The 144179-nt window shown below is 33.1% G+C and overlaps 7 protein-coding genes, 2 long non-coding RNA genes and 1 other non-coding gene across 11 annotated transcripts; 3 read left to right on the top strand and 7 right to left on the bottom strand.

The window, feature by feature from the left end:
* Nucleotides 1-31075: 31075 nt before the first annotated feature.
* LOC120580813 (uncharacterized) lies at nt 31076-33701 on the bottom strand. The gene is made up of 3 exons (XR_005646573.1): nt 33464-33701; nt 31764-31964; nt 31076-31312 (listed from the first exon to the last, which is right to left on the bottom strand). It is a non-coding gene; the product is annotated as an uncharacterized lncRNA (long non-coding RNA).
* A 7116-nt stretch (nt 33702-40817) lies between these two features.
* LOC25495847 (5-methyltetrahydropteroyltriglutamate--homocysteine methyltransferase 1) lies at nt 40818-45745 on the bottom strand. Its single transcript, XM_013596098.3, has 12 exons — nt 45620-45745; nt 44548-44900; nt 44349-44436; nt 44092-44219; nt 43355-43746; nt 43063-43226; nt 42836-42916; nt 42577-42743; nt 42384-42489; nt 42010-42260; nt 41709-41910; nt 40818-41442 (listed from the first exon to the last, which is right to left on the bottom strand). The coding sequence occupies exons 2-12, from the start codon at nt 44895-44897 to the stop codon at nt 41074-41076; spliced, it is 2298 nt and encodes a 765-aa protein (XP_013451552.1). The 5' UTR covers nt 44898-44900; nt 45620-45745; the 3' UTR covers nt 40818-41073.
* Nucleotides 45746-50489: 4744 nt separating this feature from the next.
* LOC25495846 (F-box/kelch-repeat protein At3g23880) lies at nt 50490-51623 on the top strand. The gene has a single exon (XM_013596097.2). It carries the CDS (start codon nt 50490-50492, stop codon nt 51621-51623), a length of 1134 nt encoding a protein of 377 aa, XP_013451551.2.
* A 2267-nt stretch (nt 51624-53890) lies between these two features.
* On the bottom strand, nt 53891-57884 carry LOC120580879 (uncharacterized). 2 transcript variants are annotated; one of them, XR_005646646.1, is made up of 9 exons: nt 57430-57884; nt 56051-56559; nt 55585-55963; nt 55347-55434; nt 54891-55266; nt 54526-54670; nt 54308-54420; nt 54092-54180; nt 53891-54016 (listed from the first exon to the last, which is right to left on the bottom strand). It is a non-coding gene; the product is annotated as an uncharacterized lncRNA (long non-coding RNA). The 2 variants fall into 2 exon arrangements; XR_005646647.1 differs by lacking the exon at nt 57430-57884 and adding an exon at nt 56936-57054.
* Nucleotides 57885-78461: 20577 nt separating this feature from the next.
* Nucleotides 78462-80698, bottom strand: LOC25495843 (protein VAPYRIN-like). Its single transcript, NM_001425055.1, has one exon. It carries the CDS (start codon nt 80499-80501, stop codon nt 78876-78878), a length of 1626 nt encoding a protein of 541 aa, NP_001411984.1. The 5' UTR covers nt 80502-80698; the 3' UTR covers nt 78462-78875.
* Nucleotides 80699-83544: 2846 nt separating this feature from the next.
* On the bottom strand, nt 83545-83627 carry TRNAL-UAA (transfer RNA leucine (anticodon UAA)). The gene has a single exon. It is a non-coding gene; the product is annotated as a tRNA-Leu (tRNA).
* A 6377-nt stretch (nt 83628-90004) lies between these two features.
* LOC25495841 (dehydrin HIRD11) lies at nt 90005-91736 on the bottom strand. The gene is made up of 2 exons (XM_013596093.3): nt 90795-91736; nt 90005-90252 (listed from the first exon to the last, which is right to left on the bottom strand). Exon 1 carries the CDS (start codon nt 91137-91139, stop codon nt 90837-90839), a length of 303 nt encoding a protein of 100 aa, XP_013451547.1. The 5' UTR covers nt 91140-91736; the 3' UTR covers nt 90005-90252; nt 90795-90836.
* Nucleotides 91737-97562: 5826 nt separating this feature from the next.
* On the top strand, nt 97563-106839 carry LOC25495839 (FH protein interacting protein FIP2). Its single transcript, XM_013596091.3, has 11 exons — nt 97563-97724; nt 97820-97929; nt 99778-99912; nt 101465-101620; nt 102052-102135; nt 102531-102577; nt 102658-102731; nt 103205-103263; nt 104823-104882; nt 105708-105788; nt 106395-106839. The coding sequence occupies exons 1-11, from the start codon at nt 97676-97678 to the stop codon at nt 106446-106448; spliced, it is 909 nt and encodes a 302-aa protein (XP_013451545.1). The 5' UTR covers nt 97563-97675; the 3' UTR covers nt 106449-106839.
* An 8402-nt stretch (nt 106840-115241) lies between these two features.
* On the bottom strand, nt 115242-120862 carry LOC25495838 (co-chaperone protein p23-2). The gene is made up of 6 exons (XM_013596090.3): nt 120765-120862; nt 119870-120053; nt 119293-119449; nt 116504-116532; nt 116329-116374; nt 115242-115532 (listed from the first exon to the last, which is right to left on the bottom strand). Exons 1-6 carry the CDS (start codon nt 120767-120769, stop codon nt 115498-115500), a joined length of 456 nt encoding a protein of 151 aa, XP_013451544.1. The 5' UTR covers nt 120770-120862; the 3' UTR covers nt 115242-115497.
* An 11558-nt stretch (nt 120863-132420) lies between these two features.
* On the top strand, nt 132421-141254 carry LOC25495837 (protein RRP6-like 2). The gene is made up of 15 exons (XM_013596088.3): nt 132421-133219; nt 134378-134533; nt 135193-135351; nt 135436-135519; nt 135781-135860; nt 135962-136012; nt 137438-137546; nt 137837-137919; nt 138113-138158; nt 138684-138771; nt 138873-139042; nt 139774-139833; nt 139930-140067; nt 140157-140258; nt 140402-141254. The coding sequence occupies exons 1-15, from the start codon at nt 132530-132532 to the stop codon at nt 141032-141034; spliced, it is 2649 nt and encodes an 882-aa protein (XP_013451542.1). The 5' UTR covers nt 132421-132529; the 3' UTR covers nt 141035-141254.
* Nucleotides 141255-144179: the final 2925 nt, after the last annotated feature.

Here is a 144179-nt window from a genome sequence, read left to right as displayed (position 1 = left end):
AAAAAAAAACCATACTAGCCCCTTAAAATTGATACCGAGAAAAATCAAATCTGATACCTTGAGAGGAGCACACTCCAAAGTCTCAAGTCAACACCATCAGATCAACTCAAATGGGTTGAATAGGTAGAAACTTAATTGACATTTTTTTTTAATAATAAGCCTTATTTGTGTTATGTTATTTTGAAATATGGAGCGCTATAATAAAATTCCTATTTTAATTTTCTAATTATATATTTTTTAAGATAGAATAGATTCAATTATTATAACTACTTAGCATAAAAGGAGACATATATTAGATAGATTTTTTTTATTTTTTTTTGTAGAATCGTTGTTTTGTAATAGGCCCTCTAAACTGAAGATGTGGTCCTTGTATATCCTCCATCCAAAACTACTATTTATTCTAAAAACATAGAGTGGCCTTTCGGTATAGTTACATGACTTAATTGAAGTTTATATCAAGCCTACAACAATATTAGATGGCTAAGAGTGGTTAAAAACAAAAACAAAAACAAAATATGAAGGAAATGGTTTCACAGCATCGTGTCACGATTTTATGCTCAAAAAATATTTTGCCACCGCCTACAAAATTGTGACACGGTTGCAACAATCGTGACATGATTTTGACAGTATCAGCAACCGCACAAACTGTGCGAAGTAAAAAAACATCTTTTCAAACATGATTTTTACCATTAAAGCTTCCCTAAGGCTCTTAAATCAACCCCAACACACCCAAATTGTCCAGAAATATTATCCATGGTCATTACACTTTAATTTGGCACTTATAACACATCAAAAGATCAATCCAACATGCAATTTCATGATTTTTACACCTTTTATCATAAAAACTCAAAACCCAAATTATGCATAATTAAACCACGAATTTAACACAATCAAAGCATGAATTTAGAGATAATCACATACCCAAAATCATAGCAATATTATAAAACACGAAATTAACATGTAATCATCAAAGATCACGAAGAATAAGGAAGAAATAGGATAAACCCTTCACTACCATTTGTGCAAACAATTCCTATGTGAATAGAGATCCCCCTTACCTCAAGAATCGCCAAAGCTAAGCTCTCCTATGATTAGGTCCCTCTCCAATCTTCTCTTCTAGCCCCCTGGAATTTTTCTTCTTCACCGCCTTAGATCCCCTTTGTTCCTCTTCTCTCAATTTGCTCTTTTGCGTTTCTAACGTTAACTACAAGAATTATGTTCTTCTCCCAACACAAAACATTCGCGCCCAATTGAACTTTCCAAAATACCTCTGCGTGAGTTAACTCAGGCAAGTGTTAATTCCAGCGTGAGTTAAGTGTTAATTTCAGCGTGAGTTAACTCACGCAAGGGTTTTTCGATATTTCAGTTGGGCGCGAGCAAAAAGTATTGGGTAAAGAGCGAAACTCTAACTACAATCTATTTATATCCTCATATTTGGGCTTGGTTTTCTCACATCCACTTATTGGGCTTGATTTCTATCATGTTTATTCTCCAGAAATAAAACACTACTCAATTACTCTCTTAAACCTCCTATTTACTTATACACCTCTATTTCCTTAATTTGTCGTAATCTCTTATTTTCTAATAATTAAGCAACCCATCAATTCAACCACATTAAATAAAAGTAATAAACTTATAAATTTCTAAATACTACTAATATTAGTAATATCACATAATAATAATAATAATAATAATAATAATAATAATAATAATAATAATAATAATAATAATAATAATAATAATAATAATAATAATAATAATATTTTTTTGAAAAAACTAAATTAGCCTACTTAAATTGACATCAGAGAGAGCCGAATCTGAGACCTCAAGGAGAAGCACACTCTTAAGGTCCCATGCCAATACATTGGTTAACCGATATGTTGTCAGTATCATGTCCAGTGAAACATTGATGTAATTATTGCCTATTTCTTCGGCACATCTAGTGTTGGAGGGATAGCTTGTGGTTTTAATATATTCCATTTTGATTTCTACAAAAAAAAAATTAAAATAGGTTGGTACTTATGGAAATAAGATTATGAAATTTAATAAAGTAAATTTCAAAAAGTAGGTGCGGGGCGGGGGTGGGTGCATGTATAAGTATCCCCTGCCTCCGGCCGTGCCCCACACTAAAAACCCAGATTTCTACAATAATATTTATTTTGGTTTAAAAAAAAAGTAACATTGATTCTGGTCAACAGTAGAATCAATAACATTCACTAATATTCATTAATTATTTTAAATTAATAAACAAATATCTATAACTGTTATTTGACTTCCTTTTTTTTAAAAAAAAGTTATTTGACTTCCTTTAAAAAAAATTGATTTTTGACTTTGAATAGTATTGTATTTTCATTCAAAATTTACATTTATCATTCATCCATATTAGTCCTTTATTCATATAAAAATTAGTTTTCTTCTTAAAAAAGCAAATTAAAAATTATAGGTTTTTTAGTTCACGCTAAAAAAAATCAAGTCAAATTAAATAATAAACATTCCTAAAAAATGTGTCAAATTATTTTTTTCTGAACAATAAAGAATTACAGGATTTTATAAATTCTCATTATGTCTGAGAAGTTTCTCTACCTTAAATTGAGACTTCATTCTCTCAATCTAAATTTTATGATATAGTATACAATAAAAAATGGAGATATTAATCTTTATTAGATTAACTGTTGCTTCATTTCATATATGATGAGGGGTTCATATCATAATCTCAATCATGGGACGTACCTGTTTTGCAATTGTAAACATATAATCAATACAATTGTAGATGAATGACTTTGAAGCTTTGATTAAGTAAGCTGAAAAGGATATACCGGTATTTATAAACTTAAAATAATTCCAGATTCAATTACACCTACAATCACTTATACACACATGCATTTACATATACAAATTATTTATGTATTTGTTATATTATTTTATGATAGGTACTGAAGATTACACTTTGTGAAAGGAGAATGCTAGGCTGAAAGAAAAGGTTAGTAAACTTCTTACGTTGATGATATTTTAATCAGTTCATATTTTTTGCAATTGTAAACATATAATGAATAAATTGTTGATGAATAACTTTGAAAATGAGTTTGAAAAATCCTCTCTCACTTGTAAGTATATATATCATTTTTGAAATGCATGTTCAGGAGTTTGGCTCCGAATGCGAAGAAAAAGAAAAGTTCATATATATATATATACTTACAAGTGTGTGTTGGTTTCCATCGAATTCAAAGGAATGAAAATGATTTTATTTTTTTTTCCTCTTTCGGAATTCCTAACCGGTTCGTCAATGGGTTTAGCATCCTCCAATGGCGGCTCCTCTTCTTATTTCTCCTTCTTCTCGTCGACGTAGTCATCTTCTTGTTCTTCTTGGAGTTTCATGAGCCTCTTCCTTTTTCATGGTGAGAAGGAGAAGGTGAGTCGTCACTACCGATTGCTACCATTTTTGTTCAATTCACCATGTCGCGTCATCACAGTTTCAAAAACCAAAAATGTAAAAGAAAAGTGTAATGCATCAATTTTGATTCTTGGAGTAAGAATATGGTATGACTTAAAAACTTGAAATAAAGTTTCTAAGTCATACCATATTCTTACTCCAAGAATCAAAAGCGGTGCATTACTCTTTTCTTTTCATTTATTAGTTTTTGAAAATGCGACGATGCAACGCGGTGAAGTGAACAAAAATTGTAGCAATCGGTAGCGACGATTCACCTTCTCTTTCTCACTGCTGCAAAAGGAAGAGGCTGATGAAACTCCAAGAAGAAGAAGATAATTACATCGCCGAGAATAATGAAAAAGAAGAAGAGCAGCTGCCATTGAAGAATGTTAAACCCATTGGCGAAACAGTTAGGGTTTCCGGAATAGGAAAAACAAAATAAATCATTTTCATTCTTTTAAATTCGATAGAAACCAAATACACGTATATATATCATTTTCAGATTCACTTACACATACATTCACTTTTACACACATACATTTACATATACGGATTATTTATGTATTTGTAACATTATTGAATATCATACTTTGTGCGGTTCCTTCTTCCCCAATACAAGAGCATGAACTTCACATGAAAACGATGAGAAAGGAGAATTCTAGGCTGAAAGAAAAGGTTAGTAAACTTCTTTCGCTGATGATAATTTAATTTTAATTAAATATTAATGATAAAAAAAATCATTTTTTTGGGATAAAAATAATATTTCAAAACATGGACTGAACTATAATTAGTTTAATTTGTGAAAAAAAAAATTAGTTTTGGCTCACCAATTGAACTAATTGGTTCAGTTCAGTTTTTAAAATATTGTTTTTATCTCAAAAAATGAAAAAATCTATCATCAATATTTGATTAAAATTACAATATAATCAATGAAAGAAGTTCATTAACCTTTTCTTTTAGTCTAGGGAAATGATGACCCCCACATGTTCCCAATTTGTGATCTTCAATACCTCCCCTATAATGATATTTGAATTAATAGTATTTTTCACCCTGCAATATATGTCATTTTCGGTTTTTCCAACACAAAAGAGCGTTTTTATTTGCTCTCTTATGTTTTTTTCTTAATAATAATGTGACAAATACATAAATAATTAGTATAAATTAATGTATATGTTTATAAGTGAATGTATTTAATCTAAAGTGGCTAGTGGAGCCCCCGAACTTGCAGCATAAAAAACCAAGGTATATGGTTCTCAATAAAGATTTTTGTTTGTTTTTAAAATTAATATATCAGTTCTAAAATATTCATGGACACTTCACAATGTAATCGGTGATTTTGTATTTAATTTTATATGCATAGTATCTTAACAAATAAATGGATTCTTTGAGGCTTTTATCACTTTTTCAACTTATATGTTTCATACCATATGTCATTGCTATTTATATATTAGTTAGTGTATAGTAAAAACGAAACTATTTGAACATTCATTTATACAATGAATAAGAACACTTAAATTTCATGAATGTGAGAGTAGTGGAAAGAAGAAAGATATAACAAGGAAAGAAAAAGAGAAGAGAAAGAAAAAGCTGAAAAATGTGATAAATGATTAGAAAATATTGAAATAGAAAAGATTGTAAAATAGATTATCAAGTGAACTTTTTAACGAGTCATTTAATTTCGGTTGCGCAAGAGCATATACAAACTGCCAATAAAAATCACATTTGTTATTCCTATACCATACCATAGATTCTTGAACCGTCAATCTATCTCTATGTGCACAAACGCCTTCCAGAAAGGTTTAGACACTCTCCAAAAGGGCTCTTGAAGCCTAGGCGTGTCCCTTTGGAGTGCCGCCTCAATAGGTCTATAGAAGCATCTAGAGCACTGTAAAATGACTTAAGATCCAGGTTACTTGGGGTCACGAGAATACAAGCCCACAAAGGGCTATAAATACCCCTCTTGAGAGTATTCTCAAGGCATGACCTAAACAGATTAAAAACCCTAGTCTTAGATATTGTACTCACTACAAGTACAGTTGGCGCCCACCGCGGGGCTTTAGAAAACTAACCTAGGCCGCACCTCTGAATCGTAACCGCGATTTAGAAAAAATAAAATTGCAATCTCTAAATCGCAACCCTAATCGTGATTTAGAAAACATCAAATCATAACCTCTATATCTCAACCCTCATCGCAATTTAGAAACCCCTTCTCACTCTTCCATTGCCATGATGATTGTGACATGATTCGTCACTAATGAAGAAATAAATTTTTCGTCTGAAGGCTTAAAGTGGTTTCATAAAGGATAATAAGGTCCCGTTTGGCCTGCCTTTTTATTGACTTATCTTCTACTTCAAAGTAAAAGCAGGGCCAAATAACATTTATATTAAGCTCTTCAATTAAAAAGTGACTTTTTTATAAAGAAGAAAAATAAGAAAATATGACTTTTGAAATAAGGTGATGAGACTTACTTCTACCAGGCACGTGCAACTTATTTTCCCAGCTCCACCCTTCGAATCCCAATGAGCATGAATTTTATGTTTCTAACATTTTTATTTTGAGAGCAATTTTTCTGTTAAATTTGTTTTGTTGACGTCATGTGCTCTTAAACTCAATTTTGTTTACCAAGTCATGTGCTCTTCAATTGATGTATTTATTTTTTTACCGTATTTTTCTTGTTAATTAATTTAATTTGTTTATTTAAAAAATTGGTTTTCTTTTTATTAAACAATCTAAAAAATTGGTTTCCTTTGGCATCGTGGTACTTTTTCTGGCAATGGTATATTAGTATTTAAATAATATTTTCTAATGATATTACTAGCATTTGATTATGACTTTTAAAAAAAAAAATTATGATGTAAATTTAAAGGTCCATTATTTATATACTTAATCAATGTTTTTTTAAGGAAATAAAAATTATTATTGAGGCCTTTTAATATAATTTACATTCTCATTATGATTTCTCATTTCCAAATTTTTGTTTCATTTAAAAAATAATTATTTGTTGTAATATTAATGCATAATAAAATATGAACTTTCTTAAAATTAATTCATTTTATTTGAAAATATTATCAAACACTTTATTTGGTATAAAACATAAAACTTGGTATAAAAAAATATTATCAAACACTTTAACATAAAATCAATTTTGAAAAAAAGGCAACATTTGCCAAATAACTTTTGACTTCATTTTTAAAGCTAATGATTTTAACTTTAAGTTTAAAGTTGCCTCTATGTCTGAAAAAGTTGGGCCAAACACTTTCTAAGAATAAAAGGGGTGGCTTGAAAGGCTCAAGGTACCAAAGAAAATTTCCTTGTGTGTATAACAACCTAACCGATCGTCTGTAAAGAACGGACGCAAATTCGAGCAAAAATAGCATTCATATGGAACACTCATAATATATATTGGAAATATTTAAGTATCTAACAACCTAGAATGGATATGAAAATATTTGGCTATGAATCTCACCGGTTATGCTATTTGGAAAACAATTTGTGATCCTATAAGTACCTTCACTAGCAACCCCCATAAATTTACCTCCTTTGGCGGAAGAAGGAAATTGCGCTCTTGAATGTATGGATAAACTAGTCTCTGCCTTAAATACTTTGAAATGAATATCTAAGACTAAAACAAATTTAAGCATAAAAGGAAAAGTTGAACATGTAATGCAAAAGAAATAAAATTTTATTAGATAATACTTGAAAGAAAAACAACAGAAAAAGAAAAGAAATTAATTAATCAGATCATCTCAGCTTAGAAAAAATAAAAATGCAAAAAATAAAAATAATGGGTTGCTCCAATTCAACGCTTGTTTAACGTTTGAATCTCTACGGTCAATGGTTGCCTCATATTCAGTGCTTATTTTAAGTCATTATCTTGACGAAATAGGTTGCCTCTTATTCAACACTATTTAGCGTCCCTAGCCTGACGGATATGTCTAACTGTTGCATTCAGACTTTTGAGCAGCTGGTTTTTCCCCAGTTGATTTTCTTGTTGTACGTTTAGTTAGCACCATGTTGATATTGTTCTTTAGTTTAGATACCTTCAAGAAGTTAATACAACTCTATTTTATGACAACCAGTTTACAATTAGAGAGGTTGACTAGGACCTACTTCTGACAATTTAAAGTTGATTTATAATTTAAATTGATTTTTAACGTTTGCTCACTTAGACTTAATTGACTATATGTAATGCAAACTTGATCTAATAACTACTTTTAATACCTAATATTATTACTAAATAAACCTAAGACTCTATAACTATTATTATTAAATGCTACTTCTAATGCAAAATTAAATAACTGACTCTAAATAAATAATTAACCTAATTAAACTAGACTCGATCTAATGTAAATATTATAACAACCGTTATTTTTACTACGACTCTAAAATATAAAAATAAATGAATGGGGTTAGTTTCTAAAGGGAAAACAAAAAGAAAATGGTTAGTACTAATGGAAACAATAAACTAATGCAAAAACAGAAAAATAAACTATGTTAGTAATGACTAAATAAATAAACTAAATGATAAACTAGACTCTGAAAAGAATGACTCAACTATAACTAAATATTTTTGCTATTTATATATTAGTTAGTGTATAGTAAAAACGAAACTATTTGAACATTCATTTATACAATGAATAAGGACACTTTCTTTTAGGGAAATGAATAAGGACACTTAAATTTCATGAATGGGAGAGTAGTGTAAAGAAGAAAGATATAACAAGCAAATAAAAAGAGAAGAGAAAAAAAAACTAAATATGATTAGAAGCTATTAAAATAAAAAATTAAGATTGTAAAATAGGATTGCAATTGTCTTCATGCATGTTTCAGTTTTGCAAGTTATCACGTGTACTTTTTAATGAGTCATTTAATTTCAGTTCTGCAACATCATATACAAATTGCCAATAAAAATCACATTTGTTATTCCTATATACCATAGATTTTATACCTCACATACGACATAATTATGATGTGTTTTTTTAGTGGAACATATTTAATTACAATGTGTTCTTTCCTTAAAGATGTAATCAATCATTAACCTAATGTTCGACTCATTATGGTAAGAGGCATGACGGTCTTAGAATATAATTTTACTATATTCTACGAATTAACGATCCTAGAATACTTTTTTTTCGATAGGCCAAAATAAATGTTAGGCATTAAGGCGAGTCTATCCCAACTAGGTTAGCAACCAACATAAACCTCCATCATCTACCGTCTTCCAATACATAATAATATTATTAAAAAAGGGAAAAAATATGTACAAAAGAGGGGGACTAAGCCAAAACCCTCTGAAAACCAAAAAGAAACTACATAAATAAACAACAAAATCAGGCTACGGAAATCTAAAGTTAGGCAGCCGATGTCTGTCTCTAGCATAGTCAACTGACAGTGAAGCAGACAATATTCCAAACCAAGTAGGAATGGACTCATAAACTACCATGGGCTCATAAAAACCAATGAAAGATTATGTAAATGATACATGTCACGAAGAACGATGCTAGAATACTTTGAACATGGAACCAAACAAAAAAGAATACTTTGAACTTAAAGCATAAACATTACATTTAGTTCACGCTTTAATTATGAAATACAATCTTTATTTTATTATTAAAAAAACAACATCAAATGCTAGGAGTTAAGATCGGTGGATCCTAACCCAAAATCTAGACCACCTTATCAATGAGAATTTAGTGGTAATGTGTAAGATTTTAATGGTAGTGTTCTATATCTATTCAAGTCTATTCAAGTAAATGAGAATCTAATTGAATAAGCATGCTTTCCAATACTGATTTCACTAATTGAATTGTCCCAACAATTGAAAGAAGAGTAGCTTTCCAATTAGCCAGTTTCAACCTTATTTGGTCAGCAATAGGTTGGAAATAAGCAGATTTAGGCTTCCCCTTAAAAATAGGAGCACCTAGATATGTAAATGGTGTGGAACCTATGGAGAACCCTAGAAGGTCAACCATTTGGTTAAGTCTGTGCTGACTTACTACTCCCCGAGCATGTATAGAAGACTTGCTATGATTCATTATTTGTCCTGAACATGATGCATGCTTAGTGAATAAATCTTCCAGAGAGTATGAAGATCATCATTTGCATGTGAAGTTCATGCTCTTGTATTGGAAAGTATGATACTCCATAATGTTACAAATACATAAATAATGTTATAAGGATATTTTCGGTACGAAGCTCCTTTTTCTCTGGACAAAAAGCTTTGTTATATGCTCTGTTGTCTTTTTATTAATGATATATTTAAATGTATGTCTGTATACGTGAATGTATGTGCAAGTGAATATGGAATTATTTTAAGTCTATACACACGCTGATCTATAGTTTGGCTCGGAATGCAGAGAACAAGAAAGATTGATATATATACTTACAAGTGTGTATTGGTTTTCATCGAATTGAAAGGAATGAAAATGATATTTATTCTATTTTTCCCATTCCGGAAACCCTAACAGGGCGCCAATGGGTTTAGCATCCTCCAATGGCGGATGCTCTTCTTCTTTCTCCTTATTCTCGGTGATGTAGTCATCTTCTTCTTCTTGGAGTTTCATCAGCTTCTTCCTTTTGCGGCAGTGGGAAGGAGAAGGTGAATCGTCGCTACCTATTGCTACCATTTTTGTTCACTTCATCATTTGCATCATCGCAGTTTCAAAAACCAGAAAAGGAAAAGAAAAGAGTAATGCACTGCTTTTGATTCTTGGAGTAAGAATATGACATGACTTAAAAACTTTATATCAAGTTTTTAAGTCATACCATATTCTTACTCAAAGAATCAAAATCGGTGCACTACACTTTTCTTTTACTTTTTCGGTTTTTGAAACTGCGACGACACCACGCAGTGAATTGAACAACAATGATAGCAATTAGTAGCGACGACTCACCTTCTCCTTCTCACCATGCAAACAGAAGAGGCTCATGAAACTACAAGAAGAAGAAGAAGAAGAAGAAGAAGAAGATGACTACGTCGACGAGAAGGAGAAAGAAGAAGAGGAGCCGCCATTGGAGGATGCTAAACCCATTGACGAACCGGTTAGGAATTCCGGAAGAGGATAAAACAGAATAAATCATTTTCATTCCTTTGAATTCAATGGAAACCAGCACACACTTGTAAATATATATATATATATATATATATATATATATATATATCAATTTTTCTTGTTCTCCGCATTCGGAGCCAAACTCCTGAACATACATTCCAAAAATGATATATATACTTACAAGTGAGAGAGGAGATTTGAAACTCATTTTCAAAGTTATTCATCTACAATTGTATTGATTATATGTTTACAATTGCAAAACAGGTACGTCCCATGATTGAGATTATGATATGAACCCCTCATCATATATGAAATGAAGCAACAGTTAATCTAATAAAGATTAATATCTCCATTTTTTATTGTATACTATATCATAAAATTTAGATTGAGAATGAAGTCTCAATTTAAGGTAGAGAAACTTCTCAGACATAATGAGAATTTATAAAATCCTGTAATTCTTTGTTGTTCAGAAAAAAATAAATTTGACACATTTTTTAGGAATGTTTATTATTTAATTTGACTTGACTTTTTTCAGTGTGAACTAAAAATCTATAATTTTTTATTTACTTTTTTAAGTAGAAAAATGAATAAAGGACTTATATGCATGAATGATAAATGTAAATTTTGAATGAAAATATAATAAACTATTCAAAGATTACATTTCTTTTTAAAGGAAGTCAAATAATTTCTTTTTTAAAAGGAAGTCAAATAACTGTTATAGATATTTGTTTATTAATTTAAAATAATTAATAAATATTAGTGAATGTTATTGATTCTACTGTTGACCAAAATCAATGTTACTTTTTTAAACCAAAACCAATATTATTGACTCTCCATTTGACCGAAATCAATGTTACACTTAAAAAAAATTATATTCTATTAGCCAATATCGATACACATGGCAATAAAATCTGCCCCCACTCAGACCCCGCCGCCCCTGCCTCGAATTTAACGGGAAAAAGTCGATTTAACTAGGTGAGGGTGCGGGTGTGGGGGAAATTTGGGTTTTTAGTGCGGGGCAGAGCCGAAGGTGGGAGATACTTAGAAATTTATACGTTTATTACTTTTATTTAATGTGGTTGAATTGATGGGTTGGTTAATTATTAGAAAATAAGAGATTATGAGAAATTAAGGAATCAAAGGTGTATAAGAAAATAGGAGATTTAAGAGAGTAATTGAGTAATGTTTTATTTGTGGAGAATAAACATGATAGAAATCAAGCCCAATAGGTGGATTTGAGAAAACCAAGCCCAAATAAGAGGATATTAGGGTTAATAGTGTTTTTCACCCCTATAATATATATCATTTCCAGTTTTCGCCCCTATAAAATTTTCGGTTTGACTTGCACCCTCGTAAAATTTTTATTTTCCAGAAAACACCCCTAGTAGGCCATTTTCAGAATTTTTTTTCAAGAAATTTTGGTTTTTGAATGGCCTATTAAGAGTGTTTTAAGGAAAATAAATTTTTTACGAGGGTGCAAATCAAACCGAAAATTTTATAGGGGCGAAAACCGAAAATGACATATTTGATGTAGTATTTTTGCATCAAACAATTGTAAGTATTTATATCCTCTCCTCAGGGACTAGTGCGATATCGCGGACCGTTCGACACCAAATACCATTCTAAGTTAAAAAGATAATTGGTTGTTTGTTTTAGTAACTCAATTGCAAACGATAAAATTGAGATTAATAGGGCGTGAAACTTGTTAGGATTAGAGTTCCTTGATCAAGCGTCACACGTAACTTAATGATCATACATGGATTCTAGCTTTTCTTTGATATTATCACGTATCCCTCAACAATACTATTCGTGTCCAAACAATATTGTGCAATCAATTGTATCATTCAATCGTCGATGTCTCAAACTATTGAATGATTCAAGAGTCGATCTTATCGTTCAATCGATGATTTCTCAATCTGTTGAATGATAAGAAAGCTTTAAGTTTGGATACAAAAGGTGATTATCAAAACATCGATTCCATGTCTAGAACCTATGTTTTGAGAGATGATTATTCTAAACCTAGATTCAAAAGTATTTCTCAATCACAATTAAATCAAACATAAGCATTAAAGTGCAAGAATAACATCAATATCAAATCAAATGCTAGAACCATATATTTATAGATCAAAAGATTACATGTTAAGCTAAGATCAAGTACCTCTAATCCCAACAAAGGAGATTTATCTACTCATTGTCATGGAAGCCTTGCAAGAATGAATTGAAGGAGAAAGATTCATTTACAACTTGTGATTTCTCAACAAAGGATGAAGAATCCACTCTCTATCACTCTCACTCTATGAAGAACAAGCCCTATCTCTCTCTCTAGAAATATTGTAAAATGAAAACTATAAAAAACTAAGAAAAACTAAGTATATCAATGAAATGGTTGAGTGGGCTATTTATAGAATTCTGATTCTGCATCTACTCGCCTCGCGAGCTCCTTCATTCGCCATGGCGAGTTGAAGTTTCTTCCCCATTGGGTTTGTGCCACGTCAGCAGTGAGAAGCTTAAACCGCCCTAACTCGCCTCGCGAGTACTTTCCCTCGCCATGGCGAACAAACTCGCCTTCTACTCGCCATTGCGAGTTGGTGGCGTGTAATCTCTGTTGGCCACTGGAATTGTTCACCTTTTACTGGCCATGGCGAGTTGGGGGCGAGTAATCTTCATTTTTCAGCCTTTTTGTACTTTTCTTCATTTTTGCTCTTTGCTTGATGTCTTGAGTTCAAATCCTGCGCAAATGGGTGAAGTAAGATAGATAAAGCGTAAAAGGGCAATAATTACTTATTTCTCGGCTTTTCCCTTAATAACTTGCAAAACAAGTAACAAAAGTGCCTAAAATATATCACTTAAAATACAACTTTCTAGCACTTATCAATATTACATAGGTGAAAAAAACTATTAACCCTAAATAGATTGTAGTTAGAGTTCTGCTCTTTACCCAACACATTTTTGCTCTGCGCATTTTAACATGTGTTGCGCAACTTACCTCACACTGGAATTAACACTTGCCTAAGTTAACTCACACTGGAATTAACACTTGCGTGAGTTAAATCACGCTGGAATTAACACTAACACTTGCCTGAGTTAACTGACGCTGGAATTAACACTTGTGTGAGTTAACTCACGCAGGGGTATTTTGAAAAGTTCAGTTAGGCGCGAGTGTTTTGTGTTGGTAGAAGAGCAGAATTCTTATAGTTAACGTTAGAAACACACAAGAGCAAATTGAGAGAAGACACAAGAGAAAATTTAGAGAAGAGGCACAAAGAGGATCTAAGGTTGTGAAGAAGAAGAACTTCAGGGGGCGAGGAGAGAAGATTGGATAGAGATCCATTCATAGGAGAGCTTAGCTTTGGCGATTCTTGAGGTAAATGGGGGTCTCTATTCACATGGGAATTGTTTGCACAAATGGTAGTGAAGGGTTTATGCTATTTCTTCCTTATTTTTCATGATCTTTGATGATTACATGTTAATTTTGTGTTTTATAATATTGCTATGATTTTGGGTATGTGATTATCTCTAAATTGATGCTTTGATTGTGTTAAATTCGTGGTTTAATTATGCATAATTTGGGTTTTGAGTTTTTATGATAAGAGGTGTAGAAATCATGAAATTGCATGTTGGATTGATCTTTTCATGTGTTATAAGTGCCAAATTAAAGTGTAATGACCATGGATAATATTTCTGGACGATTTGGGTGTGTTGGAGTTGATTTAGGACCCTCAGGGAAGCTTTATTGGTAAACATCGTGTTTAAAAAACTGTTTTTTTTTTTTTTTTTTTTACTTCTGCACAGTCTGTGCGGTTGCTGATGTACTATCAAAATCGTGTCATGACTTTTCAATCGTGTCACATGCAACCGTATCACAATTTTGTAGGTGGTGGCAAAATATTTTTGAAACATAAAATCTTGACACGACGCTTTGAAACCATTTCCTTCATATTTTGTTTTTGTTTTTAACCACTCTTAGCCATCTAATATTGTTGTAGGCTTTATATAAACTTCAATTAAGTCATGTAAGTATACTAAAAGGCCAATTTATGTTTTTAAAATAAATAGTAGTTTCGGATGGAGGATATACCTTATAATTATTGCATAGACAACAAGGGTCTTCTTCAGTTTAGAGGGCTTATAACAAAACAACGATTCTAAAAATAAAAAAAAAATCTAATAGATGTCTCCCTTTAAGCTATGTAGTTATAATGATTGAATCTATACTATTTAAAAAAATATATAATTAGAAAATTAAAATAGGAATTTTATTATAGCGCTCCATATTTTTAAATAACAGAATACAAATAAGGATTATTATTAAAAATATGTCAATTAAGTTTCTACCTATTCAACCCATTTGAGTTGATTTGATGATGTTGACTTGGGACCTTGGAGTGTGCTCCTTTCAAGGTATCATATTTGATTCTTCTCGGTATCAATCAATTTTAAGGGGCTAGTATGTTTTTTTTTTTTTTTTTTTTTTTTTAATAAAAAATATTGTCTACCTATTCATTCTTTTACATGAAAAAAATACTCTAATAAAAATATGTTATAAATATATGGTGTTGAATTTTATATGTTATCTTTAATATTTGTGATTACTGGAAAGTGTATATAGGTTTGGATAGATGATAATTTAATTTATTATAAGGAAAATTTTATAACATAAGGTAGGAACACTTAAATAAAAAAGTATAAATAAGGTAGGAACACTTAAAAACTTGAGGGTAAAATTGAGTTCTGAACGCAAAATACTTGATGTAAACTCATATCTCGCACCCTCACAAAATTCACACACTTACACATTGATAATTTCGTTTCTCTCACCCCCACTTTCATCACATGTTTACACACCCTTAAATTGATTTCGTGACAAAAATCAATTCATCCTTACCCACATCATTCTCACAAAATAAATAAAAGAATCAATAAAAGAGGAGTTTTATGGAAAAAATAAAAATAAAAGAGTCAAGCTTTTGTTTTGGATTTCTCTATAAAATTGAGTTTTGCATGCAAAACACTTTTTGTAACCTTGTGTCTCTCACCTTCACAAAATCACACACAACACCATAAGCTTGTTTCTCTCACCCCCACTAAAGTCACCTGCTTACACACCATAATATTGATTTTGGAACAAAATTCAATTCTCCCTTACCCACACCAATCTCATACAATAAATCGAAGAAGAAATTAGAAAGGGATCTCATGAAGAAAATAATATAGTAATTATTGAAAAGGGAGAAGAAAGAGATAGTATTTTGGTCTTGTATTCTCCATAATTTCTATCATTCTGGTGAGTATACTTACTTGTTTAATTTTTTTGGTTCTAGGGATTTCTCAACATCGTCCATAATCCATGATTAGGTTACTTTGATGTTGATTTTTTTGTTTGAGAGAATGATGATTTTTTTTTTTATGGATGTATTATCATTAAAACTCAATTTATTGTTGATTTTAAAGGTTTATTAAATATGAGTTTGATATGGCTTGTTAGGTGCTAGTTGAGTGTGTTCTCTTTAGGGTGAATATGTATGGAATGAACCTATTCTTAAAATGTTTGGGTAGGGATTCAGTGATGTAAAAAATTGATTAAATTTTTTGGATATTTCAATGTTTGGATTAATATAATTTAATAGGTTTATAAAATTACATCTTGATGGACTGAGTTTTTTTTTTTTTTTTTATTGAAAAGGTGCTATGAAATTTAGTGTATAATTTTGCTTAAGTTATTGGTTTTAAATATGTTATAGGAGAAATTTGATTCGGATTCTAACTAAGTTGTAATACTCTAGAAAAACTTAGAAAATTTTGCTAAATCATTTGAATCTTCATTCATAATTTGTGCTTATTTGAATACTATAAGAAGTTGAAATGTGCTGGTTCATCCAATTTTTAATGAGATTCTTTAGAGTTTAAAATAAAAGAAGTGCAATACTTTAAATATGACTTTTTGGACTTTTTGTAGTTTTCATTTATTTGGCGAGGGTGTTGTATAGATTGAGCAAGACGGGATATTTAACTATTATTTTTCTCTATATGCATGTATAATGTTTGGGATTTGAAGAGCATACATTGAGATAGAGATAGAGAGGTTGTAACATAAACTTATACATGTAATTGGGCTCCTTCTATGTTCAATATTTTTGTTGTGTTTTGAGATATGTTTGTATATGAGCTTAAATTTATTCTATAATTCATGTATCGTCATATCATGTGTATACGTTCATGCAGGTCTGTCTCCAACAATTCGGAGATACCGTTGTAATCTTGATAATTTTAATTTAAAAAATATTAAAAAGAAAATCAACACCACTAAGAGTGACAAACATTTATGTTTTAACTTTTACACACAGACAAATAGACATTTACCTACAGACAATGCATCATTGACAGTAAAATAGTTGAATTCTAAACTTTTACCTACGGAAAAAAGATATTTAATGAAGGATTTTGTCTGTAGGTACAAGTATTTTTTTTTTTCCTTTTTTCAAATTTTGAGACCCTTTAAGTTTGAGACTCTGTGCCAAAAGCCTTGATGCACTTGCACTGGGCCGGCCCTGCATTCATATATGTTGTTAGTTACTTCTTAGATTTGAACCCAAATGTCAATTTTTATCTTAACAATAATACATACATGTATTATCAATGATGGCCCTTGAAAATATCATATCAAAGTTATAAATTTATTTTCAAATTATTTGGCCTTTAATGTTCTATTACCTATTCACATTTGAATGGCGTGCATAAGTGTTCTTGTGTGTATTATACAGGTAAACTCAATACATATATTACATCACCAGAACTTCTAGTATGGAAAATTTCTTTGAAGAAACCAGAAACACAATTTCAAAAATAAAACAAAAACAAAGCAAACGGAAGATGCCCGAAAATCTAGACTCGATTACTTTTCATGACCACACTTCACCTGGATATGAGTGGTTACTTCCAGCATGGGTGGCACAAGAACGCCGTATGAAACGTCGTATGAAGTCTGATAGGGTATATAAGGTAATAGTTACACCCTTCTAGTTTATATTATTGACTTAATTTTTATATAAGATCTCTTTTCACGTTCTTATATTTATTTATTTTATTTTATTTTGATGTAAATTTAATACATTCATTATATATTTTTATATTTAACTTTAAAAATTGTAAAACATGAAGAAATTTTTTTGAAGTAAAAACCAAAGCTTGAGAATCAAAAACTAAGAGGTTAGAAACTTTTACACCATGACTTTAATTTTGGGAAAACAAAAACAAAAGATAAATTAATTTAAATAATTAATTTATTAATTCTACATTGTACATACTAAAATAATTTTGTTACTGTCTTTGTTTAAGTCTTTTATATAATTCCCTTTGCAATACACTTATAGTATGCGTTCACCATGAATAAGATTGTAAAAATATTGTGCGAGAATAAAAGTATAAATGATATATTATTGGTCATAATTACACAATACTATCAATTTTGTTATGCAGTATTTCTATGACCTTGAAGGAAAATTTTATAAAAATGAGAACAAGGTCAAAGCAGCATGGGAGAAGTCTGGGCTGATTGCGATCGATTGAAGCAGCATGACATGTTCATGAAAATATCAGCATTTTATTCCATTATGATTCAAATTTCAATTTGTATGTCAAATGGATAAGACTATACTATTATTAAGATGTCAACTTGGCCCATTTTGTGCTAGAAATAACAAGTTGATATGAACAAATGTAAACTCCCTTTAGCCAAAAAAGGGCTGTCCTAAGTTTTATTGACATTTAGAGGGATATATTTGAAAATGAACTATGTCTGTTTAACTTCCCTTAAAAAAAAAAACTATGTTCGTTTAGCTTGTTTTGAATGCAGTGCTGAATTGTATCAAAAATTTGAAGTTTGATGATTTTGAATTTATGCAATAGATATGATAAGTGTAGATTCTTTCTTCAACCCAAACCAAATTAATATATCCATCAAACTACAAGCAAATATGGTTGTTCAGTTTCTATAAAAAAAATCGAAATAAATAGTTATTTATTTATTTATTTATATGCTCCATTTATTGTTGATGTTATTTCTCAAAATCTGCATTAATTTATATATAAGAAATCATTTAGTTGTAATTTTTTCAACCACAATGGCAAATTGACAAAGGGCATCAACTCTACTTTTATTGCTCTGATTCTTAAGGTGCATAGTCCTCAACGCCTCAATGATTTTCGGCCTATTTCTCTAGTGGGTTTCTTGTACAAGGTTTTAGCTAATAGATTGTGAACAGTCATTGGTAGTGTCATTTTAGATTCAAAGTCGACATTTGTCAAGGGGAAACAAATTTAGATAGAATATTGATAGCCAACGAAGTGGTGTATGAAGCGAGGCGCCGAGGTAGGGAACTACTCATATTTAAGGTTGATTTTGAAAAGGCGTATGCCTCGGTGGATTTGAATTATCTTGATGCGGTGATGGTTCATATGAACTTTCCAACTCTTTGGAGGAAGTGGATATTTGAATGTATTGGGACGGAAACGATGTCGGTTCTTGTCAATGGATGTCTGACTGAAGAGTTTCCTATTGAGAGGGGCCTCTGACAAGGGGACCCTTTGTCACCTTTCTTATTTTTGTTGGCAGACGAAGGTTTTAATGTGTTAATGAATGTGATGGTTGGGGCTAATATGTTCCACGGCTATGGTGTTGGAACTGGGGGTGATGTCCGTTTAACTCACCTTCAGTTTGCGGACGACACTCTTATTATTGGTGAAAAGAGTTGGCTGAATGTGAGGACTATGAGGCGGTCTTGCTTTTGTTTGAGGAGGTGTCGGGTTTGAAGGTTAATTTTCATAAAAGTTTGTTGACAAGTGTCAATATTCATGATTCGCGCTTGTCAGAGGCAGCCTCAGAGATGAATTGTCGCAGAGGGTTGATTCCTTTTGTGTATTTGGGTCTTTCCATTGGTGGGGATTCGAGGAAATTGAGTTTATGGAGACCTGTTGTTGATCGTGTTAAAGCCCTCCTGTCGTTGTGGAGCAATAAGTTTCTTTCTTTTGGTGGTCGTCTGGTTCTGCTGAAGTCTGTCATGTCCTCTCTACCGGTTTACTTTCTTTCCTTTTTCAAAGTCCTTGCAGGTATAATTTCTTCTATTGAATCTATATTTAAAATAAGTTTTTGGAGCGGTGGTGAGGAACATAGGAAAATAGCCCGGATTAAATGGGAAATGGTTTGTTTACCTAAAGAGGATGGGGGGCTGGGGGTTATGAGGGTGGGAGCTTTTAATCTGTCTTTGTTAGGAAAGTGGTGTTGGTGATTATTGCTGGAGAAGGAGGGGTTGTGGTACCGTGTGTTGAAAGCCCGTTATGGTGAGGAGGGAGGGAGGTTAAGGAAAGGGGGTAAATACTATTCGGTGTGGTGGAGGACGGTGTGTAATGCCCGTGAAGGGGTAGGTGAAGGGGTTGGAAATTGGTTTGAAGAAAACATTCGTTGGGTAGTTGGTGATGGGAGAGATACTTTCTTTTGGTATGATAAATGGGTGGGGGATACTCCGTTGAGGATAAATTTCCCTCGCCTTTTCGAGTTGGCCATGGAGAAAGAGAGTAGGGTGGAGTATATGGGGAGGCGCGGTTGGGAGCCTAATGGTGGGGTGTGGGTGTGGAGATGCCAGTTGTTTGCATGGAAAGAAGAGAGTCTGAGGGAGTGTTCCACTTTATTACATAACACTGTTTTGTAGGATAATGCTCATGCTTGGAGGTGGCATTTCTATCCAGTTCATGGGTACTCAGTGTGTGAATCCTGTCGGTTCATTACTAATACTGCTGACATGTTAGATAGAATTATTGTAGACGACGTTTGACGTAAGTGAATTCCGTCAAAGGTGTCCTTGTTGGTGTGGCGCTTGCTCCGTAATAGAGTTCCTACGAAAGATAATTTGGTGCATCGTGGAATTTTGCCTACAACTGACACGGCCTGTGTGGTTGGGTGTGATACAACCGAAACTGCTGAACACCTTTTCCTTCATTGCACTTTTTCGAGTGACCTTTGGTATCATGTGTGGAAGTGGTTGGGAATTTAATCGGTCCATGCTTGTGAGCTTCGATATGGTTTTATTCAGTTCACTAAGTTGGCGGGCTTGCCAAGACATTCTCATTTATACTTCAGGATTATTTGGTTTGCAGCTGTCTGGGTGATTTGGAAAGAATGGAACAACATGGTATTCAAACATACAGTTTACCACGATTGGTAGAAGCATCCCTCTCTCTGTATGAGATTGCGTCTGTAATTTCTTTTGTTTTTTCTTGGTGTTCTTTTTGAGTTCGTTTGTAATTATGTAAATATTTTTCGGTGCTCCTCCTTTTGCACACCTTGTGCAGGGAAAAACACCGAAGGATGTTATTAATATCATTTTGATTTGTTAAAAAAAAAAAAATTCAATTAAGTCATGTGAGTATACTGCAAGGCCACTCTATGTTTTTAGAATCAATGGTAGTTTCGGATGGAGGATATACCTTATCATTAATGCATATACTAGAAGGACCGTCTTCAGTTTAGAGGGCCTATAACAAAACAACAATTCTACAAAAAAAAACAAAGAAAAAAAATCTATCTAATAGATGTTTCCCTTTAAGCTAAGTAGTTATAATTATTGAATCTATTCTATTTAAAAATATATATATAATTAGAAAATTAAAATAGAAATTTTATATAGCGCTCCATATTTCTAATTAAAAGAACACAAATAAGGTTTATTATTAAAAAATGTCAATTAAGTTTTTACCTATTCAACCCATTTGAGTTGGCATCATGATGTTGACTTGAAACTTTAGAGTGTGCTCCTCTCAAGATATTAAGTTTGATTCTTCTTGGTATCAATTTTGAGGGGCTAATATGCCTTTTTTTTATATAAAATAAGTGTCTACCTATTCACACTTTTACATGAAGAAAAATACTCTAATAAAAATATGTTATAAATATGTTAAAAATACTCTCAAGGTATTGGGTTTAATATTTGTGATTACTAGAGAGTGTATATAGGTTTCGATAGATGATAATTTAATTTATTATAAGAAAAAAATTATAATATAAGGTAGAAACAATTCAGAAAAAAAAAATATAAATAAGGATAGAGAAAAATTAGGATTTTGTTTTAAAACTTGAACGTAAAATAGAGTTTTGAACGCAAAGCACTTGATCTAAACTCATATATCACACTGTCACAAAATTCACACATTTACACAATCATAACCTCGTTCCTCTCACCCCCTCCCCCCCACCCGCTTTCATCACATGTTTATACATCCTTAAATTGATTTCGTGACAAAAATAAATTCAGCTCCACCCACATCATTCTCACAAAATAAATAAAAGAAGCAATAAAAGGGGGATCTTATGGAGAAAATAATAGAATAACTTTTGAAAAGGGAGAGAAAAGTATAAAGAGCCAAGCTTTTGTTTTGGGTTTCTCAAAACACTTTATGAAACCTTGTGTCTCTCACCTTCACAAAATTCACACACAACACCATAAGCTTGTTTCTCTCACCCCACTAAAGTCATCTGCTTACACACCATAATATTGATTTTGGAACGAAAATTAGTTCACCCTTACCCACACCAATCTCACACAATAAATTGAAGAAGATATTAGAAGGGGATCTCATGAACAAAATAATATAATAATTGTCGAAAAGGGAGAAGAAATAGATAGTTTTTTGTTCTTGTACTTTTCTCCATATTTTCTAGCATTTTGGTGAGTTTACTTGTTTGATTTTTGGGGATCTAGGGATTTCTGAAAATTTGAGATTTTCTCAACATCGTCAATAATTCATGGTTAGGTTACTTTGATGTTGATTTATTTATGGATGTATTATCATTAAAACTCAATTTATTGTTGATTTTAAAGGTTTATTCAATATGAGTTTTATATGGCCATTTAGTATGGCTTGTTAGGTTCTAGTTGCGTGTGTTCTCTTTAGGGTGAAAATGTATGGAATGAACCTATTCGGTTAGGGATTCAGTGATGTAAAAAATTGATTAAAATTTCTGGATATTTCAATGTTTGGATTAATATAATTTAATAAGTTTATAAAATTACAACTTTATGGACTGAGTTTTTTTTTATATAAAAAGGTGCTATGAAATTTAGTGTATAATTTTGCTTGAAATATTCTTGAAATATAGAGAGGTTGTAACATAAACTTATACATGTATTGGGCTAATTTCATGTTCAATATTCTTGTTGTATCGTCATATCATGTGTATACGTTTATGTATGTTGTTAGTTACTTCTAAGATTTGTACCACAATGTGAATTTTTATCTTGACAATCATACATGTTTACATGTATTATTAAGGGTTAATACTGCTTTTTGTCCCTGTAATATTAGCGAATTCTGGTTTTAGTCTGTAAAAATAATAATTTAGATTTTGTCCTTGTAATTTCATATTCTTCCACTTTTGGTCCCTCATTTCACCACGTCAGCAAAATCTGCATACATGGCTCTATCATAGGTGATAAAGTTTTCATTCTAAGATTATCTTTGATACCGCCTGATATTAGAATTCCTTTCAAGTTTCAACGAAAGCAATTTCCACTTACCGTTTCTTTTTCAATGACTATAAACAAAAGTCAAGGTAAATCTTTGAAACATGTTGGCGTATATTTGCCATTGCCTATCTTCTCTTATGGTCAATTGTATGTGGCTTTGTTAAGGGTTACTTCAAGAGAAGGTTTAAAGATATTAATATATGATGATGATGGTGAACACACTGATGTAACGTCTAGTGTAGTTTATCACGAGGTCTTTCCTTCTTCTTGTCATGATCCATTGACATCATCCTTGATGTGTAGTTCCATGATGATTGTTCCTATCCGTTATCTCTCACTGTGGTTAGTGGCTGTACAAACATGAAATGTGAGTTTTTACATCATTGTCCCGTCCCACTATGTTATGACTAAGTTTGAGGCCTATATAACCCACATACTATGTTAGTGGTATTGAGAAAACTAGACTATTCACTCGTGCTGCCGCACGGGTCATACGGATTGTAGATGTAAGAAAAAGTGTAGATAATATGCAGATGATAAATTAAATTTTAGTTACATCAACATTACTTCTACAAAATACATCATATACTTTTATATATACTGCAAATTACGGAAAACTTATTTAAACACGATATTAAACGTAGTATCAATGCACATGCCGTCTTCATATAGTAGCAAAATTTTCAGGCCATCCCTTGAAGTAACTCTCGATATTGCTACATAAAGTTGTTCATGCGAGAACACGGTTGTGGAAGATATATGCCAACTTATTTGAGTGACTGTCCTTGACTTTTGGTAACCGTTAATGGAATAGCATAATCAATGTTTATTGTCCTATGGCTACATTTTTTCAATGTAATAGGAGTAATTGCATATTCATATGTCCAATGCACTGGTAAGTGGCCCTTATTCACCAACCAAATGCGGCCACTATATATTTCCGTTTATACCCATCAGATCAAACTCTTAACCATAATGCATAACCATTTCTCAGATAATTTCTAAGGTTAGACAGTTGATATGGAGATTTTAACAAAAATAAAATTTCATGTCTTATACCATGATGGTAAGGTTACCACTACTATTTTTATCCAATCTTGCTATTATGTTAATCAAAAAGTAAAACATCTGGATTGATTGAGTAGGTCATAAATTTTTTTGAGTGATCACAAAGTTTCCATTAAAAATCATTGTCATACACAACACCATTGTTGTCTGTTGATGATACACATCATATCTTCTTTGATCTTAATTTCCCTTCCATTAATTTGTGTGATCACCACGGATCAGAGCCAGAATCATATCACCCTAAATTGAAAAAATAGTTGAGCAAATTTCAGTTTTGTTGAAAGAAAAAAGAACATTGAATATATTAATAAGCAAATAAATTGTTACCTTTGAATCCATCATTACCATTTCAAGATGCTCATTACCCTTGCTATTGACATCTTTCTGTTTGATAAAAGGAAATATGCCAAGTCAAATTTAAAAAATGTTGGAACATAAATAAGTTTGCTGCTCAAATTGAAGCTCAAAATCGATAAACGGTAAGTCCTTGTTTATACATATACAGATTTCAACTTTTCATTGTCCATTCTATTTGTATGTTTGTATGCAACTAAGAATGAACAAATATGCAGAACCATAAGAATGTTAAATCTCTTTACATGCATGCACATATTCAAACTGAAAAAATGGACAGAACCGCAAGAAAACGTTGGATTTCAAAGAACATGCCTTTGGCATGGATCGTTTGCAACAAAGAAAGAAGAAAAAAATCAATGGAGGTCTTTTGGTATGGAACAAAAACAGAAGAAAGAAAAAAGAAGTAGATAGAAGAACACCTTTTGATTGTGTGGAGATTAACATAGATTAATCTAACGGTCAGACTAAATTGGAGCCAAAAAGATTAGGATTAGGGTTGGCACAATTTTTTAGCAGTGTTATTCATATTAGAAATAAGTATAATATAATGATAAGGATATCAAATCCCCTCGCTCAACTACTCTAAAAATAACCTAAAATCTTATTGTTGAAAGATTTCTTCTCCTAAAATTTAGTCGCCTAGTTGTCGATATCAGCCGGTAGAATACAGATTTTTTTTTGTGACATTTAATTTGGTCAAAAAGAGAGTCAATAAGATGATTTTGGTCAAAAAAAATTAAGAAAACTTTAATTTGGTCAATAAGAAAATCTTATTTGACTTTGAAAAGTTTATTCTTTAATGTATTTTCATTCAAAAGTTTATTCATGCATATCAGTCCTTTATTCTTATAATACGTAGTTTTCTTCTTACAAAAGTAAATTAAAAATTATAGGTTTTTAGTTCACACTGAAAAAAGTCAAGTCAAATTAAATAATAAATATTCCCAAAAAATGTATAATTTATTTTTTTTGAACAATAACGAATTACAGGATTTTATAAATTCTCATTGAGTCTGAGAAGTTTCTCTACCTTAAATTGAGACTTCATTCTCTCCATCTAAAATTTATGATATACTATACAATTAAAAATTGAGATATTAGATTGATTGTTGCTTCATTTCATATATGATGAGGAGTTCATACTTCATATCATATCATAATGAATACAAAAGTTTGAGGTTTAATTTCTTTTTTTTAAAGAAGTTTGAGGTTTAATTAAATTGGTTCTAATGCTTGCTTTGGATTTTGTTTTGTACCAAATGTTTATTTTAGAGAAATGAAATTTGTACAATCATTTTGTGATAATATTTTGATAATTTTTTCTCTCATACTCACATTATAATTATATTCTCTCTCTTCCTTTTTCTCTTAATATCACTTCTAATTTTAAGTTTCATTTTGTTCCACTCATTTCAAATGCTACACCATTTTGGTAATTTTGACAAACCCCTATTTTCTGATATTTTTTAAGAAGTCTTATTTAACACTACTAAAGTAATCTTATGTGCGATACAGTTGGCGAATGTAGTGTATAAACTTTACTAACATCAAGAGATAACTTGTAACATCAATCAAAAAGTCAATCCTATGATTTGTAGTGGTAAATTAGGGTTCGCCGTTTTTGTGATTTGGAGAGGTCGATCTTTGACTTGGAGAGGGCCGATCTTCGATTTGGAGAAGGAAGATCTGATAGAATATTGTGTCCACCATCACAAGGAAACATTATCAGTACGTTCATTTTAATCATCGCCCAAGGTACGTTTTAATATTTCTTCTTTGTTGAGTGTTTTTCATTGGTATCAATTATTCAATGTCATGACTATATTTGTTTCGGTTTGTTGTCGTATTATTTAAAAATCCACAATCTTCATGAATTAAATAGTAGACGCAAATATTTGTTTTCATATAACAATTTTTTCAATATCATGTTTATGGATTGAATAAAATGATATTGTCTGTTTACATGTCTGCCTCTTCCTTTTGAAAGCGAGATCTAAACTCCTTAGATATCATGTTTAAGGAGTTTACATCTCGCTTTCAAAAGGAAAAGGCAAGCATGTAATCAGACAATATCATTTTATTCAGTTCATAAACATGATATTGAAAAAATTGTTATACGGAAACCAATATTTGTGTCTACTATTTAATTCATGAAGATTGTGGATTTTTAAAAATATGACAACAAAGCGAAACAAATATAGTCATGACATTGAATAATTGATACCAATGAGAAACACTCAACAACGAAGAAAAATTGAAACGCACCTTGGGCGATGATTAAAATGAACGCACTGATAATGTTTCCTTGTGATCATGGACACAATCTTCTATCAGATCTTCCTTCTCCGATTCGAAGATCGGCCCTCTCCAAGTCAAAGATCGACCTCTCCAAATCACATAAACGGCGAACCCTAATTTTCCACTACAAATTGTAGAACAAACTTTTTGATTGAGGTTACAAGTTATCTCTTGATGTTAGTAAAGTTTATACACTACATTCGCCAACTGTATCGCACATAAGATTACTTTATTAGTGTTAAATAAGACTTTTAAAAAATAGAAGAAAACAGGGGTTTGTCAAAATTACCAAAATGGTGTAGCGTTTGAAATGAGTTGGACCAAAATGAAACTTAAAATAAGTGTCATGATATTAAGAGAAAAATGGAATAGAGAGATTATGATTATAATGTGAGTATGAGATATAAAATTATAAAATTATTATCACAAAATAATTGTAGAAATTTCATTTCTCTAAAATAAACATTTGGTACAAAACAAAATCTAAAGCAAGCATTAGAACGAATTTAATTAAACCTCAAACTTACCGTACATTAATTAAAAATTAGTTGCATTTATTTATCAAGTAGCCTAACGGATAATATTCACATTTTAAAATGAACAAGTGATGTATCTGAAGTTCGAACATGATCTCTGTATACAACAATACATTATCCATGTCAATTGAGCTACGCTCACGTAGCTCACAAGGACAATATTAATTGCATTTTATTTAATGCCACATGTTAATGGTAAATTTTGATTACTTTGTTTGTAGTTTTTTCCTTATGAAACTAGTTAAATTGTTTAAAGTTCTAAAGAAAAGTATCATTCACGTGTTTCTCCCTTGCCAACGGGTGTATCGCCAATCACACGTTAGTAATCGATCATTTTGTGAGGATGGGCACTTCCATGCAAATAATTCCAAGGGAAAGTAACTAATTAATGATAATACATCCATAGAAAAATCAACATCAAAGTAACCTAATCATGGATTATTGACGATGTTGAGAAAATCTTAATTTTAAAGAAATCTCTAGATTCCAAAAAATCAAACAAGTAAACTCACCAAAATCGTGACACGATTTTGACAGCATCAACAACCGCACAATTTTGCAAAAGTATAAAAATAGCTTTTCAAATGCAATTTTTATCATTAAAGCTTCTATAAGGCTCCTAAATCAACTCCAACGCACCCAGAAATATTATCCATGGTCATTACACTTTAATTTGCCACTTATAACACTTCAAAACATCAATCCAACATGCAATTTCATAATTTCTACACCTTTTATCATAAAAACTCAAAACCCAAATTAAGCACGTTTAAACCACGATTTTTTTTTTGTTACAATTAAATCACAAATTTAACAAAATCAAAGCATGATTTAGAGATAATCACATACCCAAAATCATAACAATATTATAAAACACGAATTTAACATGTAATCATCAAAGATCAGGAAGAATAAGGAAGAAATAGCATAAACCTTTCAATACCCATTTGTTCAAACAATTCCCATGTGAATAGAGACTCCCTCCTTATCTCAAGAATCGCCAAAGCTAACCTCTCCTATGAATGGGTCTCTATCTAATCTTCACTTCTAGCCTCCTAGAGTTCTTCTTCTTCACCACCTTAGATCCCCTTTGTGCCTCTTCTCTCAATTTGCTCTTGTGTGTTTCTAACCCTAATTCTCATATGACTACAATCTATTTATATCCTCTTATTTGGTCTTGGTTTTTTCACATCCACTTATTGGGTTTGATTTCTATCATGTTTATTCTCCACAAACAAAAACTACTGAATTACTTACTTAAATCTCTTATTTACTCATACACCTCTATTTCCTTAATTTCTCATAATCTCTTATTTTCTAATAATTAACCATCCCATCAATTAAACCACATTAAGTAAAAGTAGTAAACATATAAATTTCTAAATACTACTAATATTATTAGTATCGCATAATAAAAATATTAATAAAGTTATACTAAAAATCGGGATGTTACAAGTCCAACAATCATGTTGATGTCTCCTCCTCAAAACATCTCTAAAGTGTTTGAAAAGTAGTTCCGTAGTTCCTTCCACTCCTCTACCAGCCTTAATGATGACATGTCATTTGACGTTATTCTTAACATGTTTTTCAGTCATTTTTAGTAGGTTTTATTAGCAAAAAGGATGAGTATTAGAGCAATTTCCTATGATTTTAGGATGTTTGTAATGTTTTCTATATTTGAATCTATAATTCTGGTCTTCTCAAAACATAGCAATTTTAGAATCTTTTTGAAGTAATTCACGAAAAAATCATGCATATCGGCAAAGCAATAACACCCAAAATGATGGATAAACGATGAAATTGGGTCTGAGAGCACACTCATGCGCCTAGGGCATGATCCATGCGCCTAGGCATGAGCCACGAGCCTAGGGCATGGTGGAAACACACTCCCATGCGCCTACAACATGGTGTGCGTGTGTCCCATGCACTGAAAAAGTGCGGGGCGAAAACGTATTTTCCTGGTTTTTGTGGGTAAAACCCTCGTTTTTCAGCCCAAACCCTGGTGGTGATAAGTGCCAGAAAGTAGTGATACAATGTTATATTTAAAGTACTTTTGTCACCTGTTTCACAAGTTATTTAGGGAAAAGCCGAGATAAAAGTGAATAATTGCCCTATTACACTTTATATATCTTACTTTATCCATTTGTGGAGGAATTAAATGTCAAGACACCAAGAAAAGAAGAAAAACAAAGAAAATGCACAAAGATCAACTCATCAATGGCGATCCCAAGGCGAGTAGAGGCAGAGAGTTCCAGAGACCACTCGCCCCCAACTCGCAACGACGAGTGGAAGGCAAGAAATCTCCCAATGGCGAGTGAAAGGCAAGCCTAGGGCGAGGAGGACCAAAGAGCAAAGGTCCAGAGTTCGCCATGGCGAACAATATACTCGCGAGGCGAGCTAAGGCGGCTAAAACTTCTCAAAGCTAACGTGGCAGAAACCCACTGATGAAGAAACATCAACTCGTCATGGCGAGCATATATGCGTGAGGCGAGTTCTATCAGAACAGGCCATGTATAAAAGCTCATTCACTCATTTCAGAACATATTATATTACTTTTCAGAGAGAGAATAGGGCGAAATTTTACTGTTTTCATAGAGCAAGAGTGAGTGAGTGTGGATTCATCAAGATTTGTTGAGAAATCATTCTCTTAGCATGGATCTTCATCTTTCCTTCCACTTTTGTAATGTTCTCATGACAATGATGAACTAAATCTCCTTAGTTGGGATTAGAGGTACTTGATTAAGTTCAGAATGTAATCTTTTGATCTTGCAAATATATGATTCTAGCAATTTACATGATATTGATGATATTCTTGTATTTCATTTCCTATCTTTGATTTAAATGCTATTGAGAAATACTTTTGAATCTAGGTTTAAAATATTTATCTATCAAAACAATGATTCTTAACATAGGATTGATGTTTTGATAATCACACAAAGTATCAGAACTTAAAGCTTTCAGATCGTTTAATAGATTGAGAAATCGTGGATTAAACGATACGATCGAATATTGGATTGTTTAATAGTTTGGGAAATCAACGATTAAACAACACAATTGAACTCACAAGATCATTTGAACACGAATGATGTTGTCGAGCGATACGTGATAATATCGATAAAATGCTAGAATCCGTATATGTGATTATCAGGTTATGTTTGACGCTTAATCAACGAACTCTAATTCCAACGCTTTTACGCCTTATTAATCTCCGTTTTTATCTTCGTATTTTAGTTCTTGTAGGTTTAAACAACAACCAAATTACTCTTTAACTTAAAATGATAATCGATGTTGAACGGTTTGTGATATCACACTAGTCCCTAAAAATACGATACATAAATACTTACTATATTCTACGAATTAACGATGCTAGAATACTTTGAACATGGAACCAAACAAAAAAAGAATACTTTGAACTTAAAGCATAAACACTACATTGGTTCACGCTTTTATTATGAAATACAATCTTTATTTTATTTTTTTAAAAAAAAAACAACATCAAAAGCTAGGAGTTAAGATCGGTGGATCCCAATCCAAAATGTAGAATTTAGTGGTAATGTGTAAGATTTTAATGGTAATGTGCTATATCTATTCAAGTAAATGAGAATTTAATATTAGTGTGTGTAAGATATGGGAGAGTTTTTGCATGGTTATCTAAATCTATTAATAACATATAAAGGTAATAACATCTAAAGTGTAAATGATACTAATAATCTCGCATAGTAGACGAGGATGGCAAAATGCTTCAATTTTTTAAGAGACTAAAATGAAATATATTAAAATAAAAGAGTGTTAGAAGGGCTTAGGAAGACATCAAAGAATCCATGAAGCAATTCACAAAGAGGGAAATAACAAAGACCAATAAATGAGAAGGGGAAAAATAGAGCACATGAAACGGTTCTGCCTTCAAACATTGTAGTGAAAATTGAATGAGACAATCTTCGATTTAAACCTCTAAAATTGAATCTTCAATCGATCGCAATCAGCCCAGAATTCTCCCATGCTGCTTTGACCTCGCCCACACTTTTATAAAGGTTTCCTTCAGGGTCGTAGAAATACTGCATAACAAAATTTATACTTTTATTCACGCACAATATTTTTACAATCTTATTCATGGTGAACGCATACTATAAGTGTATTGCAAAGGGAATTATATAAAAGACTTAAACAAAGACAATAAGTAAAATGGTGAATATATACTATAACAAAATTATTTAAGCTTGTACGATGTAGAATTAATAAATTACTTATTTAAATCAATTTATCTTTTGTTTTTGTTTTCCCAAAATTAAACTCATGGCCTAAAAGTTTCTAACCTCTTAGTTTTTGATTCTCAAAGCTTTGGTTTTTACTTCATGTTTTACAATTTTAATGTTAAATATACAAATATATAATGAATGTATTAAATTTACATCAAAATAAAATAAAATAAAAGAATATAAGAATGTGAAAAGAGATCTTATATGAAAATTAAGTCAATAATATAAACTAGAAGGGTGTAACTATTACCTTATATACCCTATCAGACTTCATATGACGTTTCAGACGGCGTTCTTCTGCGACCCATGTTGGAAGCAACCACTCATATCCTGGTGAAGTGTGGTCATGAAAAGTAATCGAGACTAGATTTTCGGGCATCTTCCGTTTGCCTTTTTTGTCTTTTATTTTTGAAATTGTGTTTCTGGTTGCTTCCGAAAAATTTTCCATTATCTGTATCAAACACACAAAAACACTTATGCAGGGCATTCAAATGTGAATAGGTAATAGAACATTTTTATTTTTTTTTGAAAGAATAGGTAATAGAACATTAAAGACCAAATAATTTGAAAAGAAATTTATAACTTTGATATGATATTTTCAAGGGCCACCATTGATAATACATGTAAACATGTATGATTGTCAAGATAAAAATTGACATTTGAGTTCAAATCTTAGAAGTAACTAACAACATACATGAACGTATACACATGATATGATGATACATGAATTATAGAATAAATGTAAGCTCATATACAAACATATTTCAAAACACAACAAGAATATTGAACATGGAATGAGCCCAATACATGTATAAGTTTATGTTACAACCTCTCTATCTTAGTGTATGCTCTTCAAATCCTAAACATTATACATGCATATTGAGAAAAATTATAGTTAAATATACCATACAATTTAACCTAATAATATACAAGACGAGGTGTCCCATCTTGCTCAATCTATACAACACCTTCGTCTTATAAAATAAAACTACATAGAATATTATACTAGTAGATTAAATATAATTAATATCAATTGTAAGACAATTTAAAAATCCAAAAAGTCATATTTAAAGTACTGCACTTCTTTTATTTTAAACTCTAAAGAATCTCATTAAAAATTGGATGAACCAACACGTTTCAACTTCTTATAGTATTCAGATAAGCACAAATTATGAATGAAGATTCAAATGATTTAGCAAAATTTTCTAAGTTTTTCTGGAGTATTACAATTTACTTAGAATCCGAATCAAATTTCTCCTATTACATATTTAAAGACAATAATTCAAGCAAAATTATACACTAAATTTCATAGCACCTTTTTATATAAAAAAAAACTCAGTCCATGTAATTTTATAAACTTATTAAATTATCTTAATCCAAACATTGAAATATCCAGAAATTTTATTTTTTATTTTATGAAAACTCGATATCCGATCCAAGAATCGACTAATCCGAAGGGACCAATCTCACCGCCCACTTGAGGGGGCCCCGTTTAAAGCCAGAACAAGCTCTGTATGGACTTAACCCACCAAAATTGACACCAGAGGAAGTCGAACCTGAGACCTCTAGAGGAGCAAACTCCAAGATCCCAAGCCAACCACTAGACCAACCCCAAATGGATTAAAATATCCAGAAATTTTAATCTATTTTATACATCACTGAATCCCTAACCAAGCATTTTAAGAATAGGTTCATTCTATACATATTCACCCTAAAGAGAACACACACAACTAGCACCTAACAATCCATACTAAATAGCTATATCAAACTCATATTTAATAAACCTTTAAAATCAACAATAAATTGAGTTTTAATGATAATATATCCATAAAAAAAAAAAAAAAAATCAACATCAAAGTAACCTAATCATGGAGTATTGACGATGTTGAGAAAATATCATTTTTTCAAAATCCCTAGATCCCAAAAAATCAAACAAGTAAGTATACTCACCAAAATGATAGAAATTATGGAGAAAACAAGACCAAAACACTATCTCTTTCTTCTCCCTTTTCAACAATTATTATATTATTTTCTTGATGAGATCCCCTTTTAATTTCTTCTTCAATTTATTGTATGAGACTGGTGTGGGTAAGGGTGAACTAATTTTTGTTCCAAAATCAATATTATGGTGTGTAAGCAGATGACTTTAGTGGGGGGTGAGAGAAACAAGCTTATGGTTTTGCGTGTGAAGTTGGTGAGGGTGAAAGACATAAGGTTGCATAAAGTATTTTGCGTGCAAAACTCAATTTTATAGAGAAACCCAAAACAAAAGCTTGGCTCTTTCTGCTTTTCTCTCCCTTTTCAACGATTATTCTATTATTTTCTCCATAAGATCCCCCTTTTATTGCTTCTTTTATTTATTTTGTGAGAATGATGTGGATAGGGCTGAATTTATTTTTGTCACGAAATCTATTTAAGGGTGTGTAAACATGTGATAAAAGTGGGGGTGAGAGAAACGAGGTTATGAATGTGTAAATGTGTGAATTTTGTGAGGGTGCAAGATATGATTTTACATCAAGTGCTTTGCGTTCAAAACTCAATTTTACCCTCGAGTTTTAAAACAAAATCCTACCTTTTCTTTATCCTTATTTACATTTTGCTTAAGTGTTCCTGCCTTATGTTATAATGTTTTCCTTATAATAAATAAAATTATCATCTATCCAAACCTATATACACTCTCTAGTAATCACAAATATTAAATATAACATATAAAATTCGACACCATATATTTAAACCATATTTTTATTTGAGTATTTTTTTTCATGTAAAAGTATGAATAGGTAGACACTTTTTTTTATATAAAAAAAAGCCATGCTAGCCGCTTAAAATTGTTATCAAGAAGAATCAAACCTGATATTTAGAGAGGGACACACTCTAAGTTAACACCATCTAGTCAACTAAAATGGGTTGAATAGGTAGAAACTTAATTGACCTTTTTTAATAATAAGCCTTATTTGACTTCTTTTAATTGGAAATATGGAGCGCTATAATAAAATTCCAATTTTAATTTTCTAATTATATAAAATTCCAATTATAACTACTTAACTTAAAGGGTGATATCTATTAGATAGATTTTTTTTCGAATTGTTGTTTTGTTATAGGCCCTATAAACTGAAGACGGTCCTTGTAGTGTATGCATTGATTATAAGGCACATCCTCCATCCGAAATTACTATTGATTCTAAAAACTTAAGAGTGGTCTTGCAGTATACTTACAAGACTTAATTCAAGTTTATATCAAGCCTACAACAATTTTAGATGGCGACGAGTGGTTCAAAACAAAAAAATATATACATGAAGGAAATGGTTTCACAACATTGTGTCATGATTTTATGCTCAGAATTTTTTTTTCCACCTCCTTCAAAACAAAATCGTGACACGGTTGCAAAAATCTAGACACGATTTTGACAACATCAGCAACCGCACAACTGTGCAGAAGTAAAAAAAAAAAAAAACAGCTTTTCAAATGCGATTTTTACCATTAAAACTTCTCTAAGGCTCATAAATCAACTTCAACGCACTCAAATCGCCCATAAATATTATCCGTGGTCATTACACTTTAATTTGGCACTTATAACACTTCAAAACATCAATCCAACATGCAATTTCATGATTCCTTCACCTTTTATCATAAACACTCAAAACCCAAATTAAGAACAATTAAACGACAATTTTTTTTTCTTACAATTAAACCCCGAATTTAACACAACCAAAGCATGAATTTAGAGTTAATCGCATACCCAAAATCATAACAATATTATTAAACACGAATTTAACGTGTAATCATCAATGATCATGAAAAATAAGAAAGAAATCACTTAAACCCTTCATACCCATTTGTCTAAACAATTCCCATGTTAATAGAGACTTCCCCCTTACCTCAAGAATCACCAAAGCTAACCTCTCTTATGAATCGGTCTCTCTCCAATCTTCTCTTCTAGTCTCCTAGAAATCTTCTTCTTCACCACCTTAGATCCCCTTTGTGCCTCTTCTCCTAATTTGCTCTTCTGTGTTTCTAACTCTAATTCTCATAAGACTACAATATATTTATATCCTCTTAGTTGGACTTGGTTTTCTCACATTCACTTATTAGGTTTGATTTCTATCATGTTTATTCTCCTCGAATAAAAACTAATCAATTACTCGCTTAAACCTCCTATTTACTCATACACCTCTATTTCCTTAATTTCTCATAACCTCTTATTTTCTAATAACTAACCAACCAAATCAATTCAACCACATTAAGTAAAAGTAATAAACATATAAATTTATAAATACTACTAATATTACTAATATCACATAATAAAAATAATATTAATAAACTAATACTAAATGTTACAATTCCAACCATCAAATTGATGTCTCCTCCCCCAAAACATCTCCAAAGTGTTGAGCAAAGTAGTTCCCTAAGTCCTCCCACTCCTCTTTTGGACTTACTAATGACAAATCATCTTACGTTATTCTTAACATGTGTTTTAGTCATTTTCAGTAGGTTTTACCAGCAGAAAGGAGGAGTATTAGAGCTATTATTTCAGGATATTTGTAATATTTTCTATATTTGACTCTATAATTCTAGTCTTCCCAAAACATAGCAATTTTAGGGTGTTTTTAAAGTAATTCACGAAGAAATCAAGCAAATCGGCAAAGCAATAACATTCGAAGATTTGCGGAGACCTTGGGAAGATAAAGAAGGAAGATTCAAGAGGCCTAATAAATAAGACTTTATAGATGGAGAAATATTGTTCTCAGGTCCCAAGACAACTTATTTGGAAGCAAACACCCAAAACAATGGATAAACGAAGAAATTGGACAGGAGAGCACACTCATGCGCCTAGGGCATGAGCCACGAACCTAGGGCATGGTGGAAACACACTCCCATGCGTTTAGGGCATAGTGTGTGCGTCCTGTGCACTGAAAAAGTGCGGGGTGAAAACGTATTTTCCTGCTTTTTGTGGGTAAAATCCGTGTTTTCAGCCCAAACCCATGTGTAAACTCTCACTATAAATACTGCATTCCTCAATCATAATTTTTTCATTCATAACTGGAGCAATTAAATAGGAAGGCGATTCTAGGAGCTTCAAGAGGAGTTTTCCTATCCTCTCCTTGTTTGTCTAGGGTATGTTTTTATCTTTAGTAATTTGTCTTTAGTTGCCGTGTGTAACTAAATCTTATTTGGTTAGAATTCTAAGATGAATAATGACAGCCAGTCATTCACTATTTTTAGAGTCTTTTTAATTAAGTTTTAAATTTATTATTAGTAGTATGTTCTTTAATTTAGAGTCAATTTAAATAAATTCTAGTTTTTCAATTATTGAGTCAATTATGTGTATTATCAACATTATTATTGGCCACATGATCAAACAAGAGAAAAAGATAAAAAGCTTTGGATAGCTATTGGCTAGTAAAAGAATAAAACAAAAGTCATGGTTTTATGAATTAATTGGATGGACCAATGAAAATTGAAGAAGTGCTAAATGGGCCAAGGGAAAAAGCAAAATCACGTGAGTTAACTTGGAAAGAAAGAAATGAATTAGGTTTTGAACATTATAAAAGAGCAACACAACACATCAAGCAAAAGACCACGTTTTGGAGGAAAAGTCCCGAGAGGAGGAAAAGAGGTAGAAGACTAACGTATGCAAAAGGGACCAGGCATATCAAATTCAAGAAACTCTCATGATACAAATCTGTAATTTCTTTTATTAATATTGCTGAATCTTTTATCATGAGTTGCTAACTTTTTTAGAGATTAGATCTGAGATGATTTTGTGTAAGCCTAATTGAAACATGTTGCTGTGAAACTCTATTTATTATGAATGACAATCTAGTTTTTATTCAATTCAATTGTTCTTAATGTTTTTTATATCCTTATCAAATATAAACATGATTTAGTGAGAATGAATGACTACTGACTATAGCTTTCTACTTAGACCTAATTGAATTGTTCAAATAAATATGGTTAGTCTAGGAATGGATAATCGTTTATTTGTGATATTAAGTTAACGTTCGTAAAACTTTCGAAGATTATTAGACCACCTAAGGAATTAGGGACTGTAGTTTGAGAAGAGGGTCCTAAGTCAAGGGATTGATTAGGGCTACTTTGTTAACTATCGTGAAACTAGAAAATCATTCATAAGAATAGGTGCAGTATACCAATTAGGGGAACATAGATGATTCGAAAGACCTGATCTCATCTCTCTCATATTTTCTAAACAAACTTTATTTTCTTTTATTTAATTTTTATGCACACAAATCTATTGCCTAAGACACTTATAAAATTTACACATCCTAGATTAACTTTATTGCTAAGTTGAGATTAACACAATCCTCGTGGGTACGAAATTATTTTTATTACTTCGATAGTATTTGTGACACTTGCCAAATCTCTATCAATGAACCTTTGTTTATTTTGTTGGATAATTATTTAATTTAATGTCGTTTATTTTATTTATTTTATGTTTGCTATTAAGTTTTAATAGGTTTAGTTTATTTGTAGAGTAGTGCTAGCAACACTCTCTTTTCAACACTCTCTCAAACACTCATTACATTCTCCTAAATTTGTGGTAAGGTAGATGTTGATAGTGTTTTCCATCTGTAGAACTACTAAGAGAGAGGGCGAGTGTGCTATGAGTGTTCTAAGATTCATAGATGGGAAACCCCTTTAGGAACATTGTCCTTCAGTGTCTTTGGAAATTTAGGAATGCCAATATAAAGTCTATGTTTCAATTACCTTTGAGGGAGTAAGACCCTACACGTAATGATTACCCTGTGACCAGTAGGTGCAACTCAACATTGGAGGGATAGACCTAGTCAACCGAGTTAGTATAGACCCCACACGTAAGGATCATCGTGCGATCGGCAGGTGCAGCTTAACAACCGCTTATGTTGAACTTCCCAACGACCTCATCACTTGTATAGTCTAATTAAGATAAATAAACACGACATGACTAATATTTAATATCTAGCAAATACATAGGGGGATTTGAAGAATCCTAACCATTGCTTACTTTTCTGCAACCAAAACGGGTAACTTGCTCTTTTGCAAACAGATAAAAATTACAATCTCTAACGCTTCACTCTTTTATTTTATATCGTCAAACTAAAATAAGTAACGCGAGTTGTTTCAACAAAATGACAATCCATGTGGATACAATACTCTACTTATCACTTTATTACTCCCTCCGTTCCTTTTTAAGTGTCACTTTTGGAGAAATTTTTTGTTCCAATTTAACTGTCACTTTCAAAGTTCAATGCAACTTTAAATGTTGTTTTATCAATATTACCCTTAGTTATTTATTGCGGAGAGGGAAATATATGAAATGAGATATTAAATGAATAAGGCTATTATAGTAAAAGTATCAATTATTGTATCAAAAGTAGTAACATTTATTGATTGTTTTGATTTGTGTAAAATATCACAAAATGACAATTAAAAAGGAACAGAGGTAGTACTTGATAAACAATTTGGTATATTTGTCTAATCCGACCATCCCTTACCAATCAACCTTGGAATAAATTCGTTTTGTGTTGCTCCTTTAGATTGGTTTTGATGATGTTTTTGTTGTTGTTAATATGATTATTACCTATTAGTAATTTCCTAGTTTGTAAAAGCATCTTAACAATTATGTCTTGAAATCCTCTAGAACAAGTTACTCCTAAAGTTCATGTGTTTTTTTTATACTTAAGTGTTCTCAAATTTACGAATGATTGTTAAATTGGAATGGTTTTAGTCCCCAATTGAACCTCGCATATTGTATATCGAGAGGCGTAAGATATGAAATATCTCCATGAAACACCCAAACATTAGCATCCCTTTACTCCAATTACGAATTATTTGGGACAAAAACTTGATCAAGATGAATCACACACCTCCACTAGGTTGAACCCACATAAATGTTTGTCCCACCCAATGTAGATCATTAAACCCTAGAATTTCAAGAAGAAATTGATGTACCTCGAGTCCTCATTCCTCACTTCCCTTCGAAGCTTACCTCCTACTTCTTTCCTCTCATCCTTCCTCTGATCAAATTAAAATCTTTCAAAAACGCGAAAATTCCTCTACATAGTTGTTTTTCACTACTAAGGTATTACTTGAAAAATTTCCGTTATTTTGTCAAGTTGAAAATTTTTCATTATTGATATTTGATTATGAGTTATTAAATGGTAAAGTGAATATCCACCCGCATCCTCTTTTTTGACAAAAACTCACATGGATTGAATACTTTAAGGACGATACACCACTTTTTCAACACGCCCCACTCTAACGAACCCCTACAAATCCCTTACCTTGAAACATTGAAACATAATTGCCTATACCACCATCCCACATTTTAAGAATTCCCCCACCCCTCTCCATGGAAGGGACAATCATCCACTCCCACACTATCATTCTCTCACAAAAGAGAACACAATTTTCCATCTCCGCATTCCAGCTTCGTTTATTTAGTTTCCAAGATATCCACCCCTCCCTATTCACCAAATCCCTAATTTGTCTCATCCTCATTCTTTGGACAACACCCATATTTATTCAAATCATTTCCTTCAAGGTCGATCAATTTATCAATGCTTTTCACTCTTTTTTCATTACTTGATAACCCTAAGTTCAAGACTATATTGAATAATCCTTCAACCTCAATTTTGTAATTGGTGAGATATGTGTAATAAATACAAAAAGGGCAGAGAGCTAATCCCTCAAGCTATTAAGCACCAAAAACCTGCCTCTTAAAAAAAAAAAAGCACCAAAAACTTTGTTCTTAACTGTAATTTTCTTCTACTACACCTTCATAGTTTAGCACGGTGTTTCCCTCTAGACCCTAATAAATCACCCTGAATATGGTCTAATTGGACCTCTGGAACTTCAAGTACCAAATTGCTATTGATTTAGCATATGTGCTTACCTTTCATCAATCGATCCCTCTTCGCCGCATTCACAAATTTTGAGTTACCATTAAGTTGATGTTGGACCTAAGCCCACAAGGTACCCGCAAAAAATACACACAATAGAGGGTAAATACCAGCAATAATGGGTCTGAACCCTCCTTGCAGTCGTACATATATAAATATAAAATTTTTAATTTTATATAACACTAAAATTATTTAATTAATCTTAAAGTTTTGATATGTATTGTAATGTAAACTTGTTTTTTATTCTTTGGGTGCCTTTTAGTTGGGATAAATACTATGATTTGTAATATTTTACAAGTTGATTTAAAAGATTTTGCATCATAGTTGAATTATTAAAGTTCCTCTCATCTTTAGTACTAAATATTGCAGAAAACAATTTTGCATTATTGCATTGAGAAACTACATGATACATAAACTCAACATCAATTGCATTATATAATAGAGGCAATGCCACAGAAAAATACAAAATGTTTTGGAAAACAAAAAGGAAAAAAGCTCTGGTGTGGGGAAAGATCCCTTGCTCAAAAGAGCATACTAAACACCTAGATATTCAACACATTTATTGAAACAAAACCGAAAATTCGAAAAAATTGCACTCTCTGTGAACCAAGCAGAACCATTGTGTGATTACTTGGATTCTACTTTCTTAATTACTACCATTTACTTTCCACTTGCAAGCTGGTTGCGGATGCGTTTTGTGGCCTCAACCATGGCAGTGAGGGCTGGGTTCACCTCGGTGTACTTGCGAGTTTTGAGACCACAATCGGGATTGACCCACAAAACGTTTTTCTCAAGCACTGCAAGCATCTTGTTGATCCTCTCAGCAATTTCTTCAGTTGGTGGTATTCTTGGGGAGTGAATGTCATAAACTCCAGGGCCAATTCCAGCGCCATACTTAACTCCATCGCGGAACACCCTTAGGAGCTTTTCATCAGAACGAGAATTCTCAATGGTGATCACATCAGCATCCATGTCAATGATTGAGTGGATGATATCATTGAAGTGAGAGTAGCACATGTGGGTGTGGATCTGTCAATTGTTAACAATCCAAGATATGTAAGTTAATTAACTATAGATGTAACATTTTTTAACTTTATAATATGAATTTTACTTCGTCATACATTAGAAGGGAAAAGAAAAATTGGATCATGTTTTGTATTACAAAGCATAGACACGGACACCAGACACAACACTGATACGTAAAATCTGATCATGTGTGTGAGCCATTTACACGTGACTCTAACCCGACCAATGATTTGAAGTGTCAGTGCTTCGTATTTGTAATTTAGAAGTACCTGAGTAGTATCCTGCACACCGACATTGGTGATCCTGAAAGAATGGACAGCCCAGTCCAAGTAGTCAGCTTGTCCAGATTTCCTCAATGGCAACCCTTCTCTCAAAGCAGCCTCATCAATTTGGATAACAGTAATACCGGCTTTTTCAAGGTCTTCTACTTCATCCTTGATAGCCAAGGCAATCTGATAGCAAGTCTCGGATCTGTAAAAAGTTGAATAGCATGTTAGAAATAGCAATAAAGTAAACATCGATTTATTTAGTCTTTGTCGACCACGTTAAGATGAGTCTTAGAATTTATACCTAGGTTGGTCATTACGAACAAAGGACCAGTTGAGAATGGTGACAGGGCCAGTAAGCATTCCCTTCATTGGGCGTTTGGTCATGCTCTGAGCCATGGATGACCAGAAGACGGTCATTGCTTTAGGACGGCTCACATCACCATAGATGATTGGTGGCTTCACACAGCGAGATCCATAAGATTGCACCCATCCATTAACAGTGAAGGCAAAGCCTGACAACTGCTCACCAAAGTACTCAACCATGTCATTTCTCTGCAATGAAAAGTGAAAACAATTAGTTGGAAGTACAATCGGTAATCGACAACATCAGAATGAGGCGCAGGAAATTGGACAAGGACATGAATATTTAGTCCTTAAATGAATATGAGAACTAACCTCAGGCTCTCCGTGTACAAGGACATCGATATCGAGCTTTTCTTGGAGCTCAACGACTTGACGGATTTCCTCTTTCATTGACTTAACATACTCTTCCTCCGAGACCCTGTAAAAGAAACAAGATTATAGTCAATAAAAGAATGAAAAAATGGTCAAGAAAGCCAAGTTATAAGCTCCCAGAAGCATATCTTACTTGGTAGCCTTGTATTCACGTCGCACCCTCCTCAATTCAGGGGTCTGAGGGAAGGATCCAATGGTAGTGGTTGGAAGGACGGGAAGGTTGAGCTTCTTTTGTTGTGCCTCCAGTCTAGCGCTGACATTTGTGGCACGACGATGGTCAGAACCCTTCAATGCAGCAGTCTGCGAGGGAAAGAAAATAAGTCATAAGTAACATGAGAGTGATTTCTTTTTCACAATTCTGACTCTAGAGGAATGAGCAGTTAAACACTCACAGCCTTCTGAACACCCTCGTTAGTCACTCTTGGAGAGGACTTTCTTGAAGCGAGAGCTGCAGAATTAGAAGAGAAGAAGGCCTGCAAATGAAACAATGATTTGATTGAGTGAATAATGAATTAAAACAAAAATTAAATAAGTTGGAAGATAGATAAAAATTAACTAAGATGCAATTTTGTTATCAAGTTTTGTTTGATGTATGATAAAGGAAAAGAAGGTTGATTACCTCATCCTTTTGACCAGCCAATGCCTTGGCCAATGCATTTACTTCAACGACTTTTTGCGCAGCAAAAGCTAGCCATGATTTAATCTCATTATCCAGCTTGGTCTCGTTAACAAGATCAACAGCAGTGTGGAGAAGTGAGCAAGAGGTTGACACAACGAGTTTATCTGCACACGTTTTTGTAAAATAGATATTTCAAGTGACAGTATTATGACTGTTTGGATAAATAGTTTAATTAAATGCTTATAAGTTTTTTCTAGCCAAATATTCACGAAATGCATCTTTGATGAAATACCTTTGCCGACAATCTCCTCCAGCCCGTTTAATGTAATCAGAGAAGAAGTAAGATCATTAGCCCAAATGTTCCTTCCATCAACTACTCCAGCGAACAAGTATTTTCCACTAGGGAATCCCCCCTTAATCAAATCAACAGTCTTAGCTCCACGGACTAAATCGAATCCGAATGCTGTGACACCAGCAAGACCTGTGAGGATCTTGTATGCCTCAGCGGGAATGTCGGCAAAGTAGGTCTCAACAAGAACATTTAAACCAGATAAAGAGGAAGCAAGATCTGAGTATGCTGCAGTAAATGCGTTCAACTTGGGTGATTCAAGGTCTAAGACAAGTGAAGGTTCATCAAATTGAATCCATGAAGCCCCGGCTGCCTTAAGATCAGCCACAACTTCCCTGAGTTAATAAAAATAAGCGATTTAGGAAAGTAACATGGATAAACAACTTAATTAAGTGTTTATAACATAAGCGTTTATCATATAAGTGCTTCTCTATAAGATATTTCTATTACAATAAATAAAATAAAGTCAAACTGTTTTCTTATAAGCAATAAGCTATCATGAAGAGCTTATGGAAATAAGTTGAAAATAATTTATGGACATGCCATATGTTTTTCCATAAGATCTCTCAAATAGTCTCATAAGTACTTACGCCAATAGATAAACTCAAATAAGACATCCAAATAGGCCTATAAACATAAAGCGCAAACTATTAACCGTTCTCCACAACTTAGATTCTTACTTGTATACTGCAATGACTTTTGGGAGGAGAGTAAGAAGATCAAAGGATGGATCAACACCGTTAGCAAGCTTGGAGAGCAACAAGTATGATACTGGGCCAACGAGGACTGGAATAGTATCGACTCCAAGCTGAAAGAAAAATTTAATATTCAGGGACAATGTAGAGATAGATAAACACATGAAAACATCCCACACAAAAACCAACATCAGAACTTTTCCTGAAAAATGAAATGTACGCAAATGACTTTAAATGCTTACCGCCTTGGCTTCCTTGTATTCATTCACTGCTTTGTGAGAAGCATAAGTGAATTTCACATCAGGTCCCAATTCGGGGACAATGTAGTGGCTGATCAATGCACATAAATACCGAAGTTTCGTAGTTAGATCATTATAACCACGGAATCATAAGGAACAAACAAGTACCAATACAACAAAAACATGAGCCATCAAGACTTACTAGTTGGTGTCAAACCACTTGGTCATCTCCATTGCAGGCACAGAAGCGTTACCTCTGGCCATGGAGAAGTAGGTATCGAATCCAATCTCACCGCCAGTCCATCCGTATCTTGGGGGAACAGCACCGACCATGGCGGTGGTATTGAGCACCTGATCATAGTATGCGAAAGTGTTGCTAGGGATATACTTGATCCCGGCACTGGACATCTGTTTCCAGATAGATGCCCTGAGGTCAGCAGCCACCTTCTCCAAATCCTCGGCGCTGCTCTTCTTATCCCAGAATGATTCAAGGGCGAACTTGAGCTCTCTCTTGGGGCCCATGCGAGGATATCCAACAATATGTGATGCCATTTTCTGCCATATCAGATAAAAATTGAAAAGAAAAATGTCAGTCCTCTCTAGTTTAAAATCACATCTGTTATATTCCTATGTCAGAAATTATACACCTCACATACATTATTACTACAATGTGTTATTTGAAAATATCTTTAGAAAATTTTACATCTTATGAAACACTAACACACACAAACACCAAACACCAAACACAGAAACTATCAATAATAAGACAAAAATCAAATAATTGAATGTATCCACATGTGTTTGTGTCATGTCGGTATACACCTTCAATCGAAAGTGTTGAATGTCGATTGTTTTGATTTGAATCACATGAGCACAATGAATGTTTTAAATAAAGATCTATGAATGCAATAGATGCCACGACATCTAAGTTTTCAATGCCTCGGCAACTATAACCTAACCGCGACTGCAACCATTACCGCCACCACGATTTAAAACGGTATTATACATGATCATTGAATTTTTATTTTAATAACAACAACAAATTAGAAGAAAAACAGATCTAAATTAAGCAAGTAAGCATTAAGATAATAACAATAATAATTACCAGTAATGATAATAAAGAATAAAGAAGAGAAAAATGTTATATAGTTTAGTTAGTAAGAAGAAGAAAAGAGAGAGAGGGAGATATATGAATAAGGAAGGAGAAAAACAAGAATATATACAAGAAAAGTGAAAAAAATGAATGAAGGAGAGTGAGAGTCTCTGAATCATACCCTTATTTTTGAGAGAGAGTGAGACCAATTCTTTGTGATGAATGAAAGAGAGAATGTGGCGCAAGAGAAATGGAGTTAAGTTCGGAGTATTTATAGTTTTTTTTGTTGCATGTGGCTGTTTTGTTGATCATGTCTAAATCTAACCAACTACTACCATACCATACCAAACTTCTCATTCATTCATACTCAACATACCACTTAACCAACCATCTTTTTGCTTTTTTTATACATTTTAGAGAATCTAAAAAGTTAGGAGAAATTATTTTTGATGCAAAATTTAACATCAACATTGCATGTTTATGATTAGCAAGTCCAGCACCTCAAAGTTGTATGTGTGAGTTTCACGTAGAATTCATCATTTTGTATATAGATTAAAAAAAAAAAAATACATGTATTTATTTATATAGTTTTCTAGCTTTATATAATATTTTGAATAATGATATTTAAACAACAAAAAATTAATAATGTATAGGACAATCGTATTACAATACACTAAAAACACGTGTTAGTTTGATTGGATGAAAGAGAAAAAATATTAAAAAAATTACAACCGTATCAAAATAATGTGTTGGACAACTTTTAAGTTTTTTTTTTTTAATAAGGCAAAATGAGATTTAAATTACCACGGACGATTCATCTCGTATAAGATGTGCAAAAGAGAATCATCAAAAAATAATACAAAGTCTAGTTATAGGTGCGAAAAAAAAAAAAAAAAAAAAAAAAAAAAGCAAGCACCGTAGTAAAGAAACATGAAAGTTACAGCCCAACACACATACAAGATAAAGGGTGCCGCCACCAATCATGATAACTAAAGACAAAAGTAGGCGCATTTGCCTTTAATCAATGGAAAGATAACAATTTAACATTTTCTGTTAAAATTTGTGGAACTGCAAATCTCTGATGAAATAAATTTCTCTTATATTTTTTCATTAGGAGCGTGACATCCACAATTACATCTATATGATGTTGTTGGATTTTGTGTGTCCGAATATGAGAAAGACGATGTTGTTTCGTCAATCAGTGACTGCTAACTTAGAAATGCGTGGTTGGTAACAGTCAATACCATGATATGGTTGGGCCATCTTTAATTTTAGTAGTGGAAGCAACTCAACACAAGTTTTCTTCAACTAAAATTTTTGCTTTCATTACATTTGAGCCAAATTTTACTTGACAATGCCTTATTTTGTTGCAATAAGGACCTATAAATTAATTAGAAGTGTTTTACGGGTTGTTCTTGCGGAAAGGTTTGACTCAACAAACAAAGGTTTAAAAGTATTTAGGTTTAATGTCCAATACACATTAAAAATATATTCTCTCTCCCAAAATATAAGTCAACATAAATTGATGTATTTGGTACAAATTTTAAACAAAATACATTAATTTTTGTTGACTAATTTTTACTTATATTTAGGGACGTTAGGGAGTATCTCTTATCGAACATATGGAAGAAAGAAAAAAAAGTAATGAGATTTGTAAATTTGGTAAAATATCAAAGTAAAATGATTTGTTAACAAAAATATTAAATGTTTTAAATTAGCAATGTTAATGACGCAATTTACTGACATATTCTTAATCAGACTTTACTTACATGCTAAAGACAAATTGTTCAGGATAATCAATATACTATATTAAAGAATGAATCATTCACGAGAACTTTAGGCAAGATTTTTTAGTGAAATAATTTTTTACCAGACTTTACTTACCTCTCAATCGGGCTCCAAATTATCAATGTCTCTTTCTCCTAGGAAGCGAACACACACAAAAAAAAAATACAATTTTTAAGGTGGGAAAATTAATATATTCCTTAAAAAAAAGGTGGGAAAATTAATATGTGTACAAGTGCTTTCTTATATTTTTAAAAATCTCACATTAATAATGTTATCTTTTTATATGAATACTAGATTTTTGACCCGTGCTCCGCTCGGGTTTATTGTAAAGGGATTGATATACGAATAATAAAATGCAATATATAATAGGTAACGGTGAAAAAATAACACGTGATAATCCATAGTAGACAAAATAAAACTTAATAAAATGTATGAAATCTGAAAATATTATATAAAAAAATTCGGTAATCCTATCAATAATTCGGGTATATATAACCAAGTTTACATAGAAATTAGGGTAGCCGAAACAAAAGTATAAAATAGAAGGCATCAAACGTGATCATTGATATGCTCATAGTTTCTAGAAGAAACGTGCATCATCAAATAAGTCTAGAAAATATTTTCTTCAAAAAAAAAAAAGGCAAGAGGATAGGAATGAAATTGGTGCGATGCATTTTTTTAGATGGAATTTGTTAGGTTAAATAATTGCAAACCTAATAAAGCAAATGAGCGGGAAAAAATTAAGTTAAATTGCTGCAGAGGTAACAAAATTAATTAATAAAGATTATCCCTTTTCTCAACAAAACTTAACCTTTCTATCTCAAAGTAATTGTTATTTTATTTTACACTTGTGATGTCAAATTAAAAGGCTCTATCCAATTATATCTAATGATGATCCAACAATGAAGCTCACTTGGAAGGCATTAGATTTGCCCAATAACAAAAGTTCAACAACAAATTTGTCTTAGATTCTCACCTAAGGACAACGGATGGCAATACACGGATGTGGTTTGCCACATCATGAGACATATTCAAATATGATAAGTGCTATTGTTTATCTCGGATTCAGTTTTCCATAACAACTTAGCTTATCTTATACAAGTTCAACATGATGATGGCAACAACCATCAAGGTGTCACTTTGGAGCCATAAGATCAACAGGGGGTCTTCCCTCTAGGTACGATCACCATATTTTCTCTACAATTACTCACTTGTTACTTACTACCATAATGTCTGACTTTGACATCAAAATGTTTTTTTTGCAGGTACACCCATGTTGGTGATATGTATATATACCAATGGGGGTGGAGATTAGTTTTACCTCTCTCACCCCCAACCCCCGAGTATCCCGCACAGAAAACCCGAACATGTACTCCGGCAGGGTTGGAATTTTGATATCCATCCCCGTCTCTTATAGGGATCGAGTTTCCCCACCATGCACCCATCCCCTGATGGGATTTTAGTAATATCACATCGTTTCTCGTCTTCTAACATCAATAGATTAACAAATAAGTCATATGCACCGTGTTCTTGAGAAGATGACACCCGATTGTGTTCTTTATTCCTAAGCAACCGATCTACCATCACTCTCATTTTACCCTAAAACGAAAATAATTAAAAATCCGACCTACTATGAGTATTATTTACCTAGATGACCCACTTTCTCAAGTTTATTTTCGTCATCTAACAGTTGTCCCTCGCGGTACACAACTATTGTTTTTCTTTTCTTTCTTCAGCTTATCTAAGTTTATTTTGGCAATTTGATTTGACTTAAATGACCCACTTTCATGCGGTGTAGGATTTTTTTTTCTTTTATTTATTGAGTTTTTTTGTTACTAAATTAGATTCAAAATAACAAAATGGTTTTGCGAATTGTTCTATTAGTAGACAAATTAACTGTTCTGTAATTAATAGTTTTGTTATTAAGAGCATTGCTACATGGTACGAAAGATATTAAACAAAATTTGACAACAATTCAAAACCACTTACCGTACAAGGATAATATGGTAATAGAGTAAATAAGTGTTGGGTAAACTATTAGTTACACGTTTAAAGCACTGCAATTCTTATTTTTTTCGTCAAACTGGCATCATACTGCACAGCATTTGCCATCGACAAAACATAATATTTCTAATATGTTGTTTGATCTAGTGGTAAAAAGACAGATCTTGAATTTGAGAAGTGCCGAGTTAGAGTCGCCACTAATGCATTTAGAGGGAGATAAATGTAAATAGATTAATAAGTACTTTTAAGTAAGGGTGTAATGGTTCGTTTTGGATCAGTTTTTGGTCAAAACAATGTCTGAACCAATGAAATTTTTATCGGTTCGATCTGTTCGATTTTTGCAGTTTTTCAAAAAAGAAACCGAACCAAACTAGTCAGTTTGGATCAGTTCGGTTGATCATTTTGTTTGAAAATACAATTAAAAAAAAATCATATTTTCACAAATTTGTATTTCATGCATACAACATACTCAAATATTTCATAGAACTTTGTTTTCCATGTTCTCCATTTTTCATAATACTTTGTATAACTAACCTGAAAAAACTAACAAGAGATTAATCCCAACGACTGTGACGAACGATGGATTAGGTGTGAGTGACTGACGCCTAGTGTTGTTTTTTAGAAGAAACGAAATAGACTATGAGTGATGAGATGAGATGATGATGGGAGAAAGTGAATGAATTAAGGAGTATTTTATGTTGGACTTTAATATTGAGCTTAATCATAAGCGTGTGTGAGGAGGGATAATATTACTAAAACGGGAAGTGAGGTTAACATCAGTTTGGTTCATCGGTTCTTTGGATTTCAAAATTAAAAACCGAGAATCGAACCAAACTAGATCGGTTTATGTTGGTTCGGTTCGGTTTTCAACCGAACCAAATAAAGGTCGGATACTTTTCGGTTTGGTTCAGTTTGAATTTTTGGTTTCTTCGGTTTTCTCCGAACCACTAACACTCCTGCTTTTAAGCCCGAATAACTTCCCTGCATTGGATTGGGGCATACAACCCAGTTTTGACACCTAGGCCAAACTAGTACTTGCTAATTTTTCTTAGTTTCTCTTAAGAATCGTAGTTAGCAAGTAATAGGAAGAATTCATCACGTGGAGTACCTAACAAGTAGTAATTTATCCAACGTATTTGAGATGAATTTGAAGCCCACCAGCCCAAACTCAAACTCAGAAATGGCAGCCAAGGAGATTGGAAACCCTAACATTACTCTCTTTTTCATCTTCTAACCTTCTTGTCAGAGATTCTCTTCAAATGTCACCGTCGTCGCTACAAACTCTTCACTTTGATCTCATAACAGAAATTATATGCAGACTCCCGGTGAAATCCCTCATGAAATTCAAGTGCGTCTGCAAACCCTGGAATGCCCTAATTTCTGCCGATCGCAAATTTGCTAGGAAACACCTTCGCTGCATGTCGTCAACCATGAACCATAGTCTCATTCAACAATCCGAGAACAATCCATCCGACTTCTCTATTTATCCTCTGCGAACATTCTTCACCAGTTGCACCACCATCGACGCCACAGAGATCACATTCCCTCTCCATGGTGAAAACTATTTTGATGATCGTATTAGCATAGTTGCCTTTTGCGACGGAATCTTTTGTTTAACTGTGGGGCCTTACCGTGAAAGCATCGCTGTTTTGTGGAACCCTTCCATTCGAAAATATAACATATTGCCCCCTTTGGAAGAAAATCAACGCTTCAGGGATACATATGTTCACACCGTGTATGGCTACACCGTATATGGCTTTGGCTATGATAATATAAGGGATAATTACAAAGTTGTTGCTGTTACTTTTTATAATTGTAATAGTAGTGGTATTTTCAAAACTCAAACTCAAGTCAAGGTTCATACTTTTGGTACTACTTCTTGGAGATTGATAGATGAGTTTCCTTCTGGAAGTTTCGGTGAATTTTCAGTTCGACCAGGAAAATTTGTAAGTGGCACAATTAATTGGTTGGTATTTAAACATAATTCAACTTTGTGCTCCATTGTTTCTCTTGATTTGGGGACAGAGTCCTATCAAGAGATTTTGCAGCCTGATTATGGAGAAGAAACGGTAGAAAGGATTAGGACCTTGGGGGTTTTGAGGGATTGCTTGAGCCTTATTAGTGGACAAGATATTTGGCTTATGAAGGAATATGGAAATAGAAACTCTTGGACTAAATTTGCAACTGTTCCTCAAGGTTCTTCTTTTAATCGTGAAATACTTTATACTACTGAGGATGATGAAGTGCTGCTGGAGATTATAATGCACTTGTCCAGGTCGAAGTTGATGGTTTACGATTCCACAAATGATACTTTGAAGAGTCTTGATATTAAGACCAATGGCAATGGGAGGCTCTCGATCTATGTTGAGAGTTTGATATCGCCTTGTTCTTAATGTTAGTATGTACATATTTTGTTATACCATCTGTGCATTATATTCAACTGCAACTTAATGTCAAACTGCAGTTCATGCTGTGTGTGTTATGTATTTTTTCTAATCAATGGTAACCTGTGAAGCAAGGACACTCGGTCAACTAGGTGTGTCGCGATGTCGGACATGTGTCGGTGTCCTAGACCGACACCTATGATTACATTAAGTATGTTATTTTCTTAAATTATTTTGTGTCTTTGTCGTGTCTGGTATCCGTGTCTGTGTCCTTGCTTCATAGATGGTAACTTAACACGATCGTTGTTAAATTGTTGTGTTTATTACTAATCTCTATATCCTTATACCGATTTGTTTAGTTGGTCCATTTTATGTCAAAGTTAGGAAGGCTCAAAAATGCAATTCGTAAGATCTTATTAATAAGTTATTATTCACTCTGAAAAAACTGTGTTTGCCAATTTTGTTCACCATTTAAATCCAAGGTAACGTGAGAAATTAAAAGTTCAATTTACCATTGTGGAATATGGGAGACATATAAACTGAGCCAGTGCAAACTTAAGGAGTAATTGTTCACACAAATAACATAAATGTTGAAGAGTTTGTTTTATTAACAAATATGATTTTATTCAGGCTTAATTGGATTAATTTGAGGGTTGAAACTTGAGATACCAAAACCTAAATTGTCTTTGGCACGCAGAGGGGAATTCATTATTCTTCCTTTCATCACTACACAATATTTGTGAATTTCTTATAGTTTATAAAATTCTTGCTGATGTGTGACAAGTGAGTGTGATGTATTAAATAAGAAATACTCTTTCTTGATTTTTTTTTCTTCTTGAAAGTTCCATTTGAGTTTCTTTTAATTGCAGGTTGTGAAGGAGCCCTTTGAAGCAACTTTTTGTAATAGGAAATGCTGTTGTTTTTCCTTTGATGCAACTTTTATTTTGAGCCTTGGAGGCTATAACTTATTTCCTTTTTTGATTTATGATATGTTTGAATATTAGATATGTTACTTTGAGCCATGGAGGCTACAACTTATTTGCTACTTGAATTATATTATGTTTAAAGTGTTAGTAGCAAATAACTTTGATGATTAGTAATGAATATGTTTAATTTTGTGCATTCTTTGATGTTTTAGTTTCCATATGTGTAGTGCTTGTATTGTTTTCCTATAGAATTTGACGTAGTGACCATACCGTTACCCGCGTCACGTTATAGCGTTTTAGGGGTCAGATGCTACACTACGCTATCTGCTACCGGCTGCATAGGTTTAAATTGGAGCAGCACGACTCATTCAATCAATTAAAACAATACCACAATGTCATCGTAATGTTTGATGAGGAATGGCGAATAAGAAACAAGAAGTATGCACAACAATTTCACACTTGGTGTAATCTTCATTTCTAGCATAGTTGCTTATATGAAAGATGGAAGAAAAAAAATTACCGAAGCTAACAAAATTATAAGCCATTTGTTTGTAAAATTGTAATGTAGCAGTTTAGAAAATCCACATATTAGTTTATGTTGTATATGTAGAACATATTTCAGTTGGAACACATTTGGCTAATACTTGCATTTACCATTTCTTTTACTATAAGAAAAATGAAAATTGTTTATAGATGTTCTTACTACTAAGAGCCTATGACTAATAATACTTCTAAAATCAGTTTTCTACTATTATTACTATTGACAGCATCAACGACGAGCTTCAAATCCAAAGAGAAATCCATGCTACCACTACAAGAAATTTGACCTGTAGTGACAGATAAAAACCGTCACTATAGGCTATTGCTCCGTAGCTAAAGGTCGCAAAAACATTTACCCACGACCACTTTGGCCGTGCAGTTTACTCAACGAATGGCAACGGAATTTTGTCCGTATGTCATTGCTAGGTGGCCGTCACTATATGTTTTAGACCTTTACCTACGGATAAACTGTAGGTATTTCTATGAAATCCAATGAAAATATAAAAGACCTTTACCTACGGTTTGACTGTCACTAAAAGTATTGATTTTTAAAAAAAATAAAAATTCATTCCACCAAAAATTCTAAAAATTAAATAATTCATAAAATTACCTATAAAATTAGTTTACACCATAAATTCTAAAAAATAAATACTTCATAAATTGTAGAATATAAAACTGAAGTCAGTAAAATCATGTTAAGTTAATTCAATAATGAAGAATTATGAATAGCAGAAAATAATTATTTGTCTCTCTACATTGATAAGAAGCTGAGAACCGTACATTGTAACTAAACTAAGAAATTAATTTATTCTTCTCTAAACAAAACCAATCAATTCTTCAAAATTCCAATGTGATCTTGAAGGCCACCATCCAATCACACCAGGTGGCTTCCCTTGAGCATCACGCAGACGCCAGAATTCTATCTTGACAGAATTCCTACAAATAATGGTAACATGAGAAAATGAATTCAATACCTGATATTTAACATACTTAGGACAAAATGTTAGGTACCTGGAGAATTCCCTTGGTTGTGAAGTCAAATCCAGTTGAAAGATGTCCACTGCCATCAATCCATTTGATTATTCGTTGCCTATGGCTATCTGCAAAAAGTAAAAAATAAGTGAGCTAAGTGTACAATGCAAAAGAAGTATTGAAAGGGTAATGTATTCACATACTTAGCAACCAAAAAGTATTCATTTATTTCATGAATGAGAATTTTAAGCATACCTTGGTTATAGTCCAAAGTAGAACCGTTGTAGTTGCAAACATCCAAATACTCCCCGACAGATAACAGTGGTTGTGCTCCTTCAATATAGTCTTTAACATATTTTGGTGAATAGCTACAAATGACAGAATTGAGAGGTGTAAAACTATAGCTCCTGAATATATAAAGTAAGAAGCCAAAAGGAAAACAATCAATTTTCAAAAGGTGTAGCACATCTTACCCTTTGCATAATCAAAACGAAAATCCTGAAAGCCCACATTATGGCAAAGCCACTGAAGCCATCCTATGATATCCTTTCTCACAAAATCTTGAGTGTGGTCGATATGGGGAAACCCGTGGAAAATGGCCCCAGTGTTTCGATTAACCTGAAATGAACAACGCAAAGATACAACAAGAGGAACACAGGATGTGGAATAGCCTTTTGTAACTGTTCTTACTGTTACTAAGAAGGCAAAAAATATAATGTGATGGAGGAAGACTCATATTATCCATTAGAAGTTCAAGCAGTCCACAGTCTATTAAAATTTATAAGAGAGACCAGTAAGGTATAGTAAGAAGAAAAACAATGTAGTAGTGAGAGCACACCTATAAAAGAAAACGAGCTCTCCGATAGTATCCCAAACCGGCCCAAATACTTCCTGCACAGAAATCAAAACAAATGCTTGCTTTTAAATTTTATAACTTGAATGTGGAACTAAACTAATAATCTTAAGGCAATATACTACACAATAGCATAATATCAGACTTACATTTGAGAGAGATATCTATTAATAATTGACTAGTAAAAGATTGGGGAGGGGAAGCCAAGACAGAACTATCATTATATTGACAAAGAAAAGAGCAACAAGCTTATTGATGGCCTCAGATCAACAAGAACCAGGTGATTATCACTACCACCAGAAACCAGTTTATATCCATGCTCAACCAAGTAGTTAGCAAGAGCTCTACAGTTAGCAACCACCTGCACAATGATAGGTTTGGGACATTACTATGTGCTTTATGTCAAACTCTAACCAATGATGAAAAGGGACATTACTATACCTGGTTTTGGTAATTTTTAAAATCTGGAGATTGAGCATACTTCAAGCAAACTGCTAGTCCTCCAATTGTGTGGTTACGAGAACCCCCCCTAAAAAAATTCTTCACTATATTAAAATCACAAACTAGGATGGTAAAGAAGGTAAATGAATCTGACTCAATATATTGGTACATAGGATTCATGCACTTTCTCAATCAGAATAGTTAAAAGAGAACTAATTAGAGGATATTCCAAATTTACCTGTAGACCAGGAAAAATAGCATTGTTAATGGCAGACTCCAGATCAACTCCATGCACAACATCTTTCTTGAAGAATATCATACCACCTCTTTCTTTCTTGGAGAATTTACAGTGAGGAAATTCATTTGGCCAAAATTACAGTGAATTTTCTTCTTATAATCCAAGTAAGGTTCAAGTTATTAGTTACAAGGAAACTATACTTAAGCAAGTTAGTAGATAGTATACCTTTCATGAAATTTTACACAGTTCCTTACTCTAAATAAATATATCTTACAATTGTTGAAGCTGCCTTTTCAGTCACAATGCTGCCGTCTTTTCGAGTTCGGGTTTCAATATAAATTTCAGCTCGAGAAGGTTGCACTCCTATAGCCTTCGTTGTCTAAAATTTGTAATAAGGACAGTAAGCATTCTATTTGCAAAACAACCTAGTTGAAAATACTAATACAAGTCATACAAAGAAACATACCATCTCATGAATTAGCCTCGGAAGATTCTTGGTTCCCATACAAGTCATACAAAGAAACATACCATTTTCGGATGAGTTAGCAAAAGCAAAATTCAGAAAACTTAAAACCCCTCTAATGTACTCCTCCTTAGTTATAGATTTATTTGATATCCAACTCTTATCCATTGATAAAACAGGAGAGAGTCGAGCCGTGAGCTCTACACCTTATTTATGAGCCAATAAGGCTTATAAAACCCAAAAATCTCTCGAGGTTTCTTAGCTAGCTATTTATAAATTCAACAGTAATACTTCATGAAAAATCAGTTGCACTACATAATCATACCAAGTATTTTAATCTATTTATCCAAAAGGGTCATAGTCCACTTACGGTTGAGTGCTAAATCTGTATTCTGTATAACAAAGCTGGTTTGCCGTGATCCTCGTAGACTATGACAGACACAGAACAACAACCAGAGATGTTCCAAAAAATCTTTCGAAGACTTGACTTCTATACAAATCTTCTTAGCAACCTGCAATAGAAATGTACAAAGTTATATGACAACATTAGCAACCTACTTTAGCTTTTGATATTGATGGAGCTGGAGGACAGCAATCTATTTCTATTGCCTGTAGCACATACTTTCCTACTGCATTCATATTTCGAAAACACACATAAACATGATTTCAAATTGCATACCGCATCAAGTGATACAGTAATGATATTACGGTTGAGGTAATGTATTTTTGCAACCTTATGAGACCGCAATTGCAGACTATATCACTTACAAACGATTGGATATTTGAAGACACAATACTGATTCCTCTATACATGTTTGAATTAAAGTCTACGGTCATATACAATCCAAACTAAAGAAGGAACCAGATGAGTGGAACCATGTAGTATACCTATAGGTATGTGAAGGCCCAATACTGATTCCTTTATACATGTTTGAATTAATGTTAACACAATTCTGCGAAAATCCTGTTCAAAAACACATTCACATTCTAATGTTAACACAATTATGCAAAAAAAGCATATCTCAGTTATCCTAATGTTATCATAATTCTCAATTATCCTAGTGTTAACATAATTCTACCAAAATCCAGCTCAAAAACACATGCACATAAACTGATTTCAAAATTCTACCAAAATCAAGTTCAAAAACACATACAAATAAACTGATTTCAAATTTTTTCCCAAAATCCAGTTCAAAAACACATGCACATAAACTTATTCCAAAATCCAGTTCAAAAACACATACACATGAACTGATTTCAAAATTTTCCCAAAATCTAGTTCAAAAACACATCTACGTATACTAATTTCAAGAATAACAACACTATACCTAGTTACCACATTCATATCAAAAATTAAAACAAAGAGAACGAAAATTACTCACAGCGATTGAAAATGATCCAGAGCTTGAGAACATAAGCGATTGAAAATATGAAGAACATAAGCGATTGAAAATTACACACGCACATAAGCGACTGAAAATTACACACGCACATAAGCGATTGAAAATGATTGATGTAGTTTGTGAGCTTGAGATCAATGGAAAACGATTTGAAGACGACTGAAAACGATTGAAAATGATTGAAAATCGATTTGAAGATCTCTAAATCGATTTGAACAAAATATGAAGAACAAAATCGATTTGAAAATCGATTCAGAGCTTGTTTGAGAAGATTGTTGAGGTGAGATTGATGAGGTTTGTGAGGTTTGAGATCAATGGAGTTTGTGAGATTTGAGATAGATGTGTGATTTAAGATTGATGAGCGTGATAGAGAAAAAGCGATTATGAGTTTGATAGAGAAAAAGTGATTTTGAGTTTGTGAGATTTGAGATTGATGAGCGTTGTGAATGGTAGTGAAAAAAAATTCCACTCTATTCGTAAGAAATATAACAATAATAATTATATAATAATATAATAGAAATAATAAACAAAATAAAATGGTTTTAATGACGGTTTTTCATATGTCCGTTGGTAAAACTACCCCGCTTTGGAAAATGGCCGTAGGGACAGGGCACTTTTCTTGTAGTGTACCCAATCCTAACTCAGCCACCCACTGCAGCCCTTATCAAAGTCCTAATCGAACACAACGGTGCAAACCATGTTGTTTTAACAAGCATGTAACCCCCGTCAGCAGTACTGTCATGCTTGTTCCAAACTCTATTATTATGTGCGAACCATATTGACCATAGCACCCCGTCAATATTTTTTTATGCATGTATATTGGTAAATTTGGAAGTGTATAATGTGACTAATAGTAAATTATGAAGTGTAAAATGTGACTAAATTTTTGATTAGCCTCCGTTGCTTAAGTAAATGCACGAAGAGTTCCGAAATCATATACCTCCCTGCTCCTTTGGGCATGCCATTCATTCCCATGACAGCCATCTAATTCGGAAATCCCATACCCTCCCACCAAAAAGCGTTAAACATTTCTCAATATCTTCTATGATGGAATTCGGAATAACATAAATACTCATTACGAATGTCGGTATTGCTTGAAGAACTGCTTCTATCATTACCTCCTTGCCTGCCCTAGATAGAGCTCACCCCCTCTAAGAATTTATTTTATATTGATGTAAGAGAACGTTGCTTTGTAGTATCTCAAATCATCTTAGGGACTAGCAGCGGTGGCCCTGAGGGTGGACGGGAGGGGCGGTAGCCTAGGACACCAAAATTATTATTTTTACTTAGTAGTTAATACTATATAGATATATTTCTTTTTAATTCGCTTTGATTAACTTTATTGAAAATATATTTTTAGAAAACTATGATTATAAATGAGTTTTTGTAACAAAAAATGCAAGAAGAATAATATTAGAATAATTAAAAGGGCACAATTTTATTGTTTCGCCCAGAGCAAAATCTTGGGACCGGCCCTGGTGGTGACTAGTGTCACGACCCAACTTCTAGCGGTGACCGGCACACAGACCACTGATACATGAAGTCTGGCCAGCCTAAAGAAGAGAACTTGACAAATAGCTTTTGAATAAATAGTACACTGTGAAACCGAAACTTACTAGAATTTTTGACAGAGTATCTTATATATCTTTAACACTTTCAAAAATCAGAACCCTGTTTACAATTTACAAACATATGCCACCAAGCAGAATTTGAAGGACTACATATCTAAGGTTTGTACATTCCAAAATAAAAGTATTCCTAGACTCGAATAGCTGCAGATACACATATGACTCAAGATATACATATACAAAAGAGTAGATCATCAAGGAGCAGAAGCCTACCTAAAGAGTGACATTGCATGATCTTTAATCTTCTAGAAACTTACACAGTTGACTGCAAATCTGAAGAAAAAAAATATAAGATGATGGGGTAAGTCACAAAGACTTAGTGAGCAGACAACAACCACTACCAACTAGAAGGGAAACACACAAGAGCACGATTATTTTCTTTTCTCAAAATTTAATGTCAATTTACAAATCTAATAGCCGTATAAAATTCTAATAATCCACAACCGTTTATACGCATGAAAATCCACACTTTGTAAATATTTCCAATCAAATAGGAATACTTCAACGAAAATCCAACATCGTAAATACATGAAAATAAAATTACAAGCCTTTAAAAAATAAATTGCCGAAAATCATAATAAAAGCCTTTAAAGAAAATATAGAAAACTCCAATTAGTGAAAATAATCAAAATAGGTGAATCGAGAACTAGCTCCATCTCGTTGATAGCTCTTTCCTACTAAGAGTGGCCTCTCTCCTAGTGGTAGCTTCATCTAACGGATAGCTCTTTTCTCTCGACTCAAAACAAAATGTTTTTAAATTATAGTCAACTCAATTTAGTAAAAATAATCAAAATAGGTGAATTGAGAACTAGCTCCATCTCGTTGATAGCCCTCTCCTCCTAATGGTGGCCTTTCCATAGGGGCGGCTCCATCTAACGGATAGCTCTTTTCTCTCGACTCAAAACAAAGTGTAAAACATTTTCAATTAGGAAGTTTACCTCTCATTGATAGCCCTCTCCTCCTAATGGTGGCCTTTCCATAGGGGCGGCTCCATCTAATGGGGTAATTCTACCTAACCGAAATCACATACTAGGTGCACCTAGGTCGTCGTCATTATAACCATAATTTTCAAAACACCATTCTTAAAACACAATGCTAAAACCATATTTCACAACATAACAAAACTTATTTCAAAATACGTATCATCAAAACTCAATCGAAAATCCACTACTTATAATCATAAGTAAATCCAAATTCAAATCTAAATCCAAATCGCGTACAAATTAATATTGAATCCTTTCAAAGACGCATATTTCAAAACCACGTTTCACAACATATCAAAACTACTATGAAAATACATACAATCAAATTCTCCATTTCAATCCCTCTACTTTATAAATCGCAAGTAAAATCCAAATCCAAATAGAGCGCATATTAATATCGAAAGTTTTCAAAAACATATTTTTCAAACCGTATTTCCCATATCTCCAAAACACATGTCATAATATATGCAACCAAATCTCAATTTCAACCATTGGCCCAACAAATCATAGATAAATTCAAACAAAGACCATAATAATATCGATGACTTTAAACATGAGCATCATTGAGGAGAAAAAGTTCAAAGGGTGTGTTCCCCATTTTTATAAACACTTTAACATATAAAATTATCAAAATATCAATAATATTAATAGGGAAAATATGCGATAATGATCGTTATCAACTCACAGTTATGGCGAATCAACCAAATTTGCTTTGTCAGAACTCCCGAAGCAGCAATGAAAACAACAACTATCAGCTCTAGTGTTTGTTGAGAAATCAAAACAGTTTTGTTGGTTTCTAGAGATGAAGAAACAACACCCATTATGAAGAAAGTACAGCAACACCTCCATTCTCCTAACCTCTTCTAAATGAACGAAATTTTGTCTCTAAACCTCTATTCTAGCTTTGACATTCATGTATTAACCTTTCTCAAGCTTTCTTCAAGTTTACAGCTCCCAAATCAACTTCTATGTGTGATATGCAAGGACTCAATCTAGAACCCATGAACAGAAACAAAAATTGGGGTTGGCTTGAGTATTTACCCAACAAAATCTCAACGAGCAACTCTCAAGAGATGGGTACTCTTCTCCCTTCTCAAAGCACTAACCCTAAATATAGTTTCTGTTCCATTCATTTAGTTGGAACTCGCTCAATATAAGTTATCTATCAATAATTGATTTTTATCTCTTTTTTCGTTTCAAGACTTTTGTCATATGATTAACATTCATAGAGACTTGTAATACAGTTTTTTTTAATATAAACTTTTTGTTGAAACAAGTTCAAAAATTAATATAAATTATAGGTTCGGCACATTAAGGGAAATTTGTCTAAAAAAAGAAAGAAAATTTATTTTAGAAAAAAAAATATTTACGTTCCTTAAAAAAAAAATCATATATACACAAAAAATCATAAGTCTGATTGTTGCCAGGCAGCCAACCCACAGTCACTCAGATATGGCAGCCGAGGAGACAGCGAAAACCCTAACATTACCCTCTTCCAACCCTAACCCTCTCGCCGGATTTTCACTACAACAACCGCCCCTGCCGCCGCTGCTTCCTTTGGATCTCATAACAGAAATTCTATGCAGACTCCCTGTGAAATCCCTCATGAAATTCAAGTGCGTCTGCAAACCCTGGGATTCCCTAATTTCTGCTGATCGCAAGTTTGCCACGTAACATCTTCTCTGCATGTCGTCAACCATGAACCACAATCTCATTCAACAGTCAAAGAACAACCCATTGTACTTCTCTCTTTATCATCTGCGCACAATCTTCAATGGTTGCACCGATGACGACGATGCCACAGAGATAACATTCCCTCTCCACGGTGAAAACTGTTTTACTAATGGTATTCTCATAGTTTCCTCTTATGACGGAATCCTTTGTTTAGCGTGGCCTTATGGTGAAATCGCTGTTTTGTGGAACCCTTCCATTAGAAAATATAACATATTGCCTCCTTTGGAAGAAAATCAACGCTTCAGGAATACATATGTTCACAGGAATACATATGTTCACACCGTGTATGGCTACACCGTATATGGCTTTGGCTATGATAATATAATGGATAATTACAAAGTTGTTGCTGTTACTTTTTATAATTGTAATAGTAGTGGTATTTTCAAAACTCAAACTCCAGTCAAGGTTCATACTTTTGGTACTACTTCTTGGAGATTGATAGATGAGTTTCCTTCTGGAAGTTTCGGTGAATTTTCAGTTCGACCGGGAAAATTTGTAAGTGGCACAATTAATTGGTTGGTATTTAAACATGATTCAACTTTGTGCTCCATTGTTTCTCTTGATTTGGGGAGAGAGTCCTATCAAGAGATTTTGCAGCCTGATTATGGAGAAGAAGGGGTAAAAATGGTTAGAATCTCGAACTTGGCAGTTTTGAGGGATTGCTTGTGCATCCTTCGTGGACGGGATATTTGGCTTATGAAGGAATATGGAAATAGAGACTCTTGGACTAAATTTGCCACTGTTCCTCATTTGGATTCTTATAACTATCTTAATGACTTACTTTATATTTCTGAGGATGGCCAAGTGCTGCTGCAAATAGGGACTCCTGTACTATATTCGAAGTTGATGGTTTACGATTCCATAAATGATACTTTGAAGAGTCTAGATATTAAGATCCATTGGAGGCTGTTGATTTACGTTGAGAGTTTGATATCACCTTGTTCTTAATGTTAGTATGTACTTGTTTTGCTATACCATTTGTGCTTTATATTCAACTGCAACATCATGTCAAACTTCGGTTCATGCTGTGTATATTATGTTTTTCCTGATCAATGGTAACGTAATGGATCATTGTTAATTACTGATTGATGGAATATACAACATGAAAAACTGTTGTGTTTGTTTCATTTATCTGTTTGTTAAAGTCGTTGGTTCCTTTGTTGTGCATTACATTTTATACAGTCCACGACCATGCATTGCGCTAGATGGTTAGTTGTTTGGTTTTCTGAGATTGGAATAAGTATTTTGATGTATGCCTAGTCAATAGTATGTTTTTTAGCATATCTACTAGCTGCACAAATCTTTGTGTTAGATGTAAAAAATTTAACCTTCTCCGTCAATAGTTAGAACTCAGAAGGATAGAGCTGTGAGAACCTCGTATAAGTCCCATTTTGGTCATCATAATATATTTGCGATGGTGATTCTATATTCACTCTATAAAACTGTGTTTGCCAATTTTGTTCACCGTTCGATTTAGATCAATTTGTATATGGTTATTGTAAAGTATCTGTAAACTGAAAAACATGAATTTGATTTTTGACTGATCATTCTTTGTGCAGTTTGGAGGGCTTCTAACAGCTCGGAACTTGCCATTCTTTGGGATGTAAGTTCATTATTCTTCCTTTCATCACTATACAATATCTGTGAACTTCTTCTAGTTTATAAAATTCTTGCTGATGGGGTTAACCTTTTATGACAAGTGAGTGTGATTCTGTCCCTAGAAAATGGATGTCTTAAATAAGTAATACTCTTTCTTGATTATTTTTCTTTTGAGTTCCATTTGAGTTTTTTCTAATTGCAGGTTGTGAAGGAGCCCTTTGATGCAACTTTTGGTAATAGGGAATGCTGTTGTTTTTCCTTTGATGCAACTTTTGTGAAGGAGCCCTTTTAATTTCTGTTATTTATTTTTATTTTGAGTCTTGGAGGCTATAACTTATTTCCTATTTTGCTTTATGTTATGTTGGAATATTCGATATGTTGTTATTTTGAGCCTCGGAGGCTACAACTTATTTGCTACTTGAATTATATTATGTTTAAAGTGTTACTAGCAACGAACTTTGATGATTAGTAATGAATATGTGTTTAATTTTGTGCGTTCTTTGCTACTTTAGATTTCATATCTGTAGTGCTTGTATTGTTTTCCTAGATAATTCGACTTAGTGATCATACCGCTACATGTTATGGCGTTTTGGGGGTCGGACACTATGCTGTCTACTACCGACTTTAATTTTGATGAATATGAGGCTCAAATTTGTCATGTTTGATGATGAATAAGAAACAGAAGTATGCACAACAATGTCGCACTTGGCATAATGTATGAAAAATAAAAAATAAAAAAATACTGAAGCTAACAAATCAAAACTTCAGGTTCATTTTAGTTTTGAACACATCAAAATCCAAACTTAAGGTTTATTTAAGTTTCTGTTGTCCATTCGCTTTTCACTCAACAACAAATCGATACCATAGTCAAGTTCATCGTGAAGGTGAAAAACACAAGAAGGGGGGGTTGAATTGTGTTTTCTTTTTCTCTAAAAAAAATACTTCTTCTGATAAAACTTCAGAAGCAGTTTGATTGCTTCTGATGAAATGATCAGAGTCAGATTGCAGCGGAAAAGAACAGAGCAGAGAAAAGAAAGACAAAGACACAGGCAGTTATCCTGGTTCCTTCCACAACACGGAAGTAGTCCAGTCCCCCTTGCACTTCCAAGGAGATTTCACTATAATCACAAGATTACAACTGCTCAATACTTTCTAAGTATGAGACTTCACAAAACTATGCTCAAGCACACACGCAAGAGTCTTCCAATGCTCAAGCACTAAGCAAGAGACTTCTAATGCTCAAGCACGCAGGCAAGAGACTTCTAATCAAACAAAAATACAGAGAATTGAGTTTGAATTGAACACTTGATATACAATCAGTGGTGTTCACAATACAATACAGAAAAGACTCTAGACTTTGAATTTCTAAGATGTATCAAATCAGTGCAGAAATTCAGTGTGCTTTGTAGAATCAAATTGACAGAGTTTTGGCGCTTTTAAACTTATGTATCTCTATCTTTTATCTTCAAGTCTTCACTCCTTTATATAGAGGCGTGAAAGAGACGTTGAGATAATCAGCACGTCTAAAGAGTCGTTTGAAATCCTTTGATTATCCACCAGTGATCCTTTGCCTGATTTGGGTGTAGTCCTTTGAAGAATAAACTTCAAATTCATTCCCATCTTGAGTGTACAATTCTGCAGGCATGGCTGTTGTTTTGTCTTGTAGCGTAGACAGAAAACAGAGTAGTGGAGGTAGTGGTTGTACACTTGTACTTTGTCAACTCTATTAACGAGAGACAAGAGCTCAGTGCTATCCATATATCCGTTGATACCTCCCTTTCAATTCTTCGTTCTTCTTTGATAAGACTGAATTGAGAATCAGCTACTTTGAATCTTCAGTTTGATTAAAGGATCAAATGTAGCTTCTGGTGAAGATATTGCTTCTGATGAAAACTTTTGCTTCTGATGACTTTCTGCTTCTGATGACGTCATCTCTTCAGGAGCAGTTTAGCTTCAGGAGCAGTTTTCTTCAGATGCTCAGAATTTCTTTTTCTTTCCATTGTTCTTCCAAGACCTATTGAAATAACTTGAGTAGCCTTTGGTCCTGTACACTTGAACAATTATTAGTAATAACCAATTGACAATTTTTAATACCTTGTTATCATCAAAACTTAATAAGGTTCATTGTGAAACACATTTTGTTCCAACAATCTCCCCCTTTTTGATGATGACAAACAATAGTATTTAAAATGTTCAATTGTTGTTGATCTAATTAATAAGTTGACTACTGGGACAGAGGTTTGTAAGCTCCCCCTGAGTCTAATAGATCTTTAAGGTGAGGTTTGTAAGCTCCCCCTAAGTTCTATTTTTATTAATTAAATTTCAATAAAATACTTATAAAATCAAATCAGAAATATTTAAAAGAAATTTAGAAGTGGTTATAGTAGGGCTCAGTGCCTTAAAAAATACTATACATTTACTCCCCCTTTTGTCATCAACAAAAAGAATAGAAACAAAAGAAAGAGTATCAGAGCAAGCAGCATTAAAAACAGTAAATATCATCAGAGTTAAAGCTGTAAAACATATTGAAGGTGAAAAAACACAAGATCCAGAAACAATGATAATATATATAAAGAAAGATTAAGATACAAAGACACAGCTACTAAGAACAAAAGTAAAAAACAAGCTAGAGTTGGGTGTGCAACTAAGGTTGGGCTTGCTTATACAACTGTTCTAAGAGATACTTGATCTGATCATCCTTCTTCTGAAGTAGCTCATCCTTTTCCCTCATTCTTCTTTTATATCCAGCCTGAATTCTAGCAGCCCTAGTGATGTACTCTTCTTCTAGATAGAAAGGAGTGATGTCCAGCAGAGGCACAAAATTCAGCTCTTTCTCCTTAGCTGCTTCATGCATATCATCCAAAAGCTTCTTCAGCATAGCAGAGTGAGATGACACACATTTAGTTCTAAGCTGATCCAGCAGCTCATCAAAGTTCTTCTGTAGATCCATCCACTGATCATAATAGTGAATAGGAGGTACAGGAACTGTTCTGCGAAGAATCAGTGCCTGAATCTCATCACTAAGTCTGATCAGTTGTTCCTCTATATACTCAGACTCCAGGATATGGTCAGGGATGGGTGAAGGTTCAGTTTGAGTTGTATTTGATGTGGAAGGTTGGTCAGAGGTTAAGTCTATTATAGTGGGTGAATCTGGTTGTTGTTGTTGTTCTGTTGTTTGGTCAGAAGGTATATGTTGGTCAGAAGTTGTTTGGTCAGGAGCAACTTGTTCAGAAGCAGTTTGCTCCTGAACAGTTTGCTCAGGGATGGTTTGGGTTTCTGTTTGGGTTTCCAAGACAGTATTTTCAGAAACTGTCTTAGAGGCCTTAGTGGGTGTTGGTTGCATTTCACCACCTAGATGTTTTTCTAAGTTGTGAAGGGTTGAGGATTCTTGGTGTTGGGGGGTTTCTGAAGTAGTTGCATCTGAAGCTACTTCAGAGGCTTTTTGTGGAGATTGGTTATTTGGTGAGTTTGTTTGGGTAGGTTCAGGTTGTTGTATACTAACAGGTTCTGGAGTATCTGGATATAGTGGATGAGTAGTAGGCAAATTGAATTTCTCACAAAGTTTTATCCTATTTTTTGAAAATTCTATTTGAGTACTCTCATAGTCAAGTGTTCCAAATTCTGTTAGTTTGGTAGGTTTGGTTTTTAGAAGCTTGTCTATATGTTGGCTAAGGGGTTGGTCATCTGATTCTGTGGATGATGAAGAGGGTGAAGAGGGTAGAGATAGAGACTGAGTATTAGTTGCAGCTTTAGATGGATTACCTGAGGACTGAGCTTCTGGATGAATTGCTTCTGGAGCTTTTGAAACTGGTTCTGATGAAGTTGCTCCTGAAGCTTGCTTATTCTTCAAGGCTTGAGAAAGCAGAGTTGCTCCATACTGAACTGTTTCTTGCTCTAACTCAGAAGCTAAAGCAGCAATGACAGGAGTAGGCACATACCCTGCAGCCTTGAGACGCTCATCCCTTTCTTTTTCATACAAAATCTTCATCCTTTTCTTTTCTGCTATCTTGGATGCAGAAACCTCCCTAGCATACTGCCTCATTTCTTCAGTCATTTCGAAACTGGGCATGACTATGGGCTCAGAAGTTGCAGTCCTTTTTGCCTTCTTGGGGCTTGAGTCTTCATCCCAGTTCTCTTCCAGTTCTTTCAACATTTCTTCCCTTCTTCCTTCAGTTGTCTTCAGATTTCTTGTTAAATTAGACCTCTTCCTTTTGATGGTCTGAAGAGCAGCTTCTCTTTTATTTTTGGGACTTGAAGGCTTTTCAGAAGCAGCTTGATCAGAAGCAGCTTGTTCAGAAGCAGGCTGTTCTGCTGTTTCTTGAGTACTCCTTGTCCTTTTACTGATAAGAGGGACATCATCCAAATCCTCCACTTCCTCAAGAATGGTGGACATAGCAGATTTTTCCTTCTTGGCTTTCTTATGCTTCTGAGCACCCACCTCAGTAGCATTTTCTGCAAGGTATTCTTCCTTGGTGATCTGCTTCTTTTTAGATTTTCTGCCTTTGGCCACAGGCAGATCACCACCATACATTTCTTCTGGGATATCTTTCAGGCTGATTTTCTTGTTGTAGCTCTTGTAGTAGTCCAAGATGTAGCCCCTCTGCACATCCAGGGGATCTTTCTTGCAGATGGAGATGTGATGAGTGACTAGATCAGATATGACATCAGATTCATGCATATCTGTATCTAGTTTCCTGCATGTTGAAATCAGCCTCATCTTGACTAGAGTTGCCCCATTGATTATTTTTCCTGTGACTGCTCCCAGCTTCTGATTATCATAAATGCTCACGTCTTTCAGGGCACTTAGGAGTCCTCCTTCTTGAAAGATTATGGAGAGCAGCCTTCCATAGGGAACAAACTTCCTGTTCTCCATCTGGCTCTTCTTGAGTTCCTTGATCATGTATTTAAACATATACTTGGGAACGTTCATTGTTGTTTCCTGAGAGATGGTGTGATGCAGAAAGACTTTGTGACCAAGTGAAGGTTGATCATTTCCTCCACCTTTGGGAAAGATGTTCTCATTTTGGATCTTCAGCAGCATTTTCTTTTCCATGCTTAAGGTGCTGTAAGATTTAGCATCCTTTGATCCGTAAATAGTGTTGTTTACAATTTCCTTCCAAGGACTTGTTCTGGGGTTAGGAATTTCTTCTCCATCGTATGTCCCAGAAGCATCTCTCCTCATAGCTTGAGCAATCACTTGCTCATTGATTGTTACAGGAATCCCCATGACGTTTGATCTAATCTCAGTCCCAGTGAAGGCGAGTAGACCCATTTCTTCTCTGGTTTTTCCCTCCAAAGTAGGATCAACCAGAATCATCTGAGCTTCTTCCTGTTTAGCAGCAACTTTGTCAAACACTGAAGCTCTTACCCAGAATTGTCTGACAAGCACTTCATAAGTAGGACCGTTGAGAAGACTGAAGTAACTCATTAGCTTCTGCTTCTTGTAGAATCTTACCAAGTCGCACCCATGGTGAGTTAGAGAAGTGAAATCCACAGGATTTTCCGCTTGAATGATTAGCTCCCATTCCTCAATAGACATAGTTCTTCCTTTGATTTCATAAGCAGGAGTATCTATATCCATATTCGATGAAGAACCACCGGCAGAACTTGAAGATGCCATTGATTTGAAGTAGAATTAGGGTTCTAAGGTGTTTTGAGAGGTTGAGAGAATGCGCTTACTTACACAGAGGGTTGAGAAGAAATTAGAAAGTGTTTGTTGTGAAGTGAGAAGTGTGTGAAATGACTTAGTGTTTTTATTAAAACGTTTGTAATTCAGAAGGGACAAACAAACACAGCATTAATGACAAATTGGGGGCGCGTGAAAGTATGTTAAAAAGCGAATAAAAACATCATTGCCCTTTTTGTTATACTCCAATACAAATAGACCACGTCAGAGACTCTTCAGAAAACTACTTTTTGGGTAATGGGACAGCTGTTACATAAAGTAACTACCAACGTTCCCACTAACCAAGCTATTCAGAAGCAAAGAATAACTCTTCTGAAGTTTTAGTGCTGACGTCATCTTCAGAAGCACATTTTCCTCAGAACCTCAGTTAAGAGCTTCTGATGAACCAAAATGCTCCTGAATAAACTTCAGAACCAAACTTCTTATTCAGAGGCAAGCAATTTTTCAATCAGACACAAAATGCATGTTCAAATTTTTCTTAATAAAATCAAATCTTTCAACAGACAAAGGTTTTGTAAATATATCAGCCCATTGATGTTCAGTATCAATGAATTGTATATCTAAAATTCCTTTTTGAACATAGTCTCTGATAAAATGGTGTTTGATTTCAATATGCTTGGCTCTTGAATGTAGAATTGGATTCTTTGACAAACAAATAGCAGCAGTATTATCACAATAAATGGGAATACTGTTAGCATTGATCTGATAGTCTTCCAACTGATGTTTCATCCAAAGTAGTTGTGTGCAACAACTTGCAGCTGAAATGTACTCTGCTTCTGCTGTAGACATAGCAATAGTTGCTTGTCTTTTGCTTGCCCAGGATATCAGATTCTCTCCCAGGAATTGACAATTTCCACTGGTTGATTTTCTTTCAATCCTATCACCAGCATAATCAGCATCACAGAATCCAATCAACTTATAATCTAGGGATTTCCTATACAGGAGTCCAAGATTAGTTGTTCCTTTCAGATACCTGAAGATTCTCTTAACTGCAGTTAAATGAGATTCTCTAGGATCTGATTGAAATCTTGCACACAAGCATACACTGAATAAAATATCAGGTCTAGATGCAGTGAGGTATAACAGAGAACCAATCATACCTCTGTATAGCTTCTGGTCTACTACTGTTCCAGTATCTTCTTTGCTTAAGGTGCAGGTTGGATGCATTGGAGTGTTCATCACTTTACACTCTTCTAGCTTGAACTTCTTCAGAAGCTCCTTTGTATATTTTGTTTGATGAACATATACTCCTTCTTTACTTTAGTTGATTTGAATTCCCAGAAAGAATTTCAATTCTCCCATCATACTCATTTCAAATTCATCCTGCATTAACTTAGAAAATTCTTTGCAAAGAGATGCATTAGTAGAACCAAATATTATATCATCAACATATATTTGCACAATCAAAATATCTTTCTTAAGAGTCCTTCTGAAGAGTGTTGTGTCAACTTGTCCTCTTTCAAAATCATTTTTAATTAAGAAATTACTTAGTCTATCATACCAAGCTCTGGGAGCTTGTTTCAAGCCATATAGTGATTTCTTAAGTTTATAAACATGGTCAGGATGCTTAAGATCCTCAAACCCAGGAGGTTGTTTAACATACACTTCTTCTTCAATGACACCATTAAGAAAGGCACTTTTGACATCCATTTGATATAATATTATGCCATGATTAATTGCGTAGGATAGAAGTAACCTGATTGCTTCCAATCTTGCAACTGGAGCAAATGTTTCAGTGTAATCAATGCCTTCTTGTTGACTGTAGCCTTGAGCAACAAGTCTGGCTTTGTTTCTGGTTACTTCTCCTTGTTCATTCAGCTTGTTTCTGAATACCCATTTTGTTCCAATAATGTTCTTCTGAAAAGGTTTGGGTATCAGATCCCACACATCATTCCTTTGGAATTGATTTAGCTCTTCTTGCATAGCTAATATCCATCCATCATCTGTGAGAGCTTCTTCAACAGTTTTAGGCTCAATTACTGAAAGCAGTCCTATTAATGACTCTTCTTGTCTAAAATGTGATCTTGTTCTTATAGGACTATCTTTGCTTCCAATGATTAGTTCCTCAGGATGTGAAGATTTGTGCTTGAATTTAGGTTGAATAACCTGCTGAGTGTTATCTTGAAAGTCCTCAGAAGCAATTTCATTCTGTACTTTTGAGCTAGGTTCTGCTTCTGAATTAGACTCAGCTTCTAGAGTGATTTCAGTTTCTGGACTAGATTCAACTTCTGTATACTTTTCAGAATCAGAAGGTTGATCAGATTCTGATGCATCTTCAGAATCAGTTGTACCTGCATTACTTTCACTTTGCTCTGAAGTTTTACTTCCAGGCTCTCTATCATCAAATTTTACATGCATAGATTCTTCAACACATTGTGTTTCTGAATTATACACTCTGTATGCCTTTGACCTTTCAGAGTAACCTAAAAAGATTCCTCTTTGAGCCTTGGCATCAAATTTCTTCAGATAGTCTTTAGTGTTTAAGATGTAACAAGTACATCCAAACTGATGAAAGTAAGAGATATTGGGTCTTCTTCCTTTAAAGAGTTCATATGCTGTTTTCTCCAACATAGATCTGATATAGATCCTATTTTGAATATAACATGAAGTATTGACTGCTTCTGCCCAAAAATGTTTAGCTAAGTTGTTTTCATGGATCATGGTTCTGGCCATTTCTTGTAAGGTTCTGTTCTTTCTTTCTACAACCCCATTTTGTTGTGGAGTTCTAGGAGAAGAAAACTCATGGAGAATCCCATGTTTTTCACAAAAAAGTTCAAATGGCTCATTTTCAAATTCTCCACCATGATCACTTCTGACTTTCAAAATTTTCAATTCTTTTTCAGATTGTATTTGAGTGCAGAAGCTGCTAAACACTTCACATGCATAGTCTTTACTTTTAATGAATTTTACCCAAGTCCATCTGCTGTAATCATCAACAATGACTAATCCATATTTACTTCCATATAAGGATGCAGTGTTAACTGGACCAAAAAGATCAATATGGAGTAATTCTAAGGGTCTGGAGGTTGATACAATGTCTTTAGATTTGAAAGAACTTTTCACAATTTTCCCTTTCTGACATGCACCACAAAGTGCATCTGAATGATAATCAATGTTAGGCAATCCTTTGACCAGTTGTAACTTGCTAATTTTAGAAATTAATCTCCAATTAGCATGTCCCAACCTTTTATGCCATACCCATTTTTTATCATTCATTGACAGAAGGCAAACTACCTTCTGATCAGCCAGATCAGAGAAATTTATTTTATAGACATTCTCAACTCTCTTTCCCTTGAATGTAATGGATTTGTCATCCTTGTTGACTAATGTGCAGTTGGTCTTACTGAACGTTACATCATACCCATTGTCACAAAATTGACTAATCCTCAATAGGTTATGCTTCAGACCATCTACTAGCCACACATTATTAATTGAGATGGAGGAATTACCAATAGTACCTGTACCAATGATCTTTCCAGTTTGGTTGCCACCAAACTTCACTTCTCCTCCATCTTTCATTGTAAGAGTAAGGAACAAAGCTTTCTCTCCAGTCATGTGCCTTGAACATCCGCTGTCTAGGTACCATGACCTTTGTTTCTCTCTTGCCCTTAAGCACACCTGCATTTTTGGCCAATTCAGATTTAGGTACCCATATCTTCATGGGTCCTTTTGGGTTAGTTTTGGAGGTTTTACTTTTCCTCCCTTGTACCTTAGGGTAAATGTTGAGTGGCTTCTGATCATTCAATACTTTAGGTTTGACACCTTTTGGTATTGTTTTCTTAGAAGCAGTAACTGCTTTGTTCTTCTGATCCTTTTGTTTTGGGATTTTAGATTCTGATTTAATCAGATTCTGATAAACAGGTTCTGATCTTTTCAGAATTTTAATCTTTTGACTCTTAGGATCAGATTTTGTCATTACCTTGATCTTAAGGTTTTCTGGCTTTGATGTAATCTTAGCCTGTGAACCAGAAGCTTCAGGTTTTGACTGAACAACAGTTTTAGCATTTGTACCTTCAGGCACAAAGGTGGATTTCAATCCATCCTTGATACAATCACAGTAGCTCTTGAGACTGTATTCTTTGGATTTCTCCTCAGAATATCCAATCCCTTTGCCTTTGTTCTTGTATGTGCTGTAGATCATAGAAGCAACTTTGCTTCTGTCTATTCCAGCCATAATAAAATCATCCAAGGCAATCTCATGTTTATTGCCTGAACCTTTATCACATTTTTCTTGTAGCTTCTGACAAAGACTCTTGAGTCTATCTTCATATATTGTTGATATGAGGTTAAACCCTTTGAGTTCTTCTTCAGAAGCTTTTAGTTCCAATAGAGTTGACTTTTGTTGTTTCATCAAATCAACATATTTTTCTTTTAAATCTGTCAACTCATTGGTTCTGTGTTCAAACAGTGATAAAAGTTCTTTTAGAGAATCAACAAGTTCTTGTCTAGGGATTTTGGAATATACCTCATTTTCATCTTCTGAATCTGATTCAGCTTCTGATACTGCTTCTGATGATACTGTTGCCACTAACCCAACGGCTGCCTTAGCATCATCATCAGCTTCTTCTTTATCAGAACCAGATTCACTATCCAAATCTTCCCAGGTCGCCATCAAGCTCTTTTTGATTTGCTTTCTGAATTTACTGGAGTTGAAGCTTGATTTCTTGGATTTGCCTTTAAACTTCTCCTTCTGAAGATCAGGGCAATCAGCAATGAAATGACCAGGCTTCTTACAATTGAAGCATCCCTTCTGATCTTCTTTCTTGAAGTTATTGTAGCTACCTCTCTTGCTCAAAAATTTCTTCTGCTTCCTTGCCAGATACTCAAGCTTGTTGGACAGCATAGCCATCTTTACAGATTGATCTTCATCAGAATCTCCATCAGGTGATTCTTCTTCAGATTCACTGGCTTTGTAGGCTTTGGAAGACTTTGAGGTCTTTCCTTTAGATGGTAAAGCAACGGATTTACTCTTCTTAGAGGTTTCATGCTCATTTAGACTCATTTCATGCACTTTGAGTGAGCTAACAAGATCTTCAACACTTAGAGTATTTAGATCCTTAGCTTCCTCAATAGCAGTTACTTTGGGTCTCCATCTTGAAGGTAAGCTTCTCAAAATCTTACTAACATGATCAGAAGAAACATAGCTTTTCTTCAGTATTTGCAATCCAGAAACTAAAGTTTGAAATCTTGAGTACATTTCTTCTATACTCTCATCATCCTTCATTCTGAAAAGTTCATACTGATGAACTAGCATCAAAGCTTTAGCCTCTTTTACTTTCTTGCTGCCTTCAAAGTTTGCACAAAGAGAAGCAAACATAGCTTTCGCAGTAGATTTGTCACTCATTTTCATGTATTCGGTGCGAGGTATAGAAGCCACAATGATTCCTCTTATCTTGTGGTGTTTCTTATAAAGCTTCTTCTGAGCAGGAGTATGTATTCTTCTGTCTATAGCAGCTCCTTCTTCATCCAAATCTAGATCATCAACTCCATCTTCCAGTATATCTCATAGCTCTTCATCCAATCCCATAATAAAGCTGTACATATTAGTTTTCCACCATGAAAACTCTTCTGGATCTCCATTAAACTTTGGAGCTTTTCCAGAGTCTGTTTTCTTGTCAGCAGTATCATAGTCATGCTTGACACTTGTGTATTTTGTAGTAACTGATTCCTCATCTCCAGACATGTTTTTCTAATAGATCTTGAACTGTAACACGGTTAAGTGCTGTGATAACAGAGCAAGCTCTGATACCAATTGAAGGTGAAAAACACAAGAAGGGGGGGTTGAATTGTGTTTTCTTTTTCTCTAAAAAAAATACTTCTTCTGATAAAACTTCAGAAGCAGTTTGATTGCTTCTGATGAAATGATCAGAGTCAGATTGCAGCGGAAAAGAACAGAGCAGAGAAAAGAAAGACAAAGACACAGGCAGTTATCCTGGTTCCTTCCACAACACGGAAGTAGTCCAGTCCCCCTTGCACTTCCAAGGAGATTTCACTATAATCACAAGATTACAACTGCTCAATACTTTCTAAGTATGAGACTTCACAAAACTATGCTCAAGCACACACGCAAGAGTCTTCCAATGCTCAAGCACTAAGCAAGAGACTTCTAATGCTCAAGCACGCAGGCTAGAGACTTCTAATCAAACAAAAATACAGAGAATTGAGTTTGAATTGAACACTTGATATACAATCAGTGGTGTTCACAATACAATACAGAAAAGACTCTAGACTTTGAATTTCTAAGATGTATCAAATCAGTGCAGAAATTCAGTGTGCTTTGTAGAATCAAATTGACAGAGTTTTGGCGCTTTTAAACTTATGTATCTCTATCTTTTATCTTCAAGTCTTCACTCCTTTATATAGAGGCGTGAAAGAGACGTTGAGATAATCAGCACGTCTAAAGAGTCGTTTGAAATCCTTTGATTATCCACCAGTGATCCTTTGCCTGATTTGGGTGTAGTCCTTTGAAGAATAAACTTCAAATTCATTCCCATCTTGAGTGTACAATTCTGCAGGCATGGCTGTTGTTTTGTCTTGTAGCGTAGACAGAAAACAGAGTAGTGGAGGTAGTGGTTGTACACTTGTACTTTGTCAACTCTATTAACGAGAGACAAGAGCTCAGTGCTATCCATATATCCGTTGATACCTCCCTTTCAATTCTTCGTTCTTCTTTGATAAGACTGAATTGAGAATCAGCTACTTTGAATCTTCAGTTTGATTAAAGGATCAAATGTAGCTTCTGGTGAAGATATTGCTTCTGATGAAAACTTTTGCTTCTGATGACTTTCTGCTTCTGATGACGTCATCTCTTCAGGAGCAGTTTAGCTTCAGGAGCAGTTTTCTTCAGATGCTCAGAATTTCTTTTTCTTTCCATTGTTCTTCCAAGACCTATTGAAATAACTTGAGTAGCCTTTGGTCCTGTACACTTGAACAATTATTAGTAATAACCAATTGACAATTTTTAATACCTTGTTATCATCAAAACTTAATAAGGTTCATTGTGAAACACATTTTGTTCCAACACATCGCAGCGATTCAGCTCGATGGACCAGCACTCCTAACTCTCATTATGCGGGATTTATCAGAAAACACTCCTTTGTCTCTGATCGATCTCTACAGAGCAAATATCTTTCCCAGTCCCATTGTACTATACCCCATCTCCAATACTGTTTTAAGTGTTCATGGTTGGATGAGCTTTCACTTTTCAAAGAAAAATATGGATCTGTTACCAGCATACTTCGCGTCGCAGAGCTCAAGCATGACATAAGCAATTTGGAGCTGATAATCAAACATCCTCGAGAAGGCCTGGAAATTTTGAATGAGGAAATCGAAAAAACACTTGCGGAGCTCAAAGAAATTAAGAAACCCACCAAAAGAGATTAATTAATTTCTATGTTTGTTTGATTTATGATAACTTTACTTTCAAATTTCAATAATTGCATAGTAGCTCCTTGCAAGGTTTTATATAATTGTCGAGGTCGTGATCGCGTTAAGGATTTCGCATTTTCAGCTGTTAAGGATGTTGCCTTATGGATTGTGGTCGTCGCGTTGTGAATTAATCACAACATTGCACAAATGTTATTAAAATTAATGTATCGCATTTTGCCACAGTCGTAACGGACATTTCACTATGATTTTTCTTCTCACCGTGAAAAAATGTCAAAAAGGTAACAATGGCTGCCTATACCTTCATTTCGCGGTAATGGATCCGTCTTTAAAACCTTTTATGAAGTCATTTTGACTTAATTTGCTAGAGATATGTAATGTGCTTGATCCAGGTACATCTTTCTGACCTATTGTATATTTGTGTTTTTGTTACTTGGATTGCGAGCAGACACGGAGAGGCCTTACTTGAGAGTGGACACACTAAGTAGAAGATTGGTGCTACTGCTTAGTGTGGAATTGACCTTCCATAGAGATGATGTTAATAGCATGAGAAGAGATGGAGAATCTCAGCATTACATGCTAACACACCTGTTTGATTCAAATTACCATATGACTCCATTAATTCAAACTATTCCCATAGGTTTGGTAAATAAATATGTTTGCAAAGATGTTTTCTTCTTAAACTTGGAAATATCTGTAATTACAAAGAGTTTGGTAAAGATGTTTTGGTGTAATCTAGCTTCAGTTTTCCTTTGCTTGACTTAATCCCTAAAAAAAATGATATATATCAATCTTTTCGATTTTTTATGACCAAATAAGTCCGCATGTTTCTTTCTCGACATTTGAGGTGCGGCAAGGCGAGTGCAGGGAGTGGTCACTCGCCCTACATATCAGAATGTCTCTCATCCCATTTATAATCCCCACCGCGAGGAAATTTTCTCCCGTCTCATTCCCGAGGATTTCCAGGGGTCTTTTGCAGAACTCCATCAACATATAGAAGGTTGTAAATTTTATAGGAAAGTTCCAAAGTAATGTGATATTGTTATTTTGTTTGAAATTATAATGGTATTTTTTATTAAAAAGTTCCAAAGTGCACTAATATTAATTAATTGAACCTTTAAGTGCACCCAAAGAAGAAGTGCAGAACAACAATACTTACTATATACATCAGCAATAAGAGAGTAGTTAGGAATTATAACCCTTCTCTTAACCCAAATTACTATATAACAGAATTATAACAAAAATCAACTGATTAAACTATAAAAAAACAATATTTAAATCACGTCCCTTAACCTTTCCTCTTAATGAAAAATCACTTTATCATTTAAATAAATTTTAACAATTAGAAGAGAGAATATACAATTAGAATATTTTTTAAGCTGTCTAATGAAAGACAGACAAAGGGAAAAAGTTTATTTCAAGATGTGTAATAAACTAATAATGGTCGAATTGTCGGGAGTGCAAAAGAATACGATGGTGGAAAAACATTGGTAGGATGGTGTACATGTAAGCACTCCGACACTCAAATCAACATTTGTTTGAGTTGAGTAAGAGATCATAAGAAATGATTTGTTAACATGAGGGAGTGGTTCTCTTTTATAGGCAAAGTGATGAAGTCGGTAGGTTGTGGCTCATGTTGGCGCTTGAAACATAACACGAGGGATGCCCTGCACAAGGTGAATTATCGTTGGAATGATTTTGTGGTAGCGTGAGCAGCTCGTGGATCACTCTAGGGTCGATTGGACTTCCGTAGAGGTCCGATTTGGATTCGCCCTGGCCATGTACGGAACAATATTGCACAAATAAATTAACTATAAATTTTTGGGTTGTAATTCTATCTTTTGTATCAAGTTCTTTTCAAAAAAAAATATTTTGTATCAAGTTATATTAACTTGGCCTATTCTTGGTTTACACTAATGCAAGTGTCTGATGCTTAAGCCAATTCTTGTGTGTACTAATCAAATTGAATGCCACATATCCACAAAGCTTCAAAAGAGTAACAACAATAATTATAAGCATTACAAATACCATTCTTCACATTATTCAAATCTACAATTCCATTAACAGATTATCAAAATTACAACCAAATTTCAAAATAAAACCATCTCAATTTTTTCTTCTCATTCAAATATTCCAAATCACACTTGCAACTCCAATGTTTTGAATTTTCATATAACTTCAAGCACAACTGAATTTATCAGCAATTATCTATAAGACCAAAGATCACGACATATTCGTAATCGTGACTGCAATTTAAAACCCTCCAGCTAACTCTATTTTTAGAGTATAGCCAAAGACATCAGACAACCACATAAATCGTATTTATCTGCAATTCTCTGTAATACCAAAGATCACGACATAATCTTAATCGCGATTGTAACAGCAATTTAAACCCTCCAACTAACTCGATTGCTAAAGAACAGCCAAAGGCATTGAATGATCGAAACTACCTCTTAGCGCACGAGTTCTACTACTCATCTTCTTCTTCATCGTCATCACACTTCCGCTTTCAACTTTTCTCCCAAAAGGAATCTTAGAAGGTGCAGATGGTGGTTTTTCACCCAAACCTTCCCTACTGGCACCACCATTAACAAGTATCCTTGTAATCCCAACATAGTTCAATGACTCAACAATTTGCAAAGCACTAACACCTTTATTAGTCCTTGCTTCAACATCAGCACCTTTCTTAACCAAAAACTCAGTCACATCAGCATGTCCTGATTCAGCAGCACAATGCAAAGCTGTATAACCATCTTCATCTTTTGCATCCAAATCAATACCTTTCTCCACAAGAAACCTAACAGCATCCATTCTTCCTTTGAATGCAGCCCTATGAAGTGATGTCCAACCATTTTGATCCCTTCCATTGATCACCCCACCACTTTCCAAAACCTTTTGGATTGTCCTCACCTCCCCTTTCCGCGCAGCCGCACATAAATTGTCCCCTAAACGAAGCGCATCAAACAGACGTGAATGTCCATTTTCAGCCGCCACATCGAACGCTGTTTTCCCTAGTTTGTTTCTCACATATTTTGTAGCTCCTTTATGCAATAAAAGCTTCACCATGTTCTCATCTCCATTGGCTGCTGCTATGTGTAAAGGTGTATCACCTTCTCTCATGTTTCGAACATCGGTTCTCGCCCCGTTCGCTAACAAAAGCCTAGCACAATCTCTTCTTTTTTCTTCAACAGCTAAATGCAAAGAAGTGTTACCATCTTTTGTCAATGAGTCAACTCTTGCACCTTTGAGTAAGAGAAGCCTTAGAATCTCCATGTGTCCTTCTCTCGAAGCATGATGAATAGGTCGGAAAACCGAAGATTCTGATCCTTCTGTATTAGCCTTATGAGCTAAAAGAAGCTCAACAATTAACGATTCGCCGGAGGAAGATGCAGCCTCAAGAGGGGTTGACCCAACACTATTTATAGCTTCAATATCAGGCTTGAATTCAAGGATCAATTGAACAAGATCAGGTCTTGTTTTCGAAATAGCCAAATGAAGCAAAGTTTGACCTTGTGAGTCTTTTGAGTTAACTGATTCCCATAAAGGATCACTTTTTTCAAGCACTTCTCTTATGTCATCCATTGAGTTACCATCTTCAACAAGTTGAGTCAAAATTTGTGAACCAACAAACATGACTTTGATTGCACTATCAATGAAAACTTGTTTCTTCTTGGTAGTGAACCAATCACTTGGAACAGAATCAAACATGGATGAAGGTTCTTTGATAGCTGCACCTGGAGCAAGAACACTATGGAGAAGAAATGAATCATCTGAAAATGGAAAAGAGTGAGGGAGATTATTTGAACCTTGTTGTTGTGGAGGATGATATGTTATCTCTATAACTAGTGATGCTAATGGTGAAATGATTCCTGATTGAGGTTTAATTGTGTATCTTGTTTTGATAAGTGGTTGAATCCTAAATGCAACTGGCATAGTGTACATGACATTGTTTAAGGTTATTTTTCCAAGACATTTTTGTCCTTCTTCAACTCTTATTAGTACTATGTTTGATGGATCTAACTTTATGAGTCTATCCATGTTTTTGGTTTAGGGTTTGTATTGAAAAAAAATTATGTTTAGTAACACTTTTGGTTTTGTTGCTATTGATGTTTCACAACACTTTTGGTTTATGATGGTTTATGGTTTAAGGAAGATTTTTGTTGCTGGAAAAGAAATGAAGAAGAAGAGAAAATTAATGAAAGGAATTGGTGAAGGGGTTTGGTGAAGATTTGATTTGATTTTAAGGTATAGTGTGAATGAAAAGGTAGATACTATAGAGGCCGGCTATAACTAGAATGTGCCAAGTGGTGATGAAAATATCAATGCTGACTTGTTCTATTCGGCTTATGAATTTTATGTATAAGTTAAACAACTTAGTAGTTTAAGTTTTCTAGGAAAAGGACTTATTTGTATAAGTTAAAAGGGAGATAAATTAATCTCTTTGTTGCTTGTGCTACTCAAAGCTTTCATTGCTTTTATTTTATTATATTTTGCATTGAAAAGGCCAATTTTGTTGTTAAATAATCATATTCCTATGTTTGTTTGTTTGGTGAGAATATTATATTGACATATGGGATTTTAGAATATTATATAGAGGCATATGAGGCCATAACAAAATATTAAATTGGCTTAAATATGTATAATAATAACCCCTTGAAAATGGTAATTTTGTTTTTTGTCAAGTGAAAATTTTTTGTCGCATTTGGATTCATCATTTATGTTAATGTTTCAACTTTGGTTTTGTACCTTATTAACTTTACCAAAAGCCTACGTAAAAGATACTGATTTTTGTGCCAGAAATCCTTGCTTGAAAACTATCTTATGATCAAAAGTGAAATGGTAACAAAACACTTTCTAATACATTTTTCTCAAATGCACGCACTATATTCTATTGATTGAAATTCATATCGATCACATTTAAAGTTCAATGAATAAAGAATCGCAATGATGTGTGTTAGAAAACCTGTTACAAATGTTTTCTAAAATTCGATAGTCAAGATTTGTAGTTTTTACATATATGAGTTCCTTGGTTGAAGAGCTTAGATACAAGGACAAAAATTGACAAATTTTAGTAAAACCATGGGCAAAAATGATATAAACAAATTTTGGAAATTAAAAATGAAAATTGCCATAGTTTTATACAAACGATAAGTTTAGCAAAACTACAATGTATTGCCGTGATTTTGAAAAAAAGATACTCTCTAGAGCTTCAACAAAACTACACTATCATTGTGATTTTGTTGAATCCACTTCCAATATATTGTAATATTCTTAAATGTGGAAAGTTGCTTGCTCTTTCTTTATCTGTTTCTTAAGTATTATCGGATTTCTAATATGAAAATAATAGCATCCATGACTTAGTTTGAATAAGTACAAAGATAGTATAATAATTTTGGTTTTGGCAATTTGGGAAAACATTCGCTTGTGACCAACAAGAAACAAAGCATATTTTATGTGATTCTGAGTATATGCAAGGGACATTGGTTTACTAAGCCAACTATAGTGAGGTCACAAACTATATTAAATAAGATTCTAGTGTTGCTTTGTGCTTTGTTTGCATAAGTTATTTTCTTGTCCTCTTATGGGCCTTAATGAAACAATATTACGAAATATTAATGTTGCAAACCTGAGACTTCGACAAAGAATACACTTTAAAATTTTAAGTTAACACCACTAAACCAACTCGAGTGGAATAATATGCACTAAAAAATAAATAATGCAGTTACAAGGTCTCATGCAAATATTATTTTGAAAGCATATACGACAATCCATCGTAATCGATCTTTTATGTAACCCTTACCGAAAAAAATTATTCCTCCAGTCTTAAATATATGAATAAAATTGGATCAACAAATATTTCAATCAAAATAAGATTATATTATTTTTCCTTCCAACAAAATTTTTTTTTAAGGAAAATATTCCTACAAATTGATTAGTTGTAACGCTTATGTGTCCTCGTGAGCTTGATTCAGTTGATAGGGACAACGCAGTATATGCAAGGTCCAGAGTTTGAACCTCGGACACAACCAAAAAAGTTGTAACGCTAATGTTTGTTGTTAATGTATACTTGACAAATTGAGCAATTCTGCTACATCTAGTGACATGCATGGAGTAAGAATGACAATCATATGTTTCTCTAGAATGAAATGTAAACAAAATTGCATATTAAAAAAGTTGTTGATCAAGTTTCATTTATCAAAGTAGTGACAATACTAGGTTGATGTTCTTGACATATAATGAGCAACAAAATTTTGAGTGATTGGAAAGAAGCATTTTGCAATCATACAAAATGTAGCAAAATTCGGTTTGGTTAATAGAACGATCAACTAAGTCATCAACAATTAGTTTATTGGTTCAAATTGACACGTTCAACACTCCCATTTCTCCAAACAAAATATGAGAGAAATAATTGATACTTACTTTATATTTCATTCTAAAAAGTATAAGTTAATTTTAATTATAATTTATTGTAATTAGATTTCTTTGTAACATTTATATAGCTATCAACATATTATATTTATATTAACCTACAAAATGTTGAAATCCATTTATGTACTTGAAGAGGCATAGATCCTAAAATTGAAAACCTTTCCACTATTCAGTAAGGTAAATTCCTTTAGAAAAAATTATGCATTAGTGTGCATCGATGAAGTCGAATGGCAAATTATAATATTATTTAATCCATAAATAGAAGTTTTGTCTTGAAAATTTACTGGTTTTAGTCGCTTAATCAATGTCTCTGGAGCATTCTCCTAATATTAATTGTATTTAACATTGGTATTTTTTATGTTGAAACATCATTTCTCTTATAACATAATCTCTATCAGTAGTTGTAGACACACAACTATATTTTCTCATGATATATTGAATGGAAAATTAGCAGTATAAATGACAATTGGGAATGTCAAGGACGAGAATTGAAAGAGATATTTGAATGAGAATTTGCATACACAATATGGACTGCAAAAAAACTGAAGTAACTAAAAAAAATCATATAATTAGCCCCACGAAAGATATAGATTTGTTTAAAAAATGAGTTATTTTATATTTAACTTAATTTGGTTGCAAAAAAAAAAGGGAATGCAGGCTGTGGGGTTCGAACCCACGCGCACTCAGTGCAGTAGGTCTTAAGTCTACCCCCTTAGACCACTCGGGCAAGCCTGCTTGATGTTCTTTGTACACAAAACAAAATTATTTAACTTCATTGCATTGATACGAGGGTGGCCTTCATAAATGTTTTTGGTTTGATCAACGTTTTGAAATATTTTCATGTATATATTTCTTTCTACTCGTGTTGGCGTTGAAACAAAAAAATATTCAGAGAAATTCTGTTTTCCAACAGAAGTGCTTTAGTTCTGTAAATGATAAAATGAATTCTTACTTCTCAAGAGGTAACTCTAATCTATTTTATAGAGCTCTAATCTTTAATGAATATATTTCAAGTTAATTATAATTTTGTATGATAAACTAGAAGAGAGATCATCGTGAACAGTAAAGTGCACATTTATGATGTACATACTCAGACATGAATATCGAACATGACACAGACATATCGACAGCAATAATAATTTCATGAATTCCACCTTATCAAAACTGCACTTGATTTTTCCTTCAAACTAAAATAACTATATATTCATTCGTTAGAGTTAAGTGAATTTTTTGCATTATTTGTAAGCTAGTCAATGTAATTTATGAAGAAGAAAGAAACAGGTTATTAAGATACAATTTTCGTTAATGAACACTTATAAATTAACATAAAAGCTTATTTATTTGCATAAATTATTTTTCATAAGTTCAAAAATAAGTCAATGCAAACACGGCGTAAGTGCATCATTATTCGTTTTGATTTCATTTGTTTAAATATTAAAAGTCTTATAAGCACTTTTTGCCAAAGCATACGCATTCTTTTGCCTCCTTGAGGTACCATCAAACCAAACAATACATTATGCTGCAGCAAAACGATTACCGAGCAAACATAATTTGAGGATGCTAACTCATCTTCTAACTCTGCAACTTCTCTTGCTGTTTTATTTACATTTCTTAATGTTCGTTTGCGGTTATCAACCAATTAATTGTTCCACAAAACAGCAATGTTTTTCGTGTCGGGAGGGCAATTATCTTGGTTTAAACAAAGATGAGATTAGGGTTCATGGTTGACATGCGAAAGTACTTCATGAGGAACACGAACATGAACATCCCCTTCAGCAGACATATTTCCTATAACTTGACAATAATTGGAGGTGAGTGCAAAGGAAATCAAATAAATTATCTCCAAGGTATCTAACATGAAATCTTACTCAAAATCTACCAATTTTTCCCTATTTGTTTTACAACAGTGAGAAAGTTCACATTACTAATCAAGAAAACTATAGCTATGATTCATGTTTTCATACCAAAAATTAAAACTTGATAACAAATTACATAATAGTTATAACGCATGTTTGAATTGGCTTATTTAAGTTTATCTTCTTGTGAAAACAGCTTATGACACTTTTGATAAGCTTTTTTCAACTTAATTTCATAAGTTCTACAATATAGCTTATGAAAACAACTTTTTTATTTGGTCAAGTAGCATAGTGGCTAGAGAAATTCACCTTAAAGTGAATAAGTGGGGTTTTCGGGGTTGGAACCCCGGCCCATGCATATAATATGCATTGTCCCTTAGCATATACAAAAACATTTTATCTTTTGTTATAAAAATATCTTATGTAAACTTATACATAAGTGTTTACCATAATAAGTGCTTGTGCTAAATCAAGAATCATAAAATCTTAATTAAGAGAATAGTATAGATTCACCTTGTGTGAGAAGAATGCAGCAAGAACTTTGAATTGTGAAATTAGGGTTTGATGAATCAGAAGAATGAACCAGCACGAACTTTGTACTTGTTACTACACGCGTGCACCACACAAGTGAATGAATTTACTATGTGTCTCTGGTTCTTAAGAGTGTGTTTGGATGGAGGAATATTTTGAGGTAATGTAATGTTTTGAGGGAATTCAATTATTGTGAGGTGGATTCAAACAATAGAATTCACCTCAAAGTAGTTGAATTCCCTCAAAACATTACATTCCCTCAAAACATTTCCCCTTCCAAACACACTATAAGATTCCTATAATATAATTTGACTATATGTATGTGAAACAAGTACTTCCTCGGTGGGTTTTATTTTTGGGGAATGTTAACGAGTGCTCCGGGCACTCTTTAATCACTTTAAATGGTAAATTTTTAAATGAAAAGTTGTGTACTGAATGTATTAGAAATTATAATAATTGACTTTTTAAAAGAAAAATACTAAATTTAAGATGTTTAAAGAGTGTTTCGGGGGCACTCGTTAACAAGATCCCCTAATATAGTATTGAAAAGTAAAGTGGATCAAAAAAAAATTGGAATAATATTTCTTTTTGTAAATGGCTCACTTATTATGGGACGGATGGAGTAGTTATAATAATGTATCAAAATTTTAAAATAGTTTTTGATTGTGCACTATATTAGTCAAAATGGTCTCTTCTGTTAAAATGTCTCGCTAATATTATCATATCAATCCCTTAATGTACTCAGTTATTATCATATCGATCATTATAAGTATTTACTGTCGTACAAAATCTCTATATAAAAAGTGTTAATGTGAGCATTGAGAGGATTATTTTGGTTACTGTTACACGTTCAGAGACTACAGCAGCTATTACCCTGATTTGACAAATATATGATCTCCTGTATTGACCTAACGGTGTGTTTGTTTCAAGTTTACCAAGTTTATTATTAGGAATAACATTCCTTGGATTATAAATATGTGAATTTTATTCAAAGGTATTTAGATAAAAAGATGATTGGGTAACATTATAATATTCTCATGAACCTTAAAAATAAAGATTATAATAGGTAGTTGAGGCAAAATCCCTAATTAATTTGTTATGGCAAACATCCCTGATTGATTTTAAAGATAACAAACTTTGATGATTAAAAGATTAATGGACTTTGATTAGTTTATTGGTATTTAATATGTGTTCTTGATTGATTAACTAAGACAGAAACATAGTATAAATCAAACCAAGAAGCAAGCAATCAAAGAACATTAAGACTTATGAACCAAGTTAAAGTTCATAAGGTTGAACAGAGTTCAAAAGGTTGGACATAGTTCAGAAGGTTCAAGATAGTTCAAAAGGTTGTTCTTATAGTTATCAATATCAAGCCCAGAAATATATGGACATTATAAAGAACATTCAAGGCTCACGTGACATAAATAAAAGTCCAAAAAATTATTATAACTTAGATCAATCAAGGGTTAAAGACATCTATTTTGATAAAAGTCAAAAGGCATATTCATTGTTCATTAAAGACTTATGAACAATTGAAGTACAAAACATTAGGAATATTCCTCTAAGAATATCATCCTAGATGTTATACACACTGCACTTCATTGATGTTTTACTGTTAAGATTTGATTACATCAAATAGAAATCTTACAAATCATCCTAAGTGAAATAGATGAACATTCTGAAGTTCAGAAGGTTCATTTTCAGCACATGCTCTATCTGACAGAACAGTACAATTGGTACAAAAGTAAGAGCAAAAGCAAAAAGCTAACTCAAGTCTCGTTCAATCAGAGTTAGACACGTATCGGAGCAGGTATAGTAAAAGACCAGTGAAATCCCCTAAAGCATGGGAATGAAGTGACAATCCCACTTTCCTCTCTCCTGCACAAGTTCCAAGACAGATCTGCAAATACATGAGTCCAAGAACATTCTGAAGTTCACACAAAGAACAAGGCCCATGAAGAAACCCAGAAATTCAGCTAACATTCATACATAATGAACCTTGAACATTCTAAAGTTATGAATGTTGATCAAGTTTTTTAAGCAAATGTTGCTAAGTACCAATACAAGTGGCACAAGACTATTGGACACATCCTAATAACTACATGAGGTCAATAAACTATAAAAGGGGCAGAAGACTCAGCATTGAAGCACGCAACTTACAAGCATACTTAAACAACTTATTAAAAGTGTTTAAAGCTTCATAGCAGCAAATCAACTCTAAAGATTCCTAAAATCTTAAAGAATGTGCAACAGTCTTCTCTTATCGTCATAAAGATAATATTCTCCTCTTCTTCTTCTTGCCCAAATTCAGTCAAAGTTCCAAATCATTTGCAAGAGAAAATCTCATCTAGCTTTAAGGGTATTAAAGTGTTAGTTGAATAGAAAAGTGTAAAGTCTTTTGTGACTTAGCAAAGAAAGTTGTGAGTATGCTGAGGCTTAGAGAATACAGGTTGTAATTGTTCCAAGGGAACAAAGTTGTAAGGTGCAGGAGTTGAGAATGTTGTCTCAAGCATCGTAGTGGAAAACTCTCACATTGTGAGGAGTGGACTAGCCCACGTTGGATGAACTCACAAAATTATTTATCTTGGATATTTTGTTTTACACTAATACTTCAGAACATTATGAAGTATGTTTTAACTTTGCTCTTCCAAGTTTCAACTTGAGAAGTATTTTTTAAGTACAAGATTAAAATTTAAAAAGGGTCATAATTCAAACTCCCTTTCTTGTGACTTCTATATCTACTTCAGAATTTATTCTCGTTTTCATGGGAACTTTATTCTAACATTTTTCTTTAAATTTATTTTCTATTCTCATGAACATTTTATATCCTGAAATAAAATTTAGTAAACTTATAACAAAAATAGGCATGTATAATTCGATCATTTTATTCTCAAGAGTCTACAAAGATAACTTGAAACAAACGCACTCTAAGAGTATTTTGATGAAATAGTAAGTGATATGCTTTAGGGGTTTATGGGTGTATTCAATTAGGATTTAAAAGACTTTTTCTAATAAAAAAAGTCACTCAATTAAAACCCTTACTTAATCTTAATAAGTTTTCGGGTATTTAATCAAGAAGTTTTGTGATTTTAAAAAAGTATTAACATATTCAAAAACATTTTTTTTAAGAAACTAAACGAAATATATTAAATAAATAAGCAGTCCCTAAAGCACAAGGCATGCCTAAGGGAGCTGGAAAGTGTTAATTACAATACTTACAGGTTATAAACAACCCAAAATTCAAAAACAGACATTACAAAACAGTCTGTAAACAATCTAAGGGGTTTTTCTTCCAATGGAGGTAGTCAAAGTCGAACATGATGTAATTCGCTTTCAACCACCAATACATTTGAAGTTTAACCCTCCCAAGAAGAGCATCAAGATGATCAATTTGATTTTGAAATATTCTCCTGTTACGATCTTTCCAAATAACAAATAATGTCGAAATCCATATAGCAGTAAAGCCCGTCCTAGAGTTCTTTGAGAAACCTCCAAGAGGACAAAATTGGTTAGCATGTGGGTGTAAATTACCATGTAAAACCGTGACGATACCAAACCAATGAGAGATCAAGAGCCAAAGCCGCCCGTAGTGGTCGCATTGAAAAAACAGATGGTCCCTTTCATCCTCCTTACCACGCAAAGCCGCACAATACACAAAAGTGGCCTCAAAGACATTCCTTTTGCGCAGATTATCCTTTGTAGCAAGTCTATTCGGAAAGAAATGTCATACAAAAACATTCTAATTTCAATAGATTGTTTAATAAATTGATTTTTTTTTAATTTTGTAGGATTTGTTACCTTAATTAATAAGCTCAGAAGTAGAATTAGATATGATATCACTATTTCAGAATCACAACATTGTCTCTTCATACACATTGATATTTTTTTCGCATTTCTTCTAGCTCGTTACATTTTTATTTTTTTTATTTATGTTTTATTTGTTTTGGCATTAGTCTTCATGATTGTCTGCTTAAAGTCGCAATGTTGATTGTAAAAACAAGTCAAAAAAAATGCAAATATTGACTTTAAATTAGAATCGAAAATGATGGTTTGAATAGGTACAAGATGGACAGTAAGATTTTCTAATATGAAAATGATGGTTTGAATAGGTACAAGATGGTTTGAATAGGTACAAGATGGGGATTTGGATTTTCTGCTATTACAGCCGGACGATGTAACAGATTAGGACCGTCCAATTTAAATTAACAGCTCAAATCATTCAATTGTGTTAAATTGATGTGTAATCTAAACCGTCAAATTTGATATCAACGGCTGTAATTTTATTAGTGCGTAAAACTATGTGCTTTTCACGGGACCAAATCTTGATGAAACTAATCCTATCAATTTGATTAAATTTAGTTAAGATTTAACAACATGATAAAGTTGGCCAAATTATGTTGTGTCATGTTGTTGTTCCATTGATGTCATCTACTACTAACTTGCAATCATGGTAACATATACTTCATCCGGTCACGTTTATAAGCAAACAAATTCATTCAATGCTTAATGTATTTGGTCAATATATAGATCAAATACATTATGTATTAATGAACCTAAAAAGTACATGTTTGCTTATAAATGTAACCGGATGGATTATATAATAGTCCAAAATTGATTTATTGGTTATTTTTTAAATGATTAGTTTATTTTAATAAAATACTAAGAATAGTAGCATATAAATAGGTTTTATATAAGATAAGATTAAGAAAGATATTTCCATCCTTCAAAAAAAAAAAGATATTTCCAATAACTAACATATTTATTTATTCTTATATACATGCCAATCTACATCCAAGCCAAACCAAAGGTGTGAGCTTTTACAATTAGCACATAATAAGTCAACAATAAAACAAAGACATAAATAAATACACATAGTTTCTCCCTCTCTCACAAGTATTATTTTAGTGCATCAATGCATCATAAGTAAAAAGAGCTTTAGAAACTCCCCAACCATAAGGTATTGTACACCGCTGCAAACATGGAAATTGCAAATATTAGTCAAAAAAATTTAAAAATATCATAGGAAAAATGTGTGGAGCATATTGTAGAAAAAAAAAATCAGGTTGCTCACACATTGATGATGGCATTAAATGGTTTCCATTCAAACGTGTGGGGGCATGTATTTGCTCCAAATGTAGACCATATACATTTCCTTTTTTATTTTATTATATTTAAGTCAAGTCATAAATTTAATTTATTTTTACATAATTAATAATAAAAGATCTTTTTCACCAAAAAAATATATCTTTTTCATCTAAAAAGTGTTTTTTTGACCTCAATAAATAATAAAAGTAGTGAAAGGTGGATCTATTCTAAAGACTAAATTAGATCCAAAGCAAAAAGCCAACATATTTGATATTTTATATAAAAAATAAAAAAAATAAGATACAATAAAGTGTAAGATTACATGCTAATTTTTTGAAGAAAGTGGAATAATATATCAATGTAATGGATCAAAACAATAAAATTTGATAATACTAACAAAAAAAAGTAAAATAAAAAACAAGATTACCTTAATTAACATAGAAAGAGAGAAACAACATTAGAAGAAGATCTAATCACTGTCACTGCTGCTGCTACTATCATGATCATGACCATGTTCCTTCTTCTTCTTATCCTTCTTTTTCTTATCTTTCTTCTCACCTTTGTGTTCATGACCTTCACCATCACCACCATGGATCTTGTCCTTGATCTTATCAACTATACCTTCTTTGTGTTCACCTTTGTGCTTATCATCATGACTCTTCTCACCTTTGTGCTTGTCATCATGGCTCTTTTCTCCTTTGTGTTCATCTTCTTTCTTGTGTCCTCCTCCTACATGAAGAGCCTCTCCAATCTTGTTGATGATTCCTGCCATTTTTTGTTTGTGACTTTGTTTTCAAAATGTTTGGTTTTGGTTTTGGTTTTGGTTTCACTAGGGAAGGGATTGAATTTATAGAGATAAATGAAAGTTAGGGGAATTAATGTGATTTAATAGATTATACGTTTTTGGCTAAGATTACGGATGTGACCATGTGCGGGTAATGTCCGTGTGTACGTGTACGCGGTATTATTTATTACTGGACGGTTGAAAAAACTATAGTTTTTGTTCTTATCTCATTTATTTATTCCTAACCTATAGTCAAATACATATCAAATCATCGTAGATTAAAACGACACTATTAAAAAATGTGATTAATTTTTTTCTTAGTACAAATCAAATCAAATCACCATATAATAACTTTTTTTAAGAAAAAGTTTGATTACCTTTTTTTTAATGTCAGTTTAAAGAAAACACACAATCTAAAGCGGAAGTCTTTTCAATGGATGAATGAGTGTGCAGACTTTATGGCTAAATTTGGAGCATCGAGCGATGTTGAATTGACTCTCCACTCTTCTCCTTCATAGGACATGCTGCCTCTTCTTAGGACGGATGAATTAGGAGTCCTCTTTATGAGGCGATAGCCTCTTTCCTTTTTTCTGTTTTTTTTTTTTTTTTTTTCTGTTTTGTTTTAGCCTTGTAACCAAAAAAAGAAGTCTTTTCAATGAATAGTGGCTCTAGTGTGACTACTTTCGCTTACATTTACATTAAGTGGTGGCGACACCATTTATTGTGCATGGGTGCTTTAATGTAACTTTTTTTTTCTCGTGAAGTTTATGTGTTGAGGTATCTCTATTTTGACATTGTAATATTTTTGGGTGATTCTCTTTTGCACATCTTGTACGAGATGGACCACTTATTCTTTTCTTGAACAAATTAAAATGGAATAAATTGCTCAAAAAGTAAGGTGATTCACTCCGCACAAGGTGTGCTAAAAGTGATGAAACACCCAATGTCAGTTACAAGCCACAAACACCTAATAAAGATGCCCCCTCTGAAGGGAAAAAAATAAAATAAAATTTTACATAACACCCCTACAAAGGAGTGGGTGTCTCCACCAATCATGAAGACCAAACGCGCACAATAGGAACAAAATTCGAAGAGAGCCATAAAAAGGAATTCATCTTCACCTTGTCAACAATAATGAGAGGATCAATAACCGCATTTTTAAAGACACGGTTGTTTTGCTCCTTCCAAATTGTCCAAATACAAGCAAGCCAAATAACCTTAAGATAAGAATGTGAATGTCGCGGTAAGTCCGCCAAGTGAGTAAACTGAAAGAAATGATCTGTTATCAAGCCGGGAGAAACAAAAGGAACACCAATCCACTTACAAACTGAATACCAGATACTCCCAACCAAGTCACAACCAACGAAAAGATGATTCGCCGTCTTAGAGCAACCACAACCAGCAGCACAAGATGAACCACTTATTTTTATATATCATATTCTTGTTAAAAAAAAAAAGGAAAATCATCATATAATAACTTTTTACTCCGTTCAAAACAACTTTTTATTAAAAAAAAAATCATACAATAACTTTAATATTTGTCAAAAAAAAGTTCAATGTATCTTTAAAAAAAAAAAAAAAAAAAGAAGTTCAATTTAGGATTGTTTTGAACATTTAGGCGTCTCGGAACGAGCTTATCTTTGATGGTGGCTTACTCTGAGAGGAGGCAGTGGTGGACAAAGTGAAACTCTTAGTTTGGAAGTGGTTTCGGGCTAAGTGCCCTGCTAGTTCATGTTCTCTCCATGAATGAGAGGTGCAGCCCGTCCTGTGTTTGACTCGTTAGGGTTATGTGGTGGTTTGGTTTGCTTGCAGGGTTGGGTGAGGTTGTATCTCCCCTTCCTTCCCCGGGAGGCCCTCTGGCTATTTCTGTTGTTTTTTGTTTTCTGCAGTTGTTTGCAGGGTTCGCTGCTGCTACTGGCTCTCGAATTCAGAGTTTTATTTTTGATTTTGGTGTTTTTGGCCTCTTTTAGAGTCCTGAGGGTGTGCCTCCACCCCCGCCTTTGGGGTTTTGTTCTTTGTGGTTTTCTTTTTTATATTTATATATATATATTTTTGTTATTCAAAAAATAAAAAAAGTATTTCCTCCGTCCCATAATAACTGAGTCATTTGCAAAAAAAAAAAAATTACAAAATCCATTTCACTTTTCAATACAATATTAATTACTTTTTTCCTTTATAACTGTAATTAATATTATTTTCATCATTTTCAATTCAATATATTCTACTCTACATTTATGATAGTGGAGAATGTACCAATACTTAACACGTGAACTTAAAACTATTTTTCTCTCTTCTTCATTTATATATTTTTCTTAATACGTGTGAAATGAATTTTTGGCTCATTTAATCCGAGACGGAGGGAGTATTGTTTTTTATAAAAATAAAAAAGAAAAGTTCGATATATTGTTAAAAGAAAATTTCGAATAATATTTTTACAATTTTTGATAAAATACAATTATTTTGTCTGTTATGAGAATCTAAATTATAACTTATAGAATTTAGTGTAGTAAAGTACTGTGGGCATCTTTTGGTTGGTGGTCGTGCAGGACAGCATCCAATGCTATTTAGATAATGATGCTGACCGACCAATCAATGCACGAATCTTTCCGACTTGGATTCGCTCATGTAATTGGGTCCTACAGTTATCCTTAAGGGTGTTTGCGGTGCGGTTCGATTCAATTATGAGGCAAAAAGTGGATCAATCCAAAAAATAATATACATGCGGTTCAGTTCGGTTCGGTTGGTATTAAAAAAATAAACCGATTCAATCCAATTTAACGTGGTTTAATTTGGATCGATTTTCAGTTATTCAAATTATAAATAAGTGATAGTAATGATTGTATTAAAAAATCATTTTGAGTCGTTTTTTCCTTGCTGCACTCATATAAAGTATACAAGACGATTTGTAGTAATTTCTTTTTCTTTCATATATTAGGTAGTAGCAAATTCTTTCATAATTCCATAAGTTGTAGAATATTATTTTCATATGCTTAATTGATTATTCGGTCTTTTAATTTAATTCTTTTTTTTAAAGTGGTTCCATAACTTTAAAACGTCTCAATTTAGTCCCTTAACTCCATGTTCGTCAATCAATTTAGTCTTCTCCGTTAATTTTTTTGCTAAAACTGTTAACCTTTGCCACATGTCACTTAGGATTGGTGATCAAGGGTTGAATTTGTAAAGCTCACACGAGTATACAATAGATTCACAGTATATGATAATTTATATTATCTTTTTTTATTTGTCTCGAATTTCCTAAAATTAAAAATCACCAATAATCTCCACCTTCTTCCCTCTTCATCTTTCGATTTGGTTTCAACAACATCAAGGAAATCCAATTTCAACAACAACAATTTGGTTTCTACTTTTTTTAGACACAATTTGGTTTCTACATGTTGCAACCAGTAATGATGTTGGTCCTCATGTAGCCATCAACAACAACAACTATTTCTTCATCACAAAAACAACAGCAGCAACCTTCTCTCCCATAACTCCCATCACATTTATCTTCAACAGCAGCAACCTTCTAGGTACACTTCTCTCTCCCATCACTTTAATGTCATTCATCTTTTAAACTTATCGCCACACTTCTCTCCCATCTTCAAACCCTGCTTTCACCCTTTCAAATAAACCTTAATTTCAAAATTTCCCTCAATCAATTTCAATTTCTTAATCAAATTTATCGCCTTTAACCACCTCAAATCCATTTTCCGTTGTCTCATTTCCCTCGCCGCCACATATTACCTCGGCGATCGCGTTCACCTTCATGTATGCATTAACCATTCCCCTTTTCTGACAATTACGATATCGATTTGAAATTAAGTGAATTGCGGAGAATTTTGGAGTTTGTTGATGGGTTTGAAAAGAAATATGGAGAAAAGGTGGTGCATTATAGAATTGGATATCCAGCATTCCCAATCTTTTCTCTCATCCCCTCCTAAACATACTTCTTAGTTTATGTTTCTCATCGGTCAAAATATCCCAACAATCTTTAGCAGCTGCAATCCTAGAAGGAATTGGGAATCTCGGCTGCACAACACTCATGAAATAGCGAAATTTCTCCCCCTCGACAAACTTAAAAGGTAACTCATCAACAATTATCATCCTAGCTAACGCTTTCCTACATTCGGCAACATCAAAATTGTCAGCGGCAAGAGTACTACTAGTCCCTTTCCCATCTTCTTTTTTCAATGGTTGAAGAGTACCAGCGTTCACATCATTTTCCCCCTTCATACTCGATGGCCGAAGAGGATGAAGAGATATGATGAAGAAAATGTTAGTTGACGTCTCTCTTGCTGGTGAGCGACGCATTGCAAATGGACAGAAGAGAGGTGCTGTTTGGATTTACACGTTTATGAGTGTTGGAAGTTTAAGTTTAATAACAAAGTTCATTGGTTGAGTAAAACAAGGAGTTAAACACGCTTGGAAGTTGTGTTGGTAGTTGGTGTTTGGTGAGTGATATGAGGAGTTTAAGTTAACAAAGGTAGTGCACTGGTCTAGAGTAGTAGAAGAGTCGAGTGATATTAATAAGTACGGTTTGGTCCGGTTTGTAAGTAAAAAACCAAAAACCGAACCGAACTGGTCAGTTTTTATTATATATGACCCAAACACATCCAAAAAGTATCGGTTTTTTGGATCGGTTCAGTTCTGAACACCCCTAGTTATCCTATCCATATGAGTTTGTTGGATTATAAGTTAAGGGCTATGTCCTTTCCAAAAAAAAAAATAAATTAATGGTTATGGTATCAATATTTGTTAAAGATTCAAAAGAGAAAATGATTTATAAGTTTTATGTAGTAAAAAATTTCTTTTTAAAGTTTCGTCGAATACACAATTTTTTTAAAAAAAAGTTTTTTCTTTAGACTTCTAAACAAACAGATTTGTTAGCATTTCCTTTAAGTTAATAATTGAGATTGTTTAAAATTAATTTATCGAGTCATGCGAGCATATTTCATGATTGGGACAATGTACTATGATATTTAGAAGTTGATGTTCGAATGTTAGATTTTCCACTTATTCGTCTTATAAGATGAATTTTAATCTCTATTTTACTTAACCAAAATAAATAATCTATCGAAAGTATCATCTAAATGATCTAATTTCTGATCAATGGATGAAAGAGCAATGTTATATATCAAGAAAAAATTATCAAGAAAAATTCAAGAATGATATGGCAGAATAATCACCCTTAGATTTTATTAAGAAATTGTCCTGAAATTAATGTTAGCCAATAAAATCTCAGCCTGGCCGGAAATCATGGGGTGATGGGTGTTATGTATTTTTTTTTATGAAAGGTTAATAAATGAGACTGAAATCTAAACATTAACCCAATGAACAACAAGTCTGACCTTATTTGGACTATAGTTTTATCACGATGCCTCACATGTCTTATTTATTTGTAACCGTTAGAATTGCAATTGCTTCATCATGAAATCGTTGGTTTTAGATTTCCAAACTATTATATTTGAATTTTCAAAGTCTATTTTGAAAAGGAATTTTCATCTACCAAAGTTGTCACTAGGTTGAGTCACGAATAGTCGCTCTCTTTAAGACATTTTGTGGCACTACCCAAAAAATTGTGCAAGGGGAACTATCAATCACGTCGTCTGTAGGATAAAATAAGTCTAACTACAATTGTGCGATTAACTACTGCACTGTAGAACACCATTCGAGAATTACACCTCCAATATGGCACTAAGACCACTATTTTAATAGCGAAACCAATCAATTATGGTACTATGACCACTCTACTATGATATTTTGACCACTCAAATATGATGTTACCATCATTCTAACATTTAACAACTCCAAATATCAATATGTAATTTCAACCACTTAAATATGATGGTATCACCAGTGTAACATATAACCTCTTCAAGGGAAGAAAATATCGAAATGGACTATACTTTTAAGATCATTCTTAATTCTGAAAGGACATTATTTAAGAAAAGGGACTATCATCTTAAAAATATTCTTTATTTTGAAATGACATAAATTATCGGGGGACTATGCTCTTAAAACCATTCTTGATTCTGAAGGAATATTATACCGAGAAAGGGCTATAGTCTCAAGATCACTCTTAATCCTAAAGAGATGTAAAAAGAAAATGAAGATAAGAAAGACTCATCAACAAAGTCAAAGAGGGAGAGAGAAGAAATTTTTTGAAGTTTTAGAATACTTTCGGTATATGGAATGAACTATTAGAGTTCTCTATTTATATAGAAAATTCACAACTAATATATGTGAAACTTTGGACACAAATAATTCACATATTACTTTGGGATGAAGTAATTCACTCATTAGATCCAATACAAAAATATCTCAAATTCAATATCTATATTAAGTACAAAAAAATATATTATATTATACCAAAATATAATTGAGTAAGGTTATTTCTCCTACAAGTAGTGACCAAGACAAAAAAAATACAACTTTATTTAATTTAATTGAGTTCATTTCATTTCTTCTTCACAAAAATTTAATTAAATTGATTTGATTTTGATACACCTTCCTTCCTTTGTGCGATGAAGGAATTCCAATCCGATTTATCTTCTGCGCTTCGTCTCAACATCGGTAACTAACTAACCAACGACGTCGTTTAATTCTTCTTCTTCAATTTCGTTGTTTATAATCTAATCAATTTCACATTTCATTTCTGAATTTCGCAGGAGGAAAGAAATTTTGGACAACGATCGATACAGTTACACAGCGTGAACCAGATTCAATGCTCGCTGCTATGTTCAGTGGTCGCCATACTCTCTCTCAAGATCCCAATAACGTACACGATCCCTAAACTTCTTACATTTTGTTTCCATTTCGTTGTTTTTTAAGACTCTGTTTGCTAAAAACAGCGGTCAGATGATAAGTTACTTTATAACTGATAATTGATAAATAGCTGATTGAATTTCTTGCAATGAAACCCGGATACGGACACGACATGCCGACAGTATAATTCAGTGTAATTATATGTGTCAGTGTCGATGTCGGACACCATATGCATCTGACACTAGAACATGCATAATCCTAGGAGTGTCTCTGCTTCATAGATTTGTAGTATTTGGTAAGAATTAGCTGTTGAACTAGCTTATAAATATGAAATCACATAAAAAGGATATGTTTATTTTTTTATTTTTTTTCAATTAAGATAGCAAAGGTAAAATTGAGATAAAATATGATAAGCTATAAGGTCTATGCTAGAAGCTACTTGAATGAACTTATTAGAAAACACTATGATTAGTAAAAATAAGCATAGGCTCGTGAGAAAATGACGGTTACCAGACAAGGTTTTTTTTGGTCATACGAGCTTACAAGACATAGGGTATGTTTGGCTAGTTTCATTTTTTAGCTTATGTCTTGTAAGTTCATTTGATTAAAAAAAATCCTTTTGCTAACCATCACTTTCTCATGAGCTTATAGCCTATTTTACCAGTTTATAGCGTTTTTTGATAAGTTAATTCAAGTAGGTTATAACTTATAGCTTATCATTATTTATCTCAATTTTACCCCTGCAATCTTAATTGAAATTTTTTAATATTAATTAAATATATTATTTTCATGTTACTTCATATTTATACACTACTTCAACCACTAATTTTACCAAACACTACAAATTAAATCAGCTAGCTTATGCGCTATAAGCTGTCAGCCGTAAACTGTCTTATCGTGCTTGGTAAACAAACCCTTGATGAAGGGCAAATTTTATAGTAATTATTGTTTCCCAAAAAGTTAGTTTCCCTTTTATGTATAAGCATAAAAGTAGAAAATTCAATTTTTTTTGGCGAGTGCCCAAAAGTACAACCGTAAACTGTAAATAACCAATGCGGGAATAATTTAAGCGTGGCATAGACGAGAATGTAGCATTGAATGCGTGGTATGACTAAACAAGATATGATTTGAAATGACAACATTAGAGGGTTAGCGTTGGGGTACCGCCTATCGTAGAAAAGAAGGTGGAAACTTGGTTTAGGTGGTTTAGGGATGTAGAGAGAAGTCATGTAGATTTTATAGTAAGAAGAGTAGATCAAACAGAGGGTAGTCAAATCATTAGAGGCAGAGGAAGATCTAGAAAAACTATTAAGAAAAATCTAGAGCATAACGTGCTGGATAGGGATATGGTTATGATAGACTTTCGGCTCAAGTTGTTAATGCCCAACTCATCTTAAAGGCCATACTTTGGGTTAATACTCGAGTTCGATCCCTGATTATGAAACAATTTGTGATCAGACTTTACTTACATCCTCGTCCAATACAAAATAGTTCATCTGTAGTTTGCTTTCGACAAAAAATACAAAGACCTATTTAATATCGGGGAAAATGAAAAATATCAATAGTTCTTAAAAATCTCACGCGGGTAAAAATTAGTTTTTTTTAGGACGATTTTAGGCATTTGAGAATGTTAGTTCTTGGAGACTAAATAGGTCTTGGTGTTTCTTGTCATGACCAATTTGGATATTTACTTATTATTGTGGTAATTTAATTAAAAGTATATGCTGAGATTGTGATATGAGTCCTCAAGGTGCTGTAATCATTATTAATATTATCTATAAAATTCTGTATAATTGTTCAATTGTAGATTTTGTTATATTTGTTGATTTGGGGACAGTGCTAATGTGTGTTTGCATTGCAGGGGTATGTTTTTGTCGATAGGGACGGTAAACACTTCAGACACATTCTCAATTGGTTAAGGGACGGCGTGGTGCCCACTCTCGAGGAAGCTGAATATACAGAGCTGTTAAGGGAAGCTGAGTACTATCAGCTACTTGTGAGCACAGCTTCTTTCTTTTATTTTTTGCTTTGTTTCTAGCGTGTAGCAATTCTTGCATGAGTATAGTGTAGCTTGAAATGATATGTAAATAACTTTGGCAAGGACTTTATTGTTTTATTAGTATGGTTTTAATGTAGCTTGTGCTTTAGTTTAGTTGTACTAGAATAGTAGAAAATGAAATCTGAACTTTTTTTTAAGTAAACAACCCGAAGTTTCTTCTTTTTTCCGAATTCATTTTTGATTGTGGGTTAGATAACAAATGCATTTGATAGGTTTTGAACAGGCATTCTCATCTCTCTTGCTTGACCCTTTTTTTCAAAATATAAAATTTGGGACTACATTTTGTAATTAGGGAAAAATACAATAACCTCCCCTGAGGTATGTTCTAATGTCAATGACACCCCCTCTATTTTACAAAAAACATTAACCTCCCCTAATATATAACTCCGTTTAAACACCTAGGGGGAAAAAGAAAAATAAACCTGTCTTATTCTTTTCAATCATTTGCTTATATGAGAAACAGTAACAACATACTTCCTTCCAATATTATGACCAAGTATACCAAATTCCCAAATTGTGTAATTTCTGCATAGTGTAAAATTCTACACCGAACTGAACTATACTTCAAATTGCAAATGTGAACCTGAATAGAGTACCAATCAGCATGAAGGGGTTGAGAAGCCTTTCCTTGATTAATGAGTTGGTGGTGACTGGTGAGACAGTGTGAGTAAATAAAAAAGCATCTCACCATCTCAGTTATTTCTTTCCTCTTGATGGCTTTCTGATTAATCCACTTTAAATTTGAATTTCATTTGAGAGTTTTTCTTTGGATTTTCTTTTAACCATAATTTCAAATCAAGGAATTTGAAAGAAAGACCCATGAATGAATATGAATATGGTTCTTTCTAGCACAATAAGGAAGAAGAACTAATGAAGAGTTGAACGAGAATGAATACCGTGCACTTAAATTTAGTGTACCTGGAAAATTACTTATGAACGGGTTCGGTTGTTCTTGGATTTATTTAAAATTATGAGTGAAATTAAATTCTGTAAAGAAAAAAATAGAAGGTGACGACAAAGTTGTTTTTAAACTCTGTAAACAGAATCTGTTAGTTACTAATTGGATCGTTAAATTGGAGGGTGGTGCATGTCAATTGTTTAAACATTTAAGGGAGGTGAATGTCTAGTTTAAAACTAGAGGGGGTCTAAGTGTCATTTAAAGAGACTTTAAGGGAGGTCTGTGTAATTTGGGACTACATTTTGTAATTCTTTTAAGTATTTTCCTACTAGTTTAGGACGTAGCAGCTTTTTTTCATTAATAGTCCAGAATGCAACTTGCACGAGGATCACGGTTCTTGTGAAGGTTGTATCATTAAGAGCAATCTGCAATGGATTTGTGAATGTTTGGATACTTACACTTGCTTGATATTATATCTTACTTAGCTCTTAATTCCATGATGTTATACTTTTAAGTTTCTTATATGGAAAAGAAACTGAAACTTCTGGCTGCATTGAATTCCTATAACCTATGATCACTTGCAAAATTTAGGGGCTTATAGATGGAATCCAAGATGTCCTTAATAAGAGGAAGGAAGAAGAGGAGCTCCGTACAGAATTGACACGTACTGATATCATCAAATGTATACAATCTGAGAGAGTCAGGTTTCGAGGGGTTAATCTTTCTGGCATCGACCTCTCTAAACTGGTAAATTCTTGGACCATTTATTATATAAAATGTATGTATCTGTGTATTTTCTTTTAGCCATTATATATATAGCCCCTCCAAACTTTGCTTTATCTAGTGTTCTGTAACTTCAGTTTTGTCAATACTTGGAAGATGAAAGGTTATATATGTGAACAAAGTTATTTAAATTAACTTGTGTTCATGTTTATCTTATCGTAAATCTTAAGTATTATACAATTGTGGCATTTGAAGAATGCACCAAAGGATGACATTAATGTGTTACCTTAGGCGGAGAAGCTTATTTCCTTAACCATTTTTTAGAAATTAACATAATGTTAGACAGAGATCTAAGTCATCATATTCAATAGAGTTTTTAAATGGTAAATTTATGCAGGGTAATACGCCCACTAACATCCACCCTTACATTAATCGCTTGAATTTTGGATTTTCAGGATTTATCATTTGTGGATTTCAGCTATGCTTGTCTTAAAAATGTGTTCTTTTCACGAGCAAATCTTCAATGTGCAAAGTTCCGGGTAAGTATGAATATAACCAGTCTTCATACTTAGGGATGTCAATTTAGCCAGTTCATTCAAGCGTATATATATAATACGAGGCAAGTTAGGTTTAAAATTAAGCTTGAGCTTAATTTAATTGAGACCGTTTGTGAGTTTAGACTTTCAATAGTTTTAACACAGCTTATAATCCAACTTCATTGTCCAGCCAAAGGATACCTGTCATTAACATAAATATATTGATGTAAATGATTGGTTTTTCTTTTTGTTGACAAATGTAGATGTTTGGCAGTGATGTAGTATTTAGCTATCACCACATATTTTCTTGATTACAATATTTTGGTGCTATTGATCACATCATCATATAGATTTTATTTTAATTTACAAGTTGACCTAAAACCTATGTGATTTTATAGGATGTTGATGCTGAGGGTGCCATATTTCATAATGCAACTTTGCGTGAGTAAGTCAATCAGAAAACTATGCTATTTAATTGCATACATGCTTGCAGGCCTCTTAATTATTTCATCTTTCCTAGGGAAGATGTGAATTTACTGGGGCAAATCTTCGTGGTGCTTTATTGGCTGGGACAAATCTTCAAAGTGCAAATCTACAAGGTCTGTTTTATATTATATGCTTTTTACCAATTCTGATGTTTGAAATCTATACAGTATTACCTCCACACGTTTCCTTGTCATTTCTGCTACTTTGCATTTAACCAAATAACAACCAAACCTTATCTCACTATGACATGGATCAATCTATTGGAGTATATAAAAATAGCAATTTTTTATTAAAAGATAAGGGAAATATCAGTAATAGCCAGTACTGTGGCATTGTAGTGTGCATTCATATTACTTGCTATTTACATGAACAAATAGGAAACAATCCAGTTTGAAAACCAAGTCCAACTTTCGAGGTTACCTTCCTATGGCATCCGGCATAATATTTTTAATTTGGTTTGCAATATCCAAGTAATTTTCTTGGTTTGACTTGAACATTACGTGGACAGTAAGCATTTGTTTGTAGTAGTATATTGAACAGTATTCCTGTAAATGTAGTTCATTTGTTTAAAACTGCTATTTTGCAGATGCTTGTTTAGTTGGTTGTAGCTTCTGTGGAGCAGACCTGCGATCTGCACATCTACAGGTTTGCCAAACTTGAATCTATATATGATTTATAATTTGAACTTATTTATATCTTTCATGCTGTTCTTTTTGTCTTCTAAAAGCTTTTTATTTCTGTGCCATTTTTTTTCTCTTATGTGTGAGATTCATCAGAATATTTTATTAACTTTGGTTAATTTAGTAATAAAGTATGTTCTCCTGTCTGTCATTTTATTTTGAAGTGGAACTTCTAAACTAACATCAATATTGTGTTTTCCTCTAACTCCTCTTAAGATTAAAAGCAATTACAAAATCCTTTTTCAACTAGGTATAGTCAATTGCATGAATCAAATGAAAATAAAATCACATCATAAATCAATCTATCGACAACATTTAGATCGGAATCATTCTAAATAATTCAGCCTTTAATTTTTCTTGGTCGCACAATAGCTCTTAATTGTTACTCCTTTATAAGACTTCTATAGGTTTTTGGCACTCACACAGTAGCTCTTAATTGTTACTCCTTATTAAGACTTCTATAGGTTTTTGGCACGTATAGAAACCATATAAGGCAATATTCTACCATCTTTTCCACAGTTGATGCCATCCCAATTTTCTTATTAATGTATTCATTCTTAAATGAGCCTATTTTGTCTTGTGTGTTTAGTCATCCCTAATCCTACTTGTGCTGCAATTGATAAATTAAAGTTGCCCTGTTCCGCTTTAAATTTGAGATATGATCCTCTTATCTCTTAACCTTTTGAGATCCACATTGTCATTCATCTGACACTTCTCTACAATTAATGGCAAATAAATCACTTAACTTTTGTTTTATTTTCTTTGTTTACCTTGCCCTACTCAATGTTGTACATATTTACCCTGGTATCTACAAGGCACGGCTATTCGTTTTTCAAAAACATTTTCTGGTATTGTGAAGTCATTTTGAGTTTTGACACCACATTAATTTTTTCCTTCTTAAGATGCTAGTTACCTCTTCTTAATTTACAGCTTCCATCAATCTTTTTTAGTTCTGTGAATTTTTGTCGGCACTAAGCCACTAACATCAAAATAATTAGGTATCTTGGGGGAATTGTAAGTTGTAACAGAATCTAAATTTTACTATAATTTCATTAGTTTGAAATGAATTTTTGTCCTAATGAAGGTGGTCAATTAGGTATTTGATATGATTAGATCAATATACGAGATGTCTATCACTTCATTTTATGACAAGGCGCATTATATTTGTACAAATTATAGATTAGAATATCATTTCAAATATGCTCAAAGCCAAAAGCTATAACTGACTATCCATGCCTACATAGACTATTGTCGTAATGCTTAGACAACACTCTGAGTCAATGAAAGTAGTTTATAAATCAACTAAATGGTGGATTGACCATCTTGATTTGGTGAAATCTTTATTCACATATCATTTTAATTATTAAATGTAAGTGTCAAGTGAAAGTATATTTAAATAATATCTTTCCAGAGGATGATTTTTATTTCAAGTGATGGGTTTTAGCTTGATACAAGCAGCCCTAGTGTTGTGTGTTGATTAAAGGTCTGACAGGATTAATTACCTGGTACTTCTTAACTACACAGAATGCGGATCTTACTAATGCCAATCTGGAGGGAGCTAATCTGGAAGGAGCTAATTTAAAGGTAAGATATCAAGAACCTATATTGGTGAAAGTAATAGGATTGCAGATTTTCTGTGCAAAAAAGGAAAAAGAAAAAAAGTGTTGATGATTTCTGCACTACTCACCTAAAAGATTATCATTTATCACCATGTATTGTTAAGGGTATTTATGCCGTTTTTTTGCTTTTAGTATACACTTTGTACTCTTCCCTATGCCAGCACACCTTATGCTGTAGTTGCTGTCTACCTGTGCAAAATATTGGATAACATAAATTTATGTAATTGAAATTTTGAGACTGATATTTGTAGCAACTAGCAAGCTTTGGTTATTTATAACATTCAGGTGCCATATATGTATTATCGCTGAACATATAAACATGCTCATGCATGTTAAAGTAAATTATCAACCTTGGCACAACAATGAAATTACTGCCTTGCAACATGGGGTCACAGTTTATTATCATAGAAACAGTGTCTTTGCTCATGGTGTAATGATAGGAGTCTTGTTCATTGCACTACCCTTTCTAAACACCAACCCCTTGAGGTTTGACAAAATTGCAGAAAGATGTCCCTTTTTGTTTGAAATTCGTTTACCACTTGTAAAATGAAACAATAAGGATGATATGGTTATATTAGGGAGGTCTTTGTAGTTTTGCATATGTGAATCAGGAATTTTTGTTTCATTTTAAAATAAAAGCTCCTGTAATTTCGCTAAACGTAATGTTAAACCCATATAATTATTGTTATTTATAAGTTAAGTTTCTTCATTGAAATCATTTCAATGGCTTTGTGAAATGTTATTTTTCTATTTTGGCTTAGTTGATTGAAATCAATTCCCTATATCTCAGGGTGCAAAGCTGAACAGTGCCAAGTTGAAGAATGCTAACCTTCAACGAGCTTATCTGCGTCACGTCAATCTTCGAGATACAGTATGTAAACGAGCTGAATTTGTGTAGTGCTTTTAATATGTCTTTGATATTTCCTTCAAAAACAGGGAAATCCTTCTGTATTGGCATAGAACTAATTGATTAAATCACATAGAATGGAGAATTCTATATACCAGCCGAAACAGCAGTTTTTGGCTATGGAATGAATAGTTAATAGTTATTAAATACAGTGTTGTCAAATAGCGGCTATAAAATAGCAGAATTTGAACAAATCAGTATTGTTCCGCGATACGCCATTTAGTACAAAGTGTTATTATATAGTAGCTATAGTGAGACACTAACTGCAATTTTCCGCAATTGTTGTCAACACTGGTTAAAAAGTACCTACCTTGTAGGATCACATTGAAAATTTTCAACTTCTCTTTAATTTGATGCTCCTTTTGCTTATTTATGTTATAAATCTAGGGTTTTTGGCAAAATCATGTGTATTTTCTGGTTTCTCTTGTCCTCCTCTTGTATGTTTTCAGATGGCTAGCATAAATTAAGCCAACACAATGAAATAGTATGTGGGAAAAAGATGGAAAGTTTATTTTTATGTTCAAAATATACGATAATTAACATTTTTTCATTCCTTTTTTTATCAATCAGGACTTGGAAGGAGCAAAGCTTGATGGTGCCAATTTGCTCGGAGCAATCAGATAATATTTGGACTGAAGAGTTAAGATAATAAATAATATTGACAAGTGGGGATGTGGTTAAAGAATGTCAAGATGAGTTAACTTGAGAAGTTGAATCGTGTTTCAACGATACTTAACATTGCTGCTTATGAAGTGGTGCAACCGGGTGTTGATTGATGTTATGGTAATGCCTGTTGACGATTTTCTATAACATGTTGTCTTTGTAAGGAGGAAGCCATTTAGGCTTTTCTTGTTCATTGGTTTGTTGATTTGTATGTATCTGGTGAAAGAAAATCGCAATATTACTATTTATTTTAATTTGTGAACCATCTTGTGTATAGTACTGTTTCTGATGACAATTATGCATGATTTGTGTTAAAAACCTCTTAATTGTGATGTGAATATTTTTCCTTTCATATTTTTTTATCAACAATCTTTCTTTAATGTCTGCACTAGACTTGACAAACTCTTGAATGCAACTCTACTGCTTTGTTTGGATCAGAATTGAAAGTGGAAGGAATGAAAGTGAGTAGAAAATAGAATGATTTTTTAGTTGTTTGGTAGAAGTGAAAATAGAAGGGAAGTGAAAGAATACTTATTTTCATAAAACTTTCTTATTTATATTATTCTTTTTGTTGAAATCTTCTCAGTTTTATTGAATTGCAACTCTTGATTTGTGTATTCTAGGAATATATCCGTCCATATATGGATGAATTTAGATGCCCATTTTCGATAATCAAAAAGAGTAGTTACAAGAGGTTTTTTCAATATGCAGAGAGATTATTTTCTTGGTCAATGTTGTCTAAAGTAAAAATCTTATCTTTTTTTGGGACATGGACAATTGTGTGGACTGATGGAATTACCATGTGGTGTATTTAGGTAATGACACAAATATCAAAATTCAATGGGAAGAATTTCAATCTTAAATTTTATATCATTGACTAATCAAGAGTTTGTAAGAATTCCTACAAATTAAAATCATACCAAAACTTTTAGCAGATTTCATAATGATAGTATCAAACTTCCACCACCAATTCCTTTGCTTTAGCCTTAATTATCTTCATTATTGCCAAAAACAAATTGCAAAGACTGTAAATTGCTATTTTTTTCGAAAAGGCCAGGTTTAGAGCAACACAAAATAACTTGGATGGACTCTCCAAAATAGGTGAAGCTTGTGTTCAAAGGTGGTAAAACTAACATGTGATACGGATATTAAGATTGCTATTTAGGTGCCTAGTAATTGTTCACAAACAGCTCAAACTTCCTAAAATACTGCCATCGGAGTTAAAAAACCATTCCGCGGTGAACTTTAATTAAAATCGATCACAAATATGTTCTACATCGGATACAAGTTTAACCGATCTAAAATGTCACAATTCGCTAATTGGAACAACTTGTTACATCTATAACTCATTTAACTGTTCTAAAAAGTCATACTTTTGAACAACAAGAGTATTGCCTAGACATGGATACTTTTTAGACCGGTTACTTAATTAACTGATCTAAGATCAACTATATAAAAGAGATTTTTTGTTACAAAATTAGTTCAATTTGACCCTTATTTTCTCTTTCCTCTAAAAAAAATCTATTTTTTGACAAGCTACTCTTAACAGTTTCTGATTTGAAATTGTTTTTAGATTTTGATTTTTTTTAAAACCGTAACAATCACATGCAATGCTCTTAAAAGTGATTATTTTTAAAAAAAAATTGTTTTTTTTCCTTAGAAAATCCATAACAAATGGGCTCTAACTTAAGCTCTTTCATTTATTACAAGTTGTATAAAAAAACTTCCTTAAAAAAAATTAATATCAAATCTTTCTCTTTTTCTCAATCTTCAGATCTCTCTCTCACCGTCAATCTCCATAAAGGTATGTGTTACATGATTTTGATTCTTTCACAATTTGTTCTATCATTTGGGAATTAGGGTTTACTGGAATTGTCTTGCCTTTGAACTGTTTTAATAAAATTGATTGTTCTAGGGTTAAATTTGAACAATTAGGAAGCTAGTGAAAACAATTTCTGGATAATAATGATGATTGTATGTGTTAGATTTGCACAATCAGGAAGCTGGTGAAGAAGAATAGGAATTTAGACAATGTCTTATGTCAATTAACTGAAAATAAACTAGGAATTTAAATTGAATGAAGCTAAGGATGGATAGATGAAAATACAAAAGTTGTGAAGATTGGCCTAGTTTGGTTCCACACTTGTACCTTTCATAATAATGTACGTGCTTCGTGATTTTACTATAAATTGTTATGTTTCGCATCCAGTTTGTAAATTGATTTAAGTCTCAAAATCAATGAAATTTGTTTTAATATGAATATGACATGATTTGTTCAATACTGAATTTGTGTTGTGATTCTGAATTTGGGATTTTGTGTTAGAATGACATCTTCTCATATGAGATAATTCATGTTAGAGAATGTAACATCATATGAGATGTAAATATAGAAAGTCACATACTAAGTGACTTACATAACGAAGCTTCACACCTTCTAAAATGATAGATTTGTATGCTCATTACTGAATTAAATTAACTTAATAAATGATGATTAAAATAATAATTTTTTATTGAATAGTGTAATTAGATAAAGCTAATTAAAAACTTCCTTCCATTATGATCAAATCAAATCGTAAGAAGAAAAACAGCGACATTCACAAATTTAGGTCAAAAAATTTTATAACTGGTTAATCTTTCTACTTAATTTTAGATTCTTGTTAAATCTTTATAGAGAAATTCCTGGAACTGAAAAGGAGAAGAAGAGGTCTGGAACTGATAAGGGGAAGAAGAGGAAAGAACTTACTAAAGATCACACACCCCCCAAAAAGATGGTCAAGGAAAATTCAGATTCCAACGACGAAATTGTCGTCTGTGAGGTCGATTCCTCAAAACCCCCAAATCCCCCATTAGGGTTTCTTTTTGCTCTTTTTATTTATTCATATTGATTTTTTTAACGCAACTTGGGACAACAATGAAAGTTTTTGTGAAGCATTGGAAGGGAGGGATTCAGATTGAGATTTGCAAATTTTACATCAAAGATGGCAAGCCGATGCCTGCCAAAAAGGCATTTCAATTCATTTTTCCATTGTTTATGGAATTTTGTTATAAAGGGTTGTTTGCTTATCTTTATATAAAGTGATTGGTAAAGTGTTTAATGGAATAGCATATGGACATTGAACCTGATTTTGTTTATCAATTTTGAAAATTGTCACCATTCAATTCAATTTTACGGAAATTTTGGTTAACACAACATTTGTTGCATCATGTTGATGAAATTCAAAAGCCTAAGGACGGCAAAAGTTTTAAAAAAAAGGTATGTGAGCTGCATTTGTGTTGGAAATTTATGTCTGTTTGCTTTCCTTTCCCTTTATTACCAGGCTCAGTCTAGGGTGGATGAGCTTGATAGGTCTTCCACAGTGGAAGAGTGTAATATACAACTAGATTATGATTTTCCACAAATATTATGATGCACCACCAACACCTTATACATGCTTTTTTTCTCTATCCTACCTTTCTCTCTCTTCTTATGTTTGAGTTTGCCCATAATAATGCACTATAACAGATTCTGTAGCAAGTTGCTTTCCCCTTCCTTCAAATTTCCAACCTTTTCCTAACAAATTAACAAATCTCCCAAACAGTATCTCATAATCTTAGTGTCTCATCACCATCTAGGTATTGTGTTTTTTTCATCAGATCACTGTTTCTTTGTTTTGTTGTAATTTCACTATTTGAATCTAGTTTTATTCTGAATAAATAATAACTCTTTTGTTTTTATGTTGCTTATTATAGAGTTCTTTTGAGTGCTTTACCGGATTCCATTATCTCATATATCCTCATTTCTAGTTAGTATTTATTTCTCTAGGTTATTATTTTATTTGAATTTGGATTATAATATAAGGTTTCTATTGTTTTGTCTTCAATGTTTTTGGATTTACGGGTTTTTCAAAGTTTAACGTTTTTTGCCCTAAAATTTATATTTATTCTGTATAAGTTTTGGCTATTTGTTTGCCCTTTTAAAGCTTAAGCTAAAGTTTAAGTCTTTTTTCTATGGTAATTGAATTGAAATAAAAAAAAATACTTTGTTTTGGTTGATTCTCTTAATGAAAATCAAAATTTTTTTTAAAAAAATGCACAGTTTTTGTTGGTGTATTCTAGGTGGAAAGAAGTGTGCAAGTATGATTGGGAAGGAAAAGTCTTTTTCTTTCTGTATGAAAATTGAATTAGGTAGGGATAGTAATTTTTCTCAATTAGTGTTCTGTTGTCCATAAATAAGTACATTCATAGCTATGGTTTGATTTCAGATCATGTTTTCATCTATATACTAATAAGAAAAGAAATGTCCCTTGAATTTACCATTTTGTCCCTATAAGGGGCAATTTGATAATCTATTTATTGGTTGAGTTTTTTTTTTTTGAACAATGGCCTATGAATTTTCATTTTTGCCCCTAACCAATTTTTTTTAATTATTTTTTAATTTTTATATTTTTAATAACTTTTAATTATTTTCCAATTTTTTTATTTTTAACTTTTTCAATTTTTTATCCCAAATTCAGTTGTTTCTACATTGCCGTTGTGGGAGATTAAGGTATCGTTTGATCCGACATTTTTCAAACTTCTCTACATTTTTAAGGAGAAGTTAGGTCAAACACAATATCAATTAAGTACTTACTAAAAAAAGTATTTTTTTTGAACGCATAAAATTGAATGGAATGAGCTTTGACCAGAAGATGTTGAATGTTACTTTAAAAAACTACTTCTCGACAATTTATTTCACAAACATCTCTTTTCAACTTATGCCGGGAACCTTTTCTTTATTTTTTAATATTATATATTTTTTTTAACAATGGCCTATGAATTTCCATTTTTGCCCCTAACCAATTCTTTTTAATTATTTTCTAATTTTTATATTTTTAACTTTTTCAATTTTTCTCCCAAATTCAGTTGCTTCTACATTGCTGTTGTGGAAGATTAAGGTATCGTTTGACCCGACATTTTTCAAACTTCTCTACATTTATAAGGAGAAGTTAGGTCAAACACAATATCAATTAAGTACTTACTAAAAAAAGTACTTTTAGAACAAATAGGTTAAATCTAGGGTTAATATTGCATCACCGATTAACATTTAGAAATAAGAGATGACATTTTGCATAAATTAAATCTAGGGTTAATATAGTAAAGTCACACGAAAAAATTAGGTTAAATCTAGGGCTAATATTGCGTCACGGGTTAACATTTAGAAATAAGAGATGCCATTTTGCATAAATTAAATCTAGGGTTAATATAATTTGTTTAGTAAAATTAAAGAGAAAAATTAGGAGCGATTTGTTTATTTTGATTTCCCTAACAATTAACGTTAACATTTTGATCAAATTAAACAGGGTTAATTAAATAGGATTAATACAGTAAAATAATTGGGAAGAGATTAACTTTAAGAAATTTTGCGTTAATTAGGGTTAATTCTAGGGCAAAATTTTGCGTCCGGGTTAACTTTAAGAAATAAAATAAAATAGGTTAAGTATAGCAAGACGGGTTAACATTTATAAGGAAGAGATTAAGTTAAATATAGCTAGACGGGTTAACGGTTATTCCTTTTAAAAAAAAAACAGCATATAATTGGTAACATACTTTTATTTTACTTTAGATAAACATTAAATGCAAAAGTGTGGGGGGAAAATTAGGTTAAAATTAGAGATGACATTTTGCATAAATTAAATCTAGAGTTAATATAGTAAAGTCACGCGAAAAAATAGGTTAAATCTAGGATTAATATTGCATCACGGGTTAACATTTAGAAATAAGAGATGACATTTTGCATAAATTAAATATAGGGTTAATATAGTAAAGTCACATGAAAAAATTAGGTTAAATCTAGGGTTAATATTGCGTCACGGGTTAACATTTAAAAATAAGAGATGACATTTTGCATAAATTAAATCTAGGGTTAATATAGTAAAGTCACACGAAAAAATTAGGTTAAATCTAGGGTTAATATTGCATCACGGGTTAACGTTTATAAATAAGAGATGACATTTTGCATAAATTAAATCTAGGGTTAATATAATTTGTTTAGTAAAATTAAGGAGAAAAATTAGAAGCGATTTGTTTATTTTGATTTCCCTAACAATTAACGTTAACATTTTGATTAAATTAAATAGGGTTAATATAGTAAAATTAAGCAAAGAAGTTAGGTTAAATCTTGGGCAAAATTTTGCGTTAGGGTTAACTTTAAGGAATAAGATATTATAATAGTTGTTATGTTATTTGTTATGTAGTGTTTTAGGCTCTGTGTTGCAAAATTTTGGTTTACGCAGCTTTCATTTTCACATTTATAAAAGACAACAATTTTCCGTAATTTATAAGATTTCTCCTTCGAAACTACACGGGTTTGTAACTAATTTTGTAATAGTAAAGAAGAGAATTATAAATATATGTTTGTGCTATTTTTTTTATTATTCAATGCTGCTAAATTTATCATTTGTTTGTGGCATCGTTGTCCAATAGCGGTGCTATAATATAGTGGAATATGAACCAATCACAAGTGTTTTGGTGTACACAATTTAGTACAACTCATTGTCAAATACCTGTTATTGCGGCGCTCTAACGTTATAACGCAGCAGAATCTGAACTGTCACTTTTGTTATGTGATACATTATTTAATACAAAGTGTGGTCAAGTAGCTGTTATGGTGGCGCCGTAGCATAGCATAATCTGAACAGATCACCATTTTCCGCGATCGATAACTCTACTTTGTGGGGTTCTTAACTTTACCTCTCCATCTCTCTTGATGGAACTAATCCAACTCATTTATATTTATGCTAATTTACACCTTATAATTGGAAATAATCCATCTCATTCATCACTTTTCTCTCTCATTCCACTTTTTTCCACTTCACCGTTCTCTCCCTACCAACTTGTTTCACCAACAATAAACACTGATTGCTCTATTTCTTATTCATCAATGTTCTCTCTCATTCATCTCAACATCAGCATCAATACCTCCGGTATATATGTTCTCTATTCTCTCTAATGTTCTTTTTCCTATTCTCTCTAATGCTTTGTTTTTCTCTCTTTATTATTTTCTTCTATTTTACGAAAAATGTTTAGGATTGTTTGTTTTAATGATTGTTTTTGGCATATGTAAACCCTTGATTGATCTGTGGAGGTTGCACTCGTTCATTATATTGTTGTCCATTTGGGCTTTATTGTTTTCGCTCGTGCCACCTATATACGGTGTGTGTTGTCTCTTGTTCTCTTCTTCACGTGCACTTCTTGTTCAAGTTTTGAGTCTCTAAATAATATTTTTCCATTTAAAAAAAAGTACAGATTTAAGCGAATTATACTCACTTTCAAAGTAGCTCTATTTTGTTTTAATGCATATATGAAACAAATAAGGAATGTTAATTACAATACACATGAACTAAAAGAAAATCATAGAATTAAAGTTTACAAAAGATTGATTAGATTTTGTAAATATCAAATCTTGTTCCCAAACAAACTGTCCATCAAAATGTTAACAAAATCATCTAAAAGACCTCAAATGCTCAAATGTAACAAAAACCATTCTCAAAGTCGTTTTAGATTGGTTACACATTTAACTGATGTAAAATATTGTAATTCGTTAATTGAAACAACAATTTGTTACATCGACAGCACATTAAACCGCTCTAAAAAATTTTACTTATTTGAACCATTATAATGGTCGCCCAGAAAGGGGGATACTTTGTTGACCGGTTACTCGTTTAAGCGCTTTAAAAAGTTGCAAACGGCATTGGGGATATTTTTGGAAGTTTGAGGTGCTTGTGAGCAAACTCTAGGTGCTAAAGATTAATTTCCGATGGATATGGTGGAATATATTATAGTTTATCAAGGATGAAGAATCAAACTTGATTGTACATAGTGGTTGGATCTTCTTCATTATTTTATCTATACTTTTAGTTAATTTTTGTTGTTTTAATTTATTGGTTTAATTGTATTTTTATCTCATATTTATGAAAATAATCTTTTTTAAATCAAACTGTTTGTCCTCTATTTTCACCTTTGTTGCAATTTTGATTTCAATTCATGTTTTTTTTTCCTAAAAAAGGTTATTTTCACCTTTATTTTTTCATCGTTGAGTCAAATTTAAAATATCACATTTGAGACTAAAATTCATTTCTTTTTTCTTCGCCAAAAGACATCACTTTTAAGGCTGATAATAATTTGTAAGAATTTCTTAAATGTTGAATTGTGATCTTTTTTTACAATCGAACTTTTTATCATCTATTGTTTAAATTTATATCTCCTTCCACTTTATGTTCAAACAGAGGAACAATATAGAAAGTTGAGCTTTCTTTTCTCACTAAAACTCTCCTTGCACAATCGGTTCAAACAAACACAATTTACATATCTTTTCAATCAAGGTTTGCAACATATCTTCTATATGTATGCAGAAAACCTAAATTACCCTAAAGACGACGAAAAGATCAAAGTCATGTCAAGTTCACTAGAAGCAAAATACGATAATAGAAAAAGGCATGCATACTTCGGTTTACAAAATGCATTATAAACTATAATTCAAATATGATATCATATAGTTAGATTCATAAAATGCATGTTAAATATCAAAATAAAGTTTAGTCGCATTGGTCTATTACCTCGTTAATCTATTTAAACATAAGTCAAATTACTTACGTACGTTCAAATGAAATAAATTTTTAAGTCAGCTAACAAATCAAGCTTAGACTTTACATAGCCTAACTCGGCTCAGCCTATTCCCACCTCTAAAAACAATTGATGTCTGGGTTGTATAATCTCAAAAGAAAAGAAAGAAAAAACTTTAAATAAAAGATGTTAGATTATGTGATGCAACCAACATTCACAACAAAGATAGCTAGCTAAATTTAGTGCCAAATAATCAAAGAAAAACAAGATTGTTTTCAGATTCCAAAGCACTACTCAGATTTTATATATACAGGATAGCTACAATAATATCATTGTTTCTTATAAAGTAGTCTATCCATGCACCTATCTAACACTTCCATATAACTCCATCTCCTTGAAGCTTCATCAACCTTTGTTGCTACTGTCAGAGTTACTTTGCCCTAGCCTTTTCCAAGTCAGGGAGATCTGCAAAACAATAATCATTTATTGATACATAAACTGAGTTTATTGAACATACATTGTTAGTATAAATCAGTTTTACACTGACATTCAATGAGAAATCTCTATTTTTCCATGTCATACTATCAGTTTTAACATAACTTTTAAAAGTTGAGTAATGTGGCAAAACAGTGGATTTTCAATGGATGCCAGTGTAGATTATTTTACAAGTACGACTTATATCCTTTAAATCCATAATTACAGAAAAATTGAATGAAATAGTTTTTGATTTCACAGGACATTGCTAACTATTGATAAAAATGTAAATTGTGAAGATCTTTATTCCTTTTTTAAAATATAAAAAATATTGAGAGATAGAGCAGATGCATGCATTATATATTTTGACCATATATTATGAAATAAAGTAAGGGTTTGTTTGGATTTGCTTATTTGAGTTTATCTACTGGTATAAGCACTTGGGAGAGCTTGTTGAAAAACTACTTATAACATGTCCATAAACTGTTTTCAGCTTACTTCTATAAACTCTCAAGGATAACTTGTGAAAACAACTTATACCTTGCATGAAAACAATTTGACTTAATTTTATCCTTTAATATAGAAATAGCTTATGCATAAGCACTTATATGGTAAATGTTTATGCTATAAGCATAAGCGCTTAATTAAACAGCTTATCCATACTGAGCCCACACATTTCATAGAGCATATATTCTACATTGACATCAAAATTACCAACAAATATCATTTCAGTAAGCAATTGCAAGCATCACACTAACTAAAGTAGAGATGCAATGGATTCACTCACATAACATTCCTTCGTCGTCACTGCTTTCATCATCTTCACCAGCAAACTGCAAAAGATCAAAATGCATTGGACAAGATTAAGTAAGTACCTGGAGGTTTGTTAAGCTCTACAGCACAAAATTACATGTGAAAAGCGAAAGAAAAAAAAAAAAAAAAAAAAAAAAAAGTTAAATTACCCGTCCATCATCATCAGATATCGGTTCAGCTGCAATGATTCAAACAGAAACTTTAATCAGACAAGTGAAATACTCACAAGTAGTCGATTTATTTTTAATCCTCCAGAAACTCATACAAATAAGAAAGCAAGGTTCTTGAACCAATCTTACACCCAAGGTAAATTACAGGGACCATGATGCTAAGGTCCTATTTAATTTGAGAAAATATTTTTTCGTATTCATTTCTTGTTTTTGCTTTTAGACTTTAGTTACAAAAATGTTGCTTTATTTTTTATTTTTTTTTTCTTTTTTCAAAGATTTGTATAGAAAACAATGAATGTAAACTAGAAATATGGTTGAAATGATGCAACATTTTGTAATAAAAAATCAAAATAGAAAATGTACAGAAAAGATTTTCCGAGGAAAAATAAGCTAATAGTTTCACTTTTGAATTGATAGAGAAAAGAACTCCATTGTTAGTCTCCTTGTCTCTATATAGTATTACCAAGAAGTAAAGCACAAAACATGAGAGATAATTTCAGCTCAATATTAATCAAGTATAGATGACTGAAGACAGACTGCAGGGGAAGAGAAGGCGAAAAATAGGTAGTGGTCAGTGCTGCCACTTTCTACCACAAGAGATGACTAAAATGAAGATAAAATCGTGTACTACCAGTCATGCCATCTTTTGCATCTAAGTAAATAATCAAGTTGCAGGAGAAGAAATGAGACAAGCAGTGGAATTAAGTAACAGAACAAGAGTAGCAATAAAGAAAGTGACAATATCTAGTATATCCTGGAATCCGAGTATAGTCGTCAAATTAGCGTCTAATATGGTAAAAATTTAGGGTAAGGTCGTGAGAGCATAATGTTGGCCTTGATATTGTGTGCTATAGGTTTCCCATTCAACTTTCAACAACTTTTCTTAACATCGCCTTCGTTGTGTATCACTCATGCGTAGCCGCTCGAGCGCATTGAGCGGAGAGGGAGCGGAGGGTGGTATGGGTCAGGGTAAAACTTGTAAACCAGACCATAATATTTGAACTCAAGTTGTAATCAGTAACCTGAATCTTGCTTAATCGAAAAATATAGCGGAGACGTAAGCACAATGACCAAACCCCGCAATCAATCGCTCGTGGTCTTGTGTGCATAATTTTATCTATTTAATTTAGATTCGGAGTTGCTAACTTGCTATTCTAACAGCCTTCTTCACCACAGAAATAACAAAGATATGGACATTTGTGCACAATCATCAACACCACTGCGGCCACCAATATAACCATTGATCATACTACACCCACAACCTCCTATGTCTTCCTCATCTACCTGCTCTACCACCCCCTATACTAGCCAAAGCAACTAATAGACGAGGTTCAGAATTCATTTATCATCGGCGCCGTAAAAAACAACACTATACATCTCAAGAGCTCACAATCAAGGCTAAAATTAGATACAATCACTAGCTCATAACTAATCAGGTTCTGATCAACTTGAAGCTCAATGTAGGCCAGTCAAAAATCTGCCAACTGCTACTAGGATTAATGTCTCAACCACACCCTCAGCCTTTTCACATATCTTAAGTAGATAATATCGTGTCATCGGAAGATAATGTGCATATTTATTTTTGGTAACAATAGAATATACTTATTACTTAGTCATTTTGCCACCAGATGAAAAACGTTTTTTTTTTTTTTATGTCCCAACGATATGATGTTAGTTATTGTAACGCAATTAAATTGGATTTCTCTAACCCTTTTGTTAGAGAGCTTTCAATGAATAAGATTACGCAATGAGGATACTTGGGAGTAGTAAAACACTATTCTAATACTCCTTCCTATTCCTGCTAGCATTCTAGACTAAGTATAATACAATTAGTACAAAGGCCATTTATATATATCATTGGTAGCATAATAAGAATCCTAACACAATTATAGTCCTAATATTCTATTACTCCCCCTTGAGCCTACGTTCATTAAGTATCCAGCTCGTTGAAAACAAAACAATAAAATAAAGAAACTTACAAATATAACATAACATGCTTCATAAACTGCCACATGTGATGGGCTTCAAAAGATATAACATAAACAAGGTATGTGAGAGACGATGAGAGAGACAATATGCAGCTAAAACAATATGCAGTGACTACATGGCAGGAAGGTTGGAACAATATGCAGCTAAAAAAACACACGTGGGTGTTTGGATTAGCTTTTGGAGGCTCATCTCCACTTCCCAATGCACTTTAAACGTGAAAATTGTGAAGCTGGAATTTCTAGCTTTTAGAAAAACGCACGTCTAGAAGCCTTCCACCGCAGTTTGAAACAGTCACTTAGAAAGAGTCACTGCAGAAAGGGATCAGGCTGCTCAAACAAAATGAGCATGGATGAGGAAATATAGACCAGCCGAAATGACGTACAAAAGGAATACAAAGTCAGCAAAGAAACATGTGTTGGAGAAATTAGCCAGGTTTGATAAACAATTGAACCTCCAAGATCATAATGACTGTTGAGTATAAGACAGTATATATCTTGATTTTGTGTTAGAGTATCATATTTTATCTCAAAGGATCCGTTTCTAATCTTAGTATCTTAGATTATCTCATAAGATTATTTTACATATTTCATTGTTATTATCATGATTTTTTCCCTATTTAATTATGATTAGAAGTCCTTTATCCCTATAAATAAGGGTTATTCTTCAAACTAACATGTAGAAATCACATGGATGTCCATACAAATATAAATGCTTATGTTGAATTAGAGTGAAAATTTGAAATGCCGAATAGAAAATACTTTATGATAATGACAGCTTACATTCTGACTCTTCATCTTCATCGCACCATTTATTCCAATCAACCTTCAGGTATGGTGCAGGTTTCTCTTCAGACTTCAGTAATCTTTTCCACCAACCTCTTTGTCCTTTCTGAATTGAGCATAGTATGTTTCTTGAGCCAGTTTTAGTTTTACAACCCTAGATACAACAATGACAATTTTTCAGACAGGACCATCCAACCTTTTCAAAACATGATATGGAAAAACAAAATTGAAACAATTCGTTAAGCGGAAGTGTCATAGACTAGATATGCAATCATTGATATTGTGGAAAAATACAAACAAATGCAGCCGCAATTGCAATCACGATGTGGTTATGAAGGCTCAGAAAACTTTCATAGCGCGGACAACAATTGGTAAAGTGGAAGAGTCGACGACTCGTTATGCAATCCTTGATAATGTGAAAAAATGCAGACAAATGTGGCCGCAGTTGCAATCACGATGTAGTTAAAGAGGCCTTACGTACTACAATTTGAAAGTAGGATATAACCACAAAGTATGTACATAATCAAACAAAAGCATTCAATTTTCATATGCCATCAAAGAAAAGATCACTCACCTCAGGTTGAATTGATCCGTAAAGTTCCAAGCTAAAGCTGTAGGATTCATGTTGAACCCTAGAAGCAGAGAAGATAAACAAACCCTGAGGCTCACACTTCACAGAAACATCCTTGGCATCAGGTAGAGCAATAGTCAGGTAAACCTTACCAGAACGCTGTGCCCAAAGAACTTCTGGATGGCGACTGCATATACACAAACCAAAAATCAAATCAACTTAAATTATAAAAATAAAAAACAATCTTTCAACTATAGGGTTTTAAAAAAATTTCCGCGACTATAATCTAAGTCGCAACATCAAAGTTTTCTAATGTGTCTGCGGTCACGGCCTGAACACAGCCATCACTGAAGCCGTGTCCGCAGCCTTTGAATGTGATTTTCCGCAATATCAAGTATTTCGATATAAAATGATTATTCAATTAATTAATAAAAATAAATTGTTAAAATAGCTCGCAATATTGAAATTTCATAGGGTTTTAAAAAAGTTCCTCGACTACAATCTAAGCCGCGACATCAAAGATTTTCGATGTCTCTGCAACCGCAGCAAGGCCATCATTAAAACCATATCAGAACCCTTCTGAATACAATTCTCCGCAATATCAAAAACCACAATTCAAAACCAACATTCAATATACTCAATAAACAAAAATTCTTCAAATGACTATAAGTATTGAAACTTTACATGTTACAAACAAATGGGTCAACAAAAGTGCATAAAAAATCACAAACTTTCTTCATTATTATTACAAAGATGTGATTTTTATGGTTGAAACAAATGTTACAAAGACAATAATAACATCAAATTGAAATGGGTTATGCTGAAATTAAGTAATAATTCAAATAATAATGAAAATTTTGAGATTTCAGTGAAAGTAAAACGAAGGAAAAGGAAGAACCTCATTCTTCAGCTGAGTGAGAGTGAAGTGAAAGAGTGACAACTTTTGATTCTTTGATGTGTCGTTGGTTGTTCTTTTTTTGTTCCTTAATCTATTTATACGAGGAATACTGAAAATAACATATGTTTTAAAATATATAATTAATAAAAAAATTCTAATTTTTTTTTTTTAGATAGACGAAATGACAAAGTCATTATAAACTCACACACACAAGTGGAGGTACAGGGGTTCGAACCCCGATCATGGTATCCGGCCTAACAATTTCGACATTTTTGTCAGTTGAACTAGGACTTGTAGATTCTAATTTTCTTTTATATATAATCTAAAAATGTGTATTTACTATGTCACAAAAGATTATTTATTTACGAGTAAAATTATAATACAAAATATTAATGTAGGTCGGTTGTTGTTAAGCTGCATGGACATTGTCACATTGGTATGCAAGAGTCGTAGTTTAAACACTAGGAGCCCAGGAACTTTGCACTGGGGTGTCTGGGGCATGAAAGTAGGTGTCTGGCTCCCAAAATGTCACTCACATGTGTCTGGTGTATTTATCTAGGTGTATCCTTGCGGCCCAAGGCGCTGTTTTGTGACTATTTGGTGCAAAAAGCCTCGTATTTTAGTTCAGGTGGAAACTCTTTCTATAAATAAATATCACATTCCTCATTCAGAACGAAGCGGTTCAAGAGGAAGGCAAGCACTAGAAGCTTCAATGGTATGTTGTATTTTTTTTTGTAATTTGTTTTTAGCTACCATGAGTAACTAAATCTTTTTAACTTAGGGTTCTAAGATGAACCTCTATTTTGTTTGTTGGGTAATTATTTAATTTAAAGTCTTTTATTCAGTTATTTTCTATTCGCTATTTAGTTTTACTGTAACGCATAAGATTTGTCTCCTCTGAAGCATAACCTTGATTTAGGCACTTATGTAGTGACAGACCCTAATATTGATATTTATATCTCTCTAACCAGGAAGTAATTAATTACTCATTAGCGAAACAAATTGAAAGTGAGCTACCCTGATAATAAGTACTTAGGGAGGTGACATATCTAATATTGATGAATATCTATTGAAATGTAGTAACTAGCTAGTAATTAAGGAAACATGTGACTTCACGACTTAACTCAGACCACGAACTCCATTCTTCTTTCACCTATAAGGTAGACGCTGATAGGGCTGCCCGTTTGTAGAACTATCGAGAACGAGAGTGTGTTATGTATTTCTAAGATTCATAGACGATGGAACCTTTAGGAACACTGGGAAGTCATACCTTTGGAAATTTAGGAACTCTAATTTAAGTTTATGTTTCAATTACCCCTAAGCGAGTAAGACCCCTACGAACCGTCATGTGGATCAGCAGGTGCAACTCGATAGGCGGAGGGATAGACCTAATCTATAAGAGAGTAAGACCCCCGCATGTAAGGATCACTGTGCAACTTGACAGCTGATTAGGTTATCACGTCACAACGAACTCATCACTTAGATAGTCTACTTAGAATAATTGAACTTGAATTTTCTGTTAATTAATTCCAACAAATAAATAGAGGGAATTCAAAGAATCCTAACCGCCACTAACATTCTGCAATCAAAACAGGTAAACTTTTCTCTTTTCCAAACATATTAACTTTGCAAAACTTTAAACCCTTATCTCTTTTATTTTATTTTGTTCCCAAATAAGTAACGCAAATTGTTTGGACGAAACGACAATCCATGTGGATACGATACTCTACTTATCACTTTATTACTTGGTAAACGATTTGGTACACTTGCCTAATCCGACCATCAAAGAACGATCGAAAAAGGGAGGAAAACGCTAGAAATCACACCTAAAGGGCTGCCTTATGCGCCCCTGCGCCTAGGACATCATTGCTTGCTGCCCCAGGTACCATTGTGCTCAGTCTGTACACCCATGCGCCTGGTATGGGGTAAAATTTGCTTTTTGCTTTTTTTTTTTTTCAAGCTGGATCAGAAGATAAAGCTCAATTTGCTTTGCACACTATTTTATTCATTCAAAAACATTGAAGGTTCAGATCAAGGGTCAAACATCATAGATTCAAGGTAGAATTCTTCCTCCTTTTATTCTTTCTTGGGTATGTTTTTCTATTGTTTTGTTATGATGTCTGTTGTCATGAGCAATTAAACCTCTTGATTAGGGTTCCACGATGAACCCCTTCTTATTTGTTGGAATTTATTAAAAAAGTTTTCATTCAATTTATGCTTTTGATTGCGTTGAGATTTAAATTAGATTATGCCCGTTCGTTAATGCTTCGTCAATTGATTAACTACAAGTGTAACCTTAGGGATTGACTTGTATGATTAGAGTAGCCACTGACAACGGAAAAATTTATCAGTTCATTGGCTTTTCTTGAAGGAAAATAAATGTAAATATATTTCCATTTGATCTTCTAGTTTTAAGGATATTTTCATCTTGTACTGAGACATCACTCCTCACTCAAAATATTATAGAACGAACTTAAAAGTCTGTCGTTTTTTTAAGGTGCATAAGATATATGTTTCTCATTGAAAAACTTACATAAACCTAATTATAATTAAAAACAATAGTTGAATAAAAACACAACATTAAACTATACATAATTTGTCTTACTTAGGAAAAAAATTATATCTCTAACCCTCTTATTTTTTTAATGTTGATATATAGCAAAAAAACGCAAGAGCTAGACCACTGTAAAATAAAATAAAATTCTAAAACCGCAACACAAATAACAATCTAATTAATCAATCAAATTTCGATACCATGAACATGAGTCTCTATTTTCAACCCAAACAACCACAATTGTCATCGCCTGGACACAACAAGCTCTCCAAACCCTAACACCTAACCCATTCACCTCATGAGTAGTTTCGTTTGTCCCTTTTTCACGACACATCCCTTTGTAAAAACACAACATTTTAAAAACGTATCTAATCAGTCAAGTTAGTCATCATACTTCGAATGTTTACGCATGATCACAACATTTTCTATTCGTCAAGGTATATAAACTTGGATTGTTAGATCTTCGATTATACATAGGTCTAACTACATATATTGTATAAAAATTCAAATAATGATAGATAAAAGGAATATTGCTAAAAAAAGAAGATAAAAGGAATAATAATATTTTATTTATTCATATAATAGATTTATTACATGAGTCGAGTCTTTCTCAAACTCAATAGTATTATTGTAAACTAAATTAAGATGACATAAATTTATGTTGCTCTAGTAAGGGGGCGTCTAGAAGGGGGACAACAATGCTTGACAAAAGGGCATTGCCAATAGCAAGCAGGCACTGGCACATAATCAACAGCAGCACCTCCAAGTCGTGTGCCATATGCACTTCCCATTAGGCCCATCACAATTGCAACCAAAAAGATGACAAATTTCAATGTCATTTTCAATGAACCTTCCATTTTATCTCAACAATCTATTTTGCCAAGAAAAATATATCTTCTCATGTAGTGTGTTAGACACAAGAGCTTATTTATACAAAAATGTTGAACCTTATCCTTGGAAGAAGCATACGTGGACAATGTTGACTATCATTTAAAATTTTAGATATTTTATTATTATAAAATATTAAAGTATAGATATATTTTTTATTATATATGTAATTTTTTTTTCTTTCAATTTGTTTAATTCTCATGATTATTAATACTCGTTAGACTTTTGAATCTTAATATCATTTTCATTTAACTTTTTTCATCAATTAATATTAGCTTTTGACTTATAATAAAATGAATATATATTTTATCTAAATAAAAATGTTGAAAGGAGAAATGTTTTGGATAAGATGACAAATATGTATCTACAAAAACTTTTTTTTTTTTCAAAAAGAAAAAGAAGAAAGGCCAATGGGTATTTATTAAAGATTAAAATGTAACATGATAGCGGAAAAATACAAGAATAAAGTTAACATACAAACCTCTATTTAATCGATAAGATAACATAAGATAAGACGAGGAGGAAAAATTATCTCGATATTAGAAACTTTGATGTAACTATTTTTAATTTTTGTAAACGTATAAAATAGATTTACTACCTAATAATAAATATTGGACTTAATTTTAATGATCAGCTAATTATAATGCACCAGCCTGCCATAGTTTTCTAGTGAAAGAAACTCCAACTTCTCTCTAAACTTTCTTTCTCGTTCGTTCATCAGAGGAGGGGTGGTTTTAGGTCTTTTTTTTTTAAGAAGGGGTATCTTGACACGTTAAAACTCCTAGAAATTTCTAGGGTTTGAGTTTTGTTAGCGTCCTTTGAAGGAAAATAAATGTAAATATATATCCATTTGATCTTCTAGTTTTAAGTATATTTTCATCTTGTACTGAGACATCACTACTCACTCAAAATATTATAGAACAAACTTAAAAGCCTGTCGTTTTTTTAAGGTGCATAAGATATATGTTTCTCATTGAAAAACTTACATAAACCTATATATAATTAAAAACAATTGTTGAATAAAAACACAACATTAAACTATACAAAATTTGTCTTACTTAGGAAAAAAAGTATATCTCTAACCCACTTATTTTCTTAATGTTAAAATATAGCAAAAAAACGCAAGAGCTAGACCACTGTAAAATAAATCAAAATTCTAAAACCGCAACACAAATAACAACATAAATCAATCAAATTTCGATACCATGAACGTGAGTCGCTATTTACAACCCAAACAACCACAATTGTCATCGCCTGGACACAACAAGCTCTCCAAACCCTAACACCTAACCCATTCACCTCATGAGTAGTTTCGTTTGTCCCTTTTTCACGACACATCCCTTTGTAAAAACACAACATTTTAAAAACGTATCTAATCAGTCAAGTTAGTCATCAAACTTCGAATGTTTATGCATGATCACACCATTTTCTATTCGTCAAGGTATATAAACTTGGATTGTTAGATCTTTGATTATACATAGGTCTAACTACATATATTGTATAAAAATTCAAATAATGATAGATAAAAGGAATAATAATCTTTTATTTATTCATATAATACATTTATTACATATGAGCCGAGTCTTTCTCAAACTCAATAGTATTATTGTAAACTAAATTAAGATGACATAAATTTATGTTCCTATAGTAAGGGGGCGTCTAGAAGGGGGACAACAATGCTTGACAAACGGGCATTGCCAATAGCAAGCAGGCACGGGCACATAATCAACAGCAGCACCTCCAAGTCTTGTGCCATATGCACTTCCCATTAGGCCCATCACAATTGCAACCAAAAAGACGACAAATTTCAATGTCATTTTCAATGAACCTTTCATTTTATCTCAACAATCTATTTTGCCAAGAAAAATATATCTTCTCATGTAGTGTGTTAGACACAAGAGCTTATTTATACAAAAATGTTGAACCTTGTCCTTGGAAGAAGCACACGTGGACAATGTTGACTATCATTTAAAATTTTAGATATTTTTTTATTATACATATTAAAGTATAGATATATTTTTTTATTATATATGTAAATTTTGTTTTCTTTCAATTTGTTTAATTCTCATGATTATTATTACTCGTTAGACTTTTGAATATTAATATCATTTTAATTTGACTTTTTTCATCAATTACTATCAGCTTTTGACTTATAATAAAATGAATATATATTTTATCTAAATAAAAATGTTGAAAGGAAAAATGTTTTGGATAAGATGACAAATATCTATCTACATAAACTTTTTTTTTTTCAAAAATAAAAAGAAGAAAGGTCAATGGGTATTTATTAAAGATAAAAATGTTACATGATAGCGGAAAAATAGAAGAATAAAGTTAACATACAAACTTTGATTTAATCAATAAGATAAGATAAGATAAGACGAAGAGGAAAAATTATCTCGATATTAGAAATTTTGATGTAACTATTTTTTTTTTTTTTGTAAATGAATAAAATAGATTTTCTACCTAATAATAAATATTGGACCTAATTTTAATGATCAACTAATTATAATGCAACAGCCGGCCATAATTTTCTAGTGAGAGAAACTCCAACTTCTCTCTAAACTTTCTTTCTCGTTCGTTCATCATAGGAGGGGGTGATTTTGGGTCAACTTTTTTTTAACAAGGGGTATCTTGACACGTTAAAACTCCTAAAAATTTCCAGGGTTTGAGTTTTGTTAGCATCCTTGAAGGAAAATAAATGTAAATATATTTTCATTTGATCCTCTAGCTTTAAGGATATTTTCATCTTGTACCGAGACATCAATCCTCAATCAAAATATTATAGAACGAACTTAAAAGTTTGTCGTTTTTTTAAGGTGCATAAGTAATCTGTTTCTCATTGAAAAACCTACATAAACCTATATATAATTAAAAACAATTGTTGAATAAAAACACAAAATTAAACAATACAAAATTTGTCTTACTTAGAAAAAAAAGGTATATCTCTAACCCACTTATTTTCTTAGGGTGTGTTTGAATTGAGGGTTTATGAAGGTAAGAGAGGGGTGGGTTTAATTTTCTTTTTTAAATTCCGGACCATATAACATGTTTTTTAAATTAAAGTTAGTGTGATTGAAGTATTATATGATTGTTTATCAAATTAATATGTTAACTTTTTAAAAAACATTCCATAGTGTCCGTAATTTAAAAATGAAAAATAAACCCTCCCCTCCCTTCCCCTCCTAAACCTTCAATCCAAACACACCCTTAATGTTGAAATATAGAAGGAAAAAAACGCAAACCACTGTAAAATAAAACAAAATTCTAAATCCGTAACACAAATCACAATCTAATTCAATCAAATTACGATACCATGAACGTGAGTCACTATTTACCACCCACGCAACCACAATTGTCATCGCCTGGACACAACAAGCTCTCCAAACCCTAACTTTTAGCCCATTCACCTCAGCAGTAGTTTCATTTGTGCCATTTTCACGACACACCCCTGTGTAAAAACACAACATTTTAAAAACGTATCTAATCAGTCAAGTTAGTCATCAAACTTTGAATGTTTATGCATGATCACACCATTTTCTATTCGTCAAGGTATATAAACTTGGATTGTTAGATCTTTGATTATACATAGGTCTAACTACATATATAGTATAAAAATTTAAATAATGATAGATAAAAGGAATAGTAATCTTTTATTTATTCATATAATACGTTTATTACATATGAGCCGAGTCTTTCTCAAACTCAATAGTATTATTGTAAACTAAATTATGATGACATAAATTTATGTTGCTCTAGTAAGGGGGCGTCTAGAAGGGGGACAACAATGCTTGACAAACGGGCATTGCCAATAGCAAGCAGGCACGGGCACATAATCAACAGCAGCACCTCCAACTCGTGTGCCATATGCACTTCCCATTAGACCCATCACAACTGCAACCAAAAAGACGACAAATTTCAATGTCATTTTCAATGAACCTTCCATTTTATCTCAACAATCTATTTTGCCAAGAAAAATATATCTTCTCATGTAGTATGTTAGACACAACAACTTATTTATACAAAAATGTTGAACCTTATCCTTGGAAGAAGCATACGTGGACAATGTTGACTATCATTTAAAATTTTAAATATTTTTTTAGTATAAAATATTAAAGTTTAGATATATTTTTTATTATATATGTAAATTTTGTTTTCTTTCAATTTGTTTAATTCTCATGATTATTAATACTCGTTAGATTTTTGAATATTAATATCATTTTCATTTAACTTTTTTCATCAATTAATATCAGCTTTTGACTTATGATTAAATGAAAAAATATTTTATCTAAATAAAAATGTTGAAGGGAAAAATGTTTTGGATAAAATGAAAAATATCTATCTACATAAACTTTTTTTTTTCAAAAATAAAAAGAAGAAAGGTCAATGGGTATTTATTAAAGATAAAAATGTTATATGATAGCGGAAAAATAGAAGAATAAAGTTAACATACAAACCTTGATTTAATCAATAAGATAAGATGGTAACAAAAAAAAAATCAATAAGATAAGATAAGATAAGACGAGGGTGAAAAATTATCTCGATATAAAATTTTGATGTAACTATTTTTTTTTTGTAAAGGAATAAAATAGATTTTCTACCTAAAATTTTAATGATCAACTAATTATAATGCAACAGCCGGCCATAGTTTTCTTGTGAGAGAAACTCCAACTTCTCTCTAAACTTTCTTTCTCGTTCGTTCATCAGAGGAGGGGGGTAGTTTTAGGTCAATTTTTTTTTTTTTAACAAGGGGTATCTTGACACGTTAAAACTCCTAGAAATTTCCAGGGTTTGAGTTTTGTTAAATAAATGTAAATATATTTCCATTTGATCCTCTAGCTTTAAGGATATTTTCATCTTGTACCGAGACATCACTCCTCACTCAAAATATTATAGAACGAACTTAAAAGTTTGTCGTTTTTTTAAGGTGCATAAGTAATATGTTTCTCATTGAAAAACCTACATAAACCTATATATAATTAAAAACAATTGTTGAATAAAAACACAAAATTAAACTATACAAAATTTGTCTTACTTAGGAAAAAAAGGTATATCTCTAACCGACTTATTTTCTTGGGTGTGTTTGGATTGAGGGTTTATGAGGGGAAGAGAGGGGTGGGTTTAATTTTCTTTTTTAAATTCCGGACTATATAACATGCTTTTTAAATTAAATTTAGTGTGATTGAAGTATTATATGATTGTTTATCAAATTAATATGTTAACTTTTTAAAAAACATTCCATAGTGTCCGTAATTTAAAAATGAAAAATAAATCCTCCCCTCCCTTCCCCTCCTAAACCCTCAATCCAAACACACGCTTAATTTTGTAATATAGAAGAAAAAAAAAAGCAAGAGGTTAACCACTGTAAAATAAAACAAAATTCTAAAACCGTAACACAAATCACAATCTAATTGAATCAAATTACGAAACCATGAACGTGAGTCACTATTTACCACCCACGCAACCACAATTGTCATCGCCTGGACACAACAAGCTCTCCAAACCCTAACTTCTAGCCCATTCACCTCAGCAGTAGTTTCATTTGTGCCATTTTCACGACACACCCCTTTGTAAAAACACAACATTTTAAAAACGTATCTAATCAGTCAAGTTAGTCATCAAACTTCGAATGTTTATGCATGATCACACCATTTCCTATTCGTCAAGGTATATAAACTTAGATTGTTAGATCTTTGATTATACATAGGTCTAACTACATATATTATATAAAAATTCAAATAATGATAGATAAAAGGAATAATAATATTTTATTTATTCATATAATACAATTATTACATATGAGTCGAGTCTTTCTCAAACTCAATAGTATTATTGTAAACTAAATTAAGATGACATAAATTTATGTTGCTATAGTAAGGGGGCGTCTAGAAGGGGGACAACAATGCTTGACAAACGGGCATTGCCAATAGCAAGCAGGCACGAGAACATAATCAACAACAACACCTCCAAGTCGTGTGCCATATGCACTTACCATTAGACACTGTTGGAATAAAATGTGTTTAACATTACCCTTTGAGAGTTTTGATGATAACAAGGTATTAAAAATTGTCAATTGGATATGCTAATATTTGTTCAAGTGTACAGGACCATAGACAAAAATTTGAGATCATCGTTAGGTTCTAGAAGAACAAAAGAGAGCAAAGGAATCAACAAAAAGGAAGCTTAAAGCGTCTGAAGAGAACTACTCCTGAAGACAAAGTGCTCTTGAAGTGATGACGTCATCAGAAGCAAGTTTATCATAAGCATCCCATCAGAAGTTAAAGATCACTAGAAGCTCTAGTTCATCAGGAGATGCAAGACTTAAAGCTTCAAAGGTTGTTCAATGGATTTAATCTCGTCTAAACATTGTAGAAGACTGGAAGAGTGAAGCAACAACTATTTTGAAAGGATTTAAAGGCATTTGATGCTTGTTCTTCAAAGAGCGTTGACAAAGTACAATTGTACGAAGTGTACAACCACTACCTCCACTACTCTGTTTTTGTCTCTGATACAAGACAAGAAAAACAGCTCTGCCTGCAACAATGTTCCTTCACAATGGGAATGGATTTGAAATTGATCCTTCATAGGAGAATAACCATATCAGGCAAAAGATCATTGGTGATTGATCAAAGCTTCAAACGACTCTATTTTGATGTGCTGACAATTCACAACGTCTCTTTCACACCTTTGTATAAAGGAGTGAAGACTTAGAGTTTTGTGTAGAACAATACCAAGGATTACAAGTGCCAAAACTCTGCTGAAATTGTTCTGCATTCAAAAGTTCACTCAGAATTTCTTATCAATTTTCATATCTTAGAAATTCTAGAGTCTTAAGAGTCTGTATCTGATTTGTATTGTGAACACCACTGATTGTATATCAAGTGTTCAACCTCAAACATTTTTCTTGTAATTCTGTTTGAATTTAGAAGTCTCTTGCAGTTGTGCTTGAGCAATAGAAGTCTCTTGATTGTGTTCAGGAGCATAAGAAGTCTCTTGCAGTTGTGCTTGAGCAATTTGAAGTCTCTTGCTAGTTTTAGCAGTGAGCAATTGTAATCAGATATTACTTAGTGAACTCTCCTTGGAAGTGCAAGGGGGTCAGGACTGACTTTCGATTTGTGGAAGGAACCTATATAATTGCTTTGTGTCTTTCCTCTCTCTCTCTCTCTCTCTCTCTCTCTCTCTCTCTGTTTTTATCCGATGCATCTAGTTCTTAACATCACTTCAGAAGTGGAACTCTATCTGCTTTTGATCAGTGTTTTCAACTTAGGAGAAAAAGAAGAAAATGCAAACACAATTCAACCTCCCCTTCTTGTGTTTTTCTCACCTTCAGACTCATCATAATTGCAACCAAAAAGACGACAAATTTCAATGTCATTTTCAATGAACCTTCCATTTTATCTCAACAATCTATTTTGCCAAGAAAAATATATCTTCTCATGTAATGTGTTAGACCACAAGAGCTTATTTATACATAAATGTTGAACCTTATCCATGGAAGAAGCATACGTGGACAATGTTGACTATAATTTAAAATTTTAGATATTTTTTTTTTTATAAATCATAAAGTATAAATATATTTTTTAATATATATGTAATTTTTTTTTCAATTTGTTTAATTCTCATGATTATTAATACTCGTTAGACTTTTGAATATCAATATCATTTTTATTTAACTTTTTTCATCAATTAATACCAGCTTTTGACTTATAATAAAATGAATACATACTTTATCTAAATAAAAATGTTGAAAGGAGAAATGTTTTGGATAAAATGACAAATATCTATTTACATGATTTTTTTTTCAAAAAGAAAAAGAAGAAAGGCCAATAGGTATTTTTTAAAGATTAAAAGTCTTATTGTTAATTTAATTAAAAAAAGAAGATCTCCATATCATTTTAATTAAGAAAAAATATTAGTGCGAAATTATAAATCATTTTACGATATCAATGAAATATAAAATATTACTTTTAATTTTTATGATTTTTTATTTATATTTCATATACCATTAACAAAGGATAATTTTGTTAAATCACTTATAACTTTTCTATATTAATTACATTTTTTAATTTGCATAATACGACTAAAACGTTATGTAATTTTGGACGATGAATAGTAAGTAACTAACTAATAACACCACATTACCCTTAAAAAAAAAAAAAAAATCACCACATTAAACTAATAATATAGTCCCACTTCACACCCTCACTAATTTCAAATAAAGAAAAAAAAAAAACACTTAGTACCAACACTATAAAAAAAAATCAAAATTCTAAAACCCTAATCCCAAAAATCCCTAATTGAATCGAAATCCCTAATCGGCGCCATGAACGTCGATCACGATCAACCACCGCCTACCGCCACCGCAACCGCCGCACTCCAAACCCTAACCTCCGGTCCACTCTCATCATCAGTAGCTTCGCTCGCCGCTTCTTCACGTTGTATCCCATCGGAGAGAGATTTCTTCTTTTACCGCAATTTCAACGAATTCAAACTCCCAATTGATGAAATCTCGCGTGAATCGCAATCCATGCTTGAAGCAATCGGTGTAGCTTCAAATTCGCCTTTTCCTGGTGATCTTGATGATGGTTATGATTGGCTTGTCAATGTGAATGATGATGTTTTGGAAAGATTCGATGTCGCGAACGATGAGTTTCGCGAATATCGAAGGATTCAAGAAGAAGATGCCAAGAATGGGAATGGAAATGGAAGAATGAATGGGAGTGAGGCAATGATGGTGGATGATGGGTTTGAGATTGTTTATGGGAAGAAGAAGAAAGGGGGGAGAGGGAAGGTGGTTGGGGTGGAGGATTCGGAGATTTCGGTGGCGGAGGGTGTGAAGGTGGCGATGAAAGATAAGAGGACGGTGGGCGGGAAGGCGAAGATTCCGTTTCATATACCGACTATTCGAAGGCCGCAGGATGAGTTTAGTATAATTGTTAATAATGCTAATGTGCCTTTTGAGCATGTTTGGTTGCAGAGGAGTGATGATGGGCAGAAGTTTGTTCATCCATTGGTGAGAAATTTATGAAAAAAATGATTTTTATGTTATGTTTGAATATTTAGATTTTGGATTGTTTAGAATAGCTTGTTGATTTATAGCTTTTATAAATACTATCACGTTAAATTTATGAAAAATTTGAATGGAAAAGTTTCCTTGAAACTGTGTATGATAGAATACTATTATGTGGAATTGAACTAGATATTGGATTGTTCTTTGTTTTTTTTTTATTATGTTATGTTTGAATATTTGGACTTTTGAGTGTTTGGATGAGTTTATTGATCTAACTTATGATATGTAAATGTTAGGGAGAGTTTATTGACCTAGCTTGCGATATATAAATGTATAAATAAGTATTTGAAAGAGCTTATAAGAATAGCTTTATGATGTCCTGCTTTGAGCTTAACTTAACTTCATAAATTTTGAATATAGGTTATAGAACATATTATACGGAGTTTATACCAAGTTAACATTTGTTTTCTTTCTTTGATTGTGATGTTTAAACTCTTGAATGGTATTAGAGCTTATTTGCTTGGCATTTAATTTAGCTGATTGGCTAAACTCTCATTTTATAGGAATTGATTGTGAATCACCATGATGGTTTTTAAACAGTCTGTCTTAACATTTGAAAAATGGCACTAGTTAAACTCAAGTTCATCTTTGCATGCTATCAACTGTAATATAAATATTAGCATGGCCTTGAAATTACGAGGAGATAATGCTGGTAGGCTAGTAGCATTTAGTTTTTTAGCATCCCGTAGTTTAGAGTGATCATGCAAGCTGTATCTTTATGCTGGGATTTCAGACTTGTAAGTGACTTAGGTGGAATGACATTTTCCTCGTAATGTTGATACCCTTTCATTTTTCTGATTTGTGCATGATCTTATGGTTGTAGATTTGATTAGCCTGGTTGAAAATCTCTTGATGCATGAATATGATAGACTAAATCCTTTTGCATGGTAATTATTTTTTTGTCATTTAAATGTTGGTAAAAACTATTATCGGTTGTATCATCTAATTTTATCTTAGAAATCTACAGTCCTGCTTTTTTGGCATTAGATAGAAATAATTTTTGATTGTCTGACCTTGTATTACATTAGTAAATTGGGTGCTTTTTATTTTGTTAGCTTTTCTATTTGGTTGTATTAATCACTTACTAATTTACTATTCCAGGAAAAGCTATCTGTTTTGGATTTTGTTGATAAAGATCCTGAAAATATTGTGCCACAAAAGCCCCCGTCATTAGAAAGCACCCCTTTCAAGCTTGTAGAAGAAGTCAAAGATTTGAAGGAGATGGCTGCTAAGCTGCGTTCTGTTAATGAATTTGCGGTAAAATATGATTACTGTTTGTGAGGTTTTACTCAGGAATTTTGTTCATGGCAATTTATACAACTAGATTCTTCATTTGATATGTGTAAATACATTGCTACATGATAAGTTATTGAAATTTCCTTACTAATTTGAAAATCACCTTTTTTTTTTTTTATTAAAGCAAGCACCGTAAAGGGCCCTTAAGCTTTTTCCTTTCAAGCTTATTGAAATGTGTGATACATACATTGTGTGTGTGTGTGTATCACAGCTTTTACCGATATAAGTATACTGTCACAGGACCTTTTCCCAATGTTTTACTCTTGAGATTAAGGCTCAAGAATGACTCAATATAGATGGAGTTATTCTTGAGCGTTAATCTTAAGTACAGCTGTTACCGATATAAGTCTACTATCACAGTGCCTTTTCCCAATGTTTTACTCTTGTGTTGGTTGTGTAGTTCTTCTTCTAATTGCGAGGATACAATTTAGTATATCATGTTAATTTTGTTTTTGTACTCTGGAGGATATAGTTCAAATTTTTATTTTCCTTTGAGCTGCTGTCTGCTGTTATTATTGATCGTGGAACTGATATTGTACCTTTCCTGTAACAACTTCCCTTCTCCATCTTTTGTTGCATTCTTCTGAACTTTTTATTTGGTCTTTTCTTGAAATATATAGGTTGATTTGGAGCATAATCAATATCGGTCTTTCCAAGGTTTGACTTGCTTGATGCAAATATCAACAAGGACTGAAGATTTTGTTGTCGACACTTTGAAACTCCGCATTCATATTGGGCCCCATTTAAGGGAAGTCTTCAAGGACCCTTCCAAGAGGAAGGTTAGTGATACAAGATTGTTTTTTTCTTTCAATGCAACATACTTTCCTTATTCTGTTAACTGTATTTATTTTTAAATTAAACAGGTTATGCATGGTGCGGATAAAGATATTGTGTGGCTTCAACGAGACTTTGGCATTTATGTTTGTAATATGTTTGACACTGGCCAGGTTTGTTTATAAAACTGACTCTTCAATATTGACATTATTTGCCATGGAAACAATCATATGATATGATTATTATTTGTGCAAAAAAGTTTCTTTGATCGGTTAATGCTGCTTATTCATGTAGGATTTCAGTGTTTAGCTTTATATGTATTCTAAATGTACTGGTTTGTTCCGCATCATGAAAATCATGGGGAACCAGCTTTTGAAGTTCTGACTTGGATTTACTATCATGCAAGACTAACCTGTTTTAATTGCTTTGTTTAGGCTTCAAAGGTGTTAAAATTGGAGAGAAATAGTTTAGAGCATCTTCTGAACCATTTTTGTGAGATTACAGCAAACAAAGAGTATGTTGTCTTTATTTAAGTTTAACTTTTCAAATTAGCCTCTGCATAAATTATTTTCTTTACCTACATTCGTGAAGGTTTAAAAAATAAATTTCTTCCAGATACCAGAATGCTGATTGGAGACTACGCCCGATTCCTGATGAGATGTTAAGGTACAATTTTGTTTTGTGCTTACAACTTTGATCTTCCCGTAATTACATTTTTTCTATCCTTTTCTTTTATTCTTTTAGCATTGCCGAATTTTTAATGTGACTTGATTTGGAAAAAGTACACACTAGATATGTTTAAATGATGTATAATTCGGCTTTGTGGAACTTCTCATTAATCTAGAAATCTATAGAATCTGCCAGTCCTAGGTTAGATTGTTTTCCATTTCCCTTGTAATCAGGTGGGGTTTACCTGCTCTTTACCTAGAACTAAAAAATTTGGTATATAATTGAATTACTATCACATTTTCTTGATCTATAGGGATAAATTTTATAATTCACAATGAAAATATATGTTCTGTAGTTAGCATCTTTAACACTCACGGTGTTCCGATGAGATAGTTACTCCAACCTGAGTTTACATGAGCTAATTAGAGATGTCAGACAGGATTCATGGGGAAAGTTAGGTAGTGTGGCTGAAATTATATCTTTGTCTAGTTCTTTGTTTCTGGGCATGGTTATTTGGTATCCTAGTACCCACTTTATATATTATGCATACATATGTCGCTTAAACCTGCAAACTGCATCCTGATAATGAAAGCATTATGATTGTTCATTGAATTCAAAGAAGGGGATATGACTAAGGAATCATACAATTATGGATGTGTATTGTGTTTGTATGTAGTAATTAATAAGATGCGATAGTATAGCGGTTCTATGGGAATATAGCGTTGTATCCACTAGCCACAATGGAAGTAGTTTAATGTGACCGGCACAACAAAAAGGCGGTGTTCTGTTTATACGGAGCTGTGGTAGCGGCCCAACTAACTGGAAGATTGCAGAAAAATTGTGTTCAATATGGTTAACAGATCATTAGAACCCTGTCCCTCCTCCCCATTGGATTTCATTGCGATTTTTGAAATCTCATAGTCTCACCAATTAGAATGAAAATAGTCTACACAGCTGTTAATAATTTGAGAATGATGCACTAGGTTGTTGCTTGGTTCCTTCACATGAAATGTAGTACTTAGTTGTTTTCTTTGTTCCTCACGCACACTTATTTTTGGAATTAAGATCAATACATATTTGTTTCAGATTTTTGGCTCACCTGTTCTCCATCTCTTCTATCTTTAGTTTTTCCCACCTTAATCTTACTCCATGCAATCTTCTCCCTCCACTCCACTGTTTTTATTTGACATATAACTCATTCCAAAGGATTATTTGCGGATTTCAACCTGCTCTATGATAAGCAAATTGAAATTGTCACTAGCATTGCTGATTTATTTTGTTACGAATAATCTTGCCGTTTTTTGATTCCATTCTCCCCTCCCCCCCAACCAAAACAAAATAGTTACTGGTATTCTGTCATGCGTGACTAGTTGCTACAATTAAACAATCTATTGATATATGAAATGATGTTTTTTTTACTAGATATGCCAGAGAAGATACACATTATCTGCTGTATATATATGATACAATGAGGATTAACTTATGTTCCTTGCCAAAGGCACCTGAAAGTTCTGATACTCCTCTGGTAGAGGTAACTATTTACTACCCCCGTGTCCCATCATAAATGATTTGGTTGAGCATTAACCTTGAATTTCTTTCATTGAGTACATAAATTTACCCCCAACTGGTTCAAATTTGTTACTGTTTGTTTCTTTCTATATAATGTCTACTGATCCTTTTCACAAACATAGGATTCTCCATTATTCCCTTAAGACTCTTTGCTTGTTGTACACATTATTTTTCAATATGGCCTGACTGAATGGCTGGCTTAATGACCTTTTATTTTCTCTCTCATTGACTGTAATTTTCTGTCACCAACAGGTCTACAAGCGCAGTTATGATGTCTGCATGCAGCTGTATGAGAAAGAACTTCTGACAGAAAACTCATACCTTCATATATATGGGTTCGTCTCCTTTTCAATTGACATTCTTTACTAATTTAGCACTCGATATAATTAGTGAATTTTCCAAGCTTTATGTATTTTTCTGATTACTTTTATTTTTGTCTCTTCTATGTAAAGGTGCGTTTAGTTCCCACTTTGCATATAATTTCTGCCAAGAAATGTTAAGCAAAACTCAAAAACTGTTTTTGTGCAGATTGCAAGGGGCTGGTTTTAATGCTCAACAGCTTGCCATTGTTTCGGTGAGTTGCTGTTTAATATCTTATTTATTAGCACCATAGGAAACAAAGGCTTGTAACACCATTTTTATGGTGCCTATGGAAAGTAGTTCCCACTAAACAATCCTGTGAGATAAATTGTTTAATGGACAGAACCTGTGAGATAAAAATGTTGGTACATTGAAATTTAAAGTATTTTGGTCAACTCTGTGATAATAGTCTTGGATTCTGTATTTAGTTTAAAAATCAAATTAGATATCTAGGAATCCATAATTTCTTCATGAATCTCAATTTCGGACATTTGTGGTCACTGATTCCCAATCTTCTACCTCTTGAAATTTTGCAAATTAATCTCGTCTAGTAACTTCCAAATATACTAGTCCTATCTGCCATCAGATTTTTGTGTTATAAGTTATTTTCACTTTGTTCAAAAACTATCAGAAAAAGCATCCAACACCGAAATATATAAGATACATTGTCAGGGTTTATAACAAATGTCAACCCAAAGCTTCTATCATAGCTCGCTTACTCTATTCAATTGGGTTGCAGGGGCTGTGTGAGTGGCGCGACATTGTTGCTCGTGCAGAGGATGAGAGCACTGGATATGTATTGCCAAATAAAACTGTTCTTGAAATCGGTAATTGAAACTTGTGCAAACTTCTGTGTCATCAATTTTTTAAACCTTTCAGTTTGGCTGATGGTACATGTCAACTTACTCTGTTCTACTTGTTTAAAAAGCTAAGCAGATGCCTGTCACTACAAACAAGTTACGGCGATTGGTGAAGACAAAGCATCCATATCTTGAACACAATCTGGATTCTGTTGTTACCGTCATCAGACATTCAATTCAGAATGCTGCTGCTTTTGAAGCAGCTGCTCAACAGTTGAAAGAAGGAAATGCCACCACAGTAAGTAGTATTTTCAACAATAGTCATTCTGGAGTGATTGGGCAGTCAATTGCTGTATTAGGCTTCACTTCCATATATTTATAGTCCAGCATCAGTAATCTTGGTATGATTATAAATTGATTATCATGAAGAAATTCACATGTTATTAACGTAAGTTCGACGATTAATTATTCAATTAGTATGCAATTTCGTAGAAAAAGTTTAACTGTAGGATAACATTTGCTTTTATACTGTTACGTGTGTTATTTCTATGAGATTTCTGGTTGGACGATTGGTCCTATAATGGAACTTAAAATGTCAAACATAGCTGGGCATCTGAGTTAGTATCTGAATGAATACCAAAAGAGCCTCCAGAAATGGACTTGTTACATTACAGCTAACAGATGTATGATGCAATCATAATGAGACAATTTAGTTTATCAACATGTCTTGTATACTTCTGTATATGAACTAGGGTATCATAAAAGGCTCCACTTGTCATTTGTATGCACAGGTCTGTTATGAATAACCTCATCCCAAAAGTTAGGGCTAAAAGTGATGATTACACACATGCTTGAGATTTCTAATTAACTAATTGTGCTACCATTTTGAATTTTTTATGATTGGTTTTGTTGGAACTAATGCTCAACTGCTGAGTGCTCAAATAGCTTTGTGGGTTGATGTTTTAACTTCATTGGTTTTTATTTCTTATCTTTGTTTGTTAATTAAGTTATATGACAATCACTATACAGGGATCAGACGCAGTACCTGTTACGACTGAAGATCCCGCACCCCAAACGCAGAACCCAAAGGTTGGAATTGTAATCAAATCAAATTTTGGAATTGAAATTGCCTCCGTCATTTAATATCTCTGAGAAGTCTCATTTTTTCTTTTGACCCTAAAACAGGAATCTTTTCAGCATCAAGATACCGATGTACAAATAAAATTGAAGCCCAATAATGTCACATCTGAGCTCCCAAGGGAAAGTCTCACTATTCCAGAGCAGACTAGGGATGCAAATGTTGGCGCACTCTCTACATTGAAGGTTGCAAAATTTTACTTGTTTCAATGTTATTTCAAAGTTTAGCCTCATAGTGAGAAGCATCACTCCAATTTGCTATTTTGTTGATAAAGGGAAATGGAGCAACTGTCCAGGTTCTTAAAAAGCCTGGCGGTGCTTTTGGGGCACTGTTGGGGAACTCAGCTTCAAAGAGGAAGCTCGGTCTTGATAAAAAGGTGCGCTTGTTTTCTTCCGAAACACTTGAAAGGATTTTTTTATTTAACAGATGTAAACCTGTAACTTACTTTTCTGTATCAGCAGTCATTTGCTTTTAGCCATTGTATCTATTTTTACACTGCAATTTTCTGGATTTTCTTAGGGCAAGGAAGAGATCAAGCTAGAGCAAATTAGATCTTCAGTCACTCTTCCTTTCCATTCATTTTCGGGTGGCAGTGAGACATCAAAACCTGTAGTAGAAACTCCTAGTGTAGCAGACCAACAAAAACCTGTTACTGATCCAGCTTCCACCTCTGCTCTAGATGAGATTATAATGCTGGACACCGATACAGGTGTTGAGGAGGATGTAGAGCAGAATAATAACCTAGAGAATCCGACGGAGCAGACGGAGAAAAATCCAAGTGCTTCAACTTCGGACGAGGATGAGCCTAAGTCTCTCTCGGAACTGTCTGCAAACTTTAAAAAGTGTTTTCAGTCAAACAAACAAAATAACAGAATCAGAAAGCCAAAGAAAACTGAACAAGCTAGTGGCTTATTGCAGTTGACGCCATATGATTATGAAGCAGCAATGAACCATGTGAAGTTTGGAGAAAAAAAGAAGAATCCATCATCCCAGAATTGCGATGGTCGTGCCGAGAAAGAGGACGCAAGTGGCAAGAAGAAGCGTTCAACGATAGGAGACGGACAGCCAAGTGATTTGCCTAAACAATTTCAACAAGGTAGAAGACGTGCAGCATTTCCTGCTTCCGGGAATCGCAGTGCAACATTCCGCTGAGACAATTGAAAAGCTGAATGTTGCACTGAGCATAATCTTCATTCTAGTATAGTTGCTTATATGAAAAATGAAAAAATGCTGAAGCAAACAAATCTGTATGCCATTTTGTAATGTAGCAGTTTAGAAAATCCAAATTTAAGGTTCATTGTAGCTTATATTTAAATGGACAGACTAATTTTGATTCACATGAGTTGCTTTATTTTATTACCTGTTATGTTGATTTATGATTATTCAAGGAACTTGATTTCAACAAATTTTTTCTGAGAGATGATTTCAACAATTATTGTGATAATATATTTTGATACCATGATTTTAAAATTAAAATATTGTTTTATGCAGACGTAATGCTGTTGGAATAAGTGTCTGTTGTATATGCAGAACATTTTTCAGTTGGAACACATTGACTAATACCTACATTTACCGTTCCTTTACCAAAAGTAATAATGCTTTTATCCCAATTTTGAATACAACAACAACCAAGCCTTATCCCACTAAGTGGGGTCGGCTACATGGATCAAATGATGCCATAGTGTTCTATCAAAAACCATATTTGGATCCAACTCATTAACCTCTAAATCCTTCCTAACGGTTTATCTAATGGTTTACTTAGCCCTTCCCGTACCTCTTTTAACCTGACTCTTCTCCATTTGATCTACTCTTCTAACAACGGCTTCTATGGGTCTTCTCTCTACAAACCATCTAAGCCTATTTTCTACCAACTTTTCTACAATAGGTGCTACCTCCACTCTCTCTCTAATGGTGTCATTCCTAATCCTATCATGTCTAGTCTTACCACTCATCCAGTGCAACATCCTCATCTCCGCTACACTTACTTTACTCTCGTGTTGACTCTTAACCACCTAACACTTCGTACCATACAACATTGCCGGTCTGACTGCTGTTCGATAGAACTTTCCTTTCAGCTTAAGTGGTACTTTCTTATCGCACAAAACACCTGATGCTCTTCTCCATTTCAACCACCCAGCTTGAATACGATGATTTACACCTGCTTCTATTTCTCCATCATTTTGTACCATGGACCCAAGATATTTAAACCGTGTAACTTGGGGTATGATATGATCTCCAACTTTCATCTCCAAGGTATACCCACTTCTCCTTTTGCTGAAGTTACATTCCATATACTCCATCTTGCTTCTACTCAGGCGGGAACCATACTCTTCTAAGGCTTGCCTCCAGGTCTCTAGCCTCCCATTTAACTTCTCCCTCGACTCACCAAGCAAGACTACATCATTTGGGAAAAAGCATACAACTCGGTGCTAACTCTTGGATGTGTTTCGTCAGTACATCCAAAACTAAAGTAAAAAGATAAGGACTTAAGGTTGACCCTTGGTGCAGTCATATTGTTATGGGAAAATCTACGGTATCCTCATCCTGCGTCCTCACACTAGTCGAAGCTCCCTCATACATATCCTGGAAAGCTCTAATTTAGGCAATCCTCACCCCTTTCTTCTACAGGGCTTTCCACAAAATCTCTCTAGGTACTCTATCATACGCCTTCTCCAAATCAATGAAAACTAAGTGTAAGTCTTTTTTATCCGTCCGATATCGCTCCATCGCGCGTCGAAGTAAGTAGATCGTTTCCATAGTCGACTTCCCAGGCATAAAGTCAAGTTGGTTATCCGTAACGTGAGTCTCTTTTCTTAGTCTTTCCCATAACTTCATGGTATGACTTAATTCCCCTATAATTCGCGCAATGTTGTATATCCCCCTTGTTCTTATAGATTGGAATTAAGGTGCTTCTTCTCCACTCGTCGGACATTTTCTTCGTTCTCATAATCTCGTTGAAAAGTTTTGTGAGCCACACAATTCCTCTATCGCCAAGACTTTTCCACACTTCGATAGGTATGTTGTCCGATCCAACTGCCTTACCATTACTCCCTTTCAACGCTTCTTTCACTTCGTGCTCCTGAATCCGACGATAATAGTTATTGTTCCGGTCTTCCTCTCTGATGTCTAACCAGTTAGAGTCTGGTATGATCTCATATCCTTCATTAAATAAGTTGTGGAAATACTTCTTCCATCTATCCTTAATATCTATTTCTTGAACCAAAACTCTACCATCTTCATCCTTAATACACTTCACTTGGTCTAGGTCTCTTGTCTTTCGCTCTCGTCCCTTCCCAAGCTTGTATATAGATTTCTCTCCCTCCTTGGTGCCTCTTAGAAATCGTGGTTGGGTCTAACACAACCCCACAAAACCGGCTTGTGAGGTGAGGATTGCCCCCACTTATAAACACATTGTTAAGCCATGTCCTATCCGATGTGGGACTCTTAACACACCCCCTCACGACCAGCACTATTGGACTTGGTTTGGACATAAATGGTGGGTGGCCCGATAATGGAAACCTGATAGCAGGTGGCCCAACAAATCTTGGAGGAGGCTCTGATACCATCTTAGAAATGGTGGTTGGGCCTAACACAACCCCACAAAACCGACTTGTGAGGTGATGATTGCCCCCACTTATAAACACATTGTCAGGCTATGTCCTATCCGATGTGAGACTCTTAACAGTGCCTAAAGATTGGTCTAATCCTTCAAATGCTTGAGTAAAAAGTATTTTTGAAATTATACCAAAAAAAAAAAAATTTTTGAAATTATTATTTTCATTTATTCTCTTATATCAACTCATATTGTTTATTGGTTTGATTTGGTAAGTTAAATATATATTGCGGCCATCCACGTAGCTGCGACATCATTTTGTTTTGATAAACCGGAGGGTTTTTATTTCTATTTCATTGTAGAAAGTGATTCTAAATTTTTAATAGAGGTATTCAAATTTAAACTGATCAAAATTAAAACTTGATAATCGATCAAAAATTTGGATATAAAATCGAATATTAATATATGTGCTTGAATGTTCTTTTGTGAAAAATGTTTACATCAAATTTTAGATAGATTTTTCAAAACATCATCAAATCGAACTAAATTGCATACATTTATTTTAATAATTTTTTTTTGTCAAGTAGCCTAGTGGCTAGAGCTCACACAATTTAATTGTGGAGAAGCGGAGTATCGGGGTTCGAACCTCGGCTCCTGCATATAATATGCAATATCCCTACCAACTGAGCTAAGTTCACGGGGATAATATTTTTTTTTTACTCGTATAATATACTGTATCGGGAG

This window comes from Medicago truncatula, chromosome 6 (genome assembly GCF_003473485.1).
Source record: "Medicago truncatula cultivar Jemalong A17 chromosome 6, MtrunA17r5.0-ANR, whole genome shotgun sequence".
Classification (NCBI taxonomy): Eukaryota; Viridiplantae; Streptophyta; class Magnoliopsida; order Fabales; family Fabaceae; genus Medicago; species Medicago truncatula.
The sequence above is the reverse complement of the archived record's forward strand: the minus strand, read 5'-3'. Positions and strand labels throughout refer to the sequence as shown.

Excerpts from the sequence above, each read along its gene's own strand:
- LOC25495837 (XM_013596088.3), top strand. The coding sequence starts at position 132,530 with ATGAACGTCGATCACGATCAACCACCGCCTACCGCCACCGCAACCGCC. Across the intron at positions 138,159-138,683 it reads AACAGCTTGCCATTGTTTCG|GGGCTGTGTGAGTGGCGCGA; the intron begins GTGAGTTGCTGT and ends ATTGGGTTGCAG. Across the intron at positions 139,834-139,929 it reads CCCAAACGCAGAACCCAAAG|GAATCTTTTCAGCATCAAGA; the intron begins GTTGGAATTGTA and ends ACCCTAAAACAG.
- LOC25495838 (XM_013596090.3), bottom strand. Across the intron at positions 116,533-119,292 it reads TGAAGATGAAGAGTCAGAAT|CTGAACCGATATCTGATGAT; the intron begins GTAAGCTGTCAT and ends GAATCATTGCAG. Across the intron at positions 115,533-116,328 it reads TGACGACGAAGGAATGTTAT|ATCTCCCTGACTTGGAAAAG; the intron begins GTGAGTGAATCC and ends ATTGTTTTGCAG.
- LOC25495839 (XM_013596091.3), top strand. The coding sequence starts at position 97,676 with ATGAAGGAATTCCAATCCGATTTATCTTCTGCGCTTCGTCTCAACATC. Across the intron at positions 102,136-102,530 it reads TTCAATGTGCAAAGTTCCGG|GATGTTGATGCTGAGGGTGC; the intron begins GTAAGTATGAAT and ends GTGATTTTATAG. Across the intron at positions 105,789-106,394 it reads ACGTCAATCTTCGAGATACA|GACTTGGAAGGAGCAAAGCT; the intron begins GTATGTAAACGA and ends TTTATCAATCAG.
- LOC25495843 (NM_001425055.1), bottom strand. The coding sequence starts at position 80,501 with ATGGATAGACTCATAAAGTTAGATCCATCAAACATAGTACTAATAAGA.
- LOC25495846 (XM_013596097.2), top strand. The coding sequence starts at position 50,490 with ATGTCACCGTCGTCGCTACAAACTCTTCACTTTGATCTCATAACAGAA.
- LOC25495847 (XM_013596098.3), bottom strand. The coding sequence starts at position 44,897 with ATGGCATCACATATTGTTGGATATCCTCGCATGGGCCCCAAGAGAGAG. Across the intron at positions 42,744-42,835 it reads ACGAGGGTGTTCAGAAGGCT|ACTGCTGCATTGAAGGGTTC; the intron begins GTGAGTGTTTAA and ends TTTCCCTCGCAG. Across the intron at positions 41,911-42,009 it reads GTTCGTAATGACCAACCTAG|ATCCGAGACTTGCTATCAGA; the intron begins GTATAAATTCTA and ends AACTTTTTACAG.
- LOC25495841 (XM_013596093.3), bottom strand. The coding sequence starts at position 91,139 with ATGGCAGGAATCATCAACAAGATTGGAGAGGCTCTTCATGTAGGAGGA.